The sequence below is a fragment of the Podarcis erhardii genome (genome assembly GCF_964252035.2).
Source record: "Podarcis erhardii genome assembly, chromosome: 8".
NCBI classification, from domain to species: domain Eukaryota; kingdom Metazoa; phylum Chordata; class Lepidosauria; order Squamata; family Lacertidae; genus Podarcis; species Podarcis erhardii.
The window spans coordinates 8,994,684-9,105,201 of record NC_138499.1 but is presented as its reverse complement, the minus strand read 5'-3'; the positions used below and the strand labels follow the sequence as shown (position 1 = coordinate 9,105,201).

The 110,518-nt window shown below is 44.3% G+C and overlaps 2 protein-coding genes across 10 annotated transcripts; one reads left to right on the top strand and one right to left on the bottom strand.

Annotated features, from left to right (window-relative positions):
* Window positions 1–5,341: 5,341 nt before the first annotated feature.
* LOC309348724 (solute carrier family 2, facilitated glucose transporter member 5-like) lies at window positions 5,342–25,846 on the bottom strand. 2 transcript variants are annotated; one of them, XM_081874387.1, is made up of 13 exons: window positions 25,663–25,846; window positions 22,332–22,497; window positions 20,504–20,599; window positions 19,802–19,944; window positions 18,909–19,033; window positions 16,694–16,846; window positions 16,063–16,188; window positions 13,538–13,725; window positions 11,462–11,572; window positions 9,754–9,855; window positions 8,156–8,231; window positions 5,835–5,962; window positions 5,342–5,602 (listed from the first exon to the last, which is right to left on the bottom strand). In XM_081874387.1, the coding sequence occupies exons 2-13, from the start codon at window positions 22,461–22,463 to the stop codon at window positions 5,429–5,431; spliced, it is 1,554 nt and encodes a 517-aa protein (XP_081730513.1). In that variant the 5' UTR covers window positions 22,464–22,497; window positions 25,663–25,846; the 3' UTR covers window positions 5,342–5,428. The 2 variants fall into 2 exon arrangements, with proteins under 2 accessions (XP_081730513.1, XP_081730512.1); XM_081874386.1 differs by lacking the exon at window positions 25,663–25,846 and adding an exon at window positions 24,378–24,515.
* LOC309348693 (solute carrier family 2, facilitated glucose transporter member 5-like) lies at window positions 24,523–75,118 on the top strand. 8 transcript variants are annotated; one of them, XM_081874332.1, is made up of 14 exons: window positions 24,523–24,576; window positions 31,366–31,499; window positions 57,387–57,636; window positions 59,568–59,663; window positions 60,510–60,661; window positions 62,854–62,978; window positions 64,129–64,281; window positions 64,374–64,499; window positions 67,353–67,540; window positions 70,256–70,366; window positions 72,347–72,448; window positions 72,963–73,038; window positions 73,162–73,289; window positions 74,876–75,118. In XM_081874332.1, exons 1-14 carry the CDS (start codon window positions 24,574–24,576, stop codon window positions 75,047–75,049), a joined length of 1,818 nt encoding a protein of 605 aa, XP_081730458.1. In that variant the 5' UTR covers window positions 24,523–24,573; the 3' UTR covers window positions 75,050–75,118. The 8 variants fall into 8 exon arrangements, with proteins under 8 accessions (XP_081730458.1, XP_081730460.1, XP_081730465.1 ...); XM_081874334.1 differs by lacking the exon at window positions 74,876–75,118 and adding an exon at window positions 74,084–74,224; XM_081874339.1 differs by lacking the exons at window positions 24,523–24,576; window positions 57,387–57,636; window positions 59,568–59,663; ... (8 more) ...; window positions 73,162–73,289; window positions 74,876–75,118 and adding exons at window positions 25,666–25,791; window positions 33,110–33,355; window positions 36,072–36,167; ... (8 more) ...; window positions 51,737–51,864; window positions 53,920–54,146 and having other exon boundaries at window positions 31,153–31,503.
* Window positions 75,119–110,518: the final 35,400 nt, after the last annotated feature.

Here is a 110,518-nt window from a genome sequence, read left to right as displayed (position 1 = left end):
AACTGTGTCAAAAACCAGTGAGAGACCAAGAAATAGAACAAGGGGCACACTCCCCCTGTCCCGCTCTCTGCAAAGGTCATCCACCAGGGCAACCAAGACAGACTTAATCCCATTCCCAGCTCTGAGCCCAGATCAGAATGGGTTTAATTATGTAGGTCCATTTCCATTTAGGTTCAGACATAGGGTTCAGGACTAAATAGTCCTTGGTTGCCCTGATAAATGGCCTCTATCAGGAGATAGATGCGTGAGTGAAACATGTTGCTTTTTCTAGATCTTTCATTGGCTTTGGATACCATTCACCTCTGGTGAATGAGAATTGGAGACACTGTTCCAATCCTACATTTGGGACCAAGTCCAGACAGTAGGATTGAGAAGTTGCCTTTCAGTCCTTTGGTGGCAATGTTATCACCAATGCTATTTAATTTATATATGAAGCCGCTGGGAGCAGTCATTAGGAGTTTGCAGGCAAGGTGCTGTCTGCATGCAGATGACACACAGCTCTGTTTCTCCATGACGGAATGAGGAGAGGCCATGCAATATCTCGGGCAGTGCTTGGGTGCAGCAATGGGATGGATGAAGAAAAGCAAATTGAACTGGAATCCTGGCAAGGCAGAGGCATTGTGGGTGAGTAGTTCTCATGTCTGAGAAATTGATCAGTTGCCTACCCTGGATGAGGTTGGACTCCCCCTGAAGGAGCAGTTTGACAGTCTGGGTGTGCTTCTGGATCCAGCTGTGTCTCTGGAGGCTCAGATAGCATTTGAGGCTAGAAGGGCCTTTTATCAAGTGCAGTTGGTAGGCCAGCTGCAGGGGTTCCAACTTGAATAAAATATTGTGTGGACAGGCGGAGCCCCCAGATCCCAAGCGCCCCCCCCCGTCATGTGGAATAACGAGTCAAGACAATGTGCTATGGGGTTAAATTGGCCACAACTTTATTAAATTTCAAATATGGGTAGACCTTGGCTCAAGCATTGGGCATTCTCCCTCCCCAGTCCCCAGCCGGGGACCTAGGGAGCATCAGGGTTATCCAGTGTGTGTGGGGGGGGGGGATGGGCCGGCTCCGGAGAACATATGTTCAAGCAGAGATAGCCGCCCCCATTACACCACCGCAGGGGAGAGCAATGACGACCTTTCGGCGTACGGTCAAAGCCTCCCTTCAGAAACCCCTTTAACGGGGAACCCTGGTATCGCTGCTGCAAAGAGGAAGATTCCTCTAAAGGATTCCGCCCAAGGCCTGATACCGCCAAAGTTGTGACGTTTTGCTACAGGAAAGGCAAAACCTGCCAATGCAGGGTGGGAGAAGCTCTGGAGCCAAGTGAGGATTCCCAGGTAAGATCCCCCCTCTATTGTGTGGACAGGTAGTCCCTCCCCTACCTGGCCTGGTCTCCTTGGCAACGCTTCCCCCAGGTGGGATTGGCCAGCTGACTGAGGTAGGCGGAGACCTCCTGGTATCCCACCTGAGGGAAGGCGAAGCCAAGCCTATGCTGATGGAGCCGCTCCAGATCCAGGGGCTGCGCGCGTCCACGCAAAGGGCGCCCCCTGTTTTTATGCGGGGAGCGGTCATTGGGGAAACCCAGGTAAGACCCACCCCACATAATCAATCACAAGATGTGGTGTGCACACACCATTTGAATGCCCATCAATTGGGGGGGGGCTGGCCTCCTCAAGTATTTTATTGGGGGAGCCAAAGGGACCACAGCCACTAGGAGCTGGCACCTATAGCTAGCTATGACCATTCCTGAAGCAGAAAAGGTTGGCCACAGTAGTTCATATGTTGGTTACTTCCAGACTGGATTACTGCAATGTGGATTTATTTGAGACTTTGTTTGACCACATCGAACATTTGCTGATGGGAGTTAGACCTAGTCTGCTGTACTCCTCCTTGTGCTCAGAGATCTGCATTGGTTGCTGATTTGCTACTGGGTGCTACTATTAGCATATAAAACCCATAACAACTTGGGACCTGTTTATTTGTGAGACCACCTTACCCCATATATGCCCACTCAATATGTGGACAAATATAAAATGTGAAATGCCAATGGGTGTTTTAATCTCTTTTTAGTTTATTGCTGAGTTTTCTTTAAAAAAAAATTAATAGTTTAACTCTTTTTACTGATGCCGTTTTGCTTTATTCTATTTGTAAACTGCTTTGAGGCTTTATTTACTGTCAAGCAGTATATAAATGTCACAAAATAAATATGAAATAAATGTATGATAATATCAACCAATTTCCTCTAGGAGTGTCTGCAGCTATGTCACCATGACCTCGTAAGTTTCGTTGACATCCATCTGTCTCATGAGACAATGGAAGAGTGCACCTTTTGGAGTGAAATCCAACCACTGTAGAGTTACAGTGTCTGCTGTGGCCATAGAGACTGATACAGGAGAGACACGTTTTATTGCACCTGGGGCAGATGAAGGGATACGGTTGTGCTGATGCGGGCGTACCATGGTGTTTTTTCTTTCTGTGCTCCTCCCAGTGGTCACTTCTCCTCTGGTACTCTCACAAGTACTTGCCCATAAAATGGGATGCTTGAGACAGGGCTGTAGTCATTAAGTGCCATCAGGTACAAGGTGGGCTTTTTGAGGAGTGGCTGCGTTATCTCCTTTTTCAAGGTGTCTGGTGCCATCCTGTCATGCAGAGACCTGTTCACCACACCATGAACCCACCCATTTTATGCCCCTCCTCCTGCTAGCATTACTCAGCAATGATGGACAAGGATCCCAAAAGCACATTAGTAAAGGTAAAGGGACCCCTGACCATTAGGTCCAGTCGTGGCCGACTCTGGGGTTACGGCGCTCATCTCACTTTATTGGCCGAGGGAGCTGGCGTACAGCTTCCGGGTCATGTGGCCAGCATGACTAAGCCACTTCTGGTGAACCAGAGCAGTGCACAGAAACACTGTTTACCTTCCTGCTGGAGCGGTACCTATTTATCAACTTGCACTTTGATGTGCTTTCAAACTGCTAGGTTGGCAGGAGCAGGGACCGAGCAAACGGAGCTCACCCCATCATGGGGATTCGAACCGCCGACCTTCTGATCAGCAAGTCCTAGGCTCTGTGGTTTAACCCACAGCGCCACCCACATCCCTAGTAAAAGCACATTATTGAGCACTTATTCACAAGCACCTTCTCAAAGTTTGAAGGGCTTTCACTCAGAAGATGGATTAAGCTTGTTTTCAGCTGTTTCAGACGGTAGAACCTTATCCAATGGATTCAAGTAACAAGAAAGGAGATTCCAACTAAACATTTAGGAAGAACTTTCTGACAGTAAGAAATATTTGACAGAGGAATGGACTAATTTGGATGGTGGTGGGTTCTACTTCATTGGAGGTCTTCAAGTAGATTTCAGATGCCCATCTGTCAGATAAATGTGATTCCTGCATTGCAGGGGACTAAGGCATGATGGCCCTTCGGGTTGCTTCCAGTTCTAGGATCCCATGAAAGCCATAAGACTGCAAAACCTTAAACTGATCCCACAAAGCATGGCTTGATGGAGCATTAGAAGTCTCACTCTTGATGCATCTATTGTGACATCTCTGTCATTACAGAAACAAATGGATTTGTCCTTAAGGTACCTAGGAGGTCTCTAAGGTATCCCAGGTTCCATCTGTCAAGATAGGTGTTAACAGCCAATGGACTGCCTTCACGAGCTGATTTCATGGAGACATGATAGAAGTAGCAATGTAGGCCCCCTCTTCACTGCTTTCACCGCCATGCAATGGGCACCATTATGGGCTCTAAACTTGTGTTGTTTCATCTTTGCAGCAATTGTTATGCCTCCTGCACCCACCCCAGCTGTTGTCTGGACTATTCCATGCAGGGTATACCAGTATACGAGGGAGTCAAATGTGCTCCACCATCCTTAAGGATTACACTCAGAAGCTATCATATCTATGGCCTTATGGTCACCATCCTATAGTGAGATGAGGGCCTAAGTTCTACCCACTGGAAAGATCATTAGATCTTCAGGGGTAGACTATCCTCATGAGTATGGGAAGGTCTGAGGGCTCCCTAACTGTTGCTGTTTCTTCTTCTCCTCCTCCTTCTCCTCCTCCTCCTCCTCCTCCAAACTTTGTCCACTACCGTAATACCACAGAACCAACCCTCAATCCCTGATCAATGTCATGTAGGCTTGCCAAATACCCTCAGTAGGAATCCAACTACTGATCCACTTTACTAGACATTTTCAATCAATATGTCCCTTTCATAAACACCTCTGCGATGATGATGACATTCAAATGAAATTGAAAAAGAGGAAAAAGGAGTTGTCTCTTACTGGTTTTCAAATGTAATTGAAGGTTCCTATGAGCAACTAGCTAGAAGTGGGTCTCCCTGCCACAGCATGCATGGAAATCAATGAAATAAGTCCCTCTGGGAATGACAGGTCTTAAAGACAGCATTAGCTTTCCAAGGGATTAATATGGGCATCGGGTCATTTATGTACCGCTTCTGGAACTGGAGCTATTTCATTTGGCATACTGTAGGTGATCACCCCTTGGAGAAGTATGGGAATGGGGACGTCCTACCCTAGAGGAGACTTCAGTGCTGTTAAAAGTAGCAGCTAGGTGCTGGGATGAGAAACAGGCAATTTTTCACCCTAAGGTGGTGCTGTGGTGATGAACGAAGTGGTGATCATAGCCTATGTGATGGGCTGTCATTCAGGATGAATTACGGGCCTCTACAGTAAATTCAGGGTGGCGCTGTGGATTAAACCACAGAGCCTAGGACTTGCCAATCAGAAGGTAGGCGGTTTGAATCCCCACGACGGGATGAGCTCCCATTGCTCGGTCCCTGCTCCTGCCAACCTAGCAGTTCAAAAGCACATCAAAGTGCAAGTAGATAAATAGGTACCGCTCCGGCGGGAAGGTAAATGGCATTTCCATGCACTGCTCTGGTTCGCCAGAAGTGGCTTAGTCATGCTGGCCACATGACCTGGAAGCTGTACGCCGGCTCCCTCAGCCAATAAAGTGAGATGAGCGCAGCAACCCCAGAGTCGGCCACGACTGGACCTAATGGTCAGGGGTCCCTTTACCTTTACCTTTACCTTACAGTAACTACATGTCTGTAGTAAATAAGTAAAGGCAACAAAGATGTAGCCTGTTCTGGAGTGGAATCTAATTTGGCCCAGCCAAAATACTGTTCACAAGACATTCACAGACAAAAAAAAATACTAAGACCTGGAAGGGGGGCAGATGTTGATGTATTTGTCTCTTGCCTTCCTGAAATTTCGACACTTTCGTGGCACGGAAAAGCCTGAAAATGGTGTGGAGTGTTCAGACAAAAAGGAAAACTGCAGCATCATCATTGTCATTATTCAGTTTAAGAGTAACCACAAGAAATCTCTTGGAATATGTTTTTTTATTTCTTTTTTTTAAAAAAAAACCCTATTTAATAAATGAACAAACTGCATATGCTGCTTAACAAGTTTCTACTTGGGCGATGGCATCTTGAAATGTACCCTCCTGGGATTCTGGGTGTTCACTTTCCCCCTGATTTCCACAAAGGTTCTGTTTCTGGTTTCTGGAATGAACTTGAATATATAAACAAAGATGGCGAAACCAAATGGACAGAAAAAGATTAAGCTGTAGGGCCCAATATGTATCTAGAGATGGGGAAAATGGGGGCAGGGAAGGAGAGAAAGAGGCAGACATGAGTATAATGTAGAGTTCTATCTATCATCTATCTATCCATCCACCCATCCATCCATACATAACACCCATATATCCTTCTTGGCTCCACCCAGCTCCCCTCATTATTATTTTTTTGGGGGGGAATAATGGTTGTAAGGAGCAAAGTCTGCACTCCTCATCAAAATTACCTTCAAAATCACTCACCTCTATGTAAAGGAAAATCAGTCCTACGAGGAAGCTTAGGAGCCAATGCAAAAATTGTGCAATCACAATGGCTGAAGATCGTGATGACTGAAGGAAGAGCTCCACCACTAGCACAGTTGGAAGTGGACCTTTGGTAGATAGAAAGGATTCCAGGAATTTAATACTCCCCCACCCTTGAAAATTGATCTTTCCTAGTTATTGTTTTACTTCATTCAGTTTATTACTGCTTCCAGTGAGACATCTCAGATAAATTTCACAGTAAAAACAGCCACAATAAAAACAACTAAAGACAATCCCGTAATTTCAAAACCAATACAGGTGCAGATTAGGATGAAGATCTCCACTTAAAAGGTTTGGTGAAAAAGGTCTTCAAAAGGTGCCGAAAACACAACCAAGATATGGTGCCTTGCTGATGAGTGATGGGAGAGGATGCCAAAGGCAAGGTGGCACCACACTCAAGGTCAGATTCGGACATCATATGGAACAGACCTCCTGATGAGATGGTATTTGCAATAGGTCCCTGTGGTGTTTGCCCTCCTATGTGTGTGACAACATACTGGGTTCATAGGGAAAGAGTTAACTAATTGTAAAATGACTAACCAATGGGAACCCAGGGGGCAGAGTTAGCTGTGTATAAGGTTTAAGCACAGAGGGTTTTTTAGAGAGTGAGTTAGAATTAGAGTTGTTGAAAAGACAGTCTGGAGTTAGGAGAAACAGAGAAGATAAGTTTGTGGGTTGGGTTGGGCTAGTCTGGTGTGAGAGAGGGAGAGAATTTGTTAAGAGGAGTCAGTCAAACAGTTGAGATGATCAGTCAGAAGGTATTAGGAAGGTATAGGCCAGTGAAGAAACTAAAGTTAAGATACTGACAGGTATATTATCTGAGAAACCATAAACTTGTTAATGTTTGTAAAATAAACTTGGGATTTTTTTTGTTCACTTTTAACAACTGACTGGCCTCAGTGTTTTACCAGAGAGTAACTGGTTGGTGGCAGCAGTAGAGAGAGCACAGTGGTGACACAGGAATCAATAGACAGTTAAACGTCCGGCGACCCTGTGTGATAGCCATAGTCCCTACCTTCAGAGCACAGTCGTTAATGGGTATATAAGGAGTGAGATGATCTCTTAGGCATTCTTATCTCAAGCTGTATGGGACTTTGCACACCAGGACCAATACCTTGAACTTAGCTTTGTAGCTAAACAACAGCCAGTGTAATCCCTTTAGTAGCAGTGTAACAGGGTAGTGAAAGACTGCACCAGTGACCAGTTGGGGCATTACTTATTGTGCTAGTTGTAGGTTCCAGCCCAACCTCATCGGTACGCTGGGAAAGAAGGCATTGCAGTAATCCATCCTAGAGGTTTTCAGAAAATGGATGGTATGGCCCACAATATTTGGCAGGGTTCAAATTCAGTTTGCTGATCCTTATCCAGACCTCTACTGAGTCAAGGTGCCAGTGCAGGGTTTTGCAGACTTCTCCTGATACAGATGTTACAGAGAAATGGAAATTGGGAATCATTACTGCACTGATGACAGCTCTTCCCAAATCTGCTAATGACTATTCCCATAATGGCTTCATAGGGAAACAGCATGGAGAAAAATATGGTACCCTGCAGGATGTCAGAGCACAAGGGGACCAAGAGATAATCACCAAGGGCTCTGAAATAGGAGGAGTAGAACCACTGTAAAATAATGTCTCCAATGCCCATCTCACCAAGTCACACAACCGTTAATGGTATCAAATGCTACCAAAATATCAAGTGAAAATAACCACATGCTCTTACTTTCCTCTGTGTCACTGCCTTGTCTTTACTTCTCTGGTATACCAAAGTGTAGAATGGCATCTTCTGCACCGGAGAGGGCAGGGTGGAGGGTACTATCTCCTCGGCCTGATGCCAGGTTCTGGCTCTCATGGCTAGCTCCAAGATGGATGGGTGTCCTATGAATCACAGCAACTCCTCCCTCTCCATCACCCCCAACACCTGAAGCCTGTCTCATGCTACATCGTGTATCTTGACAGGCACATCTGGATGTGATCAGGTTCTCCTAGCTCACCCACCCAGGTCTCAGCAACACATCTCACATGAACAACCTTCTCCACGTTCAAGTTAGATCCAACTCAGGTTGCCACAGCACACACAGCAGACAGGCAGCCATGAATCTCTCTATGTGAGGAGTGCAACATTAATAGTAACTCCCTAGCCTTCTATGGTGAATTACCAACTCCCCATAGCTGTTTGTCTTTCTACCATGATCACTTACATTGATCACTTATTCATCTCTCCCCCATCATCTAAAGAGCTCAACGCATCATCTAAGCACTTACCTGGCCCAATGCCATGTGCAAAAAGGAATATGCAGATTAAGATTATGCTGAAATACCCCATATCTGAGATGACACTCTGTTGGAGAAAGTAGACTGTATTTCAGTTATGTACTTGTGATCTTGTCAGGTGCCCTTTATTTCATAAAAGTTATATACTGCTTGATTGTTTTTCGATATACCTCAAAGTGCATAAAAAGGTAAAGGACCCCTGGACAGTTAAGTCCAGTCAAAGGCGACTATGGGGTGCAGCGCTCACCTCGCTTCAGGCCGAGGGAGCTGGTATTTATCCAGACAGCTTTCCAGGTCATGTGGCCAGCATGACATAAAATTATGCTGCGAGACTATAATTCACATAATCCCTAACCATTGATCATATTGGTTGGGGCTGCCGGGAGTTGGGTCCAAGAGCAAAACTCATCTTTCCATTTGCTATCCCTTATCCCTTAAAATTCTGGCCCACAGAATGCAGTAGGTAGTGCAAAACGGCAAGAACTGAGCCCCTGTGAAATCTGTCATCTTAGAATGCAACATCCATGTACAGCGATACCTCTGGTTACAAATGGAATCCGTTCCGGAGGTCTGTTCGTAATCGGAAACCACCCGTAACATAAGGCGCACTTTCACTAATGGCGTCTCCCGCCACATGTGTCCCTCCGGCGCACAATTTCTGCTTGCATCCTGGGGCAAAGTTCACAACCAGGAGTGGCTACTAACGGGTTAGCAGAGCTTGTAACTCGGAGCATGCGCAACCAGAGGTACCACTGTAATGTTCACAGGGTGGAGACTATGCTCATTCTTATCCATTCATAGAAACATAGGAGGCTGAATTATACCTGCCAACATTTGAACTTGAGCCCCCATGACTGGAAGTTTTTAAGCAGAGTTGAGATGGTGAATTGTCATGGATGCTTTAGCTCAGATCCGTGCATTGCAGAGAGTTGGACTAGCTGGCCCTCAGGGTCCCTTCCGACTCTATAGTTCTATGATTCCATGATTTTACCTCCTTGCTCACTGCTAAACAACAGAGGTATTGGAAGCACCAACCAACAGTACAGCCATTTCAAATCACCTCAGCTTGTATACATAATTTGGGGGAAAGGAAATGTTCTGATGCGTCTACTGCCAGCTTCCCCACTAGCTTTGGAGCTGTTACCGTATTTTTCGCCCTATAGGACGCACCGTCCCATAAGACGCACCTAGTTTTTTGGGGGGAAATAAAGGGGGGAAAAATTATTCCCCCCCCAGGTGCGGGGCTGGGGTGGGGGAAGCCCGAGCTTCCCCCGATCCCAGCCCCCAGAACAGGCAACTCTCCGCAAGCCGTGGGAGCCCAGCGCCGAGCTTCCGCGCCTTGCGGAGAGCCGCGTGAAGTCTGGAGAGTGAGAGGGGTCAGTGCGCACCAATCCCTCTCACTATCCAGGCTTCAGTGAATGCCTGCATTCGCCCCATAGGACGCACACACATTTCCCCTTCATTTTTAGAGGGGGAAAAGTGCGTCCTATGGGGTGAAAAATACGGTACATAGTGCATGTTATAGGGGATGTGGGCTAGAGGAAAGCCCATTTAGCAATTCTCAGCTCTAAATGCCACCAGTTACAAACCTGCAGTTCCATGGCCACAGTTAACAGGACACAGATGAAACCGCTCACTGCAAAGCCAATGAGAAGCGAAAACCTGCGCCCCTTATAATCAGTAATAAAAATCTAAAGAATATAAAGACAAAGATAAAATTACTAAGCATATAGAGGAATAAGACATGCTGAAGAGGTATCAATTTGGCTTCTCTAAAGGTACGTCCTGCTATACTAGCATTTTAGAGTTTCTTCTTATTTTTTTAGTGAATGTCTTCCAGTAGCACCTTAGAGACCAACTAAATTTGTTATTGGTATGAGCTTTCGTGTGCATGCACACTTTTTCAGATACACTGAAACAGAAGTCACCAGACCCTTATATATAGTGAGAGGGTGGGGAAGGGTATTACTTAGAAGGGTGGTGGGAATGGGTGATTGGCTGATAGGTGTGGTAAACCTGTTGAAGACTGTTAATGACTGCAATTGGTCTTACAGGATAAAGCAGGGGGTGAGATGGCTAAAAATAGCTTTATCTTGTATAATGAGATAAGAATCCAATGTCTCTATTCAGACCAGGTCTCTCCATGGTTTGAAGTTTGGTAATAAGTTACAATTCAGCAACTTCCCTTTCCAGTCTATTTCTGAAATTCTTTTGTAATAAGACAGCTACTTTGAGATCTTGTATAGAATGTCCTGGGAGATTGAAATGTTCTACTGGTTTCTCTGTCTTGTGATTCCTGATTCGACTACGGCAGACCAACATGGCTACCTACCTGTGATTAGTGAATGTTTGTGCAAGAAAGTTATGAATTGCAAGGGCCAGTCTGGATGATATTCTGTGCTCACTCCAAACCTATGATTCTATGATGGGGGAAGGGGAGTGGAATCAGAATTACAGATCAAAATGTAGAGAGCATGTGGCAACACAGAAACATATTGGGATATTAAAAAAAAAAAAACAACACAAAAAGATCAGGGCAACTCTTTAGGTTCACATACAAGCTTACATTAAGCAAAAAACCATGTAAAAACAACAGAGCAAGGAGGGTTTGCCACAACGGTGTGTATATATGAGTGTCAAGGATCTTAAATAAGAAGGAGTTGAATGAAAGCCTGTAAATACCTACTCAAAGAAATCAGGACTTAACAGTAAAGTAAGTGTGCAGAGATGGTTTAGCTTCCAGATGTTGTTGGACTACAACTCTTATCAGCCTCAGTCAGAATGTTCAGTTATTGGGAATGATGGGAGTTATAATCTAACAAATTCAGGAGAGCACCATGTTAACTATCCTAGGTGTATAGATTGCAGTCTTTTGGACATAGCTATACAACAGTCCTAAACTGGTGTGGCACTGATTTCCTTTTTCATATTTGGAAAGTATAAATTCTGTGGTAGTAGGACAGAAATAAGGCACATTCTCCTTAGAAAACAAAAGGCACAAAGGTAAGAGTCCTTGCTCTCACAAATTTTATTTAAACAAAAAATTCAAATTCTAAACTAATTTGCAAATTGATTTTTTAAAAACCCCTTCGGACAGCTTCCAAGAAGCCAGGTAGTATATGCTAATATGTAGGACTGCTCTTCAAAATAATACTCAGACAACTCATGTAAAACTATAATTCTTGTGGTTTTTATGAAAGGGGGCGGGGCACCTAAATTGGCACAAAATAGTTATAAAATGTTGCATGCATTTCCAAGATCTAGGAGGTTAGTGAGAAAGAGGTAGAAGATGCTTACCCCAAATACCATTGAGATACATAAAAAAGTGGTGGCTGCTATTGTCGCAAATCGGGATGAATATATCCCCGTATTTATATTTCTGAGGTTTCTCTCTGCATAAGAGTATGCCTGAAAAGAAGATGCATACTATTACAAGTCTTATCTGAATGGAAGAAAAAGAATGTTGACAAAGATACATAACCGACCTGATTCTGCAGAACTTTCTTCGTATTTCGCACTGAACCTTGGATATCAGCTGCCCCTAATCTAGCATGATCTCTATAATTGTCTCCACTCTTTAAGTAACATATCCTATGCTTCAGAGCTGCAATTTTCCTGGCATCCTCCTCCATTTCCAAATTTTCCTCAGTCTGCTGGACATGTAATCTTGGCATGAAAATTCACATCTCCCTACAGCTTTTCTACACATTAGAGCAGAGCTTTCCAAACTTTCCATGTTGGTGACACACTTTTTAGCCATGCGCCTTTTTGTGACACACCAATTTCAGTTTCACTAGCAAACTGGTGGGTTGCCTGTTCCCTTTCCAGCCCCAGGAGGAGTGTGGGGCACATTGGCGCAACACACCTACACACTGCAGCCGACACACTAATGCGTCATGACACACAGTTTGGAAAGCTCTGCATTAGAGGATCCAAGTTGGAAATGAAGAGAGCTATTCCCTAGAAACAGGCCCTTCTAAGATAAGGGAGAGTTGACTTGGATCTCTTCCTTGCAAAATCAGGTCCTACTGAGATTTGCCACCAGGTATACGTCTGATCAAAATTGCTGCAGAAGTTCTAATGTATGTACTTTGGCATGTGATTGATCAAACAATTTCATGTAGCTGGATTATTTTGTGGAATGCAGTCTTGCTTTTCTCTGATAATTGAGAAAGTTTTTTTGGGGGGAACCATCTCCTTCAATGGAATAGCATAAATATCCCTATCTTAGAGCATCTGCCCCAATTCTATTTGAGAGCATGCATGCAAGCTTTTGCATGTGTCCAAGCCTTGCTGATTCAGGTAATTATTATTTAATAAGGGTATTTCAGCTCTGCATCAGTATTATAGGTTGGTAACGTTAACTTGTAGTATGCAATGTTCTTATGCTATATATAACGTTTTTAACCTTCTCTTATTTGTATCTGCAAGCTTCCTTGAGTTTCATAAGGGAAAAAGGCAGGGTATAAATGGACACCCCCACCAAAAATTTGTTGCACCATCCAACAGATTAGCTCCACCACTTGGCTTGGATTTTTGAATTATTGAAAAGTTAGTGAGAATACAATTCACATTTAAGAAACAATGTCAGTCAATAACCCTGCATGACTCGCCATTCAGGATTACCCCAATGACTTCAGTGCTCTGTACTTCTGGAACCTTTAAAGGTAAGGGTAAAGGGACCCCTGACCATTAGGTCCAGTCGTGGCTGACTCTGGGGTTGCGGCACTCATCTTGTTTTATTGGCCGAGGGAGCCGGTGTACGGTGTGGCCAGCATGACTAAGCCGCTTCTGGCGATCCAGAGCAGTGCACAGAAATGCCGTTTACCTTCCTGCCAGAGTGGTGCCTATTTATCTACTTGCACTTTGACGTGCTTTTGAACTGCTAGGTTGGCAGGAGCAGGGACCGAGCAACGGGAGCTCACCCCGTCTTGGGGATTCGAACCACCAACCTTCTGATCGGCAAGTCCTAGGCTCTGTGGTTTAATCCACAGCACCACCCGCGTCCCTCTGGAACCTTTACCCCTCAGCAATGCCATCTTTCCTGTAGAGCAAGACCATTTACTTGGGCAGCAGTGGGAAATCTGCAGCCCACCATGCGTTTTTGGACAAGAACTCCCATTATCCCTGACCACTGGCCACATTGGCTCCGCCAATGAGAGCTGGAGTCCCAACAATACCCACAAGCCTACAGTTTCACTCTCCTTGTGTTACAGAGTTTGATATTTCTAACACTTGGAGAAGCATCTGAAAAACAGAACAGGGGCAAAGAATGCGGCCATCCATAGAGACAAACAGTGGTAGCTCGTATGACAGCCTCTAAATTGTATATACAACAGGGGCCTTCATTTTGCCTAGCTCAACCTTCCTTACCACACTGATGCCATCGAACTGTTGTCCAACCATCAAGACAATTATGGCAATGACTTGCCTTCGCAGTTTTTTGGCATATAGCATTTTAAGAGGATTCATGTTCTTTTCTGACTTTTCAACAACGTCCTCCTGATGGAGCTCTTCAATCTCATCCTCAACATCATTTCTGTTCCTTAGTTTCTTCAGTGCTATGTTAAGAATAGAGGCAGAGAGGATCAGACTTCAATAGAGGTACTTTCTAAAAGAAGAAGAAAAAAGGAAGAGGCTGGTAACAAAGGAAAAGTTGGATGAAGGAAGTCAAGAGGGTGAAATCTTTCCAGAATGCTTGGGAGCCATTGAATGCCATAAATACAGAAGTCAGAATGCTCACTGCAGAGCAGTAAATATACCACCAAGGTCAAGTGGATGCCTCTGTCATGAATGAATACAATAAAGGAAGCATTTCAAGGTAAAAGAAAAAGGGGGGGGGAGTTTGTTTTGGAAAATAGAAGTCATGTCCAAATAAGAAAAACAAAAGCAGAGCAGAAGCTTTAGCAAAAGAAAGGCAGGGAGGCATAAAAAGAATCTGAGGAGCATATTACTAAAAAAATTAAGAATGATAGAAAATTATGGGGGAAAGAGGTCATCACTCCAAGGGACAGGAAACATATCCCTTAGAAGTGGTCCATTCCTTCATGAACTGATATGTTTTTTGCTGAATAAACACATTCATAATCCGAATACAATTAAATTGTTAGGCAACAAAGATAGCTAATGATTTGCCCACCCAGTGCAAAGGCCGCAGAAGACAGCATCTGGATGCCTGGTAGACAGTGCTGAGGAGGGGCATTGGTCATAGTTCATGTTATCATCAAATATATTATTTCCTTTACTTGGAAACATGGGATTTGTGGATCAACATGAGGGAGACTTGACTGCTCTGGAGTCCTTGCCCTCTTGCTAGGTCCACAGAAATGATGAAATCTCTAGTTACCTTGAGGATTTGTCATTGTGGCCAAAAAGTTTTGTCAGCTGAGGATTCCTTCATGTCTGAGTAGTGGAAATCCTCATACAAAACTTAAAACCCAGGCTAATACTGCCTTGATGACTATGTGGGTATAAAGTGCCTTTATAAAGTCCTACAAATTTCAAAGCATTTGGGCCATCACTCTAAAGGCCCCATTTCTTGCAGAAATTTTATCTTGCTCTCCATGTTGTTGGAATGTGAAAAGGAGCCAGATTTGAAAAGTGCTACATTCATTTATATTAACATAACAACATAAGTAAATCCATGATTGATCACTCCAAATGCTTATCATTTATGGTTCTCTTAACACCTGTTCATAGAAGACTGGAAAGAAACATTAAATGTAAAATTATCAAGCATGTAGAAGAACAAGTTTTGCTGGAGCAGAAGCAACACAGTTTCTGCAAGGGTAAGTCCTGTCTCACCTTTTAGAGTTCGTTTTACAATGTCAGCAAGCTTACAGAGATGATCATTCGGCACTGTGAACTTTTGAAGAGTTTTTGGCAAAGCACCACACCTAAGAATCCTGAATAAGCATCACAGCTGTGAGATAAAGAGGATAGGTCTTCTTCTGGACCAGAAACTGGTTAAGAAACAGTAGCAGAAAGTAGGGATCAATAGACTCCCAATGGACAGATGTAGAAAGTGAAGTTCCCCCACTGGCTCGGCACCCAGTGCAGCAGAACCAGTTGTACTGCCCTAAATATATGATGGCCACACATATCACTGTGAGAAGGAAGAAGGAAGAAAAGTGCAATGGGGGCAGGATCTCAATATGACCCTTTTACATGGTTTTGTATGTTCTGTGGTATTTTATGCATTGTGATTTGCTCTTTATTGATTTATTGATTGATAATTCTTCATTGTGGTCTAAACGGTTTAATTATTATTTCTTGATGTTTAATTTTACTGATTACTATTAGATTCTGATGGATTGTTGAACGCTGCTTTGTTTGATATAAGTTGTTTATTTTAAAGTTATTATGACTTTTAATATTGGATCAGATTGTTACTATTAATGTTTGATGTTTTATTGTGTTTTTATTTGTGTTGGAAGTTGCCCAGAGTAGCTTGGGCAACCCAGCCAAATGGGTGGGGTATAAATACTACTACTACTACTAGTACTACTACTACTACTACTACTACATGGATGGCTCCAGAGAGACTGTCCTTCTCTCCACCACCCTGGCCCAATTCTACATTTTATACCATTTATTTGCTTCGGTGTTTAAACACTGGAAACTGCCTTGGGTGCCCTGACAGAAAGGTAGTAAGTATATAAATGTAATAAATAAATTTATGTATACAACAAATGAACATTTACATAACATGTTTTTCATACTTCTCATATGTAGTTCTTCTGAAATGGATGCTAGTGGGCTCTTATGACTGACCGCGTAGGAATAACAAGGATGCTAGAATGGCGAGACCTTATGTGACAAGCCAATAGTGGGTGACATTGCACAGCTATGTAGGGTGCTCACACTTAGAGGTCCCAGTGCAATTCAACATATCGTACCTTTCCTTGAGCTCTCTTCATCCCTCTTCTGAATGAGTAGGTACCGAGGGCTTTCAGGTAAGAAGGGCAATAGAGGCAATTGAAGAAATGGCATAACACCAAAAAGTTTTATCAAAATTGGGAAGCCTGTGGAAGAAGATAGTACGAAGATAAGGTGAAGAAACAGCAGTGCTCCATCTGATGCTATCTACCATATGTTTAAGAAAGGGTTTTGTTGGTTGGTTGGTCATTCTGTTCTCTATGGGTTTGGACGCCTTTCAAGACATAATCAGCAAACTCAGCATGAGGGTTTCAACGTTGGGGGACCTTAGTCAACATGTGGATGCCAGATGTCATTTTGAACTAAGATGGCAGGCCAAAAAGTCTTTCCTAATTTGGGGAAAATTAATGTTGCAGTACTGGCACCTTTTCCTCCCACATGTTAAAAGCGTGGCACTTATTCTAACAACATCCTGGTGAGTACAAGAAACTTACTTACTTACTCACTTACTTATTTTAAAAGCAAGCACATCCAAAAACCATTGTGGTTTTTAAATGGATAGTGTTATCTACAAAACTAGTTTCCACAAATTCCTGGACAGCACTCCCCACTGCTATACTATAAGGTAAAGAATTAATGTCACTGAATTACCTTTTCCAGTCCCCAAGACTTCTTGAAGACAAAGTATCTGAGCCATGAGGAAACCAAACAAATAAAACAGTTGGTACATCATGATAATGCCTCCCCTCAGGCTTCTAGGGGAGATCTCGCCAAGATAGAGAGGGCCAACACAGAAGCATATTCCTGGTTAGATAGAAATTCAAATGGTAATATACAACATGCATGTGACATGATTTATTTATTAAGGCTTGTATTCAACAAATTACTGTGCAAATCATCCCATAAGCACAATGTGCACAACTGAACATTGTCCAATCCCCCCCATGTTGTTGTCAACATGCAGAGGGCCGAGAGGCCAGCGGGCAAGGCCTAGCTCGGATGTCTCCTTCCATTGGCCCGTGCTCTGATGTAAATCAGTGACCCGGGCTTCAAAGCCAGGGCATGCTATCAGCAGAGAGAACTGCGTACACAGAATAGGCGTGAGGCTTGTGCAAGCATACTACAAGTACAGATTTATTAATCATAAATCAGGACAAAGAAACATGTCATCTCTCTCTCTTATGTCATCTCAGAGAGAACGGGAAAAGCAAAAGCTATACACAACGGAAGTTCCCAGCATACTGTGCTGGAATGTAAACAGACATGTGGCACGCAACAGTTCCACATGTCTGCTGCTTAAGGTGGAATAGAAATGTCAACAGATGCCCCGGCAAATATTTTCCTATAGTTTTTTCCAATCCTCCAGAATAGATTTGGGAATGCTGTGTGTTGCACATAGTGGGAGGAACTTGGGGAAGGTCCCTTTGCACCCATAGGAGCGACTCTTGGAAGGAATTAAAGGGCAAAAAGGGATACTTGGAATAATGGTAATCATCTCTTCATTGAGAAGGCATCAACTTCTTATCTTTGGTTTCAGCTAGGATTTGCTCCAGGGCAACATCTCCGAAAGGTTTAGTGCCTACAAAGGTCATAGAGGTTAAACCTGTACACAAGGAAGCATCCACCTCCCTGTCAGTTAGCCAGAGGTGATTCCTTGTGACCATTCCAGCAGCCATTGCATGAGAGGAGGACTGGGCAAAGTCCACAGGTGAGTCAGAGATGAATGCAAGGACATGGGAAGGTTTTAGAAGTGGTTTCTGGATTCTGTCAGGGTCTTGAGTTGGATAGCCTAGAACATCTTCAATTGAAAATAGTACTGCCTTGGAAAAAACAGAGGTGGAGACTGAGGCTCTAATAGCTAATGTAGAAGCTTCATGTAGACGGGACGCGGGTGGCGCTGTGGGTAAAACCTCAGCGCCTAGGAGTTGCCGATCACATGGTCGGTGGTTCGAATCCCCGCGGCGGGGTTCACTCCCGCCGTTCGGTCCCAGCGCCTGCCAACCTAGCAGTTCGAAAGCACCTCCGGGTGCAAGTAGATAAATAGGGACCGCTTACCAGTGGGAAGGTAAACGGCGTTCCATGTGCTGCGCTGGCTCGCCAGCTGGCCACGTGACCCGGAAGTGTCTGCGGACAGCGCTGGCTCCCGGCCTATAGAGTGAGATGAGCGCACAACCCCAGAGTCTGGCAAGACTGGCCCGAACGGGCAGGGGTACCTTTACCTTTACTTTTAGAAGCTTCATGTACACATTTGAGAGCAGAGTCAGATTGACACTGATTGGCATCTTTCATTGTATATTCCCATATCTGGAAAGTGGGGCAATCAATCAAAGAGGGCAGATACGGGTTGCTCAGTGATTGAAGGCATAGGCACCTGAGTACCCTTGTCAAACTCTGTGGCAAAATCTGGTGAAGTTGCCTCCTTAACCTGCTGTAGCCAAGTTGAGAGCATATTGCTGTAAAAGGACTTGCTGAGAAGAAGAAAAATTATCACAGTGGGCTAAATGAATGGGATGTAAAAGGAATTGTTGCTGAGGAGAAACCAACTGGGGCACTGAAGCAGCAAACCAGGAGGGGGGCACAATGGCCAGGAATAAACTGTGCATGTGAAAGTAGGGGGCTGTCTAATGGATCCTGCAGCAGTGATACAGGCAGTCATAGATCCTGGGAAAACTGCTTCATGAAAAGATCTCTCTCACCCACAACAGCATAGAGGATGCAAGGACCTATTCTCCTGCTCTTTTTCAGGTGCCAAATTTCAGTGTTCCTGATCTAATCAGCTTTATGGCACAAATTGCAAGCTGACTTCTGACCAGGTGTCCTTAACTTTTTTAAAATATAAGGCACTAAATCCAGGACCCTGACTCACCTGTGCTTATTCCAGAGCAGAGACGTGAAAAGATGATGTATCCGTGATTATGTATTGAAAGTGAGAATGTCATCACAACAGCAAATATAATTGCTGAAAGGTTAGTTATGAACAGTGCAACTTTCCTGAAAAGATAGTGAAATGGAGCAGTGAGGTAGGGAATATATCATACCATCTAAAGAGCAAAGGAGGGGAGGTACTATGGAACTGCAAGGGAGTCCTCAGGGTTGTTGTTGTTGTTTTGGTTTTGGGTTTTTTTGGAACAACTGCTTTTGGTTGTCATAGTTTGCAGAAGGGAGAAAGAACTACACAAGGCACCAAAACTCCTACTCCCAATTCAGATATCTCAAAGATTGCAGGACACACTGAATTTCCACAAGGGCTAGAAAACTAATATTTGTCACTATGCTAGGCAAGTTTTGTTAGTTGGGGAAACTGGTGAGAGAGTCTGGGATCTTTTTAATGGAGGCATGTGTTCTACTACTGACCTGGAAAAATCTTTAGGTGCCTGCCCTAGGTACATAATTGAACGAAACCACATTGAAAGGATGATCTTGAATTCAGAAGGCATGTACCCACCTCCTAAAAACAAAGCTTCATTAGCTACCATTAGGTCTCCAGGGCCCTAACTAGATCCTATTATGTTTCTGACCGCTACATATCCCTCCATGAAATTTAACAATTGTTAAATGTCATCTGACAAATACATGTGCATTTTTCTATCTCTGAAACCCCACCCTATTGCTTGAATGAACAAGAGGAATGACAATGTTATTGTAGCTTTATAATATGTTAACCGGGGTTAGAGGGGCTGTAGTCAGCAACATTCTCCCATCACCACACCCTCCCCTAGTAGGACATGTAGATCACAAGTCTCAAGTTTATCTCTATACCTGCCAAATCTATCTAACAACCAACCAGCAGGAATGGTTGCAAAGGAGGCTCCGAGTGGAAACATAGTCACGGTGATAGACAGAAGGGTAATCTGAAAATCTGCTTCTTCAGGTCCTGTTATGTTATAGAAGCTAGGCAGGAGCTAGGACATAAGCACATAATGATTAGAACCTCACCACAGATCACATGGCAAAAATCCTGGAGAGCTTGGGACTTAGCTGAAATCCAGGAGGGCCATGGCCAGTCAGTGCATACAATGAGCTACATGGCCTATCTCCAACAATAATAACAATAATAGTTTTATTATTTATACCCTGCCTATCTGGTTTCCCCAGCAACTCTGAGCAGCGTCCAGCACATATAAAAACATAATAAAAAGTCAAACATTAAAAACTTCCTGATACAGGGTGCCTTTAGATGTATTCTAAAAGTTGTGTAGTTTTTTATTTCCTTGACATCTGACTGGAGGGTATTCCACAGGGAAGGCGCCACTGCCGAGAAGGCCCTTTGCCTGGTTCCCTGTAGCTTCACTTCTTGCAACGAGGGAACCACCAGAAAGACCTTGGAACTGGACCTCAGTGTCTGGGCTGAACAATGGGGGTGGAGATGCTCCTTCTAGTATATTGGACTGAGACCCTTGCTTTTTGAAGGGCCAAAAGCCTTTGCTTTTTGAAGCTGTCTTTGCTGTTGCGCCATCTTACCCCAACAGTGTTGTAGAGTACCCACAGATTGTAGCCATGCTGCACAGGTATGAGACAGGAAGCAACCGTTACCAGAATCAGCACCATGGACAGCTCCTACAGGAAGGAGCAGCAAATACTGGGATGAGACTGCACATTGTTAATTAAGTACACTTACCACTAATAAGATCCTAAATGGAAAGACAGAATAAATATATAGGTCTGACACCTGGACATTGCTTCATAAATGCATTCTTTTTGTACCAACTGTTAGCTGAGTTCTCTGGGTGGTTTCCAACCTCATTAAAATTAGAAACAAATAAAAATATTAAATCTAAACAACACAAATAACCATAATGTAGACAGTGCCTGGAGACTTTCTCTAGGGAGAACATTTCATGAATGGGGCTCCACATTTTAAAAAGCCCTTTCTCTCATCACTTGCCTCTAAAGGGCCAGATAGCATAGCAAGGAGCAGGTGGGTACCTATGGGAGTGGGAGAAGGCAATCTTATATGCCAAACCTTTTCCTTTACTTTACTTTTAATGGACTAGTTCTATTTCACCACAATGCTAAACTGAGTCCTCCTTATTTTCAATTATTAGTAGTCCTTTATTGCTAAGCACCACACCTTTAATAGATATGTTACCTATGCAATACAGATATCAGATGGTATCCTTTATTGTGATTAATTCAAGCTACACCCCTATCTTGAAGATCTATGACTTTCTATGACAGAGGAGTCGACCTAATGCCCAGAGGTGCCTACTCTTTGGAATAGATATATGGAGTCCATGCGGCTGAAGCTACCATTCTACATTAAAAATGCTCAACTGGTAATCAAAACCACCTACATAGAAGGATAGAATTGGAAGGGATCTTGAAGATAATCTTGTCCAACCCCCTGTCAGTGTTCAGCTGTCATAGGCATATGACTGTGTGTTGAACTGTAGCTGGCTGAACTGATGCTGGAGTAAGTCCTCAAAAATGGTATTCTGGGAGTGTGGGGGAGGTGGAATCAGAATGGATTTCGGTTTGATCTTAAGCATGTTAAGCTTGGTCATGTGACCTGGGAACACAGCATAGAACACTTTTAAAGTTTTGTTTTACCTCTGCCAGGCTTAAGCAGAGCAGCACTAGCCCCACTGATTAATGGAGTTTGGCTCTGGTGTAAATTTATGCTGGCTTAACTTAAATCAACTTGCTCGTTGTGCATAGGATTGCTCCTTTAGTGACTGATGGATCAGTTGTATCCTCCTTTTTATTCACGGTTTTTTAATAATAATAATAATAATAATAATAATAATAATAATAATAATAATAATTTTTATTTATACCCCGCCCTCCCCAGCCAAGGCCGGGCTCAGGGCAGCTAACAAGCAATAATAAAAATAAGTTGAATGAATACAACAAAACAAAATTAAAATACAACATTAAAATATTGAAAGATTAAAATATTAAAATGTAGCCTCATCGCAGGAGGAGAAAGGAAAAGAAAAAAGAAAGAGGGGGAGGGAAACAAATTGGCTCCAAGCCAAAGGCCAGGCGGAACAACTCTGTCTTATAGGCCCTGCAGAAAGAAATCAGATCCTGCAGGGCCCTGGTCTCATGAGGCAGAGCATTCCACCAGGCTGGAGCCAGTATTGAAAAGGCCCTGGCTCTGGTTGAAGCTAATCTAACTTCCTTAGGGCCCGGGACCACTAGGGTGTTGCTATTTATGGACCTTGAGGCTCTCCGTGGGGCATACCAGGAGAGGCGGTCCCATAGGTACGAGGGTCCTAGGCCATGAAGGGATATTATATACCTATTTTAGGGAGTGGATTGGATGAAGCACTCCACTCTCACTCACCCGTTTCTTGGTTGCTGCGTTGCCTACATTCTTCTTGCTATTCCTGGCTTCTTGAAAAGTGGATTGGACAAAACCCTCTGCGTTCACCTCTCTCTCCATTTCTGCACCGGCTTTCTCATCTCCTTTGTTCATGCTTTCTTGTGTAAGAGTCAGAAAACACACTCACCTGTTGGGGAATAAGAAAGTTACCCTATTGGACTTGCTCTATTTCCCAGCACCTAGCTCCAGATTGATAACTTGAAGTTCTTCCCTTGAGCCCAAATCATTAAAAGCAACAAAACAACAACAACCTAACCTCACCTAAGGGTCATCACCTGCGGTGTAATGGAGGAGGAGGACAGGGGATTGCAGCTCTGGGACTTCTTCAGAGCATAAGTGTTTGTGTCATCTGGCAAATGAACCAGGATAACTGATGAAACCTTCTTGCTTTGTCAAGTGAATGAGGTGAAGTTTGTGATGGATATCTTAGAAAAAATTGGTATATAGGAAATAATCAAGTGGATGCAGAGTACTTTGATAAGGTTTCGTCTTCAAGCTGCACTCTACATTTTAACACTTCTTTGCAAGCTTGTTTGCATTTATAATAAAAAGCTAAAATTTGCACTTTTTTGTGGTCGAATGTATTTTGAATGAGCTCAGTGAGTTGTAGAAGCTGAATATCCATCAGAGTGCTATCACACAGCTCTTAATAAATTGAGTACCACTACCTACATTTTTGGAGTCTCCTTGTGGATATGAGTATGGATCTGCCATGATGAGCATCTGCGCTTCAAAATTTACCACTATACTGGTCATCACCAAATCACTAGTATTGACCATGGGAGAGAACTTCTTTAGTCCTTGAACATTTGGCTCCTTCAACATATACAGTTGTACCTTGGAAGTTGAACAGAAGTCCATTCAACTTCCAAAACATTCCTTTGAAAACCAAGGTACGACTGTATTGACATTATCTCAGACAGAAGCTGGAGAAAGTACAAGAGCTGCCCATGTCATTGATTGTATAAACAACAAGGTACAGATGGAATCTCTCTATGGGCAGTCTCCCCACCCAATGCAGAGTATTCACCATGGAAGGATTCAAGGACAAACAAGCAAGAATCCACAAATGTGTATGCACAAGCATCACCAACCCAGACTGCCTGCTATGTGCAGAAAGCAAGACAACTACTTCCTTGGGTCAAATAAGGCCAAAGCTTTATTGATTATTAACGTAAGAGGTTTGGCATGGGAATTGGATATAACCATTTTCATCCAGCCTACCTGCTTGATATGCTGATTATTGGAGTCAACCCTAAAGTGGTGATGTCCTATGACTTATATCAAGTAGGAACATCCCCGTTGGATCACCATGTTGAGGATTGCCTCGCCTGGGTGTCTGTATAGAAGCAGTTCTTCCTGGTTCCATTTATCAGGATACCCCTTACCCTTTTCAGGGACAGGCAGAAGATACAGCCTCCCATCAACCATGACTAAGGCTTACCCAATGCTTAAACCACTAAAGTTTTGATGATTGCTATGAGGTAGGTAAAACCCACTAGACAAGGCTAATGGGTCCAAGGGGAGATTCCTGCCCAGCCTTAAATATGGCAGTCAACAATGTCCACAACAAGGTCAAATGCACCACAATAACGACAACAACATAATGTGTGTGTGTGAGTGAGTGAGAGATCTGACAAGGAAACTGTGTGCAGGAGCAAGGGTAGGCCATTTTAAATACTGGACAAGTGAACCCAGGTGAAACCTGCTGGCCTCAGTTGGTCCCAGGAAGAGTCCACCCCCCAGGCCTGCCTGCAATAGGCCAATTCAGCAGGCACACCTAGAATCTGACCTCCTAGCTAGCATGGAGGACCAACTGGTTCCTCAATGGCCATGAGACGCCCACATGTAGACACTCCATGCATGCTGGATCACACCAGGCAGGGTTCTGCAGGTCTGCAAGGCCACCATACCAATGGTTGGGTTAGTGGAATTAGGTGCACAAATGTTGCCACCCCCTGCTGCCCAATATGTAGAGAAGAAACAGACAAAACAAATACTTCTTACCACAGTGGTCCCAGACTGGTGAGGAGGGAGGAACAGAGTCAATTCCTATTTTAATTATATATTTTTTTAAGCACTCAGAACTCTATTGGTGTTGCGAGAACCAATGAGGGGGATGGATGTCAGAAGGTTCCAATAAGCTGTTGACAGTTGGGAGCTGAGATGACCCAAGCTTTCTCCTGACAAAGGAGACTGCTCTATGGTTGTATTCTAACAATAATTTAACTTGGAACAGTTGCTGGGGCGATAGAACTAGAATTCTGTTTCCTGCTGAATCAGAAAAAAGTCAATTGTTGTTGTTATGTAGGCACTAGTAGGATGGTTCCGTTCAGATCTTCTGGCTTCTGGTGTTATGATTCCAACAGTTGTAGATAAAATGAAGAAAGAAAAAAAGTTTCCCAGCTCTTTCCTCTCCTCCTTTGGTATTACTCATTTATTTTGGGCTGTTCTGTATTAACGTAGCTCTTCCCCAGGCCTATAGGACCCCCATTACTGTTGTGATTCAACTTACGTGTCCCTGCCTTCTCTAAGTGGTAGACTGAGTCTATCATTATCTGGACTGGAGGGAGGAACATTCATAGTCACCCCCCCCAAAAAAAAAGCTGCGGAGCTGTGGTTTACCCCACAGGTCTAATTTCCATCACCCTTAAGAAACCACAGTTCCCCAGATTCTTTGGGCTCTTTTGGAGGGGTGTCTTTAAAGTGATGGATCATTTTCTCTCCTCACACTAAGAAGAAGAAGAGTTTGGATTTGATATCCCACTTTATCACTATCCGAAGGAGTCTCAAAGCGGCTAACATTCTCCTTTCCCTTCCTCCCCCACAACAAACAAACTGTGAGGTGAGTGGGGCTGAGAGACTTCAGAGAAGTGTGACTAGCCCAAGGTCACCGAGCAGCTGCATGTGGAGGAGCAAGGAAGTGAACCCGGTTCCCCAGATTACGAGTCTATCGCACTTAACCACTACACCACACTGGCTCTCACTAGGGATTTATGCATATGCTTCAGTCCGAACCACTATTCTTTCACACTTTCACCTGACATTTCCTGTTATTCTGCTACTGATTTACTTTACACAATTCTGTGTTCTGCTTTATCATCTACCGATGCAGAAACATTCATTTATCTTTCACGTAGCACAAAATAGGCACATGTATCCACCATCAGATATTGTCAACAGGAAGGTAACATTTGGGTGAAATTCTCATAGAGATGTTCCTACAGTTTCCTTACCTTTGAAATGGCTAAATACATTTGCAAGTGCTCTTTCATTCTACAAAATATCTCACCAGTGGTTTGCACCATGTAGCCTTCCCAGTTTGCCCATGCTTGAATTTACTCCCAGGGGAAGACATCATGAGGTAACTGCCATGTTGACTTCTCACATCAGAAAGCTTGGGTTGAACAGCAACAATAAGGTATGCTAAAAAGAAAGAAAATAAAACCAAACACCCACAGAAATTCTGGATAAATGCTTAAGTGCCATGAGAATGGAAGAGAAGAATAGCACTCTTTTTCATAGAAGGAGAAAACTCTGGAGAAATTGGAGGACATCTTTCAAAACACAAGGCATAGCATGGGTTCCCTTTGTGGGAGGGGCCCCAAGGGCCCCCAAAATGTGATAGTGCAATTAGAAGGAACTTATAGTAGCCTATTGGGACGCAGGTGGCACTGTGGGTTAAACCACAGAGCCTAGGACTTGCCGATCAGAAGGTCGGCGGTTCGAATCCCCATGGCGGGGTGAGCTCCCGTTGCTCGGTCCCTGTTCCTGCCAACCTAGCAGTTCGAAAGCACATCAAAGTGCAAGTAGATAAACAGGTGCCGCTCCGGCGGGAAGGTAAACGGCATTTCCGTGTGCTGCTCTGGTTCGCCAGAAGCAGCTTAGTCCTGCTGGCCACATGATCCAGAAGCTGTACGCCGGCTCCCTCGGCCAATAAAGCGAGATGAGTGCCGCAACCCCAGAGTTGGTCACGACTGGACCTAATGGTCAGGGGTCCCTTTACCTTTACCTTATAGTAGCCTATTGCTTTAAGAAACTGCTAAGAAACTGCTGAGAAAGCTTCTCACTTTGCAAGCCTCCCCCCATAAGAGAGAGAAGCGGAAATCGCAATACACGCAGGTTCACAGCATACACACTACAAAGCACAATAGAAGCACAATAGCTTTTGCTACAAAATGTATCAATGTGAAGGTTATGCTTGTGCACAGTAGATGCTGAGCTACGAATATGCTTATGTTAGAAGCACAGGCACACTAAAATGAAGTTTAACTAAATAAGTTATGGCTAACGACAGCTTGTATGCTTTTTTTTGAATGAGGTAATGAGAAAGCATATGATTGGAGGAATTTGTGATGCTTTGTGGCAAAAGCTTATAAATAACCCCCAATCCCTGACCTCTGAGTGGGGGTTCCAGCCTTTGCGGAGTGATCCCATTGAAACACTTTACTGCAGTAAATAAACTTTCTGGATTCTTTCTTCCACCTGACTCATGAGTAGTTAATGGTACTAGTGAGACAGCAGATTTTCACTGCAACACCTTCCTTTCCTCTCATAACACCCACCAACAGTTCCTAAGAAATGGCTGGCTGTTGAAGCATTGCAATTAAAGAATTTAAAGTGGACGGGTGACCCTTTCCTTCAAAAGTATAGGGAGCTTCACCATTTCTTTCATCTGGTGCAGGTATTTTAGTTTCAGTATAAACAGGACTCTGTTTTCACACCTACACACACACACACACCACTTTTAATTGTTCTACGAGACATGGAGGGAAAGAAAGAGGAAAACTAGGACATTCCAGGATCAAACCAAAAACTGGGATGACTTTTGAGTTTTGGTGCTTGCTTTTTGCAAGACAAGCGTTTTGTTAGAGCAGATGCATGAGAAGATGGATTTGATGACTGTTGCAGTCAAAAATTTTGGACAAACAGTGAATTCTTATACAGAAATCATCCATGAGCCAACTCAAGAACCTGATTTGATAGAGCAAGTGCAAATGCAGAAGATAAGGGAGGAGGTTGCTGTTGAACCTCAAGTAAAGCCCGAGGCCCTACAGGAGCATAAGCTGTTGTTGTTGAAGGTTGAATCTGGAGTGGGCCGGGGGGTGGGGTCTGGAGTTGTGGGGGTCCTTAAGTTTGGAGGGATCTTTGAAACATGCTTTTAAATATTTTCTGGACTACACTGTTGACTGTGGGGAATGGGACTGTGGGGAAAGGGCCGATCTGCTGAGGAGAGACGGAGATATTTTCGAGTTGGAACATCCCTGAGACCTACTCCTCAATGAGAAAGGAAAGGAATTAAGAAAGAGATCAACAAAAGATAAGGTAAAGTGCAAGTACAAACAAGAAGAAGAGCTGCAGAAGGGACATGGAAGAGACTTAAGAGCCTCGGACACAAGATTACCAGGTTGATGGACTAGAAGAAATGGACAATAAGGACTGACATAACCCGAGACCAGGAAAAAGAGACTCTGGATGAAGATTGGAAGAAAGTTTTTAAAGATTTATTTTGGGAATTAGTGTAAAATTAATGAGTATTAGGAAAAACGTTGGAATGAAACTATTTGGCTTTAGTAGAAATAATATAAGGAGTTATGTATAAATAAGTATTAAGTTTTAAGCTTTAAGGTATTTTATGGTAAGATAAGGTTAAAATAAATTAAGGTAAACTGAATGACAGAATATAGTGAAAGATGGAAAGGATTTGTTGAGTTAATTAATAGGTTAGACTGTTAAGATAAATTACCTAATAAAAATTGAGAAAGATGGAAAGAATTTGCTGAAACAAATAATTAAACTAGAATACGAAAAGGGCGGTGTGAGGAGGTCGATGAAACAAGTAATTGGAAGATTAAGATATGGAATATTGGATTTGTTATGGATATTGTTGTATGTTTTTTGTCTTTTTTTCTTTTTTATGTATTGTAATGTATGTTTTGTTAAATTTTTTGCTGTCTTTTTTTCTTCTTTTTTGTATTTTTAAACTTCTGATAAATATCATTTTCTAAAAAATAAAGTGGACGAGTGACCTTTTCCTTCAAAATTATAGGGAGCTTCACCATTTTTTCATCTGGTGCAGGTATTTTAGTTTCAGTATAAACAGGACTCTGTTTTCACACCTACACACACACACACACCACTTTTAATTGTTCTACGAGACATGGAGGGAAGGAAAGAGGAAAACTAGGATATTCCAGGATCGAACCAAAAACTGGGATGACTTCTGTAATTCTGGGACTGTCCCTGTAAAATTGGGACACTTGGAGGGTATGGATCTGTTCCATGCTACCTAAGTCCCAAAGCTTATCAGTGCTGACTACTTGAAATTCTTGGTGCAATGAATAACTGGAAGTTCAGAACATAGAATGAGCAGGAGGTTCTTTCCCCTTTGAATTTATAAGTGTCTAGTTTCTGGCCCCATAAATCCCCAGCCCTCCCAATCTACCAGATCTATCATTTTGTTACTTATCCCTGGTAAATCATTCTTCCTGTCGGAAATGATTTCTTAAATGTGTGTTGGTGTCATCATTCTTTCAGGTTTAACTGCTTCCAAAGGGTATCTAGAAGTCAGACATGGAAGTCCCCCGTGAGCATGGCTGTACAGAGATACACATGAACACTGAAACATTGTGCCATGCACATGCAACCATCCACACATACCACAACTGCTGAAATGTTGAGAACATTTTAAAACCACTGATGGACTTTAGCTAAACCATATAGGCAAAGGTAAGGGGACCCCTGACCATTAGGTCCAGTCGTGATCGACTCTGGGCTTGTGGCGCTCATCTCGCTTTATTGGCCGAGGAGCCAGTGTACAGCTTCCAGGTCATGTGGCCAGCATGACTAAGCCGCTTCTGGTGAACCAGAGCAGCACACGGAAATGCCATTTACCTTCCCGCCATAGCAGTAGCTATTTATCTATTTGCACTTTGACGTGCTTTCGAACTGCTAGGTTGGCAGGAGCAGGGACCGAGCAACGGGAGCTCAGCCCGTCGCGGAGATTCAAACCGCCGACCTTCTGAATGGCAAGCCCTAGGCTCTGTGGTTTAACCCACAGCGCCACCCGCGTCCCCCTAACTAAACCTACGTTCCCCTAGCTAAACCATATATTGCCCTCTAAATACTGAAAGGAATGCAAAATGAGGGGCGGCAAATCACAGCTCAGAACATAATATGCATACAGTTCTCTTTGTCCTCTGTTCTCAATGAGAATTTGAAGCATAAGGACTTGATCAAAATATTATAAGAAGAATTAAGGTGGGCATTTCTAAATACTGGGATGATACAAAAGGGGATGAATCAAAAGAGGGTGGATTGAGGGATCCAGTGATGGATCGAAAGAGCTTGACAAATAACTTTTCTTTAGTGGAGTAACTTGGGCACAAGCATAGAGAACAAAACACAAAGTCAGGTGTATTTGTGCCAATATGGCTTCCATTTATTGAATAAGCAAATACTGATACTTCTCTGCCCAGATCCCCTTCTTCTCAATCAAAATGCAGGAATGACCGCTCCCCGCTTAAAACGAGGGGCGCCCTTTGCCAGCCCCCCCCAAATTGATGGGCATTCAAATGGTGTGTGCACACCACATCTTGTGATTGATTATGTGGGGTGGGTCTTACCTGGGTTTCCCCAATGACCGCTCCCCGCATAAAAACAGGGGGCGCCCTTTGCGTGGACGCGCGCAGCCCCTGGATCTGGAGCGGCTCCATCAGCATAGGCTTGGCTTCGCCTTCCCTCAGGTGGGATACCTGGAGGTCTCCGCCTACCTCAGTCAGCTGGCCAATCCCACCTGGGGGAAGCGTTGCCAAGGAGACCAGGCCAGGTAGGGGAGGGACTACCTGTCCACACAATAGAGGCGGGATCTTACCTGGGAATCCTCACTTGGCTCCAGAGCTTCTCCCACCCTAACCACCCTCAGTTAATGTCTTGTTTTGCAGGTTAACTTTTCTTCACAGGTTTTGCAGTTTAACTTTTCTTCATAGCTATGCAGGCGCTGCTATGTCAAGGTCGCTGTTAAAGTGCCGGAAAGGAATTTCCCTGCATTGGCAGGTTTTGCCTTTCCTGTAGCAAAACATCACAACTTTGGCGGTATCAGGCCTTGGGCAGAATCCTTTAGAGGAATCTTCCTCTTTGCGGCGGCGATACCAGGGTTCCCCGTTAAAGGGGTTTCTGAAGGGAGGCTTTGACCATACGCCGAAAGGTCGTCATTGCTCTCCCCTGCGGCGGCAGCGTAACAGGGGCGGCTATCTCTTCTTAAACATATGTTCTCCAGAGCCGGCCCATTCCCCCCCCCCACTGGATAACCCTGATGCTCCCTAGGTCCCCGGCTGGGGACTGGGGAGGGAGAACGCCCAATGCCCGAGCCAAGGTCTACCCACATTTGAAATTTAATAAAGTTGTGGCCAATTTAATCCCATAGCACGTTGTCTTGAGTCGTTATTCCACATGACGGGGGGGGGGCACTCGGGATCTGGGGACTCCACCTGTCCATGCAATAATGCCTTGGAAGAGGCAATCCTATCAATACAGATTTCCAATTAGCATTTCAAAGAAATCCATCCCAGCATAAGAACTGAACTATTCTCAAAAGAGCTCCATAGTTTTAAATGTGAAATGTTCAATGCTCCATAAAATATTGTATTTGAATACAGCACTTCCAGGTGTGTTCCTGAGATTATACTGTGATTCTAACGACAGCACTGGAAGATCAGTCATTATTATCCCAATGAAGGAGTTAAGGCAGGGGTCAGGGTGGGGAGGCTGAGTGAACGTTAAGGCCCCCTCGTGTTATTCAGGTATAGCTCAATGAGATCTGAATGGGTGCCTTCCTTATCCATCGCTCACTCATTTTGCCACTATTCTATCTCACTATGCTTGCTTTCTCTCACCAGTAATTAATCCACATTAAATAATTGTGAGAGTACGATTCTAAACCAGTCTCCTTTGTACACAATGATTATACATCATCTTGGTTCTCAACTGTCAACAGTTTCTTCTAGAACCTTCCAACATCCTCCCCCAATTGGCTCCCGCAGCACTGCTAAGAGTTCCATTTGCCTTATTTCAAAAGAATTTAGGCTGTGGCTCAATTATTCTTCAACTCACTGGTAATAGGAAACGACAGTAAGTTTGAGTGTTTTTTGCCTGCTCGCTCTCAAATATTTCTATCAAAACTCCCCTGCAGAGGTTGGGGTGACTACCACTAGACAGATTTCAACTCTACCCATTTCGGTGGGTCTTTATATTTTGAAGCCTGCCCAAAGAGGATGTAGGGTATGACCGGACTGTGTGTATGTCAGCAACTGAGCAGAGGAGGAATGGTGGAGACCGCCTCCCCGTCCTGGCCCTTCCAGGGAGGAGGAACAGGAAGACCGTATAGATTTACAACAGGGGTTTGAGGGAGGTCGCAGCTCAGAGGCAGATGAGGGGGAAAGCTGGGAAATCATAGGAGAGCTGGAACAACACCCAACTGACACGTCATATGAAAGCATTCCAGACCCTCCATCTCCCAGAACCTGGTGAGCCTTAAAAGTAGGAGAGCAAAGAGCTCAAAGACAGAGATCATGTAGCAGTACCTGTAGAAGTGACAAATGAGGAAGTGGGAGAGATGGGGTCAATGCCATTATCCAAGATGCTGGGTTTTACAGCTTTTCTCTGTAAAGATTTAAATAAAAAAGGATGGTAAGAAACTTTTCCTTGTCTTTATGCTTTCCTGGGCCACCAGCTGGGAGCTGCGGACAGCATCCTGACAGTGTAGCTTCATTATATATGGGGAGAGGGTTTGGGTGGAAGCTATTTAAACCTACCCTGCCCACTTTCTGAACACTTTGCATTCTGGAGCATTTATTGGTGTTTCCTCTTTTTGTCCCGTCCCCCCAGCAGACAGAGGAGTGTGTCTGCCATGGATTCAGCATGGTTTCTATGTCCCCCCCATTTTCATTTCTGCTTGCTATTTTACACTTGCCATTTGTTAATTTGGGGTTTTCTACGATATTCAAGGTTTCTAGGATGGCATACCCTCCAACTTCTTGGGTCCCAAAATAGATTCCAGCTGTTAAGGAGGGTGCCATCCCATTGGGTGAGATGTTCAACTCTTTGAGAACGCATATCCAAGATAAGAAGAAAATGATGTAGAGGGGAGAATGCATAAAGGCCTTTCTTCACCTAGGCCTTTTGCTAATCTACGGACCTAATCAAGAACACTGGCAATAGCAGCACATGAACTCTCTACAGCTTCGGGCTTTGTTGAAATGTTCAAATAATCAGTGTTCAAGGACCAAAGCAATTCCTTCCCATAATATTTCATCTAACAAAAGATGTGGTGATGGCCACTGGGGCAGTGGCAAATCAGTGTGGGAGACCCCGATAACCACCCTCCTAGGCATGTCCATAAATGTAGGCTTCTCCACGTCCTTTCCACTATACCATTGAGAGAGAGGGGGGTCTGGGGGATAGGAAGTTTATGGAGGAGGCCAGGTCTATCAGTGACTTCTAGCCTTAATGCATAAATGGAACAACTTCAGAGACTGTAGAGCAGGGACACGTTGCAAGACACAAACAGAAACAGAGCTGGTCTTACACTTCTATGCCTTGATTGTAACCTTCATGCAGATATCAGGCAGGCTGCTCCTGGAATTGCAATGCTGATCGGATCCTCTTTCCTACTTCTTAAGTAAGTTGTAGTAGTTGATTATGTTCTGTCAACAGCACTCTCTTATTCTCTGACAGGTCAGCCATTTCCCCCCGACTCTAAAAAAGAAACCATGAAGAAAAAGCATGGGGCATCCAAAGCGTCAAGAACGCCCAAAACACCCAGAACACACAAAGCACACAAAACACACAAAGCACCCAATGAACCCAGTGAACCCACTGAACCCACTGAACCCAGTGAACCCAATGAATCCAAAGAACCCAGTGAACTCAGTGAACTCAGTGCACCCATTGCACCCATTGCACCCATTGCACCAACCAGTCATGAGGTGAGCCTGAAGAATCTGTGGAATCCGCTGAGTTTATAAAAACTGAAAACCCATGTTGTTATGTAATTGTTTCCCAAGGTTCAGAAAGGAATGTAAACCAACTGGACGATATAGCATACAGTACTTTGGGTGGCATTCAGACTTCCAGAGCAATCCAAACCCAAGCAGAGTAGCAGTAGGGCAGGATGAAGCTGCATAGTTCCTCCATCAGTGCTGGCTGGATCAGAAGGCTGGGGGGACGAAAAAGCCTGCTCTGCGTTACCCCACCCTCAGGGCTGGATTTAGATTCAGTGAGGCCTTAAGCTACTGAAGGTAATGGGGCCCTTTATATGTCCAGCTGTCCTTTGTCATCAACAAACTGCTGCTGTTTTTTGTGTTGAATATATGCTATGTGGTAATTTATGGACCCTAATAGGTATCTAAGGTTCCTTTACATTTTGGGGGGGGGCAAGAGAGTGGGGCCCTAAGCTATAGCTTGTTTAGCTTATACATAAATCTGGCACTGCCCACCCTGGAGAAAACTTGGCATTTGGGCATAGATGAGGCCAGATGACATCAAGCGACAGCAGTAGGGCCAGCATGGGATTCAGTGGATGCCGAACCATCTCATCCCCCTTCTCACCTACACTCAGCAAGGATCCCACCAATTTTGCTTCCACCTGGCCACAGTGAATGGAACGGAAAGTTCTGCAAAGGTAGGGCGAGGCTTGCAGAGAGTCAATCTGGAGTGTGGGGGTGGAGGGAGATGTGAGCTCCATCTGTTTCTCCACCATGAAGGACCTTGCAAGGTTGGGTTGTAGCCTTACTCATGCTTAGAGTAATCCGATGGGTAGACTGCAAGTATAACCAAACTTTGATTCAATTTACTATATTTTAAAAGTTTGTGACCATCTACAGATATCAAGGATAGACAGCAGAGACCCACATCATATTCCTCAATAAAACATAATTGATGCTATATCATTAACACCCCTAATTAGCCGCTCTTTCCTATAAAGGTCCGGTGGAGTACCGTATACACAAAAAGGCTTTCTTTGATTGTTTTGTTTAATAAGGACCTTGTCAGGGGAATGCCCTTCCCACAGAGTATCCCCTTTTAGGCAACAAGTGACTATCACTGTATTCTTCCGGGTACTTAAATTTAAAATCAAACAAGCCTGTCTATTTGAACTATAGTCATTTCCCTATACAGTGGTACCTCAGGTTAAGAACTTAATTTGTTCCAGAGATCCGTTCTTAACCTGAAAAGGTTCTTAACCTGAGACATGCTTTGGCTAATGGGGCCTCCTGCTGCCGCTGCACCGCTGGCACACGATTTTCGTTCTTATCCTGAGGCAAAGTTCTTAACCTGGAGCAACCACTTCCTGGTTAGCAGAGTTTGTAACCTGAAGCGTCTGCAACCCAAGGTTCCACTGTACTCATTTTAGGATGCAGTTAAGTTGACTTTATGTTGTTGGTTTGCATTGACTTTTGGATGCCTTTACCTTCCATTTGTTCTGTTTACCACTGGTATTAAGTAAGCACTTTTTACCTTAAAAGTAAATGTAAAGGTACCCCTGACCATTAAGTCCAGTCAAAGACGACTCTGGGGTTGCGGCACTCATTGTGCTTTACTGGCTGAGGGAGCTGGCATTTGTCCACAGACAGTTTTTCCGGGTCATGTGGCCAGCATGACTAAGCTGCTTCTGGCAAAACCAGAGCAGTGCATGGAAACGCCATTTACCCTCCTGCCAGAGTGGTACCTATTTATCTACTTGCACTTTGACGTGCCTTTGAACTGCTAGGTTGGCAGGAGCTGGGACTGAACAACGGGAGCTCAGCTCATTGCTGGGATTCGAACCGCTGACCTTCTGATTGGCAAGCCCTAGGCTCTGTGGTTTAGACCACAGCGCCACCCATTTCCCTTACCATATATATATATATATATATCACTGGTATATTCCTTTGTTTTTAACTTGGTTGCATTATGGATTTTAATATGGTGGTAAGCTGTTCAAAGGCCCCAGTTAATGGCTGGTATGCTGATAATAAGAACCTACTGGATCAGGCCAGTGGCCTACCTGGGCCAGCATCCCATTCTCACCGAACTAACCAGATTCCGATGAGAGGCCCCCAAGCAAGACCTGAGTGCAACACAATCCCCTCCTATGGTTTCCAGAAACTGGTATTCTCTGATTCCAAAAGTGTAGAGCCATTGTGGCGTAATGGTTAGAGTGTTGGGGAAGCACCCTAGGAGAGGAGGGTTCAAATCCTCACTCAGCCTTGACCTGGGGCCAGCCACCATCTCTTAGGCCAACCTACCTCACAGGGTTGTCGTGAGGATTTAATGAAGAGGAGAACCATGCAGCACTACTTTAAGATCTTTGGGAGATAAAGGTGGCCTATAAATGTAGTAAACACAAATAAATAAATAAAATAAAATAGTAGATAATAACCATCATGACTAGCAGGAGATGGTGTGGCAATGATGATCATGTTCAGCTGGAGTAGCCAAAGTATGCAAATGTTGCCATTATAAAATAATGTCTTAATGTTTCACTCTATCTTTCAGTCTAAAAACGTTTTAGTGATAACTGTAGTTAATCAAGAGTTATTTAATGTAAGTATTCTGCTCTGTACATTCTCATTATGTTTCTTCTTCTTCTTCTTCTTCTTCTTCTTCTTCTTCTTCTTCTTCTTCCTCCTCCGCCTCCTCCTCCCCCTCCTCCTCCTGCAGGATGTTCCAATGAGGTTTATTTGGATTTCAATGGCTGCCTGCTTAATTAGTGTACAATATGGATACAATATGTGGTTACTCTACACCCCTTTTGTGGTAAGATAGCCCTGTGTTTCACATGGCTTCTTAAAGGAGGGGTTATTGTTGGCCTGGGAGACCTTTTCTCTGTTGAGCATCACATTACTTCTGGGATACATTGACAGGGAACATAGGCTGGCACTGGTGTAGCCAGACCCCAAAGTAGGCAGGACACTGCTGCAAATCTCTCTCCCTCCCCCTCCCTCTCTCTCTCACACACAGAGAACTTCCTTCTTAAGTTTTCCAAAAAGAAAAGAGAGGGGATAGTCATAGTCAATTTCCCAATGCATCCTGTTTTAAAAGCCAGTATATGACAAGCTACTGCTCAGTAAATAAAAGTAGAATATAGAAGGCAAAAAGGAGAGTGCTCCTTGCTCTTTGAGTCTAGATATTTAAAAAAGGGACATATTTTCCTATTTTCACTTGTGAAAGTGTGGACAAAACTTTTGTGATATCTCCTAGCAGGGGTGTCAACTTGAATACAATATGGTGTGGCAGGTAAGTCCCACCCCATATAATTGATCACAAGATACAGTCACACACACTGTTTGAATGGCAATGCCTATTAACTTGGAGAGGGGGTTCTGACCCCCTTAAATAGTCTATGGGAGGAGGGAAAGTGACCTCAGCCCCGAGGAGTTGGCCCCATGCCTCCTAGTTCTCAATGTGAGTGGGGGAGACATGCACACATTTTCTCTGGACATCCCAGAATTTCCTGTAGATCATTGGCCATCATTCAGTTGGTCCCAGGCTCTCGCATTCTGCTGCCACATGATCTCATGCCACATGAACAGTCCTAATCTCAAGCATTTATTGTGCTTCTCCCTCAGCTCCTACATGACTTGTTCAACATAACAACCTTTGAAGAGATGGAAGATCCAGGTTCTCAGATGTATATTGTGGCTATCACCATTGCTTTATTTCCACTTGGAGCCATTTTTGGGAGCATTCCTATTGGTTTTCTGGCCAATAGATTTGGCAGGTATCGAGGTGTGACTGCTGAACGACAAGGAGAGGGAGTGGCAGGGAGAGACACAGTGAGATCCATTTAGGTCCATGGAATCATACCTGAAAACCTTTTGTCAGCTGATAAAGCTTTGTTTGAAGGTAGTCAGAACATGCCTACCAATTGCAAGATAATCCCACCAATGCGGTTTTGATCAATTTGGTTCTTAAGACATCATCTAACATACACCAGCAGATTTTCTAATATACAGCTGAGAAAGAACCCAGAAGTTAATGGTAGAACACATGTTTACATTCAGAAGATCCCATTTTCTCTCATCATCATCCCTCAATTAAGAGATTTTATCTAGCACAGCAGAAGGTTTCTAGCTCTGGTGGAAACGTATGAGCAATCCCTCCTGATATTTATTAAGATAAAGAAAGTGTGTGAGTAATTTTACAGTGCTTGGGTGTAGAAGTTTCAGGGCCTTCCATGGGTCCTTGTTTCCTCCCATTACTATCAAACCCAGAACAAATTATCTATAAAGGGATTAGGAGATTCCTCTAATCCAATAGCTCCTCTCCCCCCCCCCTTTGCTGCTTTGATGGTATATATTGGCATCTTCCCACCTCACCTCCCCCTTTCACTTTCTTTTCAGGAGAGGAGCTATGAAGATAACGACCTTTTTGAGTCTGATCCCTCCTGTCCTCTTGGCTATTGGTGATACCCTAGATATCCATGAATTCACAATTGCTGTACGTTTCTACACTGGGATATGCACAGGTGAGTCGAGGTCCCAGGATTAGGAGTTTGGCATAGAATTCATGTTGTTAGTTTAAGCCGAGCAGAGACACTGAGCAATAGTTTGTTTCCACAACAGAGGGAGGGTGGGCTGCCAAAGAACCAAGTAAAGCAGTATCAGTGTGTCTCATTTTCACACACATCTCCCTAATTGACTTTGGAAACCAGTGTTGTGGCTCAGATAGGTCACCAAGGATGGAGTAACTGGTAGAGGTGGAATTGAAATTCTATAGGACTGTGAGTTGGAAAATGGATTTTTGTAAAATACGAAAAGAGGAATCGCTGTGCAGAATTATTATTATTTAAATATAAGTATGTGATGTCCCAAGGCCTTGGGTTAATTGGTATACTAATTATTGTACCAACAAACACACCACCATGGAGGTTGTTTGACCGTAGTTTCCATCCATCGCAGCCAATAGCTATTCCATGGCAACATGGCAACTAGACAGAGAATTGTACATGAATTGTAGTCCACTACTATCAGTTTGGCTTGTCCTGCTACCTTAATAGTGGCCAACACTATTAGTCTGAATTAAATGATTTAATGCCATTTCTCAGAGATATACAGGCTCTGGGCAAGTTCCAACAAAAGAACATTCCCAAGTTGAGAGGCAGCTACTGAGAAGACCAGTCCGTATGCCCTTGTGGGGGCCGGCTTGGTTCAGAGCTACAAGTGGATGGTGTTGCCATATCTATGGTGTGAGATGTGAAATGTTGGTGACATTTTGCAAAATTCTCCAAAAGGACAGCTTGGCAACATGAGATATGACTTGCATGGCCTACTGGAGCCTCTGGGTTGTTCATACATTTTGCACATATCACATGTTCATTGTGATTTGTCTGCTTATTTATCAACTAAATAGGACTAATCTCCGTTGTTGTTCCTCTGTATCTTGGAGAGATCGCCCCTGCAAGCGTGAGGGGAGCTTTCGTCATGATGCCCCAGCTATTTTATGCTTTGGGCGTCCTTGCGGGTCAGCTAATTGTTTTTGAAGAATTATTTAAGATGCGAGAAGGTAATTAAGAGAAATTAATCCTTTGGCTTATATGAGATCAGATGCATGGCCACAGTTTCTCCACATTGTTGTCACTCTATCTTCTTGCACAGGTTACCTGATTGTGATGGGCATTTCTGGGGTCATGCCAGTTTTTCAGATCATACTACTACCCTTCTTTCCTGAAAGTCCGAGATATCTGTTCATTCAGAGGAAGAATGCAGAGAGTGCAAGGGAAGGTACAATACCTTGAATTGTATTGAGATTTCTGGGTGTGAGCATCATACATAGCCATGAGAACCCATCAGGCTGAAGAGTTGTATTTTTCCAAGTTGATGGAGTTGCAAACAGATTTTTTTCTGGAAATAGTTGACATGGAATGAATGCTAACCTTCTGCTAGATATCCAGAAGAGACCTTTAAGTTGTGGGAAGGGTCACATAAATTGTGGAAATTATCAGTTAAATAAATGCCTGGAAGTGGAATAAAGTACTGTCTGAATGCAGCCGAATGTGCAAAATGATTGCTGACTCCTCCCCACTACTGCCTACTGGGTTCCCCCACTCTCCAAGTTTTAGTTTCATTTGTATGTGACTTCCATTTTCTGAAAAAGGTCCCTTTTATTTTGCTTTGAATAGCTTCCTTAACTCCGTTCATTCACTACAGCGGTATCCCCTTGGCCATGTTAGATATTATTACCAATCAGAGTTGTATATTCTAGCTGAACATTTATGCTGACCATTTTAAATAACTTCCAGACATTCTAAAGAGATTTGACCCTCTGGACTTCCCCTTTCCCGCTTCCTTCTTAACAATATCCTCATTCTTCTGAAACTCTTATTCTACTGAATTCAAATACTTTCTGCCTCTTTTCCCATGCAGAACTGAAGGTGCTGAGAGGCAAGGATGATGTGGAGAATGAAATAGACGAACTCCGTCAGGAGGACCTCTTTGAGAAAGCAGAAAAGAACATGACTGCTGTTAAACTGCTATCATCCCCCAACCTGAGATTTCAGGTCATCGCCACAGTTCTCTTGACGAGTGGTGCACAGCTTAATGGCATTGGTGCGGTAAGTAAGGCAATGCCCCCCCCCAAAAAAATGTTTGGAGGTGGAGCCAGATAAATGAGGGCTCATAATGTTTAATGGCTGTGGCACCAATTATCACTGCTTGTCTCTAGGCACAGCAGATTATTTCTACTCAGTGAACTACTCTGTGGGTTTTGTTGGGACTTCAATGTTCATCAGTCATAGCTAGGAGCTGCTGTCCAATAGCACCTGGAGAATTACAAGTTCTCCATCCATGCACAAGTTATAGTCAGGCTCTAGGGGAAATATGGTATTGCCTGGGAGTAAAGGTTTGACTGCTGCAGAGCACTAAGATCAGTTTGGTTTAAACTTGAATCATGCAGTGGAAAAGATTATCACTGGCCTTTCTGAAATTTTGAGTGTACTACATTATTTGTGTGCCAAGACTCCATGACCTTGCAGTTCCTTAAGGGTGATTAATCAGACAAGACAACAGCATATGGTTTTATGGGATCAAATAGGCCACAACTTTTACTGGTTACAGATGTGGTTTGACATAGGCATTGGGTGAAACCAAACTATATCATATTATATCATGCCAGCCCAACTGCTGGGAGTGCATCTAAGGAGAAACCACCATTAGGGGAAGACCTATGACCTACATCAAACAGGGGTATCCCCTCCCCGAGTTTGGTATCCCCCCCCCCAAGTGTGGAGGAGTAGGAGTGGTATGGCCCTAGAGCTCATCTGGGCTTCAGACAGAAGCCACTCCACCTCGGCTTACCCAGAGTTCTCCTTAGCATTTACAGTTGGGGCTGAGACAAGCTTCAACCCTTACAAGCATCAACCATTCACTGTAAGCAGTAACTGAGCTCTAAGTAGACCAAGAGCTGTATATACCAACTTTCTATCTTTGGGATGTTGGAAAACTTGCCCCCTCGGGAGAGGCTGGCCCCTCTCCCAGGCTCCTGGGGTTTGTTTGCCGGTGATCTACCCTGACTGACATCCCTGCAGTCCAGGGAGATCTTGATAGGCAACATCTCCCTGCGTAGAAGATGCACACCCCCTTCTTCCTTGCATACCAGCAGGAGAAAGAAGATAGTCAGAAAGTCTATTACATCTCGTTTATTTCTGACTGTACAAAAGAACCAAAAAACATGTCCGTTCTCTCAGACTCCACCAAGCAACAGACTGAGACTTCCTTTACACAAGCAACAGGAAGGTCTCATAGTACACTGAGAACAAATCCCTGTGAATCCTGTGAACTGCCGTGTACATCCTGTCCCACGGTCAGGCACATCATGTGATGTAAACATCGAGCTGCTTGTTTGCAGCTGCGTAGTACTCATATTTCAACATGGGAATCATGCAAATTCAGTTCAGTCTGTTTGATTGAAGGAAACTCAACATGATGATGTCATGTAACATATCTCTCTTAATTAACATTCCTTGGTGAAGGGGGAACATTCCAAGAACATCCCATTAAGCCCTTTTTGCAAAGGAAGAAAACCAAGAGTCTCTACTGCTAGCAGGTGCTGTTTAATTTCCCAACTATTACAATTTCTATTTTTGTAGGGGGTTTTTTAATTATTTTTTTCACTCCTCTAACATGTAAACAAACTGGCAGTAGACACAAATTCATCCCATGACTTGTGAATTGTCCTTCAAACTCTGAGAAAGATTCTGGAAGTAGAGGTGGAAGGCAAGCTGATGTGTGCTGCATATCTTACATACCCCTTCCTTGTGACTCAATAATATTAAATCTGGTGTAGGCAAATAAAATGGTGGCTCTGAGTCACAGGAGTTGTTAAGGAATCCTGGCAATCTGGGAGACAATGCTAAAGTAAACACATTCACTGTGTGTGTTCCACATTCACTGAGGAAGTGAACATCTAAATTAAGGGCAGCTGAAACACAAGGTTAAATGCAGGTCATAAGAGCCCAAGAAGCAGACCAGTGGAATAATAGAATAATAAGATCAAATAATTGTAGAGTTGGGGATGAACCCAAAGGCATCCAGTCCAGCCCCCTGCAATGCAGGAATCTCAACTAAAGCATCCATGGCTTATGGCCATCCAACCTCTGCTTAAAAACAACCAAGGAAGGAAAGCCCACAAGCTCCCAAAGGGAGACCATTCCATTGTTGAACAGCTGGTGTAGTCACATAAGGTTTTGAGGCTGAACGGGCAAAGATCGCACAAACGTACTGTAGCTTTCTCTGGCTGGTGAGGAAGTGGGAACTGAGACAAGCCCTATTTGGAACCCTAATAGCATTGTGAAAGCCAATCAGGAGATCTATGAATGTGGCAGCCAGACTGGTGACTGGGAGTGGCCCCCCGAGACCATATTACACCCGTCCTTAAAGACCTACATTGGCTCCCAGTACGTTTCCAAGCACAATTCAAAGTGTTGGTGCTGACTTTTAAAGCCCTAAACGGCCTTGGCCCAGTATACCTGAAGGAGCGTCTCCACCCCCCATCGTTCAGCCTGAACACTGAGGTGCAGAGCCAAGCAACTTCTGGCGGTTCCCTCCCTGCAAGAAGTGAGGTTACAGGGAACCAGGCAGAAGGCCTTCTCAGTAGTGGTGCCCACCCTGTGGAATGCCCTCCCATCAGATGTCAAGGAAATAAACAACTATACAACTTTTAGAAGACATCTGGATGCAGTCCCCTTTAGGGAAGTTTTTAATGTTTGATATTTTATTCTGTTTCTAATCTGTTGGGAGCAGCCCAGAGTGACCGGGGAAACCCAGCCAGATGGGTGGGGTATAAATAATAAGTTGTAGTAGTTGTTGTAGTAGTAGTATTTGTTGTTGTCGTCAGAAAGTTCTTCCTGATATTTAGTTGGAATCTTCTTTCTTCTAACTTGAAGCCATTGGTTTGAGTCCTACCCCCCAGAGCAGGAGAAAAGAAGCTTGTTCCCCCTTCCATGTGACAGCCGTTGAGATAATTGAAGATGGCTACCATATCTTCTCTCAGTCTCATCTTATCCTGCCTAAACATATCCAACTCCTTCAACCAGTCATCATAAGGCTTGCTTTACAGACGCTTGATCATCTTAGTCGTCCTCCTCTCCACACGTTCCAGCTTGTAATATCCTTATTAAATTGTGATTCCCAGACAAATTACTCCAGAGACTCAGATAGATTGGTACAGAGAAAGCTTTTTATATGTGTTGTATATGCATTATAAGCAATGGCAAACCTAGACAGCAGCTTAAAAAGCAGAGACATCACCTTGCCAACAAAGGTCCGTATAGTTAAAGCTATGGTTTTCCCAGTAGTGGTGTAAGGAAGTGAGAGCTGGAACATAAAGAAGGCTGGTCGCCGAAGAATGGATGCTTTTGAATTATGGTGCTGGAGGAGACTCTTGAGAGTCCCATGGACTGCAAGAAGATCAAATCTATCCATTCTGAAGGAAATCAGTCCTGAGTGCTCACTGGAAGGACAGATCCTGAAGCTGAGGCTACAGTACTTTGCCCACCTCAGGAGAAGAGAAGACTCCCTGGAAAAGACCCTGATATTGGGAAAGATGGAGGGCACAAGGAGAAGGGAACGACAGAGGACAAGATGGTTGGACAGTGTTCTCGAAGCTACCAGTATGAGTTTGACCAAACTGCGGGAGTCAGTAGAAGACAGGAGTGCATGGCGTGCTCTGGTCCATGAGGTCACGAAGAGTCAGACACGCCTAAATGACTAAACAACAACAAAGCCCAGCATCTTGTTCCCCACATTGGCCAACCAGATGCCTAAGGAAACCCTAAACAGGATTCTTCAGTTCCTCAGTATCTTGAGTCACCACCAGTTGCTCCTTCGTTTCATATTAGACTATTATTTAGGTATAATTTGGATGTTTGACAGTTGACAGTTAAGTCCAGTCGTGAACAACTATAGGGTTGTGGTGCTCATCTCACTTTACTGGCCAAGGGAGCCGGCGTTTGTCCGCATACAGCTGTCAGGTCATGTGAGCAGCATGACTAAGCCACTTATGGTGAAACCAGAGCAGCGCTCAAAAACATCGTTTACCTGCCCACCGAAGCGGTACCTATTTATCTACTTGCACTTTGACATGCTTTCTTTTTTTTTTTATAAATATTTATTAAAGTTTTTAAATATAAATGCACAAATAATAAACAATCTTACTTCTATCACAGACATAATTTCATGACTTCTTTGGACTCCCTCGCGTCTCCCGCTCCCATTTACATCGTTAAAAGTTTTTTCCAAACAAATTATCAACTTGTTTACAATCTCATGTCCACACATTCAAATATAATCTAGCACTTCTTCCAAAAAGTTTTATATTTTCTTTAGTCTCACTTATCATCAAATTTCAAATCTAATTTAGTGGTGGCCAATTTTTTATAATCTAGCATCCTTCTTAACATTCAACCAAATTACAATGTTTTTGTAGATACTTCTTGAATTTCTCCCAGTCTTCCTCCATCTTCTCTTCTCCCAGGTCACGGATTCTGCCAGTCATCTGCACTTTTGAGTCACCACCAGTTGCTCCTTCGTTTCATATTAGACTATTATTTAGGTATAATTTGGATGTTTGACAGTTGACAGTTAAGTCCAGTCGTGAACAACTATAGGGTTGTGGTGCTCATCTCACTTTACTGGCCAAGGGAGCCGGCGTTTGTCCGCATACAGCTGTCAGGTCATGTGAGCAGCATGACTAAGCCACTTATGGTGAAACCAGAGCAGCGCTCAAAAACATCGTTTACCTGCCCACCGAAGCGGTACCTATTTATCTACTTGCACTTTGACATGCTTTCGAACTGCTAGGTTGGCAGGAGCTGGGACCGAACAACGGAAGCTCACCCCGTTGCGGGGATTCGAGCCACCAACCTTCTGATTGGCAAGCCCTGTGGCTCTGTGGTTTAGACCACAGCGCCACCCGCGTCCCTTACCATATATATACCACTGGTATATTTCTTTGGTTTTAACTTGGTTGTATTACGGATTTTAATATGGTGGTAAGCCGTTCAAAGACCCAAGTTAATGGTTGGTATACTGATAATTTAATAATATGCTGGATCAGGCTGGTGGCCTACCAGAGAGCCAGTGTGGTGTAGTGGTTAAGAGCGATAGACTCGTAATCTGGGGAACCGGGTTCGCGTCTCCGCTCCTCCAGACGCAGCTGCTGGGTGACCTTGGGCCAGTCACACTTCTTGAAGTCTCTCAGCCCCACTCACCTCACAGAGTGTTTGTTGTGGGGGAGGAAGGGAAAGGAAGGGAAAGGAGTAGGGAAAGGTTGACCAAGACTAGACTATTATTATTTTTTTCTGATTTCAGGTGCACTATTATGTAGATACAATCTGGATGTCTGCAGGGGGGCAAGAAAAAATGGCCCGGTACCTTCGTATAGTATTTACTGCTGCTGGCTCAATCGCAATCTTGATCACGGTAAGCCTTTTCCACTTCTTTGTCTCTTTCCTTTTGAATCTTAAAACTCACTGTTCTTCAAAGGAAATAAATTTAAGTTTCACAGTCTCCCCCCGTCCACAACAGCCTCATGAAAAATAATCATTAGCATTTTTATCCCACCCTTCTTCCAAGGAGCATGGGGCATTCTCATTTTATACTCCAAAGAATCGAGTCTATCACTACTTACTACACACCTTATCTGCTCTCATAATAGGAACATTGAAAGATTCTTGTTGGAGACTCTAGATGAGAAAAAGGCCCATCTAGTCCAGAATCCTGTTCTCAGAGGGTGTGAAGTTATGTTGAAAAAATATCCCACAAATGTAAAATTAGGTTACACAGTGGTACCCTCCGGTTACAGACGTGTCAGGTTACAGACTCCGCTACAACAGAAATAGTACCTTGGGTTAAGAACTTTGCTTCAGGATGAGAACAGAAATTGTGTGGCGGCAGTGGGAGGCCCCATTAGCTAAAGCGGTACCTCAGGTTAAGAATGGACCTCCAGAATGAATTAAGTTCTTAACCAGAGGTACCACTGTACAGCATTAGCTTGCTTACACTGACACTATCAATGAACTCTTAAAAGGTTAGTTAGTCGGACTTCCGGGTTAGCGCGAACGGCTAATGGCGGATTCCCTCCGAGCTCCGGAGGGAATCGGCTCTGCTGAAGACGGGTCTTGCCGTGCCGGCGACACGGGGACCCTCAGAAACCGCAGGCGCGGAAGCCTGCGGACTTGGTGACTCGGTGGGCACCTTAAGCGCCCTCCCCGACCCACGAAGAGCCTTTTTAAAGGCTACGGAGAGGGTACGGAGAGTAGTGTGGTGCTGAGAGTAGACCGCTACTTCAGTAGAGCGAAGCCGCAAGCCATGGCCGGAGAGCACTGACTTTCTTCCCAAAATTTGGACTGGATAACAAAGGACCCGTGAGTAGTGGAATTTGGACTTTAAAAATTTTTTTTATCCTTTGAATTCGGCACGATCGGGGGATGTGTTAAAGGGAAGTCCGCACCCCCTCTACTTATAGACGATTTAAAGCAAGGAACGGAGAATTAAGGCGGAATGAATACTGTTTTGATGATTTAAAAGTTTTTCACAAATTTGTTAGAAGAAGATTTCGTGCTGGAGAGAAAGGGAGGAACTTTGGAACTTTGTGTGTAATCCACCCCAAAACCCGGGAGTGTCCTGTTTGGGTGCCGGAGGAAGAAGTGAAAGGAGTTTGACAGCTGTCAAAGAAGCTGTCAAACGGGCGGACAAAGTAAAGAATTTTGTTATTTAACAACTCTCTGAATTAAAGGTGATACATTTGAACTGAGGCAATTGGAAACAAAGTAGTGATTATAACAAAGTAACAGATTATTGGAAAAGGACTACTAAATAACTGAAAGCCCCCTAGGGGGAATTAGTGACATTACAATGGCTGCAGAGGGAAAATTACTGGCGGAGATAGAAAAAATGTTCTTTCTCGTGGGAATCCTGCAAGAGCAGAGTATGGCTCTGAGCAAAGTATTTATGACCTTGAATTTTGAAACAAACAACTCTGCTGAATGCACAAAGAAGACGTATGATAAAAACTCTGCAGCTGAGCAGGAAGAGATGCTTTTGGAATTGACAGAGAAGAAAGAAGGAGTGCAGACACTACAAGTGGAAAATATCAACCAGGAATCTACATTGTTAGAGTATGAGCAAGAAGACCTTTGGATTACAAACCTGCGAAAGATGAGAAAGAAGAAGAGGGAAGTCCCTGGAGTACTTGGAATATTAAAACTAAAAAGAATAAAGCAACATGATTGGGACTTTCCTCTTGAGTATGGAAAAGTAGATGATCCTTCGCAGCAAACACTTTTTAACATTCTGGATGAAAGAAAATATGATGTAACTCTGACTGAACTCCTTCGGGGTCTTAGGACCAACAAAGAGGACTACCAATATAGTTGGCAGAGAGGGGCTGACAGAGAATCAGACGCCTCGGACGTGAGGAATCCGGGCTAAGAACTATTTTTTGTTTGTTTTTTGGACATTTGTTTGGGAAGGGACAGAAACCGGGGCGGGGGGGGAGAGAGAATAGAATTATAAAATGCTATGATTTGTTTTATTTGGTCAATGTGACCTATAATTAATATAATAAAGGGAAAATTTGTGGAAGGGAAGTTAGATCGACCTTAAAAAAAAGAAATTAATGATTATAAGAGAATTGGATAAGTTGAATATAGATAAACAAAAAGAATTAAATTTTTAAAAGCAATATGAATATGTTTAAGACGTTAGGTAAGAACTTGCTGAATTAATTATTGGAACTGGGATGTAAGAGGAGGGGGTGGGGGGAAGTCAATGAAAGTGGGTAAAGAAAATTAGGGTATGAAATTGTATTTGTGTGTTTTTGTCTTTGTCTCTGTGTTTGTTGTTATAAAATGTAAAAACCCAATAAAAATTATTTTAAAAAAAATAAAAATAAAAGGTTAGTTAGTCAGGACTTGCCTTTTAAGAAGCCACACTGATATATTCATCCATATGCTTCCTAATATTAGCTTTAATAATGTTTTGTACCAGTTTTACAGGAACCAATATAAGCTAACTTATGTTGCATTGTACTTTCCTGTATCTCCTTTCCTCCTCTTTATATTCTCTAGATGTGTATTGCTGATTCTAAGGGACATAGGTATCTGCTTCTGATTGGCTTTGCGATGTGCAGCATCACCTGTGTTCTGTTAACCATGGCCCTGGAAATAGAGGTTTGTAATTGAGAGCTGAGAATCACCAAATGGGCTGTCATTTAGCCCCATTCTTGGTCCCCCTATACTCCGTGCTATGTATTTTTTTATATATATATAATAATCTTTATTGAGTTTTACAAAAAGAGATTTACAAAGCAAACACACACACACACACACACACACACACAAACAAAGAAAACAAAAAACAAAATTTAAAAAGAAAAATTAAAAATCACTTTTTCAAATATCATACCATTCATTAACTTATTTTCATGACTTCCTCACATCTCCCTTTTTTGTATTCCATTTACAAATTCATTCAGCAAATTCATACCCTCTTATTTTACCCTTAATTATTTATCCTCACGTGTTATAACTTCTAATCATATTGCTAGAACCACTTCATTTCATTCCAACATCATTCGCATTCAAAAATTTTGCAGTGTTTCTGTAAATACATTTTAAATTTCTTCCAATCTTCTTCCACCGACTCTTCTCCCTGGTCTCGGATTCTGCCAGTCATTTCCGCCATCTCCATGTACTCTATTACTTGCATCTGCCAATCTTCCAGAGTGCGTACATCCTGTGTCTTCCAATGCTTTGCAATAAGGATTCTCGCTGCTGCTGTTGCATACATAAAAAAAGTTCTGTCCTTCTTTAACACCAATTGGCCGACTATGCCCAGGAGAAAAGCCTCTGGTTTTTTAGGAAAAGTGTACCTGAGTACCTTTTTTAGTTCATTGTATATCATCTCCCAGAAGGCCTTAATCCTTGGGCACGTCCACCAAAGGTGAAAGAATGTGCCTTCAGTTTCTTTACATTTCCAACATTTGTTATCGGGCAAATGATAGATTTTTGCAAGCTTGACTGGGGTCATGTACCACCTATACATCATTTTCATGATATTCTCTCTTAAGGCATTACATGCCGTGAATTTAATCCCGGTGGTCCATAACTTCTCCCAGTCTGCAAACATAATGTTATACCCTATATCTTGTGCCCATTTTATCATAGCAGATTTTACCGTTTCTTCCTCAGTGTTCCATTTCAACAGCAAATTATACATTCTTGACAATATCTTAGCATTGGGCTCTAACAATTCTGTCTCTAACTTTGATTTTTCCACCTGGAAGCCCACTTTCTTATCTTGGTTATAAACCTCTCTTATTTGAAAATAATGTAGCCAGTCTCGCACCTTATCTTTAAGTTTCTCGTAACTCTGCAGTTTCAATTTGTCACCTTCCTCTTCCAAAATTTCCCAATACTTTGGCCATTTAGTCTCCATATTAAGTTTTTTCAACGCTTTCGCTTCCATATGTGAGAGCCACCTTGGGGTTTTACTTTCCAAAAGATCTTTATATCTCGACCATACATTAAACAATGCTTTCCTGACAGTATGGTTTTTAAAAGCCTTATGTACTTTAACCTTGCCATACCACAAATATGCATGCCATCCAAATGCATTATCATAACCTTCAAGATCTAAGATGTCTGTGTTTTCAAGAAGTAGCCATTCCTTCAACCAGCAAAAAGCTGCTGATTCATAATAAAGTTTCAAGTCTGGCAGGGCAAATCCCCCTCTATCTTTAGAATCCGTAAGTATCTTAAATTTTATTCTGGGCTTTTTGCCCTGCCAGACAAATCTAGAGATATCTCTTTGCCACCTCTTGAAACAATCCATCTTGTCAATAATTTGTAACGATTGAAACAAAAACAACATTCTCGGCAATACATTCATCTTAATAACAGAAATTCGGCCTAGCAAGGAAAGCTTCAAATTTGTCCAAATTTCCAAATCTTTTTTCACTTCTGACCAACATTTTTCATAATTGTCTTTAAAGAAGTTCACATTCTTAGAGGTCATGTTTACCCCCAGGTATTTTACCTTCTTTACCAATGTTAAATCTGTCTCCTTCTGAAACCTTTCTCTTTCAATCGGAGTCAAAAAAAAAATCCAAAACCTTAGTTTTTGTCTTATTTAACTTAAATCCTGCCACTTGACCAAAGTCCTGGATTAGTTCTAATGCCCTCTTAGTGCTAGCTATTGGCTCTTGTAATGTCAAAACAAGGTCATCTGCAAAAGCTTTAAGTTTGTAATGTTTGACTCCGACCTGAATGCCCTGTATCAAACGGTCCCTTCTTATCATGTTAAGCAAGACTTCCAGGACTGAAATAAAAAGTAATGGGGAAATTGGGCAGCCTTGTCGTGTCTCTTTCTCAATTCTAAACTCTTCTGTCACCACATTATTAACTATCAGTTTAGCCTTTTGTTCAGAATAAATCACACCTATACCATTTTCAAAGTTTTCTCCTACCCCCATCCCCTGAAGATTTTTCTTCATAAAACTCCAAGAGATATTGTCAAAGGCTTTCTCCACATCTACAAATATCAAAACTGCTTCTGTATTGATGTTCACTTGTAGCTTTTCTAGAATGTTAATTATATTCCTCATGTTGTCAGATAGATGTCTACCAGGGAGAAAGCCAGCCTGGTCTTTATGTATCGTTTCAGCTAAAACTTTTTTCAATCTCTTGGCCAAAATATCTGCAAACATTTTCTAATCCACATTTAAAAGGGATATGGGACGGTAGTTCTTAAGTTGCGTCTTCTCAGTCTCATCTTTTGGTATAAGTGTGATGTATGCTTCTTGCCACGACTCTGGCACTTTTCCCCCCTCCATAATTCCGTTGCAGACCTCCCTTAGTGGTTGGATTAAATAGTCTTTCAAAGTTCTGTAATATTTGGAGGTTAGTCCATCAGGCCCTGGAGACTTGCCCATTTGCATATTCTGAATGGCACCTTCAATTTCTTGTTCTGTTATTTTGTAATTCAGAAGCAGTTTATTTTCTTGAGAGATTTTTTGCAGTCCATTAACTTTCAAAAAATGGTCAATTTCAGTCTCATTCTGTGGCCCTTGTGTGTAGAGTTGTTTAAGGTATCTCTGAAAACAATTTCTTATCTCCTGTGGATTCTGAATGCTCTTTCCATCAACTTCAAGGTTAGTAACAGTGTTTAATTTTTGTCTCTTCTTCAACTGCCACGCTATGTAATAGCAATAAAGTTAATGTGGAAGTTGGCTGTCTATGCTGATGGGTACATCTGTAGAAGGAGACTTGAGAGAAAAGTTCCTTTGGTTTATACAATTCATTTGGATTTTGTGCAAAGGCTTGTAGGGAATGGCTGAGAATGGACATAGTCTCCCATCTGTGAAAGTCCTATGGATGTTGCAAGAGAACTCAGAGAGACGGAGATCTTGGTGTTCTGTCTCACCTGCTGTTTTCAGTTGGCCAGCAATTCTAGCCAGAGTGGCTGCTGTCCCATTGATGTCCAACTCCCATCAGGCCTAACTAACATGGAAAGTGGTGAGGGATGATGTGAACTGTAGTCTAGCAACATTGACTACCCCAGCACTAGATAAGGGGCACCTGTTAATATCACATGTACATAACTGAAATGCAACCTACTTTCTCTAACAGGACACCATCGACGAGATGGCGTATGTCGGCCTATTTTTAGTCCAAGTATTTGTCATAGCACACTCCATTGGGCCAGGTAATTGCTCACATTGTGTACTCATCTCCTTAAGTGATATGCAAGATATTAATTGGATAGAGGAATATTTGAATTCTATGGTGAAACGTTGATCCATGTCTTGAACCCTTTCTTTCCACCAAGGTCCAATTCCAAATGTAATTGTGGTGTCAATGTTCCTTCAGTCGTCACGGGCCGCAGCCTTTGTGATTGCGGGATTTGTGCAATGGTTCTCACACTTTCTTATGATGATGGTGTTCCTTCAGATTGTGGTGAGTGATATTGATAGTCAGCTTGATGCAGGGAGCAAGGTTTGCGTCAGTGAGCTACATCCATCTCTGTTCCTCACCATTATCCACCCAGCCAGCCCTCGGGTAAAACCCAAGATATGAAGCCATAACCTCAGATGGATGGATTTGTCAGCATTCTTGTCTTGTGCTTTGTTCAATGTGAACGTTAAGGCATCTTGAAGATGTGCATATTTTCTAATAAGGTTCAAACAATCTGAACAATATTCAAATGCCTAGTTGGCCATGAAAACCACTGCTTAGCCTTGAGCAAATTGCTCTTGCTTTCAGGAAAGGAGCCATAGTTTTGTATGCAGAAAGTCCCAGACCTGATCTCTAGTATCTCCTGGAAAAGACCTCTGTCTAAGGACCTGCTGCCAGGCAGTGTACTGGATTGGTTGGACAAGTTGTCTGACTCTGTACAAAGCAGTTTCATGTGTTCATCTTTGTCTGCTGCCAGGTGGTCTGGGCCTTAACCAGGAACTGCTTTAGCCAAAGGGTCAGAGCTACTGCAGATTATGTGCTCAAGCCCACTACAGATATGGAAGGGAATAAGGAGTATGTCACTTCAGCTTCTGTCAGTAGCATAGCGTGGGTTGCTGGTGCCCAGGACGGGGCAAGTGTTGCAACTCCCTGAACTGGGCATTGGTCAGTCTCTTTGCTGGCCAGTATCTAATCAAGGGATCTAATCAATCTCTCCTTGCAAAGTAGTCCCAACTTGGGAGTAGAGATAAGGCAGAGAAATGCAAAGCCAAGAGCACCGCTGTGTTGCCTTGCCCTCCTGTCCTTGGAAAAAGGTGTTCTGGACAACAAACGTGGCTCCATAATTGCTTTTCCCCCTTCCTCTTCCTCCCTCCCTCCTTGGTGGGCTCACTAAAACCACCCTTCCCCTCTCCTTCTCGGTTAGCCCAGGGGTGGGGCATGTGGGGGTATCCCTTCACCAGCCGTGAGGAGAAAAAGACGCTGTTGTCACCGTGCCCCATAACCCCAGCCTGGGTGTGGCTTGCCTCCCCGTAGCTCCAGCCTCGAGGTGGGAGCCTTTTGTGGCAGCACCTGGTTGCTCTCCTTCAGAAATTTGTGCCCAGGACCATGCCCCCCCTGCCCCCCACACTATGCCATGTGTGAAGCCTCTGAGTTTACTGCTCTACATAAGAAATCTTCCAGCCTACTGCATACATCTCAATCCTCTGCTTCCAGTGGTTGAGTGGGTTGCAGGATACACACTTCTTATATCATCAAACCTTGTGCTTGTGTACCCTAAGCTCAAAAGAACAGCTGCTGTTGGAGGAAGTAGCAATATACAGTCATCACTTGGTTTCCCCACTCTCTATCAGTAGTGAGGCAAGCAAGCTGACCACTGCTGCTATGATCCATCTTACCTGTAGAAGGGCTCTTTTTGTAGAGCATAAAGAAAACTCCTCTGGTCAAAGCTAAAGGGTTTGGGGATGGCTGTTTGTTGAATGTAGTGGAGAAGACCATCCATGAGGAGGTGCTCAATCTCAGGTATAGGTGAGATGATCACATTTAACAGTGGCTCTGATAGCTCCTCCAAGCAAGTCTGGAGCGGCATTTTGGACGGTGGCATAGGCAGGGGCTCATGGTTCTCACTGCAATATCCTCCAGCTTATCCTATGCCAGAAACTCAGACTGAGGATAGAGAATCAGAAGCAGCCTCAATCAAGTGTCAGCAGAGCATCGTGTAGAACACGTGGTTCCCAACCTTTTTTTGGCCATGCCCCACCTAAGCATCTCTAAAATCCTGATGCTCCCCCCTTGACATATTACTCTTATTATTCTAAAAGTGAACTCATATTCACATGTTAAAATAGTTAATATCTATTCACTGTTAATAATTCATTCTAATATTGCCCCCCCCCATTCAAATTGCCTCCCTGTCGGGTGTGTGCCCCATGATGGGAACTATGAGTCTAGAAGCACTTTGACCTCCTGGGTGGGGGTAGGGTCCCAGAATGATATGTGTGCGAAATATGGATGAATACAATTCTCTATTATGATCAAGTCTGTCCTTTTCATCTCCAGGTAAAAATCGGGACCTACAGCTTCCTTATGTTCTTGCCTTTCTGTGGAGGCCTGTTTTTTTTCCTCTTCAAGCATTTCCCAGAAACCAAGAATAGGACCTTTGTGGATATTAGAAGAATCATAGCAATCCAGAAGCTCAGGAAGTCCAACCTTATGAAACTGACAGAAAAGTAGAAACTTGGGAAGCAACCCATGCAGTTTATTTATTAAATTGTGTTTAATAATGATTCAAGAGAGCACTTCTTGTTATCCTTTACTTGTCTTAGCCTAGTTGACATACTTATAATAGCAGTTTAATGTTTATCTCCCCCCTCCCTCCATATCCAGGCTATTCTGTGAACATGGGTAGATTTCAACAAAGCAGAAGATCTAAACCTCACTAGCTACCACCCTTCCAGGTCTTAGTAGCTGTTTGTGAACATTGAGTGAACAATATTATGGCTGGTCAGAAGCAGATACAGCTCTGGGACAGACTGCAGCTCAATGGCTGCAATTGCAGCTTGGGAATTTGAAATAGGCTTTTCAAGTCTGATTGGAAACCTGTGAGGAGAGAGAGGGAGATGCTTAACTCATACTGAAGAAGCCTTAAATCAGAGATGAGGAAACAAGTGACCTTCTAGATGTTATTAGACTGAAGGTCCATCATCCCGAGCCAGCAAGGCCAGTGGTCATGTATGATGGGAGTTGAGGTCCAAGAGGCTCACCAATCTTGGCTTAACTCAGGCTGGACATATTCAGACTGCTTCTAAAGTGAAGCCGCTCTCTTCGTAAGCATTCCTGAAACAAATCAGCCTGATTTCAAAGCTTTCATCCTGCTTCAGAGCTCCGAAGAGCAGTTAGAAGCAATTGTTGTTTCACCTTTGGCAGCAAAATATTTTGAGACAGTCCTGCCTGCTGTCATTGCTGAAAAGCCTTCCCTTTACTCTTGCATTGAAACAGAAACAGTCCACATTAAATGATTGTGAGAGTACGATTCTAAACCAGTCTCCTTTGTACACAGTGATTATGCATCATCTTGGTTCTCAACTGTCAACTGTTTCTTCTAGAACCTTCCAACATCCTCCCCCAATTGGCTCCTGCAACACTGCTAAGAGTTCCATTTGGCTTATTTCAAAAGAATTTAGGGTGTGGCTCAATTATCCTTCAACTTGCCGGTAATAGAAAACGACTGTAAGTTTGAGTGCTTTTGCTTGCTCACACTCAAAGATTTCTATCAAAACTCCCCTGGCCACCTCCTCATCCTGACCCTTCCAGGGAGGAAGAAGAGGAAGACAGTATAGATTTACAACAGGGGTTTGGGGGAGGTCGCAGCTCAGAGGCAGATGAGGGGGAAAGCTGCGAAATCATAGGAGAGCTGGAACACCACCCAGCTGACACATTGTCTTTAGAAAGCATCCCAGACCCTCCACCTCCCAGAACCTGGCGAGTCTTAAAAGTAGGAGAGCAAAGAGCTCAAAGACAGAGGGCACGTAGCAGCACCTTTAGAGGAGATGATGAGAATGACAAATGAGGAAGTGGTAGGGGGGTGGAGATCCATTCAGGACAACCCTATTATCCAAGAGGCTGGGTTCTATAGCCTCTCTCTGTGAAGATTGAAATAAAAAAGGAAGGTAAGAAATGTTTCCTTGTCTTTATGTTTTCCTGGGCCACCAGCTGGGATCTGCGGACAGCATCCTGACAGTGTAGCTTCATTATCTCTGGGGGAGCGGCTTTGGGTGGAAGCTATTTAAACCTACCCTGCCCACTTTCTGAACACTTTGCATTCTGGAGCATTTATTGGTGTTTCCTGTTTTTGTCCCCCTCCCCCCAGCAGGCAGAGGAGTATGTCTGCCATGGATTCAGCATGGTTTCTATGTTTTCACCCCTTTCATTTCCGCTTGGTATTTTGGACTTGCCATTTGTTAATTTGGGGTTTTCTATGATATTTAAAATTTCTAGGATGGCATACCCTCCAACATGCTGGGTCCCAAAACTTGGGCATGCATTTTCCTGGCCATGCTTCTACATGAGTCACGTGACTAGTTTGAGATCATGGAACCCCAAAGACATGCTTTTTTCAGGGCTGTATTCTTGCAGCACAACATGGCACCCAGAAACTCGTGTTTTGGGGCACTGCACGAGATCATGGCCCCATTTTTTGGGGGGGTGAGATCCCAGTGCCAAAAATGGCTGCCATGCTCTTGCATGAAAAAATGGGATGTGCTGGTGGGACAAGTGTGGAAAGACTAGTGTAGTCCCAGAAGCCATGGGGGAAACATGAAAAGCAGCTGACACACAGAGAGAGATGAAGAAGAACCACAGAATGTTCGGAGTCTTTGCATAGCCTCACTAATGAAAAAGACAGAAAGTGGAAAAACCTCAAGCTAAGAGGTCTGGAATTAAGAGTGCAGAGCACCAGCTACAAGTTGAATCTTGACTTGATGTTTCAGTTCATTCAGCTGCAGCTTATGCCTCAACCAAGAAGGTTGCCGTAGATGCACCTGTTTCTGATGTGATACTGGTGGATACGGCACTGGAGACCCAACAGGACCTCACTGTGGCTGTGTACCCTGGTCCAGGTGAGTACACAACCTAAACAACTAAACAGCAGTGGCCTGGTTGACCTCCATCACCCTGCCCAGAAGTGGGGAACAGTCAGTGTAGGTCTTATGCAACACCACAAGGATTCTCCAGGTGATGAGTGAGAAATAAACAATATTACTCCCTTTAGAGGCTACTTATAAGTAGGTTTGGAGGAATGACACAGGTCTGGCTGCCACGTGAACTGAGGTAGAAGACAATTCATCTGACCTTGATCCTTCAGCAGCTATTAAGGAGGGTATCATCTCATGTGGTGAGATGTTCACTTCTTTGAGAATGCATATCCAAGCTAAGAAGAAAATGATGTAGAGGGGAGAATGCATAAAGGCCTTTCTTCACCCAGGCCTTTGGCTAATTAAACAATCTACAGACGTAATCAAGAATACTGGCAAAAGCAGCACATGAACTCTCTACAGCTTCGGGCTTTGTTGAAATGTTCAAATAAGCAGTGTTCAAGGACCAAAGCAATTTCTTCCCATGATATTTCAACTAACAAAAGATGTGGTGATGGCCACTGGGGTAGTGGCAAATCAGTGTAGGAGACTCCGATAACCGCCCTCCTAGGCATGTCCAAAAATGTGGGCTTCTTCATTGTCCTAAATTTCCCTTCCACTGTACGCTTGGTGGTGACCCTTAGATTAGAGGACCTTTTGAGAGAGGAGGTGGGGATTAAGGAGCTCATGGAGGAGGCCAGGTCTTTCAGTGACTGCTAGCCCTAATGCATAAATGGAACAACTTCAGAGGCTGTAGAGCAGGGACGTGTTGCAAGACACAAAATAAAACAAAAAGCACAGCCAGTCACACTTTCATGCCTTGATTGTAACCTGCTGGTCTGATCCTTTTCTGTACTTATGTTCTGTCAACAGCACTCTCTTATTCTCTAACAGGTCAGCCATTTCCTCTGACTCTCAAAAAGAAACCATGAAGAAAACGCAGGTGGCATCCAAAGCACCCAGAACACCCAAAGCACCCGCTGCACCCGCTGTACCCGCTGCACCCGGTTCACCCAGGAAACCCAGTGCACCCAGTAAACCCAGTAAACCAAGTAAACCAAGTGCACCCAATGAACCCAGTGAACCCAGTGAACCCAGTGAACTCAGTACTCCCATTGCACCCATTGCAGCAACCAGTCATGAGGTGAGCTTGAAGAATCTGTAGAATCCACTGAGTTTATAAAAACTGAAAACCCATGTTGTTATGTAATTGTTTCCCAAGGTTCAGACAGCGATGTAAACCAATTATACGATGTAGCATGCAGTACTTCAGGTGGCATTCAGACTTCCGGAGCAATCCAAACCCAAGCAGAGTAGCAGTAGGGCAGGATGAAGCTGCATAGTTCCTCCATCAATGCTGGCTGGATCAGAAGGCTGGGGGAAGGAAAAAGCCTGCTCTGTATTACCCCACCCTGGAGATGACTTGGCATTTGGGCATAGATCAGGTCAAATGCCATCAAGCAACAACAGTAGGGCCAGCATGGGATTCAGTGGATGCTGAACTATCTCATCCCCTTCTCACCTACACTCAGCAAGGATCCCACCAATTTTGCTTCCACCTGACCACAGTGAATGGAACAGAAAGCTGTGCAGCAGCAGGGCGAGGCTTGCAGAGAGCCATTCTGGGGTGTGGGGGTGGAGGGAGATGTCAGCTCCACCTGTTTCTCCACCACGGAGGACCATGGAGGGTTGGGTTGCAGGCTTACTCATGCTTAGGGTAATCCGATGGGTAGACTGCAAGTATAACCAAACCTGGATTCAATTTACCATATTTAAAAGTTTATGACCATCTGCAAATATCAAGGATGGTCAGCAGATCATATGCCTCAATGAAACATAATTGTTGCTATATCTTTTGTCCTTTTTTCATTTCATTTTGTTTTGTTTTGTTTAATTGTCAGGGGAATGCCCTTCCCAGAGAGAGTCCCCTTTTAGGCAGCAAGTGAATATCTCTGTATTCTTCTGGGCTCTTAAATTTAAAATCAAACAAGCCTGTCTATTTGAACTACAGTCAATTCCCTATACTGGTTTTAGGGTGTAGTTAAGTTGACTTTATGTTGTTGGGTTTGCTCTGACTTTTGGATGCTTTTACCTTGCATTTGTGCTGTTTACCATTGGTATTAGGTAAGCACTTTTTACCTTAAAAGTAAATGTAAAGGTACCCCTGACCATTAAGTCCAGTCACAGACGACTCTGGGGTTGTGGTACTCATCTCGCTTTACTGGCCGAGGGAGCCAGCATTTGTCCACAGACAGTTTTTCCGGGTCATGTGGCCAGCATGACTAAGCTGCTTCTGGCAAAACCAGAGCAGTGCATGGAAACGCCATTTACCCTCATGCCAGAGTGGTACCTATTTATCTACTTGCACTTTGACGTGCCTTTGAACTGCTAGGTTGGCAGGAGCTGGGACTGAACAACGGGAGTTCACCCAATCACAGGGATTCGAACCGCCAACCTTCTAATCGGCAAGCCCTAGGCTCTGAGGTTTAGACCACAGCGCCACCCATGTACCTTACCATATATATACCACTGGTATATTCCTTTGTTTTTAACTTGGTTGTATTATGGATTTTAATATGGTGGTAAGCTGTTCAAAGGCCCAAGTTAATGGCTGGTATGCTGATAATAAGAACCTGCTGGATCAGGCCAGTGGCCTACCTGGGCCAGCATCCCATTCTCACCGAACTAACCAGATTCCGATGAGAGGCCCCCAAGCAAGACCTGAGTGCAACACAATCCCCTCCTATGGTTTCCAGAAACTGGTATTCTCTGATTCCAAAAGTGTAGAGCCATTGTGGCGTAATGGTTAGAGTGTTGGGGAAGCACCCTAGGAGAGGAGGGTTCAAATCCCCACTCAGCCTTGACCTGGGGCCAGCCACCATCTCTTAGGCCAAACTGCCATTATAAAATAATGTCTTAATGTTTCACTCTATCTTTCAGTCTATAAACGTTTTAGTGATAACTGTAGTTAATCAAGAGTTATTTAATATAAGTATTCTGCTCTGTACATTCTCATTATGTTTCTTCCTCTTCTTCTTCTTCTTCTTCTTCTTCTTCTTCTTCTTCTTCCTGCAGGATGTCCCAATGAGGCTTATTTGGATTTCAATGGCTGCCTGCTTAATTACTGTACAATATGGATACAATATGTGGTTACTCTACACCCCTTTTGTGGTAAGATAGCCCTGCGTAGCACGTGGTTTCTTAAAGCAGGGGTTATTGTAGGCCTGGGAAACCTTTTCTCTGTTGAGCACCACATTCCTTCTGGGATAAATTGATGGGGATCATAGGCTGGCACTGGTGTAGCCAGATCCCAAACTAGGTAGGACACTGCTGCAAATCTCTCTCTCTCTCTCTCTCTCTCTCTCTCTCTCTCTCTCTCTCTCTCTCTCTCACACACACACACACACACACAGAGAGAGAGAGAGAGAGAGAGAGAGAGAGAGAGAGAGACTCATAGCAATTTCCTTCTTAAGTTTATCAAAAAGAAAGGAGAGGGGATAGTTATAGTCAATTTCCTAATGCATCCTGCTTTAGAAGCCAGTATATGACAAGTTACTGCTCAGTAAATAAAAGTAGAATATAGAAGGCAAAAAGGAGAGTGCTCCTTGCTCTTTGAGTCTGGATACTTAAAAAGGCAAATATTTGCCTATTTTCATTGGTGAAAGTGTGGACAAAACTTTTGTGACATACAATATGGTGTGGCAGGTAAGTCCCACCCCCACATAATTGATCACAAGATGCAGTGCACACACACTGTTTGAATGGCAATGCCTATTAACTTGGGGAGGGGGTGCTGGCCCCCTCAAATAGTCTATGGGAGGAGGGAAAGGGACCTCAGCCTCGAGGAGCTGACCCCTATGCCTCCTAGCTCTCAATGTGCTCTCTGGGCATCCCAGAATTACCTGCAGATCCTTGGCCCTCATTCAGTTGGTCCCAGGCTCTCACGTTCTGCTGCCACATGATCTCATGCCACATGAGCAGTCCTAATCTCAAGCATTTATTGTGCTTCTCCCTTAGCTCCTGCATGACTTGTTCAACATAACAACCTATGAAGAGATGGAAGATCCAGGTTCTCAGATGTACATTGTGGCTATCACCCTTGCTTTATTTCCACTTGGAGCCATTTTTGGGTCCATTCCTGTTGGTTATCTGGCCAATAGATTTGGCAGGTATTGGGATAAATTTGTAACTGGTGAATGACATGCCCTCGGATGGTGGGAAAGGGGAACGGATAGGTGCTGCTGATCTGCATGCCCCCAGTAAGAGCTAATCAAATATGCAATATCATCACTTTAGCTGGATGGGATGTTAGGAAAGGACAAAGACACATCAAGAAGGGGTGTGTGGCAGGGAGAGACACAGTGAGATCCATTTAGGTCTATGGAATCATACCTGAAAACCTTTGTCAGCTGCTAAAGCTTTGTTTGAAGGTAGTCAGAACATGCCTACCAATTGCAAGATAATCCCACCAATGCGGTTTTGATCAATTTGGTTCTTAAGACATCATCTAACATACACCAGCAGATTTTCTAATATACAGCTGAGAAAGAACCCAGAAGTTAATGGTAGAACACATGTTTACATTCAGAAGATCCCATTTTCTCTCATCATCATCCCTCAATTAAGAGATTTTATCTAGCACAGCAGAAGGTTTCTAGCTCTGGTGGAAACGTATGAGCAATCCCTCCTGATATTTATTAAGATAAAGAAAGTGTGTGAGATCTTATATAGCATGGCAGCAGGTTGCTAGCTCTGGTGGAAATGTGTGAGCAATACCTCCTGAAATTTATTAAGGTAAAGAAAGTGTGTGAGTAATTTCACAGTGCTTGGGTGTAGAGGTTCCAAGGCCTTCTGTCGGTCTTTGTTTCTGCACATTACTAGCAAACCCAAGCTCCAACTACCACACAATCACACAATTGTGCTCATTTCACATGCTAACAAGGTTATGCTTAAAATTCTACAAGGCAGGCTTAAGCAGTATGTGGACCGAGAACTCCCAGAAGTGCAAGCTGGATTTCGAAGGGGCAGAGGAACCAGAGACCAAACTGCAAACATGCGCTGGATTATGGAGAAAGCTAGAGAGTTCCAGAAAAAACATCTACTTCTACTTCATTGACTATGCAAAAGCCTTTGACTGTCACAGCAAACTATGGCAAGTTCTTAAAGAAATGGGAGTGCCTGATCACTATGCAAAAGCCTTTGACTGTCACAGCAAACTATGGCAAGTTCTTAAAGAAATGGGAGTGCCTGATCACTTCATCTGTCTCCTGAGAAATCTCTGTGTGGGACAAGAAGCTACAGTTAGAAATGGATATGAAAAAAAACTGATTGGTTTAAAATTGGGAAAGGAGTAAGACAAGGCTGTATATTGTTTCCCTGTTTATTTAACTTATATGCAGAATTCATCATGTGGAAGGCTGAGCTGGATGAATCCCAATTAAGATTGTTGGAAGAAATATCAACAACCTCAGATATGCAGATGACACAACTTTGATGGCAGAAAGTGAGGAGGAATTAAAGAACCTCCTAATCAGGTTGAAAGAGTAGAGCACAAAATATGGTCTGAAGCTCAACATTAAAAAACAAAGATAATTTGGTCCCATCACCTTCTGGCAAATAGAAGTGGAAGAAACGGAGACAGTGAGAGATTTTACTTTCTTGGGCTCTGATCACTGCAGATGGTGACAGCAGTCACGAAATTAGAAGACACCTGCTTTTTGGGAGAAAAGCAATGATAAGCCTAGACAGCATCTTAAAAAGCAGAGACATCACCTTGCCAACAAATGTCCGTTTAGTTAAAGCTATGGTTTTCTCAGTAGTGATGTATGGAAGTGAGAGCTGGACCATAAAGAAGGCTGATCGCCGAAGAATTGATGCTTTTGAATTATGGTGTTGGGGGAGACTCTTGAGAGTCCCATCGACTGCAAGAAGATGAAACCTATCCATTCTGAAGGAAATCAGCCCTGAGTGCTCACTGGAAGCACAGATCCTGAAGCTGAGGCTCCAATACTTTGGCCACCTCATGAGAAGAGAAGACTCCTTGGAAAAGACCCTGATGTTGGGAAAGATGGAGGGCACAAGGAGAAGGGGACGACAGAGGGTGAGATGTTTGGACAGTGTTCTCGAAGATTTCAACATGAGTTTGACCAAACTGTGGGAGGCAGTGGAAGACAGGAGTGCCTGGTGTGCTTTGGTCCATGGGGTCACAAAGAGTGGGACACGACTAAACAACACTAGCAAACCCAGAACAAATTATCTATAAAAGGATTAGGAGATTCCTGTATTTCTATAGCTCCTCTCCCCCCTTTGCTCCTTTGATGCTATCATATATTGACATCTTCCCACCTTACTGTCTTTTCAGGAAAGGTGCTGTGAAGATAGCTACCTTTTTGAGTCTGATCCCTCCTGTCCTATTGGCTGTTGGTAATAAAGTAAATCTCTATGAATTCACAATTGCTGTACGTTTCTACACTGGGATATGCACAGGTGAGTCAAGGTCCCAGGTTTAGTAGTTTGGCATAGAATTCATCTTGCTAGTCTGTGCTAAGCAGAGACACTAAGCAATAGTTTGTTTTCACAACAGAGGGAGGGTGGGCTGCCAAAGAACCAAGTAAAGCAGTATCAGTGTGTCTCATTTCCACACACATCTCCCTAATTGACTTTGGAAACCAGTGTTGTGGCTCAGATAGGTCACCAAGGATGGAGTAACTGGTAGAGGTGGCATTGAAACTCTATAGGACTGTGAGTTGGAAAATGGATTTTTGTAAAATATGAAAAGAGGAATCGCTGTGCAGAATTATTATTATTTAAATATAAAGTATGTTTTATCCCAAGGCCTTGGGTTAATTAGCATACTAATTATTGTACCAAAGAACATACCACCATGGGTGTTGTTTGACCGTAGTTTCCATCTGTCCCAGCCAATAGCTATTCCATGACTAATAGTTAGAGATTACATGAATTGTAGTCCACTACCATCAGATCCTGAAGCTGAGACTCCAAAACTTTGGCCTCCTCATGAGCAGAGAAGACTCCCTGGAAAAGATCCTGATGTTGGGAAAGATAGAGGGCACAAGGAGAAGGGGACGACAGAGGACGAGATGGTTGGATAGTGTTCTTGCAGCTACCAGCATGAGTTTGACCAAACTGCGGGAGGCAGTGGAAGACAGGAGTGCCTGGTGTGCTCTGGTCCATGGGGTCACAAAGAGTCGGACACGACTAACCGACTAAACAACAACAAACCATCAGTTTGGCTAGTATTACCAACAGTATTACCATAGTTTGAATTAAATGATTTAATGTCATTTCTCAGAGATGTACGGGCTCTGGGCAGGTTCCAATAAAAGAACATTCCCAAGTTGAGAGGCAGCTACTGAGAACACCTGTCCGTACTCCCTTGTGGGGGCTGGTTTGATTCAGAGCTACAACTGGGTGGTGTTACCATATCTATGGTGTGTGATGTCATGCCTCCATATAGTTCCACTCAGCGGTCGGTGACATTTTGCAGAATTCTACAAAAGAACACCTTAGAGACATGAGACATTACTTGCACATCCTACTGGAGCCTCAGGACTGTTCATACATTTTTGTACATGTCGCATGCTCAATGTGATTTATCTATTTATCAACTAAATAGGACTAATCTCCGTTGTTGTTCCTCTGTATCTTGGAGAGATTGCCCCTGGAAGCGTGAGGGGAGCTATCGTCATGATGTCCCAGCTATTTTATTCTTTGGGCCTCTTTATGGGTCAGCTACTTGTTGCTAAAGACCACTTTAAAATGCGAGGAGGTAATTAAGAGAAATTAATCCTTTTGCTTATACGAGATCAGACGCATGGCCACAGTTTCTCCACATTGTTGTCACTCTATCTTCTTGCACAGGTTACATGATAGTGATGGGCATTTCTGGGGTCATGCCAATTTTTCAGATCATACTACTACCCTTCTTTCCTGAAAGTCCGAGGTATCTGTTCATTCAGAGGAAGAATGCAGAGAGTGCAAGGGAAGGTATGATACTCTGAACTTTATTGAGATTTCTAGTTGTGAGCATCATACATAGCCATTAGAACGCATCTGGCTGAAGAGACATCACCCACCATTCGCCAGAATAATGAAATCTCCCCATTCTAGCATTTTGAAATAATTGCTTGTATTCCTGTGTTAATAATATAGAACCAACCACATCCATTTCATTACAATGTGCATGCATATGAAATATTAGTGTAAATGGTTATACACATATTTATGGCCACTGGGCTTCCAATGGCTCCTAGTAATGATGGCGATACATTACCTCTACTATTAGAGGCTGTTGTTTTGTTTTAGTTTTTATAGTCCTGCCATTCACCAGGTGGTTGATGTTTGGAAAATATACATTAAAGCTGCAATGAAACAACTAATTCATAAAATGTATCTAAAACACCAATAAAAATATTTAAGTAGGAAGTGAGTAAAATACCACTTCAATCAGCAATGTCTAGCCCCAGCCCCACTGCAAAAAAAAAAAAAAAAAAAAGTCTGGACAAGGAAATGGTGTCTGCATGATGGGCAGGCTTGGTATATATTGAACAATTAGCCTGAAAACATGCAAAGATGCCAGCGTAAAACAGTTTCATGTGATATTTTCTGAGGAACTCATATACAGTCCCCCAGTGGAGTGGTAGATAACTTTATAGGAAATTTTCCTGTAATGCAGTTTCATAGAATTGTAAAATTGGAAGTGAGCATGAGAATCATCGAGTCCCACCACCTGCAGTGCAGGCATATTTTGCGCAGTATGGGACTTGAACCCACAACTTTAGTATTAAGTACTTTACTGATTGAGCAGTGACTGAGAGAAGAAAGCAAGTGCATAAACAATTTAATTGGTTTCAGGCTGTTTCCAATACTTGCCCTACTCAGAGTTAACCCATTGAAATTAATGGGCATGTCTGATGTAGGCTTAGGTTGAGTAGAACTTAGTTGGATACAACCCCATATAATTTGTCCTATGGCTGCATTCAGATGTGAGGATTATTGCATTAGTTTTCCTGGTTATAAAGCTAGCACTTCTATGATAGAATTGCAGAGATGGATGAAATCCTGAGGGTCATCTAGCCCCTATTTATAGCACACCTTTTTTACTGCATTATCTGCAGCAACATTATGGAACTGCGACATTTTGACTGATATACTGCTATGCCAAACTAATTTTCATTCACACCACTGGGTTGTTAGCAGACGTTGCAACTTGGGTGAATTAGATTGCAGTACTCATTTACAGTTTCTGGAGCTCAGGGGCTTTATTCATGTAAGAGCTATTTACCCAGATGAATGGAGATAAGAGAGAGAAAACAGCAGACATCTTGTCTGGAAAGAAGAGCAAGAACAACTCTGCTTTTAGGGGTGGAGTTAAATTAGTCAAAGATACATCCAAACAAGTGATGGCTAGATTGCTTTTGTGCCTTTGTGAAGTTTAAACTAGCACATCCATGAACTACAAACTCTGAAGGAAATATACAGTGGTACCTTGTGTTACGTACCGCCCCCCTTACGAATGCGTCGGGTTATGCACTCCGCTAACCCAGAAGTAGATGCCCCTTGTTGTGAAATGTGCCCTGGGATGCTAGTGGAAGTTCCACTCCAGCGGTGCAGCAGCAGTGGGAGATGCCATTAGCAAAAGTACGCCTCATGTTATGAGTGGTTTCCACTTATGAACAGACCTCCGGAACGGATTAAGTACGTAACATGAGGTACCACTGTATTTGCTTTTCTCTAATATGGGTATAGGGACGCTGGTGGCACTGTGGGTTTAACCAGAGCTTAGGGCTTGCCAATTAGAAGGTTGCCGATTCAAATCCCCACGACGGGGTGAGCTCCCGTTGCTCGGTCCCTGCTCCTGCCAACCTAGCAGTTTGAAAGCACATCAAAGTGCAAGTAGATAAATAGGTATTGCTCTGGCGGGAAGGTAAACAGTGTTTCCATGCGCTGCTCTGGTTCACCAGAAGAGGCTTAGTCATGCTGGTCACAGGACCCGGAAGCTGTACGCCAGCTCCCTCGGCCAATAAAGTGAGATGAGCGCCGCAACCCCAGAGTCATCCGTGACTGGACCTAATGGTCAGGGATCCTTTTACCCTTTAATATGGGTATAGTGTGACACAACACCAGTTGTTGTTGGACATGTCGCCACTCTTTAAGTGCATGCATGCTTCTCTTCCCCAATTATTCACCCATGAAAGTGGCAGGGAAGAACTGTATGCCAGAATAGTACCCCAATTTTTTTCACGGTGCAAGAATTATAGTGCAAACCTCCTTCATTTTTTTAAGTTAATGGAGTTGAAAGCAGATTTTTTTTCAGGAAGCAACTGACATGGAAATGAATGCTAACCTTCTGCTAGATATCCAGAAGAGACCTTTAAGTTGTGGGAAGGGTCACATAAATTGTGGAAATTATCAGGTAAATAAATGCCAGGAAGTGGAATAAAGCACTGTTTGAATGCAGCCGAACATGCACAGTGATTGCTGACTCCTCCCCACTACTGCCTACTGGGTTCCCCCACTTTCCAAGTTTTAGTTTCATTTGTATGTGACTTCCATCTTCTGGAAAAAAAGTCATTTTTTGCTTTGAATAGCTTCCTTAACTCCATTCATTCACAACAGCGGCATCCCCTTGGCCCTGTTAGATATTATTACCAATCAGTGTTGTATATTCTAACTGAACATCTATACTGACCATTTTAAATAACTCTCAAACATTCTAAAGAGATTTGACCCTCTTTCCCCTTCCTTCCCCTTTCCCCCTTCCTTCTTAACAATATTCTCATTCTACTGAGACTCTTACTCTACTGAATTCAAATCCTTTCTGCCTCTTTTCCCACACAGAACTGAAGGTGCTGAGAGGCAAGGATGATGTGGAGAATGAAATGAACGAACTCCGTCAGGAGGACCTCTTTGAGAAAGCAGAAAAGAACATGACTGCTGCTAAACTGCTATCATCCCCAAACCTGAGAACGCAGGTCATCACCATAATTGTCTTGATAGGTGGTGCACAGCTTGACGGCATTGGTGCGGTAAGCAAAGCATTGCCCCCCTTAAAAAAAAGTTTGGAGGTGGAGCCAGATAATATGATAGCCATATTCAAATATATAAAAGGATGTCACATAGAGGAGGGAGAAAGGTTGTTTTCTGCTGCTCCAGAGAAGCAGACACAGAGCAATGGTTCCAAACTACAAGAAAGAAGATTCCAACTAAACATTAGGAAGAACTTCCTGACAGTAAGAGCTGTTCAACAGTGGAATTTGCTGCCAAGGAGTGTGGTGGAGTCTCCTTCTTTGGAGGTCTTTAAGCAGAGGCTTGACAACCATATGTCAGGAGTGCTCTGATGGTGTTTCCTGCTTGGCAGGGGGTTGGACTCAATGGCCCTTGTGGTCTCTTCCAACTCTATGATTCTATGATTCTATGATTGTATGACTCTAAGTGTGAGCTCCCGTTGCTCGGTCCCAGCTCCTGTAAACTTAGCAGTTCCAGAACATGCCCCAAAGTGCAAGTAGATTAATAAGTACCGCTCCAGCGGGAAGGTAAACGGCATTTCCATGCCCTGCTCTGGTGTTGGTGTTTCCATTGTGCCAGTAGCGGCTTAGTGATGCTGACCACATGACCCAGAAAAACTGTCTGTGGACAAACACCGGCTCCCTCAGCCTGTAAAGTGAGATGAGCGCCGGAACCCCAGAGTCGTCTGCGACTGGACTTAACTGTCAGAGGTCCTTTACCTTTACCTTCTTCTGAAATGTTGAATGCACTACATTATTTGTGTGCCAAGACCCCATGACCTTAATCAGACAAGACAACAGCTTATGGTTTTATGGGATCAAATAGGCCACAACTTTTATCAGTTACAGATGTGAGTGGTTTGGCATAGGCATTGGGTAAAGCCAAACTGTATCAGATTACATCACGCCAGCCCGCCTGCTGGGAGTGCACCTAAGGAGAAACCACCTATGACCTACATCAAATGGGGGTACCCCCCCGAAGGGTTTCCCATTTGAGGAGTGGTATGACCCTATTCCCTGTCTGGGCTTCAAACAGTAAACACTCCCCCTGGATCCCTTTAACAGGATGCCTTTAACCAACGAAGGGCAGGCAGAGGCTACAACTTCCCTCCAGCCAAGACCTAGGTTTACCCAAAGGTCTCAGTACCATTTACAGTTGGGGCTGAGAAACGGTTAATCCCTTAAAGGTATCTACCATTCAGTGTAAGCAGTTGCTGTTGTTGTTTAGTCATTTAGTCGTGTCCGACTCTTCGTGATCCCATGGACCAGAGAACGCCAGGCATTCCTGTCTTTCACTGCCTCCCAAACTCATGTTGGTAGCTTTGAGAACACTGTCCAACCATCTCATCCTCTGTTGTCCCCTTCTCCCTGTGCCCTCAATCTTTCCCAACATCAGGGTCTTTTCCAGGAAGTCTTCTCTTCTCATGAGGTGGCCAAAGTATTGGAGCCTCAGCTTCAGGATCTGTCCTTCCAGTGAGCACTCAGGGCTGATTTCCTTAAGAATGGATGTGTTTGATCTTCTTGCAGTCCATGGGACTCTCAAGAGTCTCATCCAGCACCATAATTCAAAAGCATCTATTCTTTGGTGATCAGCCTTCTTTATGGTCCAGCTCTGTGCTCAATAGACCGAGAGCTGTATATGACAATTTTCTATGATTGGGAATCATGCAAATTCTATTTACTTATTTATTAAATTTCTATACCACTTTATATTTTTAATAAAAACCTCCAAGTGGTGTACAGCATATTAAATCAATAAAACAATAGCCAGGCGTTGTTCTTCCGGCCTCATGAGGAGCCTCTTCAGTGGGGCTGGTGAGTGTGGGCCTCATCACCTAGGCCAGGTGGAAAGGGCCTTTCAGGGAGCGGCCTCCACACCTCACAGTCAGGCGATGTTCCTCCGGCCTCATAAGGAGCCTCTTTTATAGGGTCGGCCATCAAACCTCTGCTTAAAAACCTCCAAGGATTCATTCCATTGTCAAACAGCTCTTACTCAGTTACTGGTGCTCGCCCTGTGGAACGCTCTCCCATTAGATGTCAAGGAAATAAACAACTATCTGACTTTTAGAAGACATCTGATGGCACTCCTGTTTAGGAGGATGTTTGATGTTTTATTCTGTTTTTAATCTGTTGGGAGCTGCCCAGAGTGGCTGGGGAAACCCAGCCGGATGAGCAGAATATAAATAATAAATTGTTGTTGTTGTCAGAAAGTTCTTCCTGATATTTACAGTAGTTGGAATCTCCTTTCTTGTAACTAGTAGCCATTGGTTCGAGTCCTACCCCCCAGAGAAGGAGAAAAGAAGCTTGTTCCACGCGACAGCCCTTGAGATATTTGAAGATAGCTATCATATCTTCTCTCAGTCTAATCTTACTCTGGCTAAATATATCCAACCCCTTCAACCATTCACAATAAGGCTTGGTTTCCACACCCTTGATCATCTTGGTCGCCCTCCTCTGCACATGTTCCACCTTGTAATATCCTTATTAAATTGTGATTCCCAGACAAATTACTCCAGAGACTCAGCTAGATTGGTAAAGAAATATCATTTTGTATGTGTTGTATATGCATTATAACACGGTGAGACCAGATAGCACTGTGGAGTTCCATTTTTGCCAATGTAATTTCTCATATAATGTTCACCTGAAATGCTTCTTTGATGTGTCTGGATCCAGCCCAGGTGTGGTCTGACCAAGGTTGACATAGATTAGACTATTGATTATTTTTTCTGATTTCAGGTGCACTATTATGTAGATATAATCTGCATGGCTGCAGGGGCAGATGAGAAGATGTTGCGGTGGCTTCGTATGGTCACAATTATTATTGGCTTAATTTCGCTCTTGATCGCGGTAAGCTTTTTCCACTTCTTTGTCTCTTTCCTTCTGAATCTTGAAACTCACTGTTCTTCAACGGAAAGAAATTTAAGTGTTACAGTATCCCCACCCCCACAACACATCCCCAAGAATAATAAACATTTTTTTAATTATAGTATTATGAGAGTTCTCTGACCATTCTTTGTAAAAGAACCATAGTTATTTACACACAGTACCTGTATTCTAGTTTGTATTGGAAGTCATCTAAAGGGGTAAAAAAATCAGCTTGAACATTTGTTTGTTTGTTTGTTTTTGCATCAAAAATAAGTATAAGATAAAAAGTATCCAGACAATTGAATTTCAAATCTAGACTAACTGTAGGGAGAAGCCCCTACTACAGAAGTACCAAAGTTCTCAAAATTCCCTTAAGAAAGTCCAATTAAATTTAAATTGTCTGTGGTAAAGAAATACCCTATAAGCTGCAATTCTATACAACAGGGGAAACCAATCTGTTGTTCTTCAGATACTGCGACTTTTTGAACAACTGAACCTTATTACTTAATTTATTTATTACTGACTTATTGAACCTTCTCTACACCTTTTCCTCATCCAGCTGGCTGGAGCTGATGGGAGTCATTAAGATTTAGAGAGTACCATGTTGGCTAAATGTGCAAACTCAAAGGCACACCATGCTTCAGTAGCTGTTGTTTATATGTGGATTCCTCCATAGTGAAGGGTATCTTCATTCAGATATGACCGAGAACTATCATTCCTTTAGGGACACATATTTTTAGTAGTTGCTGGTCTCATCAGTCAACCTCACACATGGCAGTAGCACAGTTTGAAATCATTTACTACCACTACAAACTATAAACAACATTATACAGCATTACTTTAGCAGAAAACGCAGCTATCCTGTGTTAGATGGCTACAGAAAACTTTTTATTATTATTTCAGAAAGTCTACTTGCTTTGAAAATTTTCCTGACTTTATCTGTGCTCTGTTGATCATTATTTTATACCTTGGGTTACAGACACTTCAGGTTGCATTTTTCCGGGCTGCGGGTTGCCAAAACCCGGAAGTATTGGAACGGGTTTCAGTGGCCGCGCATGTGCAAAAGCGCTGAATTGCAACCTGCGCATGCGCATATGTGCCGCTGTGGGTTGCGGACACTGCGTGCTGTGAACATGCATCCCGCACGGATCACGTTTGCAATCTGAGCATCCACTGTATTTTTAATGCACACCATTTAGTTATTTTGTTTTTGATTAAGAAGCTTATATGTTATACAAAATAATGTAAATTCAATTCAGTTCAGTTCAATTCTACAGTGATTTCACTTGTGCACTTTATGAGCATTGCTCATAAAAACATTTCCCAAGGCAGGATTGTCCTGGGAAATGTAGGCATAAATTGCAATTGGTCCTTTTATGTACTTGGGGTTTTCCTCTGTTCCTTTTGTCTACTATAGTTTTGCCCCTCGGTCCTGGTTTTGTGGTCAGTTTCTACCAGAGTCCAACCCACACCACATAACACCCCTGGCTTTTAAAATGTTATTAGCACTTTTATCCCACCCAGCCAAATGGGCATTCTCATTTTATACTCCAAAGAATTGCGTCTAACACTACTTATTACACACCTCATTTGCTCTCATAATGGTCTCTCTCACACTTCATATGAACATTGAAAGAGTCTTCTTGGAGACTCTAGATGTGCCAAAGGCACATCTAGTCCAGAATCCTGTTCTCACAGGGTGTGAAGTTATGTTGAAAAATATCCCCCAAATGCATAATTTGGTTATACTGTGCAAGCTTGCTTACACTGACACTATCAATGAACTCTTAAAAGGTAAGTCGGGACTTGCCTTTGGAGAAGCCACACTGATATGTTCATCCATATGCTTCCTTATATTAGCTTTAATAATGCTTTCTACCAGTTTTACAGGAACCAATATAAGCTAACTTATGTTGCATTGTATTTTCCTGGATCTCCTTTCCTCCTCTTTATATTCTCTAGATGTATCTTGCAGATTCTAAGGGACATAGGTATCTGCTTCTGACTGGCTTTTTGATGTGCAGCATTGTCTGTGTTCTGTTAACCATGGCCCTGGAAATGCAGGTTTGTAATTGCGAGTTGAGAATCACCAAATGGGCTGTCATTTAGCCCCATTCTCGCTCCCCCTATACTCCATGCTGTGTAATAGCAACAAAGTTAATGTGGAAGTTGGCTGTCTATGCTGATGGGTACATCTGTAGAAGGAGACTTGAGAGAAAAGTTACTTTGGTTTATACAATTCATTTGGATTTTGTGCAAAGGCTTGTAGGGAATGGCTGAGAATGGACATAGTCTCCCATCTGTGAAAGTCATATGGATGTTGCAAGAGAACTCAGAGAGACGGAGATCTTGGTGTTCTGTCTCACCTGCTGTTTTCAATTGGCTAGCAATTCTAGCCAGGGTGGTTGCTGTCCCATTGATGTTAGAGTCCAACTCCCATCAGGCCTAACTAACATGGAAAGTGGTGAGGGATGATGTGAACTGTAGTCTAGCAACATTGACAACCCCGGCACTAAATAAGGGGCACCTGTCAATATCACATGTACATAACTGAAATGCAACCTACTTTCACTAACAGGTCACCATCAACGAGATGGCGTATGTCAACATACTTTTAGTCCAAGTATTTGTCATAGCACACTCCGTTGGGCCAGGTAATTGCTCACATTATGTTCTGATCTCCTTAAATGATCTGCAAGATATTAATTGGATAGAGGAATATTTGAGTTCTATGGTGAAACGGTGATCCATGTCATGAACCCTTTCTTTCCACCAAGGTCCACTTCCAAATGTAATTGTGGTGTCAATGTTCCTTCAGTCGTCACGGGCCGCAGCCTTTGTGATTGCGGGATTTGTGCAGTGGTTCACACACTTTCTTATGATGATGGTGTTCCTTCAGATTGTGGTGAGTGATATTGATAGTCAGCTTGATGCAGGGAGCAAGGTTTGCGTCAGTGAGGTACATCCATCTCTGTCCTCACCATTATCCACCCAGCCAGCCCTCAGGTAAAACCCAAATATGAAGCCATAACCTCAGATGGATGGATTTGTCTGACTCTGTACAAAGCAGTTTCAGGTGTTAAGCCACTACCAAGAAGGCTCTCTGCCTGGTTCTCTGTAACTTCACCTCTCGCAGTGAGGGAACCACCAGAAGGACCTCAGTGCCGGACCTCAGTGTCCAGGCAGAATGATGGAGGTGGAGACGCTCCTTCAGGAATACTGGACTGAGGCCATTTAGGACTTTAAAGGTCAGCACCAACACTTTGAATTCTGCTCAGAAACGTACTGGGAGCCAATGTTGGTCTTTCAAGACTGGTGTTATGTGGTCTTGGTGGCTGCTCCCAGTCAGCAGTATAGCTGCTCCATTCTGGCTTAGTGGTAGTTTCTGGGTCACCTTCAAAGGTAGCCCCACGTAAGCGCATTGCAGTAGTCCAAGCGGGAGATAACCAGAGCATGCACCACTCTGGCGAGACAATCTGTCGGCAGGTAGAGGCTCAGCCTGGGTACCAGATGGAGCTGGTAAACAGCTGCCCTGGACACAGAATTAACCTGCACCTCCACGGACAACTGTGAGTCCAAAATGACTCCCAAGCTGCTCATCTGGTCCTTCAGGGGCACAGTTACCCCACTCAGGGACCAGGGAGTTCTCCACACCTGCCCGCCTCTTGTCCCCCCAAAACAGTACTTCTGTCTTGTCAGGATTCAACCTCAATCTGTTAGAACAGCTGCCGTTGGAGGAAATAGCAATATACAGACATCACTTGGCTTCCCCACTCTCTGAGGAGTCCAGCTCTAGCAGTAGTGAGACAAGCAAGCTGACCCCTGATGCTACGACCTGTAGAATGGCTCTTTTTGTAGAGCATGAAGAAGTAGCCAGCAGTTCACCACTGAAAACTCCTCTGGTCAAAGCTAAAGGGTTTGGGGATGGCTAAAAGTAGTGGAGAAGAACATCCCCGAGGAGGTGCTCAATCTCAGGTATAGGTGAGATGATCACATTTAACAGTGTCCCTGATAGCTCTTCCAAGCAAAACAGGAGCAGCATTTTGGACGGTGGCATGGGCAGTGGCTCGTGGTTCTCACTGCAATATCCTCCAGTTTATCCTATGCCAGAAACTCAGATTGAGGATAGAGAATCAGAAGGAACATGGTCTAGAACATGTGGTTCCCAACCTTTTTATTTTTACCATGCCCCACCCAAGTATCTCTAAAATCCTGATGCTCCCCTGCCCCTGTGATATATAATTCTTATTATTCAAAAAGTGAATCCTATTCACGAGTTAAAATAGTTAATAACTATGCACTGTTAATAACTCATTCTTGAATTGCCCCCCTTAAAAATAAAATTCCACGTTTGGAACCACAAGTCTAGAAGCACTGTGAGCTCTGGATGGTGGGAGTGGGGAGGATCCCAGAATGATATGTGTGCGAAATATGGATGAATACAATTCTGTATTATGCTATTATGCTCAAGTCTGTCCTTTTCATCTCTAGACAAAAATCGGGACCTACAGCTTCCTTATGTTCTTGCCTTTCTGTGGAGGCCTGTTTATCTATATCTTCAAGAATTTCCCAGAAACCAAGAATAGGACCTTTGTGGATATTAGAAGAATCATAGCACTCCAGAAGCTTAGGAAGACCAAACTTAAGAAACCGACAGAAAAGTAGAAACTTGGGAAGCAACCAATGCAGTTTATTTATTAAATTCTTTTTTAAATAATAACAATAATAATTCAAGAGAGCCCTTCTTGTTATCCTTCACTTGTCTTAGCCCAGTTGACATACTTATAATAGCAGTTTCCCTCCTGGTTTGATGACACAGCCTTTATTTTATATTTTTATTTTTCCCCCCCTCCCCAAATTCAGGCTATTCTGTGAACATAGGTAGATTTCAACAAAGCAGCAGATCTAACTCTCACTAACTACCACCCTTCAAGGTCTGAGAAGCTGTTTGTGAACACTGTGTAAACAATTTTATGGCTGGTCTGAAGCACATACAGCTCTGGGACAGACTGCAGCTCAGTGCCTGCAATTGCAGCTTGGGAATTTGAAAGAGGCTTTGCAAGTCTGATTGGAAACCTGTGAGGAGAGAGAGGGAGCTGTTTAACTCATACTGAAGAAGCCTTAAATCAGAGATGAGGAAACAAGTGACCCTCTAAATGTTATTATACTGAAGGTCCTTCATCCTGAGCCAGCAAGGTCAATGGTCGTGTATGATGGGAATTGTGGTCCAACAAGGCTCCCCAGTCTTGGCTTAGCTCATGCTTCCCACATATACTAGGTGTGTACATCCACTTTGAATGAAGTCTCAGTCTTGAGCTAAATCAGCCTGCTTTGGGCATATTCAGACTGCTTCTAAAGTGAAGCCACTCTCTTCCTAAGCATTCTGAAGCAAATCAGCCTGATTTCAAAGCTTTCATCCTGCTTCAGAGCTCTGAAGAGCAGTTAGAAGCAATTGTTGTTTCACCTCTGGCAGCAAAATATTTTGAGACGGTCTTGCCTGCTGTCATTGCTGAAAAGCCTGCCCTTTACTCTTGCATTGAAACTGAAACCACTGTTTCTTCTTCAGAGATGGAGAGTTCCCATTCCATTCCGGGGAAGAAATTAAGCACTAGAAAATGTAACATTTCAGAAGAACCCTTGATCAGGCAGAAAACCTGTCCCCATATTTGCAAGAACTGTGCCTCTTTCCAAGAATTTTTGCCAGGAGGAACGCACTAATGAGTGTCAGGTGCTGTTCTGAATGCTGGGAATGATTTGTTGGAAATCACATTAAATACCAACATCCGTCTGCAGCTGAGATCTGTGATGTCCTCGTTCCAATCCCGAGCAGATGGAGAAATGTAAACACTTGCCGCTTTCCCATAGATTTGCACATTTGCGTCCGAAATGTCTACCTGTATCTCCTACATTGTGCTTGCATTCAGGCGAAGTTGTAGTGAGAAGAGCGAGAGGCTATCCGGCAAAAAATATCAAGCTGATTCAGGATGCAGAAATATATCAAAAAGCTGATATTTATCTTCCTCCAGGTTGCAACCTGTTTTAAAATCACACATAGCATCTTTCTCTCTTTGATTCTGGTTTTCAAAAACTCCCCCAGATGGAGAACTTAAAACCTATTAATGTTCAATTGATTCCAAAAGGGCTGTTTTGATGACACTCGGTGCAAACAGCAGTTACATATTCAGGTCTGACTTCTCCACATTATTTTGGGCTCCTGTAATGCCTAGGTATATATGTATTTTCTTTTTCTAGCTTGATCAAAATTATTTATTATTTCATAACAGGTAGATAGTTAAGAGGTTAGGCAGCTTCAACAGCGGGCGCCTGGCACCCCCCAGAATTCGGCACCCGGGTGCCCCGCACACCTTTCACCGCGGGTAAAGACGGCCTTGTTTATAGTCAGCATGACCTTAATTGGAAGAGATAAGAGAACTCCTTCAAATCAGCTTCCCAGAAGGTATAACCCAAACAATCATGACCCTTCTGCCTGCTTCTCTCACACAGAGAAGCTGCTGTTAGCTTCTAGAATCCTCTTGTATTAATCAGAATAAGAAAGATCTCCACACACCAGATCAATACTTTCTGCACTAAGAAATGAAAACTGACAATTTTGGGGTAAGAACATTACACTGGACTAGGACTTGGGTGACCCAGGTTCTGTTGACTCTGTAACTTGGAAATCCTGGGCAGGATACCAGAAGAGCCAGTGCAATTCCAAGCACAGCATGTTGGATGGACACTGGGAGACTGAGGTTTAAATGCAGTTTCACCCAGTGGCTTCTGACCATAGCTGGAAGTAAAAGCAGATGGAGTTGGGGGACACACAGGAACTCTGCTTCCAGATCCAACATGTCTGGAGGTATAAATGTGGGAGAACCTCCAAACCATTCTTATTTTCAGTTATGGGGAGTTTGCCCCCCTGCAGATTCATTCTGGATTGAACTCTGTGGTAGTCTGAATTGAATCTGAATGGGAACTCCCCTTGGTTCCTTGATTCCGTGGGGAAAACACCATTCACTGCCTCTGTTGTTTGTGAGGTGGACCTTCGCTCAGTGGGAGAGCATGTGCCTTACATGCCGAAGTCCTGGATTTGATCCCAAGCAACTCCGGTTATAAAAGGACTGAGTAGGTGGTGATGAGAAAGTCCTTTGACGGAGACCCTGAAGAGCTGTTGCTGCTGCCAGGGAACATGGGAAGATGGAGAAAATTGTCAGACCTGATACAAGGCAGTTTGCTACATGTACACAAGTAGTGGGGGTTATGGCTGGAAATTCTCAGGACCAGGATTCTACTTCCGAAATGTATGGTGTGTTGTGTACACATTTGACTGGACTCTTGTCTTATGATGCTCTTTTGGTCAAATGTCACCTCGGAGCCCTAAAACAGCCACCCTGCATCCTCTATCATAGGACCCTCACTCTCCCTTTCAAAAAAGAGTGCCCATTTGTTGGTATAGTTCAGAGTGCTTGAAACTGTTCCCTAGAGACAAACCACCACTTCAGAAGAGCTAACAGAGGAAAGATCAGGCCTCAAGGAAGTGTTGAAATCAGTTACTGTTAACACCCTTCAGATTAGAATCCTTATGCAACACAGGGGGGTTGTGTGTGGGTTTTTTCTTTGCAAAAATGTCTCTGGGTTGTTTCTTCTAACGTCTGTCCTTGTGGGTGGCTTCCTTTGGGACAGTTTGTTCTTTGTCGTTCTCCCCCCCCCCCCCCGGCCACTTCTCCCAAGCAAGTACTCTGCCAGCCAAACAGGGAGAGTTTGAATGACTTCATTGTGGCAGCACTCCAGGGACAGAAGAAGCTACACATGTTTGCGCTGCATACTTAATGAACCCATCCAATTTTTGTTTTACAATTTTTATTTGAGGGCTGGGATGGGATGAGACAAAATTGCCTCATTTGCAATACCTTTGTAACCTCAGAGGGGAACAAGTTATGAGCTATGTGTTGTGTTGCACACTAATAGACACACATGGCCATGACTATCTTAGTTTCCTTAGTTTTAGTGGATCTATTTTAGTGGGACTAGCATAGAATGCAACCCTACTCTAGTGTCTCTTTTCATCTTTTATGGTTGCCTTGAAGATGCAGGTAGAGCTCCCTTACCTCAGTGCCATGTTGACCTCAAGCAGGTTAAGCCTTGGACATTACTCATCTTCTTTTCACCTAATTACGGCGGCAACCTAGTCCAGAGGATGTGCCTGGGAATGGCCCAGACAACTGCTATGTGGGAGCTCAAAGTGATGCCTTGAGAGATGTAGGCTCTCCTCTCCATCCTCTGCCCTCTGAAGCTTTGTGAGGGCTGCAGCCCACTCCCAGTTCTCCTTGTTGGCAGAGGGGAGACCACTGATCCCACTTCCTTTAGAAGGGGAAGACAGATCCTTCCATTGTTCTTGCTGTTACTACAGCTTCTCAGTAACTTCTCCTCACCTTCTTCTTTGCCTCATTTCCATTTCCTTTCCTCCACCATCACCCCTGGCAATGTTGCTGTCCAGGATGCTACGGGGTCCATGACCACCCCTGGCACTCTTCTGCTTCTGCCCCACTGTTCCTGCTTCCTGTTTACATCAGCCTTTCTCAACCTTGAGTCCCCAGATGTTGTTGAACTACAACTCCCATCATCCCTGAGCACTGGTTCTCCTAACTAGGGATGGTGGGATGTAGTCCAGCTGTGGGATGTGATACATAAGTCAAGTACAACATTCCTTGTTTTCCTAGAGTGGATATGCAGGGGAATGTTCGGTCCAGCCAGTCACAAACTTCCTGTTTCCTGCTGGCTGGGACATACTTCCTTTGCATGTGACTAGAGGTGGGTGTGACCTTACCTGTCCAGGTAACACAAAAGGACAAGGCTGCACACTCTCTTTTTGACTTCCTTCGTCATTGGAGCAGCTCTGTAGCCAACAGAGGACACTGGGATTATGCCTATATGGGATAGATCCACATGTATATACTTTGTAACTAAGTCTGCCTTCAGGGATCCAACTGTGAACTGAATGTGTGAGTAAACATATTTTATATACTTTACACAAGATTGTCATGTGTTTATTCTTTTAAGAGGGATAAAAGGGAACTTACAAGGAATATACAATACTGAAATGTATATAATAGTGAGAAGCTTACACAAGTCTGCAACTAGCTAACTGTTGTGCGTGTAAAAGGGGAATGTAAACTCTGCTAAGTAAAGGAACTTGCTAACACAAGTTAGGAAGGATATTAATAAACAATATACCCTCTCCTGCCTCCATGAGCATTCCCACACCAACAACATCTGGGGACCAATGGTTGAGAAAGACTGGTTTCAATAGTAGGATTGGACTGAATGTTCATTTGTTCTGTGGCAAGGCGGGTTGGGTGTGGGTGAGTGTGAATTGTGTTGTCAGAGTCGACATTGCTTTGTGTGGGGGGGGGAATCTTGCGTGAATAATGTGTACCTTTCCCAGCACACGTCTGCAGCTGTGTCCCCCTGGTTTGTTGCTGCTCCCCCCCCCATTTCCCCCCTTCAATTACAGCTTCTTCTTCCTTCACTATGTGATCCTAGTCAATCCAGAATCATTCAATGAATGTGATGATGTCAGAAGACTTTGTGGTTGATTAGACTTGGTTATGTGCTGAGGTGGAGCCAGACAATTGTTCTTTGAAAGATCACATTAAAGGCATTCATAGAAGTTATGTAAAGTGGTGTGTGTTTTGCCATGCCTCTCTTTACTCATGTTGTATTATGCTTTGTAGTTGAGTGTGTTTCTTGCTAAGAGTTAGGGACGTCCCTTCCCAAAACGACAGCGAAGACTCCGGAGAGGAAGGAGGGCAGGCTGGGGGGGGGGTAGAGGCTTGATTCCTTCCCAAATTGAGTGTGATGTAAGCCCCTCCCATTCTGGAATACAGGCTATAATTGCCCCTTATTATCGGTTTATACACAAGATTTGAAGTATGCTCGTGAATGCCAGTTTCTAGGAATCTCAAGTGGGGAGAGTGTTGCTGTTGTGCTTAGTCCTGCTTTCAGGCTTCCCACAGGAATCTGGTTGGCCACTGAGAGGATAGGATACTGCACTCGGTGGGCCATTCTCCTGATCCAGCAGGCTCTTCTTATAGCCCTACAAAGATATTTAAATATAACACAAAATCAAGCAGTGCACAATAATGATGAAGAAAAATGCTGTAAACATCCCTCAGTGCATTTGTGTGCCTTTACTTCGACTGTGGGACAGTGGAGTTGATTCATAAACAACCAGCTGGGCCAAATACAGCATACCATTGGCTGTAACAAGGAAATTATTATTTCTAGTTGGCTGGAACATTTTAAGAACAGAAATCATGCTCTGGCAGCATGGTGGCAGTGGGAGACCCCATTAGCTAAAGTGGTACCTCAGGTTAAGAACAGTTTCAGGTTAAGAACAGACCTCCGGAACAAATTAAGTTCTTAACCAGAGGTGCCACTGTATTGAAGCTGAGGCTCCAATACATTGGCCACCTCATGAGAAGAGAAGACTCCCTGGAAAAGACCCTGATGTTGGGAAAGATGGAGGGCACAAGGAGAAGGGGACGAAAGAGGACGAGATGATTGGACAGTGTTCTCGCAGCTATCAGCATGAGTTTGACCCAACTGCGGGAGGCAGTGGAAGACAGGAGTGCCTGGCGTGCTCTGGTCCATGGGGTCACGATGAGTCGGACATGACTAAACGACTAAAGAACAACAACCACTGTACTGGGCCAAATCATAGCAGAGACATACGTTGCCTTCAGCTTGGAAGAAATCCATTGTGATTGGGGGAAGAGCAGAGCTGGTCCCCCATGAAGGAGGGTGAAACAATGGGCTCAGGTGGCACAAGTAATAAAGGCAGCACTCTGCCTGCCCACCCCACTGCTTCCGCCACCAAGAGGAAGCGCATAGTGTTACCGTTCATCTTCCTTGCCCCAGATGGAGATGCGAAGTGTGCGGCAATGCATGGAAGAGTGCCGCAGCTCCCACCGAGTTTAGTGAGAACTGGGACATGGTGGCAATGGGACACGGCAAGTAGGGCCAGGAGATGGCAATTCCCATTTTGCCTCAGGTGGCAAAACTGGGCAGGCCACCCCTGGGGAACAGAAACTAACAATAGCCCTTTTAAATTTTATTTGTACTGGAATTGTGGAGTAGACAAGGAGGAATAATGCAGCAGGAGCTCAGTCCTGGCCCTTTTCCTTCCTAGTCAAAGCCACACCATGCCAAACAAAATAGCATAGTTCCTCTTCGTTCCCATCTCATTTTGAGAGACGCCAACATGGAGGAAGACCTTTAGCAGGTTCTGCTTCTGTTTTGGGAGACGAGGTGAGTTATGTAATAACACCACGTTCCCACCCACCCTCTTTTACACTCTCCTGTTATGCAAACATGTAGCTTGACACACATACATAATGTGTTACCTAACACATCATCAACCATGAGCTATTTTGTCCATTTTATTTTAAAGTAGCGACAAAGTTTCAGGAATTGAGAGGGGAGGGAAAAGAAGGCTGTCATGGGCTTCAGAATTACTATTTTTTTAAAAAATTAAAATGTTGTGCCAAGAGCTGAAAGGTATTCCTCAAAGACGTTTTTTGCAGACTTGTCAAAGTTGTTTGACAAATTTGTGGCTAAGCAGGACTTTGAGGTGAGGAAGAATTCACTAGAAAAGTGGACTTGCTGCTATTATTACTGGAGCAGCACAATGTCTATTCTCACAATTTGCGTGGACAGGCGGAGTCCCCAGATCCCGAGTGGTTCCCCCCTCCGTTATGTGGAATAACGACTCTAGACAACGTGCTATGGGATTAAATCGGCCACAACTTTATTAAATTTCAAATGTGGGTAGACCTTGGCTCAGGCATTGGGCGTTCTCCCTCCCTAGTCCCCAGCCGGGGACCTAGGGAGCATCAGGGTTATCCAGTGTGTGTGTGGGGGGGGGGATGGCCGGCTCTGGAGAACATATGTTCAAGCAGAGATAGCCGCCCCCGTTACGCCGCCGCCGCAGGGGAGAGCAATGACGACCTTTCGGCGTACGGCCAAAGCCTCCCTTCAAAAACCCCTTTAACGGGGAACCCTGGTATCGCCGCCGCAAAGAGGAAGATGGACTAAAGGATTCCGCCCAAGGCCTGATACCGCCAAAGTTGTGACGTTTTGCTACGGGAAAGGCGAAAGCTGCCAATGCAGGGAAATTCCTTTCCGGCCCTTTAACAGCGACCTTATCGTAGCAGCGCCCGCATACCTGTGGAGACAGGTTAACCTGCAAAACCTATGAAGAAAAGTTAACCTGCAAAAGAAGACATTAACTGAGGGTGGGTAGGGTGGGAGAAGCTCTGGAGCCAAGTGAGGATTAACAATTAAGATCCACCCTCTATTGTGTGGGCAGGTAATCCCTCCCCTTACCTGGCCTGGTTTCCCTGGCAACGCTTCGCCCAGGTGGGATTGGACAACTCACTGGGGTAGGCGGGGACCTCCAGGTATCCCACCTGAGGGAAGGCAAAGCCTATGCTGATGGGGCCACTCCCGATCCAGGGCTGCACGCGTCCATGCAAAAGGCGCCCCCCGTTTTAAGTGGGGAGCGGTCATTCCTGAGAGAGCAGGCTCTGTCCCTTCTGGCAATCCCCACTTTCCCTTTTCTGAGACCTCCACAAATCGGTCAGCTAAGTTCTAATGCAAGAGGATTTCTCCACTCATGGATGATAGTGGTTCTACATTGTTTGGGGAGAATTCACAAGTTTGTTTAATAGCATTTATATTCCATTTGATTGCTATAAAAAAAACCCAAACCGTCCAGCTACAAAGTTGAGGCTTCAGAACTTCACTCTCCAACTCATGGATGGGCTGAAGAAGGGAGAAGAGGTTGAGCCAGAGGGGACACGTCCTGGCATTGCACCCCTACTCTTCACAGGTAAACACAGAATGCCCCCAAAGGATTTAAGTGTCCTTAACATAGGATGGCAGCATATGGGAAGGCAGAAATGTTGACATTCGAAAAGGCTTCTTTAGGAGACAGGTTTTCTAGAGTTCTCATGTTTTCCCCTTAAGAAAGCAGAGCTGGATTTTTGCTTCTTCGCAACTTCATTGCATTGCACTACCTTCCTCGCCAGGTATTCGTGCTTGCCTGGCTTCCAAGCATTCAGCCCCGCTTGCTTAGGACCACGTCCCCATTAAGTCTGGCATTTCCCTGCCGCTTCAATCAGATTGAATAAAGCGTCTCTTAGCCACTGCTTGAACTTCTGATATTTGCATCCCACTGTGTTCAAAGCAAGCTCGGCGTTGCGCAGTTTTCAGCAGCGTCCTGTTTAGAGGTAGCCCTGTGGGAAAGTACAAAGGATGGAATCAAGTGTTCTATTTATAGAGCACGCCTGGCTTTTAATGGGCAGCCTTGCTTCCTTTAGTGGGCAGGCTCGCAATCACACAGCATTCCAAAAGGCACACACAACTAAAGCTTAGATTCTTATTGCAGAGAGCAAATGATGAACGTGTACGGGGAGCTGTGCCCACCTTTATTGTTCGGGTCAGCGGATAAACAACAGTCCTTCAAATTATCGAATTTGGCTGTTTTATTTTCAGCAGCATGAAGGATGCCGGCGCAGCCCAGCGGTCACTCTCCAGGCCAAGGAGCCATGATTTCAACAGCACAAATCAGCACTGGCCCTACAAAGCAGGGTGCAAGTCAGTTGCAGGAGATGGCTCTGTCCAAGGACAAGTACAGATAGTCGAGACTCAAAGAGAACAACATAGAATCAGAATTGTAGAGTTGGAATAATAATAATTATTATTATTTATTTATACCCCGCCCATCTGGGCTGCTTCCAACATAATATTAAAATACAATAACCTATTAAACATTAAAAGCTTCCCTAAACAAGGCTGCCTTCAGATGTCTTCTAAAAGTCTGGTAGTTGTTGTTCTCTTTGACATCTGGTGGGAGGGCGTTCCACATGGCAGGTGCCACTACTGAGAAGGCCCTGTGCCTGGTTCCCTGTAACTTGGCTTCTCACAGCAAGGAAACCGCCAGAAGGCCCTCAGCGCTGGACCTCAGTGTCCGGGCAAGACAATGGGGGTGGAGACGCTCCTTCAGGTATACTGGACCGGGGCCATTTAGGGCTTTAAAGGTCGGCACCAACACTTTGAATTGTGCTCGGAAACGTACTGGGAGCCAGTGTAGGTCTTTCAAGACCGGTGTTATATGGTCTTGGCGGCTGCTCCCAGTCACCAGTCTAGCTGCCACATTCTGGATTAGTTGGAAGGGACCCTATTCTATTCCAATCCCCCGCAGTGCAGGAATATGCAGCTATCCCATATGGGGAGTCAAACCTGAAACCTTGACGTTATCAGCACCATGCTCTAACCAACTGAGCCATCTAGGCTGACACAACACTGTGGTCTTAAAGAATGCACCTCTAGCTCTGAGCCATCTGCTGTAATGAGTTTTCTTCCTCTATCTTGATGGCCCTGATGCTTGGAATTCTCTCCCTGCACACCTATGTAGTCCCCACCCCGATATCCTTCCTTCCTTCAAGTCCTTCCTCAGAACATTGAATTTTCAGGAAGCCTTTGGCTTGATATCTTAGTTCTCAGTCTCAGCTGTAAGGGAGCCTAAACATGGATTTACTTTATAACAAGAGATTGCTGGATCAGGCCAACGGTCCATTTAATTCAGCATTCTTTTCTCACAGTGGCCATCCAAATGCCTATAGGAAGCCCATAAGGACTATCCAAGCTCAACAGCAGTCTCCCCACTGTGTTTTCGCAAGTGGTATTCAGAAGCATTTCTTCCTCCATAGAGGCAAAGCATAACCATCATGGCAAACAGCCACTGATAGATTTTACACAATGAAATTTTCTAATCCTCTTTTAAGGCCACTCTTGTTGGTGGCCATCACTGCTTCCTGTGGGAATGAATTTCATAGTTTAACTTTCACTACGTGAAGAAGTGCTTTCTTTTGTGTGTTCTGAGTGCTCCAACATTGGATGTCCCCAAGTTCTAGTGTTGTGACAGAGAAAAAATTATCTATCCACTTATTCCATCCCATACACACTTGTATACATTTCTGTCATGTTGTCTCTTACTTGGCTTTTTTTTCTAAACTAAAAAGTCCCAGATGAACGCATTCCAACCTTTCTTGAATGAATGAATGAATGGATCTTTATTGCTAAAAGCTATAAGCCATCACAGCATCTTAAAAAGCAGAGACATCACCTTGCCAACAACAGTCCATATAGTAAAAGCTATGGTTTTCCCAGTAGTGATGTATGGAAGTGAGAGCTGGACCATAAAGAAGGCTGATCGCCAAAGAATGGATGCTTTTGAATTATGGTGCTGGAGGAGACTCTTGAGAGTCCCATGGACTGCAAGAAGATGAAACCTATCCATTCTGAAGGAAATCAGCCCTGACTGCTCACTGGAAGGACAGATCCTGAAGCTGAGGCTCCGATACATTGGCCACCTCATGAGAAGAGAAGACTCCCTGGAAAAGACCCTGATCTTGGGAAAGATGGAGGGCACAAGGAGAAGGCGACGACAGAGGACGAGATGATTGGACAGTGTTCTCGAAGCTACCAGCATGAGTTTGACCAAACTGCGGGAGGCAGTGGAAGACAGGAGTGCTGGCGTGCTCTGGTCCATGGGGTCATGAAGAGTTGGACATGACTAAATGACTAAACAACAACAACAAATAAGCCGTCACAATTGGTCACAATGAGTAGGATACAAACAATTGATTTAAAACTGAACAACAAGAACCATACAAAAATGCAAAAAATCACTCTTGCATAAGTTAAGCACTCCACGTCTCACACTCCCCCTTATAATACTTGTCTTGGTGCCTAGCTCTCAACTTACTTGCAGCCAAGGCAAATTTTCCAACCCGTGCAGTAATAAATACATTATTGCCAGCCAGCAAAATAGAGATTTGCTCAAGGGGAGTTCGGTTGGAAAGAGAGCAAAGGATGTAATTGAGGAATTTTTGTTTAGAAGATGTATATAAAAAGGGCATCATAACAAATAGTGTTGAATGTCCCCCAAGTCTCTTGACTCACAGTTGCAGAGTCTTTGGTACACAGGGGGTGTCCAACCTTTCTCCATACAGAATTTTCTCCATCGCCTTGATCATTTTTTATTGTTCTTTTCTAAACCTTTTGCAACTGCAAAATATCCTTTTGGAAGTGAAGTGAGCAAACCTCATTTGTTCCTTTTCACCCCTGCATGGTGCCAGGTGTGGGGCAGGGAAGGGCACAGCTGGTACCAGTTACACTAAGGTGTTCCCCGTTGGGAATTCCCTAGTTCAGCTGATGGGACTCTCTCTCTCTCTCTCTCAGTGCTAAAGCCACTTCCGCCCTGCAAAGGAGGTGGCGTTGTGGCCTTCACACCCCTTGCGATTGGGGTATCCCCGGCCGCGTCACCCTGGCCAGCCAATCGGCTGGCTCTGGGGGCATGGCCTGCCCTATTTAACGCAGACACGGCCGGAGATCTCCCTCTTTTGCCACCTCCAGATGCTCCTGTTTCCCACCCTCCCGCCCTTCAAGGTTTTCGTTCCTTGACCTTGCTATGGACCTTGGTTGGTCGCCGTTGAGGGGCCTGGCAGGAATTTTTCCACTTGGCAAATTGTCACCAGCCACTTGGTTTTTCACCTACCTCATAGCAAATCGCCACAACTTTCTTGGTATTGGCGGTTAGGCATTGGTATTGGTATTGTTATGTAGATGGAAGAGGGGAGGAAGCACCATCACCTGCCCTGCATATTGAAGGGTAGTCTGATAAAGGATTCCAGGGGGCATGGCCCTGTCCGAAGCCTAGGGAGGTGAGGGCCTAAGGTACGCCCCCGAGCGGTGATCTGGAGGAGTTCCTAGTTCATAAAAGGTAAAAGGTGTCAGTTTGCAAGTGGTGGCAGGCTGGATAAAGTTGGGTCGGAGCACCATTTGGGCTGGCAGTTCGAATCCAGGACTGTGGACATTGGCGAAACAGAACCCCCTTGGAGTGTAGTGCTTTGAACCCCTCCAACATAGCCTCAGCTTGTATATATGTGTAAATAAACCATATATCCTAAAGACACTACAGTCTCTGCTGGGCCTCATTTCCAAAAGGAAACATGAACCCCAAGTTAGTGCCTGGACTCCTGGAATATACAAATCAACAAAGGCCACATTCACACCATAGTTTGAAAGCACTATGATACCGCTTCAAACAGTCATGACTCCCCCCCCCCCAAGACTTCTGGGAGCTGTAGTTTGTTCAGGGTTCTGGGAGTTAGGAGGTCTCTAATCTCTTAGCAGAGCTACAATTACCAGAGTTCCCTGGGAAGAGGCATTGATGGTCCTGTGAGGAATTGTAGTTCTGTGAGGGGAATAGAGGTCTCCTAACAACTCCTAACTGCAGCTCCCAGAATTCTTTGGGGGAAGCCATATCTGCTTAAAGTGGTGTAATAACACTATCAATCTATGGTATGAATGTGGCCCAAGTTATGGGATTTCAGCAGTACATTATGGGATATGCACTGATAGGCAGCGAAGTCATATTTGGCCCATTAACCTCAATACTTGTGTCATGTGTCTTTATTTCCACTGGGGGGGGGGACTCACCATGCAATTAGCTGACAGGCCCTGAGAGTGAGCCCACCTGAAGATGCACATTCATTGCTTGTCAGCTGATAAGTGCTGGCAGCCATCAAAAGACCTCATTCAAAGTGATGGTCACCCGATTGATGTCGGCAGCAAGCCCTGTTGCATCCATCTCCTGACATCAGGTGACTGGCAGGTTGGGAGCCCTACCCACTTCTCAGACTTGGCCTGTGATGTGTGTGTGTGTGTGTGTGTGTGTGGCCCACTGGCCAGATTCATTTCCCAACCAGTTCTCCCACATAAACTCCCTGTTTGTGGCATGTTTCATGAACAGAGCTTACGAAGTCTGAATCGAAAAGGATCATGTGGAATTAATGCAAATTGCTCCTTGCCACAACCACAGTTTCAAGGACAAAATACTTGTTCCTTGACACTCGGAGCAGAGGTGGCTCTTAGCACATTATAACAGAGCTATTTTTGAGTGTGCAGAATATCTCCTTTCCACATTGCTCTGATCAATGCTCTGGGTAAGCACGGTGGCACCAGGCATGTGAAGGCTCCTTTGATTTCAGCCTTACTGGCATTAATTTAATTACTGGTCTAATCTCCTTAAGCCCTCGGAGCATGAGAACGTTTGGCACTCTAAGCCAAAGAGAATGCTTGAGAGACTGCTTTTTGTCATTTTCAGAAAGGGAGAAGAGGTGACTGGCTATGGCTCCCATTTCGGCTAATTAGTTTAAGGGAAAGGTTGTCTTCGAAAACACTTTATGTTAGAAGACTTTTAATTTAAGAAAGGTATCGTATCCATTTTTGAGGGAGATGCTGTCCTGGCTCCATAGGCCCCATAGTTAACAAAGACTCAACCAATGACACAACTACACATATATGCCAAACCTTGCAGTGGGTATGCACTATTAGTTTATAATCTTTTAAACAGATACTCCAGAGACCCGGAATTCACCCGTATTTTCTGTCTGAAGAAGCAGCCCTGCCCCACTCTGCTTCAAACTCAGAAGACCTATTCCCACAACCATTCCCAGTGTACAATGACACCATCCACTGCCTTACTACATCCATGGGCAACAGAAGGCATCAGTCTTCACTGTGCTGCTAATTCTAAGGCTATCTAAAACATGACCTAACTCAGGTTTCCTCAACCTCGGCCCTCCAGATGTTTTGAGATTACAATTCCCACCATCCCTGACCACTGGTCCTGCTAGCTAGGGATCATGGGAGTTGTAGGCCAAAAACATCTGGAGGGCCAAGGTTGAGGAAGCCTGATCTAACTCCTTGATAAAAGTAAAGGGACCCCTGACCATTAGGTCTAGCCACGGACAACTCTGGGGTTACGGCGCACATCTCGCTTTACTGGCAGAGGGAGCCGGCATACAGCTTCCGGGTCATGTGGCCAGCATGACTAAGCCACTTCTGGTGAACCAGAGCAGCACACGGAACGCCGTTTACCTTCCCACCAGAGCAGTACCTATTTATCTACTTGCACTTTGACATGCTTTCAAACTGCTAGGTAGACAGGATACCATGCTGTAAATTAGTTTCAAAACACACCATTTCCCAGGTGTTATTTATCACCCCAAACAGCAGATTTCCACTTCCCTACCTTACGCTCATGTAGGCACACCTGAACAACTGAAAATCAAGCTCAATGCATCTAATAAAATGGGCTGTAGCCCACCAAACATACATGCCCTTAAGCTGTCACATGATGAACACAGCTACTTTCTGAAAATTCTCCAAAGCAGCAGAAGTTTCTTTTCTATGCATCCTGAGAAATGCAATGGTCTTTTTCTTGTCGTTGTTGTTTATGTAAGGTAAGTTGTCTGTAGACGGCAATGAAATACAAAGGAGAAGAAAAAGAACCAGAGGCAGGAATGAATATTTTTAAACAGAAGAATATGCTTGTGTTCAGTGAAACCATTTATTAAACCATGGCCTCTAGCATTTGGTCTGTTTGCGTCTGCTCTTTCTTTAGTCCTTTTATGTATTCATTCATTCATAGGCTTCCACACTTTGCATTAAATAATATGTTTGTAATGAGTACACACACACACACACACACACACACACCCCAGGACCCATGTGTTGTTAGTATTTTGTCTTCTGTCTTAAGATTCCCATTGCCTGTTTAAAATTTCCTATAGGTCATTCTGGGAATAAAATCTTTCTTTCTTTCTTTCTTTCTTTCTTTCTTTCTTTCTTTCTTTCTTTCTTTCTTTCCATTTTGCCCTCCCCCCCCTACTTTAAGCAGACCTTCCAAAGTGTCCCTATTTTCCAGGGATGTCCCTGATTTAGAGAAGCCATCCTGGTTTCTGATTTGATCTTGAAATGTCCCACTTTTCCTTAGGATGTCTCTACTTTCATTGGACAAATGTTAGAAAGTATGCAGTTATCTGACCCCCAAGCCGTCTGAAGGCAATCCTGTATAGGGATTTGAAAAGGTTTAAAGTTTTATTATGTTTTTTACATATGTTGGAAGCTGCCCAAAGTACTTGGGGCAGCCCAGTAAGATGTATGGGATATAAATAGTAAAATTATCATTATGGAATGGGGCATCCCTATTGTCATTGGAGAAATGTTGGAGGATATGCTTTAAATACTTTGGCCACCTCATGAGAAGAGAAGACTCCCTGGAAAAGACTCTGATGTTGGGAAAGATTGAGGGCACAAGGAGAAGGGGACGACAGAGGACAAGATGGTTTGACAGTGTTCTCGAAGTTACCAGCATGACTCTGACCAAACTGTGGGAGACAGCGGAAGACAGGAGTGCCTGGCATGCTCTGGTCCATGGGGTCAAGAAGAGTCGGACACGACTGAATGACTAAACAACAACGAAATGCTTTAAAGCCTAAATATGCCTCCATTAGATTAGATCATTAAAGGACAACTCAAACATTGCATTCCCTAAATGGAAGCCACTAAAACCCCACACTCGTGGAGGCAGCTCCATTTTGGGGGATGGGGTACTGCACCACCAGCATCAGTTTCCCCTCAGCCAGCCAGCCCAGCTGCCTACAACCAGCTAAAGGAATGGCCATGGCTGCCACCTCCATAGTTTCAGTGTCACCCTTGTAGAACTCACCAGGGAGGAGGGTGGATAGCAAAGCAGAATTCATTGACTCTACCAATCATTGTCTCTTGGCCCCACCTAAACCTAGCCTGCCATTGGCTAGCCAGTCTTCCACCCAACCAATCACAATGGGCACCAGCCACCACTGTCACACACCCAGGTTGTGGCACAGCACTTGGGGATGGGTTCAGGAGTGTACAATGTGCAAACTTCAAATGGCTTTCATTAGCCTAGGGATCCATCTCCCTGTTCAAACATTTGTGTGAGTACACGCACACACACTTTTAAATGCATATTTTACCCTAAAATGTGCACACATAAATAAATCAAAATTCAACCCCACTAAATAAAAGTAAAAACAAAACAAAACACTGTTTTTTGGAATGTTATTTGGACTTTAAAAAATGTGTCACACAAATATGGAGAAGTCCAAAACCTGAAGGATAAGTATGTGTTGGTCTGTATATTAGTGTAGGAGATGTGGTTTAGGTCAGGTAAGTTCAGTCCAAATGAGATTCAGCCCAATTTCATGGAAATCACAGCACTATCATCTCAAGTTCTGGGCTGATACTGGTGTAGAGGGGTTAAATCCCCAAAAAGGATGTTACTTTTTTTCTGTATGCCACAACAGCTGCAAGAATATTGCTAGTGAAGAACTGGAAGAAACAAGATTTACCAACTATCGAAGAATGGCAGATGAAGATGATGGACTATATGGAACTTGCCAAACTGACTGGGAGACTCCGAGACCAGAGAGAGGAGACAGTGGAAGAAGATTGGAAGAAGTTTAAGGAATATTTGAAAAAATATGTTAATATTTAAATCTTAGAATAGATTTGGAAGTGGATATAGGCGGTAGGGTTAGAAGTAGAAGATAGTGTATTTTATAAGTGATAAAATGTGAAGTTTTTTATGGTTAAAGTAAGTGTGTGGGGGGGAAGATGGTTAGAAATTATGATATATGTAAACTGCTAAAGATGAAGTAAAATGAAAATCAGATAGGTGGGACTTGGGGAAGCCCACTTAACAATGTTTAGAAAAATAAGGATATGACAAGAATTTGTTTGTATTGTTTGTCATTTCTGTTTGTGTTTTTTTTATTTGTGTTATAAAATTAATATTTTATTTTTTTTAAAAAAAGATACCGGTGTAGAGTCCTTAAGTTGTGCCCAAACCTGTCCTCCTGTCTTTCAAGTTCTCTTCCCCTGAAAAAGAGTCTTCTATTTGTTCTGCCTCATTCTCAAGGCATTTTAGAGATTACTTAGAATTCTAGTGCGTGTGGGGTTTTGGACTTACCTTGCCATTGTGAGTTGGCCGAGGCTGGTGTGTTCCGCATTCTAGTAAATATTTCTCCAGGACTTCGCAGCCTCTCTGGCTGCACAAACTTCCTGATCCATAAAAACTCCAAAGGAGAAGTTGCCCCCATGATGTCTTTCTTTGGGACTTGATTGAAGAGGAGACACCCAGGAAGGCTGCAGAGTGCAGAACGCCAGTGAGTTGGCTTATAGATTGAAATAAAGGGCCCTCACAAACTCTCTTGTCAACAGCAAAGTATGTTTGACAAGGCCCCTCCATCTTACCCATGAGAATTCCTTTTCCCTTTGATAATCCTTAAATGCAATTTACGGATTAATTGATGGGGAATGGTAAGAAGAGAGAAATAAAAACAAAGGAGAAATTTTTGACATAGCTCTGGTAGAAACTCTCCACTTCTTGGGAATGAAACAGAAGATCCCAATGAGAAAATGGAAATGGTATACCCATGCTTGTGGGATTTATTTATTTTGTGGTTGCACCTAAATGTAATTTATGCAAGTGTTATTTATTAAATAACTGGTGCCTGAGTGCCAAGTTGCCCTAATTCAGCAACTAAACACACTGACACATGTGTTCATCTGTGCTGTTCTTCATCTTTCTTTATCCCCAAGAGCTTGTGCATATGAGACATTTCTGGGTAAATAGAGCTCAGGGAGAGTTCACTTGACTTTTTATGGTTTAATTTATTAGAACGTGATCCCAGCATAATTTGGACAAGAAAGGTCATTTCTCCACCTTGTATCCATTAACGAAGTACTACAGAACTCGAGAGGCGCATAATTATGCAGTTCTGTGAGAGGTTTATGAAATTTCATTAGGGAGGTATTTTACCAACCTTGACGGCTTTGGCTGTTAAAAATATATATATTTATTTTAAAATGTGCAGTTCACCTCCTTAAGATACCAAAGGACGTGTTGAGGGAGAAAGTACCCCTCAGTCTGGACACCACCTCAATGACAAATTGAAAATGACGAGAACATTTTGGAAATAACTTATCAAGTAGGCTGGGTGAGATGAAATATGCAAATATTTTAAGACCTGCAAAATGTATAATGCATAAAAGAATCAGGCTCACCAAAGAGCTTGGGCAAGCTGAGCATGCAAATGATTTATTACATCTTCCAAGCTGCTTCTTCTATTTTATTTCTTTCCTTTTTTTGCTGTGGCCATTGGAAATATGTTGAATGATCAGTTTTGACAACCTGCTGAACTGCACACCTCACTTTTTAGAGATAGCCCTTGTGCAGGACAGGTTTATTCCAGGATATATGACATTATTTTCTATCAGCTGGAAACTGGGGCCAAGTCATACTTCCTTTTTCCTTTCTGAACATCATCAAGATGCTGAGGTAATTTATATGTTTTCACATAGTGGAAGAGAGGCTAAATCTCTGTTTAAACATGGCAGGTGTTCAGAAACAGGAAATGCTAAGCATCTAACTTCCTGAGCCACCTCAATCTTGGTTGGAGAGCCACTCCTTGACATCATGATTGAACCTAATCAAAGCTGGGTGGTTTGGATGTATATTTGCCCTAATGTGGTAACCATAATGGATTTGTCAGAATGATCATCACATAATATGGTTTTAGGAGTAGGTGGCTCTGTGGTCTAAACCACTGAGTCCCTTGGGCTTGCCGATTGGAAGGTCAGTGGTTCGAATCTGCCTAACGGGGTGAGCTCCCATTGCTCTGTCTCAGCTTCTGCCAACCTAGCAGTTTGAAAGCATACCAGTGCTAGTAGATAAATAGGTACTGCTGTGGCGGGAAGGTAAACAGTGTTTCCATGTGCTCTGGCGCTCATCACAGTGTCCCATTGTACCAGAAGAGGTTTAGTCATGCTGGCCACATGATCTAGAAAGCTGTCTGCAGACAAACACCATCTCCCTCGGCCTGAAGCGAGATGAGCACCACACCCCATAGTCACCTTTGACTGGACTTAACTGTCCAGGGGTCCTTTACCTTTACCTTACCCCCTTTTTTTTTTTTTTACTTTTTAATATGGCTTTAGGACAGTGCCAGTAGGATGAGCCTCTTGACCAATATGAGGCATAGCTAAAAGGGACAGTTGCTCTTCTAATCTACTTCCTACCAATGTATTTCAGGCACCTAATGCTGAAAGGCTGACTTTGTTGAGGGAAAGGAAGGGATTAGGAAACATATGGATAGTTCAGACTTTGTGTAATGAGGATAACTGAGTACAATTTACTTATTCTCTAAAAGGCCTTGTCACCCAATCAGTGTTGGCTCATTTATTTATTTATTTTACCGCCCTATACAGTGGTACCTCGGCTTAAGAACTTAATTCATTCTGGAGGTCCATTCTTAACCTGAAACTGTTCTTAATCTGAGCTACCACTTTAGCTAATGGGGCCTCCCACTGCCGCTGCACCCCTGCTGTGCAATTTCTGTTCTCTTCCTGAAGTAAAGTTCTTAACCAGAGGTACTATTTCTGGGTTAGCGGAGTCTGTAACCTGAAGTGTCTATAACCTGAAGTGTCTGTAACCCGAGGTACCACTGTACCCCGGGGTGTCAGGGTGGTTCACAGAATAAAATCAAGATATACCGGTAACCACAAAATACAGTGGTACTTCGGGTTACATATGCTTCAAGTTACAGACTCCGCTAACCCAGAAATAGTACCTCAGGTTAAGAACTTTGCTTCAGGATGAGAACAGAAATCGTGCTCCGGTGGTGCGGCGGCAACGGGAGGCCCCATTAGCTAAAGTGGCGCTTCAGGTTAAGAACAGTTTCAGGTTAAGAACAGACCTCCAGAACAAATTAAGTTCTTAACCCAAGGTACCACTGTACATAATAAAAAATAAAAACAACAAACCAATAGGGGCCCCCACAAAACCCCCCACAAAAAACCAAAGGCCTGGTTAAAAAGGAATGTTTTTGCCTGACACCTAAAGGTGTATGATGAAGTGCCAGGTGAACTACCCTGGGGAGAGCATTCCACAGACAGGGAGCCACTGCAGAGAAGGCCCATTCTTATGTTGCCACCCTCCAAACCTCTTGAGGAGGAGGCACATGAAGAAGGGCCTCAGAAGATGATCTCAGGGTCCAGGTAGGTTCACATAGAAAGAGGCGGTCCTTGAGGTATTGCAGTCCTGAGCCATTTAAGGCTTCATAGGTCAAAACCAGCACTTTGAATTGGGTCTGGAAACTAATTGGTACCCAATGCAGTCAGACCAGGATTGGTGTAATATGCTCAAAAGAGCAAGGGGAAGGGTTGGTGGGGATGCCCTCTTTATGGCTGAACAGGATCTTGCACCCTTTGCCAGATTTCTTTGGGAGGTCTCTGACAGACATTTCCTACATCCTTGGACCTATGAAGTCTAGAAGGCCACTTAAGGCAACTAAAACAGGACAGGGCTAGCCCAACCATAAGTTGGGTGAGACAACTGCCTCAGGTGGCAAATCCTGAGAGAGGGCAGTGGAAGCAGCCTCCAGCTTCCTACCAAATCTCTTCCTCCAGCTCTTCTGTGGCCTGTTCTGGGTCCCCTAATATGTCCTGCTGCTGAGGTACACTGGAAGATGAAAGTTAAACCACAGGAGGCCTAATGACACCAAGAGTGGTCAGCTTTGGCCTACAGGCTGTTGGTTGCCGAACATGCCTTGAAACATCACCCATAAATATTATCTGCAGGAGATAAAACTAGTGGTCCATGACAGGCATGTTGAAAATACACAACTCATGTCTACCATATGTGGTGGACATGTAGGAAAATACAGGTATTCTGGGAGAGTATACATGCAGAACAGCAAAAAATGCTAAAGATCTCTTTCAATAAAAAACCAGAGGCCTACCTCCTGGGAATAACAGATTTGGATATTCCACAAAAGAGGAAGGGTATCTTTTTATATGTGACAGCGGCAGCAAGAGTTTTGATCGCAGCAAAATGGAAGAGTAATGAAATCCCCTCTATACAAGATTGGATCCAAAAGCTGACAGAATATGCCGAATTAGATGGTTTATCAGAAAAAATAAAGAATAAATCAAAACAGGAATTTGTATCTAAATGGGAGGTTTTCAAAGAATATCTGAAAAATAAATATAGTAGTTTAAATTCTGTTGCAGCATTCAAGGAACTTCAGTAATAGTTGCTAGGTAGATAGAAGAAATTAGATTTATTGAGAATAAGTTTAATTATGAAAAAAATGTGTATTGGCAATAAGTAATATGAATTTGAAATATGGAATAGACGGGAAGTTGGGTCTTTAGTGTTAAGACCCATAGATGTTTTATTGTTTGCCAAGAAAATTATGTGTCTATGGTTATTTTTGTAATTTGTGTGTAATTTGGTATTTGTGTTTTTTTGTGGTTTATTTTCTTGTTGTATAAATAAATATTATTTGGAAAAAGAAAAAAAAAGAAAATACACAACACAAGGAAAAGTAATTCACAAGCTATAATAGTCAGTAAAAGCAACTATATGTAAAGCAATATCAGGGTAACAGTAACATTGCAAGGATTCAATTTAAACAGTGTCAAGTGTTATGAAAAGTGAATTTGTTTACCATGGAATAGGCTGGCTGTCCATCCAACACACCCATATCATATCCCCAACCAAAGCACGTTTAGACCAGGAGAAAACAATAAGAAAGCTACTTACAAATCCATATATACATGTCAACATTTATTCTGTAGACATCCAAAAGATGTTTGATCCAAATAAAGTTATCTTTCCTCCCCCCATATTTAATAGAGCTTTTCTGATGAATTCTGACATGCTTATTTCCTGCTTCTCTCGCTCAACTTAAAGATGTCCCTATAAATGTATGATTCAGACACCTCCTTTGCTACAATGATGCTAAAAATTATTCATTCGCTGCTTTTTTGTGGCGTTTCGTGTTCTTGTTGTTTTTTTAAAAAATGCTTTTTAATGTGCATTCTGCATTTTATGAGAGCTAGTAAATGATTTTTTAAAAAAAACCTCCAATGGGGGGACGGACTTGCAATGAAGCCCAACCTCTTAGAATATTTATAGCTGTTTATGAGGCACTACTAAGTAAACACGACAAAGGCCATAGAGATGAGCTGGAGAATTAGTGCATGACTTATTATTAAGTTCCTTCCAAGGATTAGCTGACCTCCTCCACCTCATTTTCCTACCTGCATGTAATATGGAAGATCTAGCTAACCACAAGAGCAACAGGACAGGTGTCTGTCCATCGACCCATCACTCAGCTGCATTAATCGCTCATTTACTAAGCAAGATAGTTTTATGGATCAAAATCGACAATGCTTTTCAAAGCAGGTGGCAGAGCAGAGGTGCAACATGATATCATAAGAAACTAATTCTTCCACCTAGTAATGAGTTGTTCTTTCATTTATCAGCTGGATGAGAAGCAGGGTGATGAAAAACAGTTCGGCATCCTGCCTCATTGCAATTTTTAATTAAAAGGGAAGGGGGAAGAAAACCCTCCTCTTGCCATCTGAGGAAAAGCGAAAGTGTGCAGTGTCAACCACTGCACAGATCTACAATTTCATGCAAATTCTGACTAAGCCTCTTAAAGAACAGGAACAAAACCTAATGTGGCCTTGTTTCATCTTTTCTAGAGGAGAAGAGAATAAACAAGCTTGTCTGCCTCCATCTGCTAATGGATGTCGGATTGCCTATACACAAAGGAAAGCATTTTATCCTCTTGCATACAGTCTGCCATATTCTCTGGCACTACAAAACAGACAAGTATATTGTGATTTCTTCTATATCCCTAGAAGGAGGTTTCACATGGGGATTTAGTTCTGCGCTGAACTTCCTTGACTTTGCTTTGACCTCTCATGCTCCCTCCAACTCCAGGAGATCACTCACTCTCTCACACACACACACACACGCACTATGGATGCTTGCAATTAAATATTGACCACAGCTCATGACAGAGCACTTCATTTGCATGCAGAAGAAGAGAAGAAGAGTTTGGATTTGATATCCCACTTTATCACTACCTGAAGGAGTCTCAAAGCAGCTAACATTCTCCTTTCCCTTCCTCTCCCACAACAAACACTCTGTGAGGTGAGTGGGGCTGAGAGACTTCAGAGAAGTGTGTGGCTAGCCCAAGGCAGCTGCATGTGGAGGAGCGGGGAAGCGAACCCAGTTTCCCAGATTACGAGTCTACCACTCTTAACCATTACACCACACTGGCTCTGCAGAAGGTCTCAGGTTCAGTCTCAAGGATCCAATGGTAGTTAGTGCCCTTCAGAACTGGTGGGTCAGAAGGCAGAGAGGCCAACAGTAAGTAGAGCCTGTACCAATGAGAGGCAAAGCCAGCTAATTCTGGCTTTGATCACCACCCTCTTCCCTTCTGGGTTCTACAAGGGGTGACATGGAGCCTTAGGAGGAGGAAGCCAACAGGCTGTGCCACCCCTTGGACTGCTTGTAAGCAAAAAGGCAGGCAGGTGGTATCTAACTGAGGCTGGTGGGACAGTATTCTACTAGCCTGCATGGACCACCCTCCATTGCAATCATGTCTAGGTAGGACTGGGGAAGTCCCCTTGTCTGAAACCCTTGCAAGCTGCTGCCAGTCAGTGTAGGGTATGCAGTGGGGAACCTGTGGCCCATCATCTCTGACTATTGGCCTTGCTGGCTGGTGCTGATGAGAGCTGGTGTTAAATGACATCTCTAGAGTCACAGTTTCCCCACTCCTCAACTCAGCTAAGACTGAACTAAATAGACCTAGGCAGCTTCCTAGGTTCGAAACAATCAATCTCACCTCTCTGCAGTATACAGAGATGTTAAAGGGATATTGGGCTGCTCCCAACTAAACTGTACTCAGAGTAGACCCATGGAAATTAATGGACCTAAACTAATCATGCCCATTAATTTCAGTGGTATAAATATGACTGGGCTGGGCTGGGCTGGCCACACGCACTGTTGATCACACTTGCTGCTGGCATATGGCTCCCAGAAGGCTTTCCAATGGTGAATGCGGCCCTTGCTTTCATTTGGGGCTGGAAAGCACCATGAGGCAAAGTTTCCAGGGGACAACAAAAGGTGCATTTTCTACCCCCCAATTTCACCCCTTTTCAGAAATCTTCCCACCACACTGGCAAACCTCATAGATAGATCAGAAGAATTTTATTTGCATCAGCCACTGACCATAGCAATAAAATAAAATACAGGGCAGAGGTAGAAACTTAACTATACAAAATATATTTTGGAGGTTTACATCAATAATCAAATAACAGATTTATTCTAACTGACCCCACTAAAAACCTTGCAGTTTTTGCAGTATTATTATATAACCTCATAGATATATAATAATGACCTTAAAGAGCAAGACCCTTGTTTCATGGAAACTGTAGCCCTAGACAGAACCGTGCCTGTAAGGGGTCGGAGATAACCTGCAAAATCCCCTTGACGGAACATGTGATGCTTTCTCTGGGGAGTACAGAATCTCTTTAACTTGTTTTGAAAGAAAGGAACTGTTTAGCCTAAGCACAATCCAACCACCACTTAGTTGAATTCACAAGGTAAATCCAACCACAGCAGGATGAGTCCAGCTGACACCTCTGCCCTGGTTTATGAGTTTGTCTCTGAGTCTTCCTAACATTCAGAGTTTAAATAAATGTAATTTGATGGGGATGAAGGACACCCTGGAGGCTTCTGGCTGGGTACAACTCGGGAAGATGCTATTTTGAAAGGGAAATGAAGGAACACAGGATGAGAATTGCCTAAGAGAAAACAGAGAATAAATTCAGGAATCCTGAGCACGGTACCTACTAAATCTAGAGAGGCAGTTTAAAGGAATCTAAATAATTAAATGTGGGGCCTAGTCAGCAGAATTTTGGGGGCATCAGAGGGCAGCTCAGGAGGCAGGCAAAAACACACACTTGTTTTTCTTTCTTTAGGTCTAACATCTACCAAGACTTCTCCTGGCCTATCTCATGCATCCTTGCACCTGTCCATTTAAACTCATTTGGTATAGGTAGACCTAGTTACAGCACAGAAATACTTGTGGAAGCTCCAATTAGGAGGAATGTTTGGAGATGTGGGGAATTGCTGGCTTAGAAATGATTCTGTTTTGAGCTCAGGCTTGCAAGAGAGGTAAATAATTTTAGGAAGGTTTCTTCAGCTATATCCAAAGCAAGAGAAAGAACAGGCAAGTGGTAGGTCCTCTGCATGGAGAAGATGGAGAAATGATATCAGGGGACAAAGAGAAGATAGAACTACTCAACACCTACATTGCCTCTGACTTCACCCAAAAGGAAAGAGATGCCCGGCCTGGTGATAACAGAATAAATGGTGTAAGGAAGGAGCTGCAGCCCAAGATAGGAAAGCAGGCAGTAAAGGAACACCTAGCTACTTTAAATGAATTCAAATCTCCAGGGCCTGATGAACAGCATACAAGGGTACTAAAGGAGCTTGTGGATGTAATTGTCTGTAATGATTCTTGTATTTGGGGAAGCTGGGATTCCACACATGAGAAATCAAGTTTCTCGGAGTGCTTTTTCCTGTCTTTGACTACTAAGAAGGACAGCCCCCTTCCTGCTCCTGCTCCCAAGTTTATTTGACCTTGCTGAACCAGCCCATGTTTCTATAACTTTTAGGCTTGAAGACCATTTGACACCAGTCCTGAAAGATCTTCATTGCCTCCCAGTACGTTTCTGAGCACAATTCAAATTGTTGGTGCTGACCTTTAAAGCCCTAAAGATCATTGGATCTGTATACCTGAAGGAGCGTCTCCACCCCCATCATTCAGCCTGGACACTGAGGTCCAGCACCGAGGGTCTTCTGGCGGTTCCCTCATTGCGAGAAGTGAGGTTACAGGGAACCAGACAGAGGGCCTTGTCGGTAGAGGTGCCCGCCCTGTGAAACCAGATGTCAAAGAGAAAAACAGTTGCGTGGCTATTCCCTCCCCCCCCACACACAGGTGGAATGAATAAAGACACCGGACACAAATATTTCAGTTAATGGGCGAAAATGGCCACAACTTTATTGATTACAGGTAAGAGAGGTATTGGCTTTAGGCATTGGCCCCTAACCGACTATCCGGTCTAACCGGGAAGGGTTAAACACCAACAGGGGGAGCTAACCCGAGATGCATATCCCTAGGCGCTCCCCGAGGGGTTACCGCTCGGGGGCGCGCTTTAGGCCCTAGCCTCCGTAGGTTTTGGACGAGGCGTCACCCCTCGGAGTCCTTTAACGAACTACCCTTCAAGCATTGGGGGAGGTGATGGCGTTCCTCCCCCCGGATCTCATTTGCATGACAATACCCCGGCCAATGCCTACCGCCAAAACCGAGGAAGTTGTGACGATTTGCTACGAGGTAGGCGAAAAAACCAAGTGGCTCCAAAACCAGCCAATTAGCCAAATGGAAAAACTCCTACCAGGCCCCTTGCGGCGACCAGCCGAAGCCCATAGCAAGTCGATGGCAAAACCTAAAGGGTGGGTGGGTGGGAGACCGCGTCCGCTGCGAATGAGGAAAGGGGCGAGCCCAGGGCTGCCCCGACCTTAAGTGGCCTCAGGAAGGCCCGCCCCTGCCGCCAGCCGATTGGCTGGCGATGCAGGGATGCAAATTGAGGGAATCCCTGATTTCCCGCGAGGCTGACGCCAGCCCCGCGGGAAGAGTGGGCGGGGTCGAGAGCCCGCAACCCCCCCTCCTCCTGAAGATCGGTAGTGGCATTGCGTGGCTATTCCCTCCCCCCCACAGGTGAAATGAATAAAGACACCGGACACAAATATTTCAGTTAATGGGCGAAAATGGCCACAACTTTATTGATTACAGGTAAGAGAGGTATTGGCTTTAGGCATTGGCCCCTAACCGACTATCCGGTCTAACCGGGAAGGGTTAAACACCAACAGGGGGAGCTAACCCGAGATGCATATCCCTAGGCGCTCCCCGAGGGGTTACCGCTCGGGGGCGTGCTTTAGGCCCTAGCCTCCGTAGGTTTCGGACGAGGCGTCGCCCCTCGGAGTCCTTTAATGAACTACCCTTCAAGCATTGGGGGAGGTGATGGCGTTCCTCCCCCCCGATCTCATTTGCATGACAATACCCCGGCCAATGCCTACCGCCACCCGAGCCGGATTAACCGGCTCGCCGCCAATACCCTCAGACCTGTAACCAATCCCTAACTCCTTGAAAAACATCCGCCAACCAGATATCATTGCCAGCATCAGATAGATGCACGCCATCCCAACGATAGAGCGTATCCTTATTATATTGAATTTCCGGGTGCTTGATGACCCGTCTGCCCAACGCGGCCACTCTGCATGCAACTGTACGCTCCACAATCCTCCTGGCCTTATCCACAGCCGCGGGTTTCTCCGCGTCCCGCCAGAATCGCCTTTCCAACAAAGATGACCAAATTATTGTAGTGTTCGCATGGGATGCCCTCAAAAACTCCAAGTCATTGATAATGTTCCACATTAAATCCACCCCTTTTCTATAAGCCAGGTTGTTCTCGCCCAGTTGTATGACCAAGACGTCGGGCGATCCTTCGGTCGCAATTTTTTCCGATATAGCCGGGAAAATTCCTCCCAACGCATACCACGCCTGGTAATCCAAGACACTTTGACATAGCTAGGTAATAGGAGGTCAGCATCCCAGGCCCTGTGCTCTGTGCGTCGTTTTGCCCAATGTACAATGCTGTGGCTGACAATCCACAGACGCACCACATCCGTACCTGGAAGAATAGAAGAAGAGAGACAGGTCAGGAGGCATGCCCGGGGGGGGGGGGAGTGGGAAAGAGAGAAAACTGAGGAAAGATTAGCAAGGATTGCGGATGTAACCCTTGTACGCGTTGGATTTCCAACGCCCCATGTCCATAATCCTTTCAGCCGGTAGACCCATGTGGACAGCGGTGGTTGCCGCCCCAATGCGGAAGGAGTGCGCGGCGTACTCCTCATGCGGAAGACCGATGGCCGCGATCGCTTTGCGCATGACCCTCGTGAACTGATGTTTTGAAAGGAGGGAACCGTCGGAATGTACGAAAAAGGGGCCATTTGATTTAGGTCTTAAACACAGATATTTCCTGGCATCTTTTACGGGGCAAGGGCCAGCCTTCCGCGTTGCCTGAAGGCGAACCAGGGCTCCCCTGCTGAGCTGATCGGTCTTGGAACTACGGATTTTTAATAACACGTGCGAGCTGGCTACAGTCACATCCCCCATCAATAGACCCTTATTGGTTGCGCAGTCCTCGCAGACCACCTCGCCTATGTGCAAGGCACCGAAAAATGCGAAGGAAAATGCTGCGGAGAATAGTCTGGCTTCATATCTTGACCAACACAGTACCCTTAGTTTCCTGCGGATTTGGGTGAGTATGTCAAGTGTAATGGGCCTCCTGGTGTCTTGGCCATGAGGTCTGGATCTGCGCCAGCCCTCGAGCATTTTCCGCACAACAAAATGTGAACAGGGATCAACGGAAAACAAGGCTTTTGAAAAGAAGGATATCGCCGCTGAATGGATATTGAGGGTTTTGGGGGCCCGGCCTAGATCTCGAAGGTAAACCATATACTCTATGACTTCCGCCTTGGAAGGTGCCCTGCCTGGCTTAAATCGCTCCTTTTTCCTGCGGAAAGATGTAAAGTCTAGCCATGCCTTATTATATGATCTTAAGGTAGAAGGTGCCAGCGCAGACAATACTCCCTTTATTGCTTCTCGTTGCCAATACTCCAGAGGTGCTCCGGAAATGGTTGCGGCTGCAGCTGTGCATCCGGCGCCAATGAGTGAAAGCGTTCCATCTGGAAACGAGATAGAGCATCCGCGATGTTATTATCTATACCAGGAATGAACTTGGCTGAAGTGTGAAGGTTCAATCGCAGGCATGAAAGGACAAAATACCGCAAAAGCGACGCTACTCTAGGTGAATGCGAAGACTGTTTATTCATAACCGAAACAACTGCTTGGTTGTCTGTCCAAAAACAAACCCTATGGTTTTTGAACTGAGCTTCCCATATATGGATTGCAACTACAATGGGGAAGAATTCCAGAAATGTCAAATCACGTAGTATTGGTTTACCTTGCCAAGAGGGGGGCCACCGTTGAGCACACCATTGACCCCTGAAGAAAACACCAAAACCTAAGGACCCAGCTGCATCCGAGTGTACCTGGAAATCCGACTGCAGGGCCAAGCTATCCTGCCACAGTGATATGCCATTGTAACCGTCTAGGAATTGCAACCAAACTTGAAGGTCTGCCTTTACAGCCTTAGAAAGGCGTACCCTATGATGTGGAGACCGTAAACCTGCGGACAGCTTTGCTAGTCGGCCGCAAAAGGGACGGCCAGGGGAAACCACACAGCAGGCGAAGTTGAGGTGCCCCAAGAGAGATTCAATTTGCCTCAGGGTGACCTTCTTTAAAGGCAGCATTTGGCCGATGAGCTCTCTTAGGGCGACCAACTTCTCGGCTGGTAAGCGCGAACTTTGGGCCAGAGTGTCTAGTTCAATACCCAGGTAAGTCATGGTCATGACTGGGCCCTCAGTCTTCTCGCTTGCCAGAGGGACCCCCAGCTCACTGGCTAAGGACTCGAAAGCCCGGAGCAGGGTCCTGCACTCCTCCGCGTTACTCGCCACTAAAATAAAATCATCCAGGTAGTGTCCCACCCCTTCGGAGCCAGTTCTAAATTTTAAGGCCCATTCCAAGAATGTGCTGAAGGTCTCGAAAGTGGCGCAGGCAATAGAACAACCCATAGGCATTGCTTTATCGATGATGTAAGCTTCCTGGAACTTGAAACCCAACCAACGATAGTCATCTGGGTGGACCGGGAGAAGGCGAAAAGCCGACTCAATGTCGCATTTTGCCAGGAAGGTGCCCCTACCGAATCTCCTTACCAACCGCACGGCTTGATCGAAAGAGGCATACTTCACCGTACACATTTCTTGGGGAATGGCGTCATTAACTGAAGCTCCTTTGGGGTAAGACAGATTATGTATCATTCAAAATTCCCCGGGGGCCTTCTTTGGGACAATACCGAGATGAGAAATATGCAAATCATCAATGGGAGGTATTGTGAAGGGGCCGGCCACCCTCCCAGCGGCAATCTCTTTTTGGATCTTTTTTGAAGCAATATCGGGTCTTTCTAGCACTGATTTCTGGTTGGGGGGGCAACCGGCATTGGGGGTGAAAGCAACTGGGATTCGAAAACCCCGGGAAAACCCTTCATCTAGAAGACGGGCCGCTTGTCTATTTGGGTAAAACTTCAACAGTGCTCTCAGGGGCTGTAATTTTATTGGAGAGAACGCTAGGCTAAGGGAAACATTAGTATCGGGACCCAGTCGGCCCTTGGGCGGGACCTGACGGTCCCGTGGGGGCACCTCGATTACCCTGGGTGAGGTGACCCCTGCCTCCTCGAAAGGGCTGCTGCTTCCCTTTGAAGCAGTTGATTGCAGGGTGGCTGCCTAAGCACTTATCACATTCGTGCAAGTACTTACAGGTTGCGCGCTGACAGGTACCCTTGTTGAAGTCCCAGCACTGTCTACGGCATTGAGTCTCCACCTTACCAGATTTTGGCTGATCGGTGGTTTTCTTTTCAATGTTGGGCCCCACATGTTCCATCCAGCAGTTATTGTCTTTTTGGTCCCAGCGCGTTGAAGACAGTAGCGAGGCATTCCTCCGAAATTCCTCATCATATGCCATGGCAGCCTCATCTCCCGCCAGTTCCCGCGCCCTCCTGACATGCGCCAGATAGGATGCGAGGTGCATGCCTCGTTTGGGATAACATCCTGACACTACTGCCATAAAAACTTGATACCCATTAAGCCAGTTCTCAAAAGTTCGCTCCACCCGGGGGGTCCTGTACCTCTTTTTACCATAATACCTCCTTTTCTCCCCCTTTCCCTTAACTTGAGCTGAGGGTAGCAACGAAAACATATCTACGTAATTGCCATTCAATATCTTATTCCTTTTCCTCTTGGAGAGGTGATTCCCCAAAATAAAGTCAGTGGCAGCGTTGGTTGAGACCTTAACGTCCTGTACCAAGGCCCCATCCTTCCAATCAAGAGTGCCGTTGAAGGTTTTCCTGTGTGAATTGGCCCTCCTTTCATGGACCCACAGGGGGGCTCCTGTGTCCTCCCCTTCCCCCCAATATGTCTCCATTGGAGCATCACTATCCCCGTCTGAGGAAGAAGTACCTGTCTCCTCCTCGGAATCAGAAGTGTCTCTCCTCTTGTTCTTCTTCGACCGATGCTTCTTCTTCGCCTTCCGTTTGCCACTCCGTGAGACACCGTCGGAGGGGGCTGGGTCAATGATGGCCTGGGCCGCCTGCTGTGGAGGCAGTTCCTCATCCGATGTTGAACCCTCGGAGGAGCTCTGCCGACCTGGATTGTCCTGAAAAATACTAGGAACATTGGTTACTTCCTGTCGTGGGACTGCATGAGAGGCCACTGAGGGCCTGACCTTCTGTGTATTGGCCCTAGGCTTTTGAGCTGAGGCCTTACCCTTCTGAGGACCTGACTTAGATTTTTGTGCACGCGCAGTTTGTAAACGTGTGCGAGGTCTGCTGGCGGCTTGCTGACCAGTGACCGCTGTACTAGTGGAAGGTCCATCCTGACACTGCTGACTGGGGTGTGTGTGTCAGGAATGCAATCTTGAGACACTTCGACAATGTTCGGAGAGGGCGTGATAGGTGTCCTGCACTGGGCATAAAAGGATTGAAGAGCAGAAAAAAGCTGAGCCAGCGCCTGAGGGTTGCAAGGACCTGCTGGCACCAGGATATTACCAGGCTGAGGTGCTTGGGAATTACCGTTGCCCTCCATGTTAATCTTTAAAGGAATTTCCAGCCCTACCTGGAGATCCTGGGGGTTGAACCTGAAACCTTTTGCACCCAAGACAGATGCTCAACCACTGAGCTATGGTCTGTCCCCGAGCGGTGTTTAGAAAGCACCTCGAGCTGACTGTTGTAAGCTAAAAACTTGTCACCGTCCTTTTCTTTCTTTCTTTCTATTTATTTATTTATTTATTTATGTAAAGTTTGAATTTGTATTATAATATTGTTTTAGTTTTAGTGTATTTATGTAGTAAATAAGGACAAAGTATTATCAATCAAATACTTATCAGTTGCTTGGCTATTTGTCTAATTATCTGCAACTAAATTCCAACTGCCCCCCTACGGGTAGGAAATAAAATGCTGGATAATCTGCAATGGCAAATTAATAAAATAAAAGGCTAGCTAAACTGCAATGGCAAATTAAGAATAAAGGCACAAAGGAATAAAGGGCTATCCAGCTAAAACAATAAAGGCACAAAGGAATAAAGGGCTATCCAGCTGAAACGGTTAATGACGGAATGAAAGGCGAAGGAATAAGAAACTACTTAACTTGCCAAGGCCGATAGGGAATAAAAACTAAGGAAGGAATAAAGGCAAAGAAAGTATCCACAAAACGACAAAAACTCTTCAGGTAGGGTAATAAAGGCAACATGAGACCCTGTGCACTTCCGACTAGAATTGCCTCACTTAAAATGGCCGCCGCTGAAGCCACGTGGTGCACCCAAGATGGCGGCCAGCCCGGTCGTTGTCCAGGTAACACGGACGCCGGAAATAAAAAATGCTGCTGGGGATGCCCCTTAAGACCTTCCCACCTATGCGTGTTGCAAGTCAAGCCCCACAAAGGGGGAGGTAAAAGGAAAGGACAAATGGGGTTAAAAGGACAAAGGACGTGTTAAAGTCAAGCCCCGCGGAGGCGAAATACAGGAAACAAAGGAACGTAAAGGAATGAAAAACCAGAACACACCGGCCCCTACGCGCGTTTAAAGTCAAGCCCCTCGGGGGCGGAGTAAAAGGAATGGCCGAATGGGGTTAAAAAGATGAAGGACGTGTTAAAAACAAGCCCTGTGGAGGGAAATACAAGGAAACAAGGAACGTAAACCAGAACACACCGGCCCTCCGGCTCAGCGCCCGCCCGCTCCCATGAGCTCCCCTTTTTGCCCACCCCTCACTCGCTTGAAACCTTCAGTGAGTGCTGCAGCAGCTCACTACCGACGATCCTTCGACGAAGCCCTCTAAGGGGCACTGTAAGGGACGCGGCAAGCGGGTGACGTAAAGCAGGCAAGGAAGTGTCGGCTCCAAGGTGCGCGGTCCTAGAGCGCGGCAGCCGCTCGCGCTCGTTGGTCTGACAAAGCGGGGCAACTCGAAGGGCTGGAGAATACTGATGGAGGCCCCCAACCACGAGTGAACCGTGCGTCGATCCACGGGGAACGAAGGCAAAATGACCAGGAAGGCAGCAGCGCGAAGAAGAGCGATCAGACCGCGTCCGCTGCGAAGGAGGAAAGGGGCGAGCCCAGGGCTGCCCCGACCTTAAGTGGCCTCAGGAAGGCCCGCCCCTGCCGCCAGCCGATTGGCTGGCGATGCAGGGATGCAAATTGAGGGAATCCCTGATTTCCCGCGAGGCTGACGCCAGCCCCGCGGGAGGAGTGGGCGGGGTCGAGAGCCTGCAACCCCCCCTCCTCCTGAAGATTGGTAGTGGCACTACCAGACTTTTAGAAGACATTTGAAGGCAGCCCTGTTTAGGGAAGTTTTTTATGTCTGATGCTGTATTGTTTTTAATATTTGTTGGGAGCCACCCAGAGTGGCTTGGGAAACCCAGCCAGATGGGCGGGGTATTATTATTATTATTATTATTATTATTATTATTATTATTATTATTGCAGAGTGCTCTATCTGGGGCTGCTCCTGGGTGACTGAGGTTTAACTGGCGCAGAGTGCTACTGAAGATGGCACCATAGAGGAAGGGCTGTGGCCCGGTAGCAGCACATCTGCTTTTCATGCAGAAAGGTCCAATTTCTGGCATCTCCAGGTATGGTTAGGAGAGACCCCAGGAGAGCCACTGTCAGTGAAGACAATGTTGACAAAGAGGGGCCATCGTCTGACTCAGTGTCAGGCAGCTTCCCATACAAGGCACCAAACGCTGGAAGATGAGAAACCTTTCTACATTTCTTCTGATAGGCATTAGAAAGTACCTGGTTACATTAGTTATCAAGCTTTTTCTGGGCCTAGCTGAAGTTGCTATGCTTAAAAAAACCTTCAAATCCTTGCATAGTCTGGATCCCTCATACTTTAAGGACTCTCTCCTGATATGATCCCATTCAGCAATACTTTCTCTGTTTTCTTTTCTGTTAAATTTTTATTTCAAAACCCAAAAAATTACAAACATCAAATTCAAAATCCATATTCATTTTCTAACATAAGCCTATTACATAGTGTCAGGGGTTCAGGGAGAGAGGCGCAGATGAGGGAGGAGACAGAAAGCGAGGGGGAAGGATTCCAGGGTGACGAGGAAGAGGACGACAATGACCCAAGATTGTCCATGAGTCCGTCCAGTGAATCGGAGGACTCCCAAAAGGGAGCCCCTCTGGTCAAGCCAAGGGGAGCTAGAGGGGGAAGCAGTCTGGAGCAGGGGAACGAAGGGGGAACCCCCAGTGGGAGTTGGAGATCGGGACCGGCTGCTCCGCCGGGACGGAGTGAAGGGGGTGGAGTGACCAGTGAGTCAGAAGGAGCAGAACAGGAAGCAGAGAGGGGAAGGAGATCAGGGCAAGACGTCCTGCCGGAAGGGGCGGAAAGTAGTAGCGAGAGCAGTGTAACTGTCGAAGGGAAGGTCAGGAGCAACGTACGCGCGCCAAGTTCAAAATGGGAGGCGCGCGGAAGTGAAGAGAGTCCTGGGGAGGAGCCTGGTCCCAAAGCGCGAAGGAGGGGGGAGGAGGCGCCAGAGGATTCAGCCTCTGGGGAGTCCCGAAGGGAGAGAACACAGGGGGGCAGAAAGACCCTGCGGAAAAGGAAAGAGAGGAAGAGGTGGACCAGTACAAGCCTCTTAAACTGGTGTAGAGGCGGGACTGACTCAGAGGGGACTTCAGCGGTCTAAGCGTAACAGACGTAGAGTCACGGAGCTCGGATGTGAAGCTAAGAATGTTCTTCAATAAAAGCTTTTGTACATAAGCCGGACTGGACTTTGGTCTCTTGTGAGCTGGGACCACGGGTGACTCTGACACATAGATTACCTAAATTAAAATATTTCTAATTGTTCTAGGCTTCCCTTTGCTATATGTAAATACAACACAATTAACAAATTATATTATAAATGATATTATAGGTTCCCATATAACCCCCCTCCCTTTCACCCATGTGTGATCTCAATATTTTACTTCTTCCATCTTGTGGTGTTGTTTTCTCTGTCCCCCCCCTCTGTTTTCTTTGTATATTACAGTAAAGCAACAGAAGGAGTATGTTCTTCTTAATTCCCAGCCCTACCAA

Coding starts and splice junctions, on each gene's coding strand:
- LOC309348724 (XM_081874387.1), bottom strand. CDS start 22,463: ATGAACAAAGGAGATGAGAAAGCCGGTGCAGAAATGGAGAGAGAGGTG. Junction 19,945..20,503: donor TACTCTACAACACTGTTGGG/GTAAGATGGCGC, acceptor CTTATGTCCTAG/CTCCTGCCTAGCTTCTATAA. Junction 16,189..16,693: donor AGTCTTGGGGACTGGAAAAG/GTAATTCAGTGA, acceptor CTTCTTCCACAG/GCTTCCCAATTTTGATAAAA.
- LOC309348693 (XM_081874332.1), top strand. Junction 73,039..73,161: donor AGCACACTCCGTTGGGCCAG/GTAATTGCTCAC, acceptor CTTTCCACCAAG/GTCCACTTCCAAATGTAATT. Junction 73,290..74,875: donor TGGTGTTCCTTCAGATTGTG/GTGAGTGATATT, acceptor TTTCATCTCTAG/ACAAAAATCGGGACCTACAG.